Genomic DNA, 144,179 nt, shown 5'->3' on the forward strand with positions numbered 1-144,179 from the left:
GGGGTGTAGGAGGGAGCTCCAGGCTGGAGCCATGGGGTTCAGAGTGTGGGAGGCAGCTCCGGGCTGAGGCAGGGAGTTGGGTGTGAGCGGGGGTATGGGCTCTGGGCTGGGGGTGCGGGGTGGGGCCAGAAATAAGGGGTTCAGAGTGCAGGAGGGGGCTCAGGGCTGGGACAGGGGGTTGGGGTGCAGGATCTGGGAGGGAGTTTGGATGCAGGAGGGGGTAAGGGATGTGGGCTCCAGGTGGTGCTTACCTCAGGAGGCTCCCCAGAAGCAGGGATATGTCCCTGAGCTCCTAGGCGCAGGGACAGCCAGGCAGCTCTGCACGCTGCCTCAGCCTGCAGGTGTCACCCCTACTGCTCCCGTTGGCCACGATTCCTAGCCAATGGGAGCTGCAAAGCTGGCGATCAGGGCGCGGGCAGCACACAGAGCCCCCCTGGCCACATCTCCGCCTAGGAGCCAAGGGACATGTCGTCACTTTTGGGGACCTGCCCGGAGCCAGGTAAGGAGCCTGCCAGCCCCAACTGGACTTTTAATGGCCTGGTCAGTGGTGCTGACCGGAACCGCCAGGGTCTCTTTTTGACCGGGCGTTCTGGTTGAAAACCAGACACCTGGCAACCCTAGTTTGAAGGCATATTCACATTCATTATTTCTGATACATATTTTTATAGATCCCATATGCCCAGCCTTTGCCTGCAAGGAGTGAGATCATGTTATTGTCCTCTCCACATATGGTTTTTAAGTGCCCCATCAGCACTAGAGTTCCTGTCGTTGTGTACTGGAAGAAGAGACTGAAATAGTGCTTAGCCTTTGTGCTAGGGCTACAGTGAGGGGAAATTCCTTCTCTCTTATCCACTCACCTCATGTGTAGTCTTAGACACAACCTGGACATCAACTAATTAAAAATGTTATTTAGCACAGGGGTTCTCAGCCTCTCTCTCTCTGAGCCCCTTCCCCCCAGTGCTATAAAAAAAAAAAAATCCACAGCTCAGCTGTGCCACAATAGCTGTTTTTCTGCATATAAAAGCCAGGGCCATCATTGGGGTAGCAAGCAGCGCAATTTCCTGCCCCCCCCCATGCTGCAGGGCCCCCCCATGCTGCATTGCTCAGGCTTCAGTTTCAGCCCCAGATGGCAGGTCTTCAGGGCCCTGCACTGGGGCTTTGGCTTTCTTCCCTGGACCCCAGGGAGTCTAATGCTGGCCCTTCTTGGTGGCCCCCCTGAATCCTGCTCATGGCCCCCCAGGGGCCCTAGACCCCTGGTTGAGAACCACTGATTGATGCAATACTTGGAGTCTGCTAAGTCTATCAAGTTCATTGTTTCCTGCTGCCCCAAAATATTTAAGTTTTCAGTTATTTAATTGTACTGCAGTGTGCAAACTAAAGGTTAATTTAGGGAAGCCAGATAAACTTTTAGGTTGATATCTGCCCAGATTCTCAATAGTTCTGGCCCAGATTCTCAATAGTTCTGGCCCAGATTCTCAATAGTTCTGGCCCAGATTGCTTGCTGAAAGCATTATGACCATCATTTATACATTTTATTAAGACTATTAAACCAAAAGATCAAGAAAACATCAATACTGAACTATTAATTCAACAGTACATTTGTCAAGTTCAAATCAACAAGTTATCAATATTGTAATCTATCAAATCAGATTAATCCTTATAAATCCAAAAAAGGAATCTAGGGAGGTGGCTGTCCTTTTTTTTTTTAAACCCCAACTAAATAACTTTATCAAACTGTCAAACCAGGACTTGGAGCAGGTAAAATATTTGGAGGCTGAAAAACTATTGGTGGTGTCTAAACCACAACCTCAAAACCAATCAAAGCTTCCTCGAGTTTGAATTTTTGCATAGTAGCTAACCCTTTTCCTCCCTGCTGACCACACACCATCCTGCAGATATAATGTAGACCTTATCAGAACACTGAGAAGCAGAAGTTTGGCAACTCTTGTTTGACAGTTTACCAATGACAGCTTTATATTTCTTAGGAAAGTTAGTTTTCCTAGTCCATCTGTTTGAGGATGTAATTTCCCTCTTTGCATCCCTCCACTTGCTCCCCCTTTTCACATCAAACATAAGCTGCTTGTCTCCACTTTCCAGACCATCCAAAGTTTATCCTTACCTTATCCATCTTCTTTCATTCAGTATCAAAATGTTGACTCCCACCGCTGATTCAATGGTGCCAACCTCCATCACACACTTCGTTAAATGTTAAAACAAGCACCTACATGCTTCTTCCCCTCATTCTCAGGAGGAGCGCCCCATAAACATCCTCAAAGCTACTTCATTATTTTCCTTCATACCACTCCTTAAAACAAAATAAATCACCTCTTCTGTGATTTCTACAAAAAAAATTGACAAACATTAGGCTGCTAGTGTGTTGATACCACAGCCTATCTTGCTGACCAAGGTTATTGTATTGTTTTCTTGTACTTATCTATCTGTAGGAAAATGCACTCATTGCTGGTGCACCCTCTCATAGCTAGGCATAATGTAGCTCTCTCAAACTAGCATCCCCGCAGACAGGTACTCCAACCCTGTAGTTGTCTTGTCTCTTCTTGTGACCTAGTCTTCCAGCCAGGTCACTATTTGTTTCCTCTTTCCAGGGGGGACAGAAAGTAAAAAAAACAATAGTCTTGCAGCCTCAAGCAGAGTCTTTGAGGCAAGTCCCAACTCAGTAGTCTTTCTGTCCCTAAACTACAGGGTCTTTACATCACCTGTTCCAGTGTCCAATAGAATGGCTAACACCCCAAGTCTACATCCCTGAAATCCTATCCCAATTTTGAGACCCACTCCAGGAGCTAAGTTAACTCATTTCCTATTACTTTTTCTAATTCTCCTCTCTCCTGACTTCTATGAACTCATTTTCTGAGAGCAAGGAAACAACACTTGCTCCTAGGTCTTCTCTAACCCTGATCATTCTTCACTCCTTTTAAGGAAATCTGACTTCTTTCCAAGTTAACCTGCTAATTGACCTACTTAACACACCTCCAGGTGCTAGCAGAGGGGCTAATTGTAACCCTCTCAGTAATAGTAAGGGCTTTACACCCCATCACACCATCTGTTGTCTCTTGTGTTATACTTAGATTGTAAACTCTTTGGGGCAGTAACTGTCTTTTTGTTCTGTTTTTGTACCATGCCTACCACAGTGGGAACCTGGTCCCTGACTAGGGCTCCAAGGCTCTATGGTAATGCAAATAAATAATAACTTACACAAAATATGGAGCAAGTATTATATACAGCAGAGTGTAGGCTTGTTAAAACCTGGGCAACTTGCTTTCTGGTGCTTTCCTCATGGAGACATTTACTGGTGCTCATACGCACACATACAGAGCCACACTTTTACATCCTACAATTAAAGAATAAAAGGCTGGGATGTCTTCCAGATAATAAAAACACAACTCCAAAACAGAAAAAGGAGAAAGTAAGATCTTTAAAGTAACAGGAAGTTAACAAACGCTTCAACTCTCATGATCTGGGCTCTTATGAAATAGAAATTGGAACCCCTGTCAAGGAGCCAGATGGTGATGTTGCTGATACAGGGCTTCTTACCAGCAGCAGGGTGCAGGGAGACTGGTCAAAGGATTGTGTAGCCTGTTTGTTGATGTTGTGACTTCCTTCCTCAGAGGTGATCAGTCTCGGGGTTCTGTCATGTCAGTTCTTCCTCAAGTGGCTTGTTAATCCAAAAGGCAAAGACTTTGTCTTTTCCTCTTATTCTTATGGTTTGTGACCCTGGCTTATTCCACCTCCATGACAATGATTCCCTCCATGGCTCTTGGGCAATATGATGTAAAACACACCTTGGATTCCAACAGTGTGGCCCAATCAGGTTGGAGTTAAGTAATCCTTAGGATAGCACCAGTTTGGAAAAGTCCTGCAAAAACTAGCAGTTTTAAAAAACATTCACTGTTGCTAACCTCATGGACTGAAAGTTTGTGATACCCCAAAATATAAAAAATTAAGAAGTGGGACCACTTTTGAACTAACATCTTCTAGCAACATACAGAACGTGGGGTCTCAAATTCTCTAAAAATAACTGGTTGCAAAGACCTAGCAACAACACCAGACATTCAACATTCATCCATCAGCAAAGTTAAAAGTAAGTATGACCAGGTGTCATCATTAAGGATGATTTGGTCATGGAAGTCACAGATTTCATGACTTTATCAGTTATCCATGACTTCTTTGGCTTAAGCTTCAGCCCTGGGCATCAGGGATCCAGCTTTGGTTTCAACCCCAACGTGACCTACCCTGATTTTGTACATTTTTCCCATTACTCTTTACTGAATTTTGCTTAATTTTACCATGACAAAATTGTATCCATAGCCATCATTGTCTTTCAAACAAGACAATTTATTAATCCTTATATTTAGGAACAGGGAGGATAGGTCAAACAAATTCTCTTTGGAAATTTCCATCCTGACAGAAAAAGTTACTTTTAAACTTATCAAGATAAAACCCATTTAAAATAAAAATAATGAACGTTCATACCAGGTCTGTATTCTCATATATGCTATTTCTCTCATAGCAGATAGCTTCTTTAGAGCCTTTCATGAGCAGTTCTAGTGAAGAACAGGTTGCTGTCTGTAACTGCTTCTTGAAGTTATATTGTCTTGTTTCAGTTATAATTTACCTTTCTATTTTTATGCTGATCTTGTTAAATTAAAAATAATGTATTTTAGTTTCTGGTTTTAATCTGATGTAGATTTTGCAATTGGCCATATCTGTGTAGTGTCAAAATGTCTTGCTCTCCAGTCCAAGAACAGAGGCTAGTAGTTTTTATGTGAATTAGCTGAACAGTAGTGCAGTGAGATAAAGGAAAGTATCATTTGTTGCTGTTCTGTTTCTATTCTAGATTAAATTTGCCACAGTAGATGCTGGTCCTTGTCAGCCTCTGGCTCTGTTGATTGACATACATTTAATCTGGAGACACAGGCGCCGGCTTCCTCTGGACACCAGGGGTGCTCAACCCCCTGCTCTGCCCCAAGCCCCGCCCACTCCCGACCCCTTCCAACAAGCTCCCACCCCAGCCTCGTGTCTTCCTGCCCCAGTCCCTGCCCTTCTCTCAAGCCCCCACCCCTGCCTCGCCTCTTCCCGCCCCACCCACACCCTGCCTCTTCCCATCCACTTCCGCCCCCGCCCCCGCCCTGTCCCCGCTCCTCCCCCTTCCTCCCAGCGCCTCCTGCATGCCGCAGAACAGCTGATTCACGGAGGGCTCCTGTCCCAGTATATCCCTACACCTGCCATCCCTGTGTGTCCCTGCACTCCGCCCTTTCCTTTGTCCCCATGTGGCCCTGCAGCCCCCCATTACCTGTCCCCATGTGGCCCTGCAGTCCCCCCCATTCAGCCCCTGGCTCAATGCTGTCATCCCACTAGCTCCTGAGCCCACGTCCCTGTCTATCCCCCCACTAGCCCTTTTGAACCCCAGTTTCTGACCTTCCAGCAGCACCATGTGTCCTGTTCTGTCTGCTCCCCTGTCTCCCCCATATCCTGTGCCTCCTACCCTGGCCCTGTGGGCAGGGCCCTGTGAGGAATGCAGCCAGCTGCTGGCTGCTACTGCCTGTGAACTGGCTGCCCTCTGTTCTGGTTCCACAGCAGCCCCTGGTGGGCAAAAAGTGTAACTGCAGTGCCTCTCCAGCAGAATGCATTTTCTGCAGAGAAAAAAAAAATCTGTGCAGTACATGAATTCTGCAGGTGTGTAGTGGTGCAGAATTTCCCCAGAAGTAAGAACCAGGCCCTTTAGCCATTCTTTCTTATTTTTACACTTATATCACCATACAATTGACAAATGGGTTGATTCTATACCTGTTGTAAATAGAGTTACATGTCATAAAACTGAAGTAACATAGCAGAGAATCAGACCTAATATTTGCAAACAGAAAAAAAGCCCCTGTCTCAAAGAGCTTACAATCACATACAATGCTTAGTACTATGAGTAGTTCCATTGCCTGCCAATGCTTTCATGGCAGTAAACGTTATGATTAGTACTAAGTGCATGCTGGATCAGCATATAAAGGTATAAATTAATACTGAGCAAATTAATAGTGAGCAAACACAGAGTGGTTTGTGGTCATTATAATTGAAATACCTAATGGAAGAGGTGGTTATCAGAATTTTGTTAAGAAAGGAAAGGACCTGTTTCCTTTATATGTGTAATGCCACGTAAACCACATGTGCTAATACTACATGAAAATTATACATTTGGTTTACAAATTTTCATTATTACTTACATAAGAACGGCCATACTTATTTCCGAAAATATTTTTTTCCTAAAATTTTATTTTCACAATTCTTTCAGTCTCTCTCCTCTCTACTATAGTTAGTGTTGACATTTAAAAGTTGTAGTTCCTCTTTTATTTTAAGCCATTTTTCTCCTACAGCAGACTGAGTGCTAAATTTGAATGCTGTACACATCAGCTGATAACTGCATTTCTTCAGTTTTTCAAGATTCAGGAAATCAATCATGTCTAAAATATCTGCCTGTAATTTTAAATACTGTGAGTCTGCCTTTGGTTTCACACCACTTTTACACCAGTCTGACCTCCTGACTTCAGTGGAGTAAAGTCACTCTGGATTTGCACTTGAGTGAGAAGATAGCTTCTGTAATCTGACTAAGTTAAAAGTAGGTAGCATGCAGTAATAACTTTACTAAAATATACAACTAAGTAATTTAAGGAAAAACATTAAACACAAAATAAAACACACCATTCTGCATAAATTGTGTCTAGCTCTTTTAGTCTTCAAGCTCTTTACAAATATTAACTATTTAATACTAAGGAAATTGAATAAATATTACTATCCCCATTTTACACAGGAGAAAACTGAGGCAGAGAGGTTGGTGACTTGTCCCAGGCCACTGAGGAAGCCAATATCATAGCCAGAACTAGAACTCAGGAACAGGTTCCTGAACATCTAGTCCTGTGCTCACATTTTTCTTTCTGTGAAGAACAAGGCTCTGACCCTGCACCATTAAAGACAATGAGAGTTTTGATATTGACTTCAATGAACACAGAATCAAGTCCTATTTGCACTGTATTTAAGCAAGCCATTTGTTTTAACTATCATGTGACTGAAAAGCACCTACAAATTCAATTTTTTCACTGCTCCAGTGAGAGAAAACTCTTTAAACTATTTTTTTTAAATAAATAAATACAATTGAGTTAAAAATTTATATACTTAGGACTCAACCTTGCCCTCTAATACTTTGTGAATCACTTTGCTTCTTGTAAAATCAACTACTGCTCAATACCCAGTCAAACTCATTGTTTCAACTGCTATGAAATTAAATTACACTGTTTTCCCCCAAAAAACAGTTTTACAGTGGCAAGACAGACTTTTCATTTTGTGCCTAGAAATGTTAACACATTGTCTGTTAAAGGAAAATAAATTAATAGTGCTGATGTCAGTGAAAAGTGCAATCTAAAAGTTGGAGCCTGTGTCTAGGAATCAGGACTAATATGTTCTATTTCTCACTTTGTCAGGGACATTTGCTTCACTTCGTTGTGCTTCAATTCCCCCATATGTAAAATGGGCATCATCTACCTTACTGTGGTGTTGTATGACTTTATTAATTAACTAATTTGCATGAAAACATGGGGAGATTCTTGGATTAAAGATGCAATCAAAATGCAAATTATCTCCATAATCCTGATACTCTGTCATAATGTGTAAAACTTTCCAGTATTGCATCACTATGATTATCCTGCCACTCCCTGCCCACATAATCATGCTGCTGTAGTGCCAGCACAATAGAAATTCACACAGTATCTGAAACATTTTGAACGACTTCCTCTTCCTGTCTAAGAATGTTTTTTTTTTTGTATTTTTTTAAAATGTAATGGATGAGGAGAGACAGGTTACCAGATTATAAATCAATATTAAGGCTCTGATGCAAGCCTCAGGCTTATGGTTCATGATATTATCAGAATGCTGGAAGGATTTTAAGGATTCACAGTACCACCATTACTTTTTTACATAACAACTTGTACAATACTATGTTTCTACCTACACATTCTATACATATTACTGTAAATTTCCACATTTGCAGATTATCAGGTACTTTTATGTTTGTTAATTAATTAATTTAAAACTTCCCTCTCCCTCCACACTCTTTTCACCTCCTTCATCCTGTTATCTGATTCTGAGGTTTTGAGCATATTGTCAGGCTCTAACCCTTCAGTCTGTCCCCTTGGCCCATCCCTCACTCTTCTCATCCTCAGGACAAAAAACTTGTCTGCAAAGAACTGTGTAAATTTACAGCACTATATTAATTATTTATTTCTGTATTTAAAAAGCTTTTTGCATTTTAGAAAACATAAAAATACAAGAATAAAATAAATAACATGGGTAAAGAGATATTACAATTCAGTAACAAACAATCCCTAATGTACCCAAAGGAACAAAAAAAAAACAACAGCAAGGATCTGCCTTGTACAGCATTCATAGGATACTTAGGTTAAGGGAGATATTCAGCCATGATTCCAAATGCAGAGTTTCCATTGATCCCAGATGATTCCATCTTAGCATGTTTGAGACAATAACATTTTACAAATACATGTTAAAAATATGGCATGGATCCACTGTTCTCTATTAAATTATATGGAATCCATCCAATACTGAATTATTATTTTAATGGCTTAAGTTAAATATATATCTAAAACTTTTGTGGTATAAATATCTGACTACACAGTTAAAATAAATTAATATCAAAATTTAAAAATGCCTTACATTAGTTTTAACATTTATTTGTAGATGTAAGTAAAAAAAACCTGATCCCCAAATAACCAGGTGGAAAGACTTTGAAAAGAACACGTGGATAAAGATTTGGGTTGCCTTTAACAGGACCATAATAATAATTTGTGCTAAAGCAAATGCTTTCTCCATGGCAACCTCTTTCCTTGTCTTTTTATCCTATTGAAGTCATTTTATGTTTTGTCATGGCAGTCAGGTGTCATAAACATAACTGTGAAGAAAATAAAGTTATGATCTAATCAGAGGAGTAAACAAAAAGAATAAAGGAAATGTGTAAAGGAAAAGTAGAGTTTGTATTTTATTATTATTATATGCATAAAGAAGACTAAAAGTTGGTGTGTTTAGATTCTTTAAAGTTGTTGTTTCTGTTTTTCACATTAGACATATTGGATCTAATTATTCATTCTGGATGTGCTACACTCAGCACAGGAAGTGGGGGAGGAGAGCAAAGGTGGCTGTACATGATCTTTGCACTTCCCCTATCCCCATGTTCTGGGACTATCCACAGGCCTGCTTAACACTCCTTGCGTGAGATCTGTGCTAATTTATGCTCAGCTGCCCATATAGCCTCTAAAGGCTGTTGCAACATCCAAGAATAGCTGGAGCTCAGTGGCACTCTGGCCACACTTCTGTCCTAAACCACATCCCAGATAAATTCCTTGCAGTAGAGATGGTTAAAACCTTAAGTTAGGGTATTCCCTGTGGAGCATATCCGCTGCCTTTGTGACTTCTCCATCTGCTGAAATGTCTGGAAGGGGGGGCTGTAGGGCAATGGAAAATCAGGTCCATCAGGATTTGACTTCCCCGTTATTGCTGAAGGACCCTCTGGAGGACTGGAGAGCTAAAAGGATGATGTTATTGCAAGAGACTGAAACCAGAGCAATTGACAGGGGAAAGGATTTATAGTCAGTTTTAAAATTCTTGGGATTTTTGTTTGTATATTTTTTGTTAACACCCTTTTAACTCAACTCTTAACAGATGTTTAAAAGGAGAAAAATGTAATGTGATAACATCTCATGTGCTGACTTTGTGGTGTGATGTTATGTTGTGACATGACAAATCAATATCACAGCATCATGATGTAATGTCACGAGGTTACTTTTTGTTCGTGAGGTGTAGTTTTGACATGACCGCCACCTCACATTGAAGAGCAATGACTAGGGTTGCCAACTCTGACTGAAGCTATTCTGGGAGATATTTTCCCCCAACATGATGTAATGTAATTTTCTTAAAATATCCTATTAAAATCTCCCGGATTGTTTTCAATAGTCACTGGGAGATCGATGCTGATTCTGGGAGACTCCAGGCAAATCCTGGAGGGTTGGCAACCCTAGCAATAACCCTCCTGATAAAGGGGCTCCCCTAGGGCCTTCATGACAGGGAGGCATGGTCACTCGTAGCACTAGGTCAGGATATGACACCACATCGCATTACAAGAAGGCATGATGGAAAAGGCTCCCCCGTAATAGAGGTGTGTATGCCAGTGTGTTGGCCTCATGCTGAGATTAGGGTTGCCAAGCCTCCAGGATTGGCCTGGAATATCCAGGAATTAATCTTTAATTAAAGATTATGTCATGTGATGTGATGAAATCTCCAGGAATACATCCAACCAAAATTGGCAACCCCAGCTGAGCTATGATGCCCAGACATGGTGACTTTCAGTCTCACCAGAGCTGGGAGACGGGCCCATAGCAGGACCCCATGTCACACTAGGACTGCCCAGATCAGGCCCTCTGGGTCACACTAAGGTCCTCTGTGCTCATGAGGCGGCTGAGGCGAGAGCAGGAGCGAGAGGCGAGTTCTCCCCCTCCCCCACGTTCCCTGACTAGGTTAGTAGCACAAACATGGCGGCCCCTCCTAGTCTGAGGTAAGGGAAGGGACACCGAGCGTATCCGAAGCCGTTACTTTCGGAGGGGGACGCCCGAGCAGTGCCGTAGATGGCCGAAGCCAAGCCCGCTGTGAATCACGTGTTGCCGAACACTAACGAAGTTGCGGCTGCCCTCGGGAGAGAGAACCCGAGCTTTTCCGAACGGTTCCGAAGCCGCGTTGCAGACCGGGTGGGGGTAGTCGAGCGGTTCCGAAGGCGGGGCAGGTGGTGGGGAGCGCGGCGAGGCCGGATGTGAGCGGATCGGGAGCTTCCTGTTTCCTTGCAGCGCTCTGCTCTCCCAGCTTTGGGTGGTGGCCGCTGCCTCTTCCCCGCTTCCAGGCACTGAGGGCGGAGGCGGCCAGACGCCGGTGCGGACCCGCGCGCCCCTAGCCTCACGGACCTTCCCAACAAGGTAGCAGCAGGAGCCGCAGAGACTCGGCCCCTTAGCAGCCCCGATGCAGGCCATCAAGTGTGTGGTGGTGGGAGACGGGTAAGTCCAGAGCGCTGCTTCTCCTTCCCCGGGTGGAACCTGACCACACCCTCCCCTCACACTCCCCGGGGTCCCACCGCGTGGGGTGGCCAGGGCGGGCCTCCCTCTCCGCGTGTCCTCACCCGTGGGGTGGCGGGGGCCCCCTCTCTCCACCCGCTCCCCGGGGGTCCGTCCCCTCCATGGGGTGGCCGGGGCGGGCCTCTCTCCTCTCCCCCGTTCCCAGGGGTCCCCTCCGCGTGTGGTGGCCAGGGCGGGACTCGTTCCCCCCCGGAGGGGGGCCGGGACGGGCCTCTCCTCTCCGCTCCCTGGGGGCCCACCACTCTTTCTCCCCCCCACCACCACCACAAGCTTTCCACACCCAGTCCCAGCCCAATTCCCAGGGCTCCCTGGTGGGAAGGGTTGCGTGTATAGGGTATTCTGAAGTAGGTGGTGGTGTAAATAACTGTGCAAGAAATTGATGGATCCCCACGCTAGTGCTGGATGATATTGATACAAAGCGCCCGCCCCCTCCCCCCCAAAAAATTGTGTAAGTGGGGTACTCTGTATGAGTGTTGGCAGTAGCAGGTTATTTCAGGGTTGTGGGTACATGTTGGGAGATGTGTATTGGTGTAGAAGCAGAGCCACCAGGGGACGTTATGTATGCCGGGGTGGTGGTCTGTCTATTCGTATTGGCAAATGGGGAAGTGCGAGATATGGCATAAGGGGGCGGCTTCAGAATTGCTAGGAAATAAGGGTGTTCCAGGCTCCCATAAGGACGTTGGTGAATGGCGGGTGCCCTAGAGCTCTGGGTTTATGCGGTGAATGGACAGGTATCCCAAAGATGGATGATTGGATGGTGACTTGATACATAGTATTCATGCTTACAAAAATTGGGGTCTTCCCTATATGTTAGTGTGCGAGGGTGTACACTCCATTTTGATGCTGTCAAAGAGATGGCCACTTCCCCAAGTTATTGTAGGGCTAGTCCCTTATTCCTGACTGCTTCTAAACCACAATTGGTTTAGCAATGGCCACAACTGTTTTCCCTGCTCCCTAATTAGATTTGTCATGTATAGTTTAAACAGTTCTTTCCTACTTTAAAGTTTTATAGTAAAGGTACTGTTAAAAGTATAAGTTTTACATTCAGTTACTTTATCTCTAACATCTCTTTAATAGGACTTAATTATAGTAGTAATAAACACTGGCAGTTGTAGTTCATTGTTTTGATAGATCTATGCTTTTACAGCCAAAGATTAAAATGTAGATCAGTGTTTCTCAAACTGGGGTCTGTGGCCCCCGCTGATCAAGTCCTCCCTCTCCCTCTATCTCCTGGAGGCTACTGAAGCTAAACCTGGAGATTTTAGGCGCTAAAAGTCCAGTGGCGCAGCAAGGCTAAGCCAGGCTCCCTGCCTACCCTGGCCCCGTGCCACTGCCAGAAGCGGCTGGCACATCTCTGCGGCCCTAGGGGAAGCGTGGGTCTCCGCGTAGTCCCCGAGCACCAACTCTGCAGCTCCCATTGGCTGGGAACTGTGGCGGCGGTGCCTGTGTGCAGGGGCAGTGTGCGGAGGCCCCCTAAGTAGGAGCCGCTGTCAGAGAGATGTGCTGGTCACTTTCAGGAGCTGCCCAAGATAAGTGGTGCCCAGCCGGAGCCCACACCCTTCATCCCCTCCTGCAGCCCAACCTCCTGCTCCAGCCCAGACCCCGCACCCAAACTCCCTCCCAGAGCCCTCTCCCCCTCCCACACCCAAACTCCCTCCCAGAGCCAGCACCTCTTACCCCCTCCTACACCCCAGACCCCTGCCCCAGTCTGATGAAAGTGTGTGAAGGTGGGGGAGAGTGAGTGACAGAGGGAGGGGGGATGGAGTGAGCAGGAGGCAGGAAGGGGTGGGGCCTTGGGGGAAGGGGTGGAGTGGGGGCAGGGCCTGGGGCTGAGCGGAGAGGCTTGGTGGTCCCCAAAAATTTTTAAATCAAAGTGAGGGTCCTCAGGTTGCTGAAGTTTGAGAACTGCTGGTTTAGATTATAAACTCAGAGTAGATTGCGATCTCTGCAGGGCAAGGACTGTATTTTACTATGTTTGTAGCTAGTAAGGTAGGGACCTGGTCCTAACTGGAGCCGGTATGTGCTATTGTAATGCAAAAAATTATCAACCTGTCATATATTCATTGTCTGTAAAGAACCGTGTACACCTGTGGTACTTTGCATGCCCTGTTATTATAATAGAAATAACTTTCTGATATTATTTGTAATGGGATTGAACCCGAGTTTATGCATAGTTCTTCCTTTGTAAAGAACATGTTGGAAGGTGTGTATTGTGTGTTTTAGTGCTGAATGATGTTGAATAGGCTTCATAACGGGAAGCTCTTCCCAGCATCTTGGAAGCATTTTTTTCCTTACTAGATGTCAGAGCTCACGGAGCATCACAGGCCAGCTGGAGAACAAGACTTGTTTTATGCAGTTTTTTTTTTTTTCATAGAAACAAAAATCCCAGTGTAGTCTAAGCATAATTGGACATCACAGCAACCCAGTGTAGATAGACTGAGAAGCGTAAGTACAGCTAGAAGAAATCACCATCCGCCTTGTGTCATTTAATGTGGTTTTCATCATGTTACTTGGGAATGATTAGTTTTCATTAACGTTTAGACTATTTAAAATAACTTTTAACAAATGTTGAATTTCAAAATTCATGTGAGATACCTGGCTTGCTCTTATTGCTTGTGCTACACAAGAATGGAGTCTTGACATATTTGACAGACTCTTATAGTGCTGTAATTCATTGGCACTGGTAGGAATAACAGATCATTCTTTCACTTAGCTTAAATTAATATAATAGAGTAAATTAACTTTGATTTTTAAATCAACATCTTAATTCTTTGTCTAAAATATTTTATTAAAATGAATATTTTGTCTGCGTTAGATGTTCTGAAAGAATGAAATCTACCTGGGTTCAAAAAAGAATAAGATAAATTCATGAAGCATTGGTTTGTCAATGGCTGTTAGCCAAGATGGTCAGGGATGTAACCCATGCTCGGAGCTGCCCTCAACCTCTGACTGCAAGAAAACAGGAGCGTATCACTCCAGAATTGCTCTGTTCTGTACTTTCTCTCTGAAGCTCTGGTCCTGGCCACTGTTGGAGACAGGATACTGGACTAGATGGACCATTGGTCTTACCAAGTATGGCAGCTCTTGTATTCTTAGCAATTTTTTTCCTATTAACTTTTAAAATCTGATGAATAAAGAGCAAACAAGTATAACCACTTATATACAAACTCTTCATAATGTGCTAATAATTTACAAGCTAAACGTAACAATACTTACATTGTGATTGTGTACAATATGAATGGTTAATAAATAGGTCAATTGTTCATATTACACATTTTACAAACGGTTTCCATTTATAAAAATCTCACTAGCTTAACATAGCAAATTGTATTTAAACAAATTTTGCCAGACCTAGTGTTGCTGATAATAAATTTAAATGCTATTTTCCATGTTTTGAAAAACACTTTATAATGTTGAATAGAAGGAAACCATGTTGTGTATAGTGGCTCATTCAACAAAAAGTATACAACGTATTAAAAACACAACAACAATATGGTCCTATATAAGTATAATCTCACTGCAACCATTTTCAGAATTATTATTATTTTTTTAATTTTCTTGAAAACTAAAATGGTGTAATTTGCTTAAATTTTGTATATGCTTTTGAGAGAAGGGCTGACACATTCAATTTGTTTGCCTTTCTTAATGCATGTACTTCAGAAACTTGCTGTCTCAATGGGATCTTGATCTGTGTGTTCCCATTTTGATAGCTCTTTAAGTCCATGGTTGTATTTTTCCATATTTAATTACCTAATTCTGGGTTTTGATATTTAACTTGCTGCTTTTTTTTTAAGAACTAGCTTCTCAGGTGATCTAGAAGAAATATCTAAAAATGATTTAAAAATATATATGGAAGCCTTATAGTTTAATATTATTAAACTATATAACTGAGATCCTGATTTGCTTACATATACATATTAATTTGTGTATTCTTTGCCAAATTCTGCTAGAAAAAACAAACCAGAATATATAAATGTACATGTGTCATTGCTTCTACTAAATTTCAACATTTATGGACTGTTTGTCTTTAGCATACCATATGTGTACCTGGTTATGTGTGCCTTAGACTTCATGCCTGAACCGATATTTATTGGTCACACAGTTGGTTAGAAAAGCACAGCAGTTTCTACGTACATGATGTTTTTGCTGTCATATTTTTGGCCTTGTATCTATCTTTAACATGAAGATTGTTTCGGAGTGATAGATGGCAACTGTTGCTTTCTGAATTATTTTATTATGCAGAGAAATAAGATTGTATAATGTGCAACACTTTTCTGCTACTTACTTCGATATTGATTATTTATAAGGAATTCTTATTGAAGATGAGAATTTGGTACAAAAGCAGTGACACAAGTTACTTTTAGCAGAGTATTTTGCTTTCATTCAGGCTTGTTTAGATGCTTCAGTTAGGGAAGCAACTGGTTATTGTTATGGAATCCTGAGCGGTTTCATCTAATGAGAGGGGACAGTTCTGCAGTGGAAGGAAACTGATTACTAGGCACCACAGAAACAGCCAGACCTCTCATTGTATTGTAAGGGTTTTTGTCATCCTTAATATATACTTACAACTGAAGCAGTGAATCAGTGGCTTTCCTTTAGTGAATGCAGTTGAAATTGCTTTCCTTAACACAAAGATTTTCATCGACTGGAAGTCAATATTTAGTATAAATCAAAGCTGTGATATGTTTGATTCGATAGTTAATGGTTAGCTTTTCTATTATAAATTGTCTTCTGAGATTTATAACTTAGCTGTAAAAAATTCTCCCAGATGGAAAGCTGAGTTTCATCTTGCAAATTACTAACCCTTAAATTTGGTAAAATATCAGGTAGGTTAGGCCACAAACTTATAGTTCTTGTTATATACTTAAAAAATGTTTTTCCTACTGAAGTGTTTAGGGCACTATATGTAAGAATAAACAATACTGTATTACTCTAAGACCCAAGATTTTAAAAAACAACTAGTAGAAACTTAGCTGTAAAAAAGTTCAGTTTTTTTGCTTGGATTTAAATCAATATGGAGGCATTGTTCTAGTGCATAAAAGCCAATTGTAGCTTCATTGTCCAAGCTCAATGAAGTACAGAAAGTAAACAAAATAAATAGTGAGATGTAAACCTTTCAGTTGATCTAAGATATCAGTAGAACAAAGCAAATTTAAAAAAATATTAACTTGGCAATATCCCTTTAAAACAAAGACAATTGGCTTGTTTTAGTTCAGTGCAAATATTCTAAGTTGTTTCCGGTAGTGAAGCATTCCTGTAGTATGATGGTTCTTTAATTTTCATTCTGCTGAATACTTCAACCTTTCCCATAGCAGTCTGTCTGTCAACTTTGGGGCCACTAGAGAGGCTGTTGAGGGCTGGAATTTGGGGAGCTGCTGTTACAACACTCTTTTGAATTAAAAAATTAAAACTTGGTAGAATTCTGGTTTATCTAGAATAGTGCCTTTTGGGAAAGAAACTTAGGATTTAGTTCTCAGAACTGGTAGAATAAGATATTTGATTATTTCAAATAAAAGCTCCCATCAGAGTCTCTAGGCCAGGGGTCAGCAACCTTTCAGAAGTGGTGTGCTGAATCTTCATTTATTCACTCTAATTTAAGGTTTCACGTGCCAGTAATACATTTTAACGTTTTTAGAAGGTATCTTTCTATAAGTCTATAATATATAACTAAACTATTGTTGTATGTAAAGTAAATAAGGTTTTTAAAATGTTTAAGAAGCTTCATTTAAAATTAAATTAAAATGCAGAGCTCCCCAGACCGGTGGCCAGGACCCAGGCAGTGTGAGTACCACTGAAAATCAGCTTGCCATACGTTGCCTACCCCTGCTCTAGGCTCTGAGTAGTGTTAAACCCACAAAAAAAGTACACCGCTTTTTGACCAGTGTCAATGCTAGAAGAGTTTCATCTACTATTTAAATTATATGAATTCTGAGAGAAGAGATGGGCCTTACACTGTGTACTGAAGGTCCATACGCTGGTTCAGGTGGACCAGGGGGAGAAATAAATTCCACAGGGAAAAGTCTTTCCAGGAGGATTCTAACAATTCCTGGACATCTAAATTAAGGAAACTGTTAACCCAAGTACCTCAGTTGGCTTCCATTGCCATGGTTACAAACAAGTGCCATGTTCTCAACTTTAAAATTTCAGAAAATCTCCAGTTGTCATATTACCGCCTGTGGAGATCCAGTGGTGGTAAAATTGGAGGGAATATTAATGTAGAGTGTCTGCCAGCATTTTTACCACAGTGCCATCTAACCCTGCTCAAACCAAATCTATTGTTGTGCAAGACTTCCCAAAACTTGCTAGTGTAGATATGGCCAAAGAAAGACTTTCTTGGCTTTCCAGGATCCAAACCATGTAAAGTTTTATAGATCAGTCAACACCTTGAATTGCACCTGGAAGCAAATAGGGGTTCAGTGCAGTCTTGGGAAACTTGGGGCAATATGCTCTGTAGAACACAGTGAAACCAGAATTATGCAGTCTCCTGTATGCCTGTTTTCTCTCAAATTAATTTAAAAACTTTCCATGATTTACAGACTATTTCTTGTTACAGCCTGATGTTACTAACTTCTGTTGATAGGATTGGAAGGCCATGGTTAAATAGTTGCTAGAAATTTTGTTGACCATTTTCAGATTAGTCATTTTCCCCCAATTAGTCATTCTATTAATACATCTCAATCTAAGGTTTCTGTTTATAAGGGATTGCCACTCACTATATGATTACAGCTCTTCCCAAGAAGAGTTGCCTTCATTCAGACTCTAAGCACTTTTCAAATGAAATGTGTTAACATAATATTGAAACAGGAGATGAGGAATAAATGTAATGTAGGTTAGCACAGCAAAGGTAGGCATTAAAGATTTATTTCTGAGTTGGTAACCATACACATCTGATTCATAGGGCAGAGAGCCAAGAGGCTAGAGAGGCAGGAAACATAGAATGGAACAAGTCTGAAACACAGGGCTGTTGAACTTGTTTTTTCTTGTTGATTTAATGACTTAGCCTGATTGTTGTATGGCTTTGTAGCACCAGACAGTTCTTTTAATTCTTTTAAGCTTGGAATGAAATCTTTCACCACCACCTTCCTGGGATGCTCTGAATAACCCACAGCAGACTCACCATTCCCACTGCCCACTGAGTTGGAAAGGAAGACGTGAGGGCGGAAAATTGCTCTTCATTCACTGTTGCAAATAATGAATGGAATAGTCTTAGTTTTCAATACCTATCAAACCAGTCATCTTAAATTTTATATTCAAATTGTTTCTACTTATTGATGTCTTATGGGACCTATTGAGAATGGGGCATCAGGTGAAACATGCTCTGGAATCTTAAGACAGTATTGCCTCCGAGTCCTAAGGAAGCCTCCCATAGAATATGGGACGTTGGTGCTCCAGAACTTCTAGGGTTTAAAGCCTTGATGACTTCTTTATAATCTGGACCTATTCTATTCCTATTCTGTGGCACTCTGAAAGGCCTGGGTCCATACATATCCTTTACAATTTCCTTTTTGGAAGTGTTAATATACTGGACTCAGACTCTTACAGGTATAGAAGTCTAAGAATAATCAATTGGTTTAATGATGTTAAAACAATACAATGTGCTCCTGTTTTCAGAGAATGCTGGTTTACTCCAAAACACCTTGAAATTCCCCATTTGTGTACAAAGGTTTATAAAATTTAGAATTTAGAGTGATGTTCATCTTAAAATCACTTTGCAAACATTATTCCTCACAACAACCCTGTGAGGTAAGTAATTATCCCTACTTCACAGGTTGGGAAAACTGCAAAAGGGTCTGTGATTTGCTCAAGGGCACTGTATTACAGCTGGGATTAGAATTTGGGAGTCTCTGGCTCTTAGTCCTGAGCTCGACTGACTAGACTTTATCCCTCTTTCCTTTTATTTACATACACCTCATTGTTTCTCTGTTATATGCTGTGAATGCTAAACTTTTAGGACTGCCATGAAGAATGCAACTTTACTGCCTCTGTTTTCATAATGATAAACTGGAGCTGTTTCTGCTTCATTTCAATATGCCACTGAAGTGAATCCCTGAAGTAAGCATTTACTGGCTGCCCAGGGATAATCCATCCCTGGTCCACTCTCATTAACTTCCAGATCCTGATGCAAATCTCACTTTCCCACATGTGTTCCTGATTGACAAATTGCTAGGCCACTTTTTTGCATACATCTTAAAGACATCTACTACAGTAAAATATGCAAAACTGAGGCTTACCAAGTACAGAATTTAATGCCATAACTTAGAGGTGTATTTGAGCACAAAACACAGTGCAAATTTCAAGAGGAAATTGCAGCTAATATAACAGAAAGGCAGTTGAAATTTAGACTTTCCTTACTGCTTCAAAATTAGTGTGAACAATTGATTTATATCATCAAATTATAAGAGTTTATATCAGAGTAATGAGAGAAAACTTTATTAGGTGGGACAAAAAGCTACAGCAGATTGAGCATTATGCTGTGCATCAACCTGCCACTGAGGGCTAGTCTACACTGGCAACGCTAAAATGCTGCCGCGGCAGCGCTTTAACATGGCTTTTGTGGTCACGGCAGAGCGCTGGGAGAGAGCTCTCCCAGCACTCTAAAAAACCCACATCCACGAGGGGCACAGCTACCAGCGCTGGGGGTGCTGTCTACACTGGCGCTTTACAGTGCTGAAACTTGCTGGGCTCACAGAAAGTTGCACTGCTGTAAATTGCCAGTGTAGACAGGCCCTGAGTCAGAAACAGTTAAAAATTACATATGGACCTGTGGGATAAATTCCCAGACAGGCACTAGTATGGGCAGATCACAACGGCCTCGCTGAAGATTCTAGTTTTCAGTCATTAAGAACAATTGAATGGCTTGTCAAGCAAACAAAGTATTGTTGAATTGATTAAGGAAGTGTTTTGGAGGAACCTGTTGCAGACAGAGTTGCGATGTACACAGTAACTTCTATCTCTGACAGAGCACAGGGTCCACCTAACCTGCTTTCATTTTTGAATCACTAGAGATGATTAGTAGCAATAGTAGTTGTTGACAGTTGCAAAGATTATAAAAATATTCAAACAAGGTCTTACCCTTGGAAGGGAAAGAGGAAATCCACATTAAAGTAACTAGATGCTTTCACAAACCAGACAAAATATGTAGTCATGATGGTGATAGTAAAGATGATAAAACTGCCATGGGTGTTAACTCATAATGTTTTAGAGCCAGAAAGCCTATGTATATTAAGGCCCCTAACTAAAATCCTTTTGTAATCCTTGCAGTAATATCTTTCCTCATGCAGAAGCTAAGGACATTTTTAGCAGTAGTATTGATTAGTTGCTAGGATTTCTTTGTGTAACAACTAAGTACTAAGGTAAGACTTTACGGCAGATAACCTGACTTTAATGAGTTTCTTACCCATATGAGATGCACAAAGTATAAGAGTTGCATGAGTCATAGTGTAATGGAAGTACAGTAAGGATTAAAATGCTGCTGATGCATACATTTTGGACAATCAGTATTTGGTGATAAAACATCTGCCTGAGAATACTTTGCCTTTTGAGTAGAAGATCATCTGTTCAAGTGAGGAGTAAGCATCAGGAAGAACATAATCCCCTGATGATATTATCTTCTCTGCGGCAACTAATTGTGAAGTGATCCTCTGGAAAATGTTATAATATCAAAGGATTATAATCTTCAAATGAGGAACAAGTATCAGGACCAGATGAACTCTTAAGCATTAGAAACTTAATTTTTATGAAATTTTTGTCTCTCTCTCTCTCTCTCTCTCTGTCTCTCTCTCTCTCTCTCTTAAAAAAAAAAAAAAAAAGTTATATAGTCAAACCTTAATTATCCCAAACCTTGTTAATTGAACCTGTTACCAAAGATCAGCTACCTGCCTTAATATTTGAGTTTAGTTAATGCTGGGGAGAAGGGAGCTGGCTATCAGGCTTTCAAAGAAACCCAGAGCATAGGTTTTCTCCCCAGTTATCTGGAGGAGTTTGGGTTTTTTTGTGGGAGAATCTTTGCGTAACCTGGATTCAATGTTAGGATAGAATTAGCCCTAAATGAGTTTTCCATGATATGTCTGTGGGCTTCTAAGGAAGTGATACTGCATACAGCAGGGGTCGGCATCCTTTCAGAAGTGGTGTGCCGAATCTTCATTTATTCACTCTAATTTAAGGTTTCGCGTGCCAGTAATACATTTCAACATTTTTAGAAGGTCTCTTTCTATAAGTCTATAATATATAACTAAACTATTGTTGTATGTAAAGTAAATAAGGTTTTTAAAATGTTTAAGAAGCTTCATTTAAAATTAAATTAAAATGCAGAGCTCCCCGGACCGGTGGCCAGGACCCAGGCAGTGTGAGTGCCACTGAAAATCAGCTTGCGTGCTGCCTTCGGCACGTGTGCCATAGGTTGCCTACCCCTGGCATACAGGATCTCATTCTGCCATTTTAGCAAATGTTGGTGAGGACTGCTACTCCTGTTTCCCCAACCCCTATAATGTGGCATTTTGATAAGAAATTGGCAATAGTTTCTTAAAAGTTAACTGGTGTAAGGAAAATAAAGTTGAGTCTTATAAAAGGAATAACAAGTCAACTTTGAGTTGTATGAAGGGTGAGGGGAGATATTCCTTTCAGTTTTATGAATTTCAAGAACTTTGTGCTAATGATAGCTATCGCAGTACTGTTCAGGGAGTGAAATTGGTCAAATGATAGCAGAGCTTGGTTTTCTGGCTAAGACATATGTCTCTTTTTGTAGCTAAAATCCAAACAAAGTCTGGTAACTTTTTATTGCCCCTTCATATTTTAGGAGATCTTACATTATTTGGTTCTGTCTGCCACTGAGCTTAAGTTTATCTTCTGACTGATGTTTTTACTATTGGAAAGTCACAGAACATTGAGCACTGACAATTCAAGTTTGAGCTTAATCTCGCTTCTAATGGCAAAATGAAATGGTTTCTGTTGAAGGGCTGTTTATTCTCCCTTGCATGTAAGAGAGAGCACTTAACCATGAATACACTTTCTCTTTTACAGTGCTGTAGGTAAAACATGCCTACTCATCAGTTACACAACCAATGCATTTCCCGGAGAATACATACCCACTGTGTAAGTATATCAATAAAACCCTATGAACTAATTTATGTCAAAGTCTGTATACTAGCCACCGTTAGTGGTGGTGGTTTTTAATTGTGTAAATCAGTTGAAAACATCACCTTTTAGTTTTCTCTTAATAAAAGCTTAACTCAGCATCTAGATTTATTTAAAAGTACTTTTGGCTTCTTGGGCTAACTTTTATATTTGTTGTCTGTCATATGTGGTGGTATCCATGTAGTATTTATTGTACATTTTTGATCAGCTCACTTCCACTCTGCTCACTAATCAATTTATACTGGGACTATATTTGATGGCGGAGATAGATGGAGTAGAATTTGACTTTTTCCATCTGTAATCTTTGTGACTAGGACTTTACAGAAGATCTCAGCTTTTGTAGTTTACTGTAAAAGATAAATTTATTGGCTTGCTATTATTCACAAGAAACACTTCAACTAATCTTTTTTTTAATTCTGTAGCTTTGACAACTACTCTGCTAATGTAATGGTTGATGGAAAACCAGTCAACCTGGGTTTGTGGGATACAGCTGGACAAGAGGACTATGACAGATTACGTCCATTATCCTATCCACAAACAGTAAGACTTATACTATGAGATATTTGAAGCATGCGTATAGCCTAAATAGCCCTATAAATGTCTGCTTCTTTCTTGAATCATACTAAGATTTTTAACACTTCTTCATGTTAAGATATCAAATTTAATGGTAAAATTGAACTCTGGCAAGTTTCATCTGAATGCTGCAACTGTAATACTTGCGTCTTCTATCTGTCTGCAATTGAAGAGATGTTGAAATCTTCACACACGCTTTTTTCATACACTGAGGCATGCTGGCTTTATGTGGAGTTGGAGACCCACAATTGACTAGAATATTTAATTGAAAAATAAATTTTGATGAATTGAGTAATCTCAATAGCAAGTCTGTTGATTGATTAAGGTTCGCATCCCGCCAAAAGCAAGATCTGGTTTTCGGGCATGCTGTTTGGCTCCAGTCTGACACTCCTTGCTAAGCACTTGATGTCATTCAGCTTCTCATTTGATTTGGAAGATGGTATTAAATGTGAAAGAGCCACACTCTCTTTTCTTGGGGTTGACATGGGGTATGTTAGAGCTCTTAAGTTATTTCAGGTCAAGAGTATTTATGATACACTTGTAATTTTGATTATAACATCAGGAGAAATGTATTTGTGGTTTCATTGCTTGCAACTAGTTAAATCCTGAATCTACATAGACTGTGCCTTGTTCCTGCTGTATATGGAAGATGAAGTTGTCTGCTCCGTTCTCTCAAGTGCAGCTGCCACCACAGCTCAGCTAATCTCTTTAGATACTAGTTTCCTGAAGCTAATTTCTGCCAAATTCAATGGTCTTGTTTTGAGCTAGACTTTATCTGATGGAATTGTCCTTCAGCTAGAAGAAAGTGGTAAACTTGCAGTTATTGCAGCTTTTTCATAGTAATTACTAGCTATTATAAATGGTCTGAAACTATATTTCATGTTCTCTAATATTAAAATGCAAAACTACTTCATTTCTTATATAATTTCATTTCTCTGCTGAATAAGATGGATTTCACTCAGTGAATGCTAACTTAAAGTTTTGTAGTTTATTCGTCTTCATTCACAGTTTTCATTCATATGCTATGGTCACCAATCCTCACAATAAGGTTTTCTTCTCAACCATGAGATCAGAGACTGACACTAACCTGTCAACTATAGATGGTCCCTACAAAACTTCCAGTTATCTATGCACTTTCTTGTATGCAGGAGCAGTAGTGGGATATTTAAAACAAGTGAAACTTCCAGGCATGTTTAGGAGACTCTCAGCACCTTAACAACATCTTTTTTCTTCTAACATGGTGGTTCTCAACCAGGGGTACGCGTACCCCTCCAGGGTGTACATCAACTCATCTAGATATTTGCCTAGTTTTACAACAGGCTACATAAAAAGCACTAGCAAAGTTAGTACAAACTAAAATTTCATACAGATAATGACTAATTTATACTGCTCACTGAAATGTAAGTACAATATTTATATTCCAGTTGATTTATTTTATAACTGTATGGTAAAAATGAAAAAGTAAGCAATTTTTCATTAATTCGTATTTTTGTCTGATTTTGTAAAAAAGTAGTTTTTAAGTGAGGTGAAACTTGGGGTACACAAGACAAATCAGACTCCTGAAAGGGGTACTGTAGTCTGGAAAGGTTGAGAACCCCTGCTGTAAAAGCCATCACAGCATGGAGAATGGCTCGTTGGGAACCCACCAAATCGTGAGAAAAGGTAAAACTTTAAAGTGCATTGAACAGTCATGTTCCAAACCTATGTACAGGGGGACAAAATGGTTGTTTGTTCAACCTGCTGGGTACTATTTAAACTTCTAGGGCTAGTACTCAATCAACAGATCAGTTATAGTAAATAAAAGAAATGTGAGTTGATAAAGACCGGGTGTTAGAAGTTGATATTTGTTCTGCACCCAAGTTGATGTAGTAGTAACTTCCTTCTCACATGGCGCTGCAATGTTCTGACACTTTCACACTTTAAACTTCACTGCTTTAATGTATTCTGTTCTCACTGTATGGAAAATCTTTGAGGATTGGTAAACGTGACACATGAATGAGAGGAAAAATTCTTACCTAATTTTTTTACTGTGTGACTCTTGCCCACTCCAGTGTGGCTTAGCTTTTATTTTTTTTTAAAGAGATGAGCATGCTTAGCAGTGTTTGCTGTTCCAATCATCTTTATCAATATGGGTAGCTAAATCTACAGCTTTGGAAGAAGTAGTTCTAGTGGGTTTTTCTAGATGTCTGGTGACTTCCAAGGGAGATCCCCTTTTGAGAAGAAAAGCTGTGTTGTGAGGATTGGTGAGAATAGTAATGCTGAGAAGAAATGGTCAGGTAATAGCAAACTTTACATTAAAGTTACTCCTAAACTTAATTTGTCTCATACTGTTATTAGGTTGGAGGAACCAATGATAACAATTTAACTTCCAGTCTGAAAGATCAACCTATTGCCGTATGTAAAGCTTTCAATAAACTTAAGTTCCAAGTTCTGTTGCCTTGTTTTTCCTCACAATAATACAGTGATAAATTGGCCCCTATTTTACTAAACAATAGCTGTTCCCTTGTACTTAAAGTTTAACTCTTGGGACACTATTATTGCTTTATAGGTCTGAGCACCCACTACTATCAGACCTCTTTAAATCAATGCTTTTCTTAAGAGTAAAGTTTTTCTTGCATAACAAGCAGATAAAATGTGTTTTCCTCCTGTGTTTTGGATTAGATTTTTAATACAGAAGGGTAACCTGAAAGTTGCAAATAACCCATAGAACTTCCTGTACACTCAAACATTTGATGACCTGGAATTGTAAAGGGGAGAAGTGAACCTGCACAACATGCAGAACTAGGGATTGCCATAAACTTGCAGAATTGGAAAACTGAAGTAGTGGCCATAGTATCCTATTATGTGATATTGCCCATCTTTCTTCTTCTGGTGTCATGGTTGGGGAAACTTGCTGGGGTGATGCATGAAGGACTGGGTTGCAAGTGCTTAGCAGTGCAGATGTCAGAAGCAAACCTAACAGACAGCCTTGAAATGCAGTACAATCAACTAACCTTCTGAAATGCCTCTGATTCCTTAATACACTTGTGTGTTTTATTTGTATTTACTCCAATATGAAAAGTGGGTTAAGGGAAGCTGGAGCTTTGTGTAATACTTTGTTCAGGTGTAAGATTTATGTAGGAAGATTGCAGTGATCTTCAGATGACCAGATTTAGAAATTAATCTTCTAGTTAACCAAATTTAAACACTTGCCTAAAATAATTTAGAAGCAATCAGGATATGAAGCTTATCAGCCTTTGACATTTATATTTTGTTGCATTTGCACATTAACCTTATTATTTCCCATCTCTTCTATCTTTTCCTCGATGATTTTGTTTTTTCACCCAATCTCTTCCTTGCAATAAAATTCACCTCCCCCCTCTTCCCCCCCCTCAACTGAAAGGCAAGGGGATGACATTTTTAAAGGCCTTTTTTCTCTGGTCCAATCACCAAGGAATGGAGTGGGCTAGTAAGATCAATTTGCATGCCAATTTTTTTTACATGCCTGATCCTAGCTGGGAGGGAGGAGGGAAATGCTAAAGTGTTTCACATTAACATTCTATATAATAGATTCAGAACTCACACAGGATTCATTTGATCTGTGCACAACAGTAATGATCTGGAAATTATTTACTGGATGCAAGAAAATGTCTGCTTAGATGGTTTAAGGATATTTTACATAGAAGTAGTCATTTAATGCTGGCCAGCTGACGTGATTTCTCAGAGCCATACTCCACGTTGCACCCATTCCCTCAGACCAGAAAATCTCCCCTGAACTGGTATGATTTGCTTTCAGAAGTAATGGAGCAGTAACACTTTCTACTTAAGCACACAACCAGCACATTAGTGCAGGATGTTATTTAAATCTTAAATCACTTGGCCTTTCATTGTGTCTAAGCTGAAAAAGAGACAGGAGACTGCAATTCTAGTGACTCTTCTCTTACTGTTACCCACAAAATTCTACTTCTTCCATCAAAATGTCATGGGCTCCTCCAAGGTTCTACTATTTTTTCAGTGTCTGAATAGCTTAGCAAGAGTAGATGTGCTGGGAGTAAGATTCTGAAATGCTAACATGCTGCTAGCACAACTATTCTAGCAGTTACTGACTAGATGCCTCCAGTAGCTGAATAGAAACCGATTTTATATTAAAGAAGGTACCGTTTGTTCTCCAGTGGTTACTGTATTGGCCTAACTCAACATTTGTTTTGTAGGATGTCTTCTTAATTTGCTTTTCCCTTGTGAGTCCTGCATCCTTTGAAAATGTCCGTGCTAAGGTAAGTATAGGTTAGTGTCCCCTTCTTTCCTTGGAGAGAATAATCACTACTGTTTCTTAGGGCACAGCCTGTATTCTTTGCTTTACAGTAGGAATTAAAGGAAAAACTAGGTTCACGTTCTTTGAAATTCTTGTGAAGACATCAGTAATGTTGGAGTTTAGCAGGTGTCATTTAAATTCCATGACTGAACAATGTTTGCAGTGTTGTAGCCGTGTAGGTCCCAGGATATTAGAGAGACGAGGTGGGTGAGGTAATATCTTTTATTGGACCAACTTCTGTGGGTGAAGGAGACAAGAGTTTGAACTGCACAGAGCTCTTCTTCAGGTCTCTGCAAGTTATGCAGCTCAAAAGCTTGTCTCCTTCACCCACAGAAGTTGGTCCAATAAAAGATATTACCTCACCCACCTTCTCTTTCTATGATTGAACAATGCTACTTTACCTGTAAAGGAAAAATCCAGAATTTTGCTGCTTTCAGCCATGTCAGTTGATTAATCTTAAAAGTTCTTTTTAGCAGTGCAGTGCACCTGCTACATTTCAAACTAGAATCTTTTTCCTTGATGTGTGATGGTAAGGAAAAAAGTAATTGACAAAACTGATAGTTAGGAAAATGATAAAATGTAAGGCAGTGGTTAAATGGAATACACAATCTTATAAACCTATTTTAAGATGTCAGGTGGTACGGGGAGCTCTTAAAGGCACATTTGAGAGCAAAGAATTTGGGAAAGTACATAGGCAAAAGGGGCAAATTTTGGTGATGGTGGAAGACTTGATCTAGGCTCTGGGCTTTGCCTGCTGAGTAACCAGAAAATCAGCTGGCATTCAGAAGCTTATTTTATTCCTGTCATGTTTCCATTGGTAAAGAGAAATGATCCATTCTGCATGATGGAGAGCTGTCGCAGATGGTCTGTATTATCGTGAAAGTATTCTCTTCTCCTTGTTTTGCAAAGCCACATCAGGATTTTTCAGCCTGTAGAAGTCAACTGTCCTGGATAAGAAAGGAGTTAAGTCTCTCTCTGATGTTAAATGCTGGCCCAGGTTCACAAAGCCAAAATTTAGCTGTCGTGGGGGGGATCCCCTTTTGGATCCTATCTTTGTTATGCTTAATGTTCAATGGATCTTGAACAAGGGGATGTATTTCAATTTGGGCACACATTGATTTTACAATTTACAGTTTATTGAAAGATATGGGAGAGTATTTCTTCCACCCACCCACCCCTCTGTCTTGTTAATGTCCAGTATACCTATTCTGGGGTATCTGTGCCTGTAATTACACTCCTGAGCCCAGATGGACTTTAACTGAAATTTTTCTGCTAACTGTTGAATTGCCCCAAAAGTTTCCATACTCCTGTCAAACCAGTGAACAAAGGGCATTTCCACTGAGTATTTACTACTGTCTGGACCAGCTGGCTGCATGTGACCCAATTAGTACACAGCTGTGGCCCAGCTCAGCTGTGTGTTAAAGGCCACGGGTGTGCCTGGGGTCCCAGGTAATAAGTTGAGAACCACTGGTCTGGACAGAGTGACTGTCACCTGTCTTGTGGTTAGGGAAGGAATATTTTTGGGGACCCTCACCTTTAATTTCTTTCTTTGCCCCACACGTCTACCTACCTTACTGGAATTTTGCGAGGCTTTAATGATTTGTAAAGTGCTCTGAGGGTCTTAAATGACAGTTGCTACACAAGTACATACTTGCATCCTTTTTTTGCAGTGGTATCCAGAGGTGCGACACCATTGCCCTAACACTCCCATCATTCTAGTGGGTACCAAACTTGATCTTAGAGATGATAAAGACACTATTGAAAAACTGAAGGAGAAGAAATTGACTCCAATCACCTATCCACAGGGCCTTGCCATGGCAAAAGAGATTGGTATGATTTTTACTGAATTACATTGACTCTACCTGAAATTCATTGTATAGGAGACTGTTTAATTTTAAGAGGAGATACTGCTTTTAACTGACTGCCAAAATCAGAAACAAGGGTATCTTTGGCACAATGTAGAGAATTGTTTTGTAACTTCAAACCTTCTGGCTTTCTGCAGGTGCAGTGAAATACCTAGAATGCTCAGCACTTACACAGCGAGGCCTCAAGACAGTGTTCGATGAAGCTATTCGAGCAGTTCTCTGCCCCCCTCCTGTAAAGAAGAGGAAGAGAAAATGTCTGCTGCTGTAAATGTTACCCTGCCCCACCCCCACTCCAAACCTTGTGTGCTTTGCTCAGAACCAGGGAGCATTCACATTCAATGCCAAGTTTTCTGTTATAAATTAGTTCTCTTCCATAAAATTTTTGAATCAATCAACAATTTCATGGTTTCATTTGTTTAAAGTATGAAAACTGCTTTTCAAATCCTACTAAAAGTGAAATCCTAAAAAATGACAAACCTATGTAAAGCCTTATTTTTAAAGTCCTATTCTTGCTCAGATTAATCAAGTGTTGCCAAACTATCTGCTGAATTAAGTTGCGTTGTTGTGCTATGAACACTAAGCACTAAACTATTTTTAAGACTGTTGTCTTTAAGAAAACTCTAATGTCTGTAGGAAATGCAAAACTCTAGTTTTTCACAAATATGTAACAGTACGGTATCCTTAGGAAAATGTTGCAGTCTAATGTAAATGTTTTCTCAACCTGTGGTTGTTGCATAGCATTGTATATCAAACCTAAACGATTAAGATAATTGACAAAATGACTGACCTTAGAGTCACAGTAAAAAATGGTTTATCACTGGTAAGGGCTCAGTTACAATCTAGTTCTTGCTGCTGTGATTAAAAATAAATATTCTTACTGAAGTATATGTACTCCTCTTGACAGCATTGTATTGTGATGGGTAAGTGAAACACATCTGGTTTGATCAAGTGATATTGCCAGACAGTATTTTGACACTGTACAGACCAATTTACACTACATTGTCAACTGAGTGGTTAAGCTGAATAGATTTTTTTTGTCACAGGTAAAATCAGTAACAGTAAAATTAACTTGTCACAAATATGCAGTAGGTGAAAAAGAGGTTGGTGTTTATAGGTAGGTTTTTGAATTTATTTTCAAGTAGGGCATTCATTTAACACAACTTTGAACTGGTCATTCCCACAGATGTTATATTAAGTAAATGCTTTTCTTGTAGAATTTCTTCTTATTGAGCAATATAACTTGTATTTTAAAACCTTTCTGATATATTAGCATTTTGTTTTTTTGTAGATTAGAAAACTTAAGCATATCCTTATTTTCCTGTTACTTCTGATCCAGTAAACTACGTGCTTTCCGAGGCGTTTTCTTTAGTCTTCTAGTCATTAGGTGTAAAAATCATGTGAAACAGTTTACAAGTTTTAGTAATTTTTATACTTTAGACCTTCTTAAGCTATGAACCTTCTCAAACATTACTTTGCCAGGTACCCCAACACTAACATGACTAATGCTGACAATTGTCCTTTAGCTCACCTACATGTGCATCGCGTTGATTTATCTGGTAATGGTAACTTGGGTCTGTGAGGTTCTGTAACTTAGTGCTAACAATGTTCTGTACATCCTAAACTGGCAAGAATACAATGTTGAACTACACCCTTTCAACCACTAGAACAAAATTTAAAAATCAAGTTGCAAAATTGTGAAGTTTTTACATTGATCTTTTGCTAATGCAGTTAGTATGTTTTGCATGTATGACTTAATAAATTCTTGAATCACATCATTGGTAATGCTTGATTTTTTTGGTCAAAATGTTCTTAAATCTTTATTGCAGAAGTGTGTTTGCTTGCTATTTATAGTAGAATGGTAGTAGTTTGGAACTGTCTGTCTTTCAGTAATATGTAAGTACATGCTCTTCAGAACAAATGAATTCCAGGTTGCTAGATGTCATAGGGTTAGGGATTAAAAAAAACTAGTTCTCGGGTCACTAACCCGAGAACAATGCTGAGAGAAGTTTGCTGGCCCTCACAGTTTTTCTTGCTCTTTGTAGGATGCCATACTTTGGCCCTTCAAATAAAATTGCATTCTTCTTACTACCTTGCCTTGATCCCTGTTTCAGGTGTGATAGAAAGCTAACCAGCTACTACTGTCTCTAGCTCCCAGTGGTGGCAATTTAAAGCTTCAATGATTTGAAAACTGGGACTTGTAGTATAGGACAACCATCTTATCCCCTGGACCATGCTTTCAAACTCCTTTGTGGAGAGGCCTGGAGTATAACTCTAGGACTACCTCCTCACTTCCTTAAAATAGTATATCTCACTGCTAATGGGAGGCCTAATCAAGAATGGCCTTTGTCATTCTTTGTTTAGTCACATTCAGCATCACTTACTGGGAGGACATCCTCTCTGTTTGTGCCCACTGCTATTGCTCGTTTCCTTTCTTTGCTCTTCATTTCCCTTGTTGCAGCAACTTTGTTCTCCCTCTATTCCTGTCTGATAAAATTAAGTATATAAAGTAGGAGTGATCAGCAGTTACAATTGACGTCATGAACATTATAGACAACACACCAGTAAGACTAATGGGGAGGGCTTTCAAGAGTCAGCCAACACTGCATCATGCTTACCTTGCATTTAGAATGTTTATATCCTAGAGGGCTGGAAGCATTTTTAATGAAAAGTTTATATTTTGTAGAATCTGATATTTCTATGGTTCACTTAGAACACTTACTCTGGCCTGTATTTAACATCTGCCCTATGTGTACTAAAGTAAAGCATGTGACAGCTCACTAACCAAGAGTGACTAGGTTACACCTCAATCTACTTCTCCCAGTGCACAGGAACTTGGGTCTCTTGCATCCCAGATGAAGTGGCTAATCTGCACTAAAAAATAACAGGAGTACTTGTGGCACCTTAGAGACTAACAAATTTATTAGAGCATAAGCTTTCGTGGGCTACAACCCACTTCTTCGGATGCATATCTGCACTGGGTCTTAATCTTGCCTGTTAGAGCTCTTTTACTTTGTGTATATGACTATAGCAGTGGTTCTTAAACTCTTGAACAGGTGACCCCTTTCACATAGCAAGCCTCTAAGTACAACCCCCACCTCCAATAAAGTAAAAACAGTTTCTTATATATTTTACCCTGTTATAAATGCTGGAAGCAAAGCAGGGTTTGGGGTGGAGGCTGACAGCTCATGACCCCCAGTTTGAGAGCCCCTGGAAGATAGTGTGATGATTGTGGAAGACATGAATTCAAGTCCCTGCTTCTCCCACATTGGCTAGGGCAGTAGGTGGTGGTGGCAGTAGCTACCGGTGTGGTGCTCTGCTCTTGTTTGATAAGTCATCTGTGTGCGTGTTCCCTCTGTGTGCTGCCCCAGTTCTGTGCAGATAGCTGACAGCAGACCCCCAAAGACCACTCTAGTAAGGTATGAAGGAACCCAAGCCAGGTTTATTAAATGAAGCACAGTAATAGTTTCCTGTAGACTCTACAAGACATACTATGAATTTATGCCCCCAGCAATGGACCAGCTCAGTCAGTGGCAGGACTTTCCACTGCCCCCTAGGCCAGACAAAGATGTGCACGCCAGGACCTACTTTTATACAATTACAGGACAGATTACTCATCACTACTGATGTACTGCAGTACAGCCCCTTGACTTATTGGGGGCTCTTTGATCATGTTGGTTCAAACAAATCTATCCCTCATGTTGTCCTTTTGACCCGGTCTTTACTATGCACCTGCCTGTTCTTTGTTAGCTCTGTGGAGTGTTCTGATGCTATCTTGGCACAAGTCCCTCTTATTAGCACTAATGCATGGATGCACCTGCTTCTAGCAGCCCTCTTCTTGCCAACTTCTGTGAGTGGGGCCTGCCTCTGGCTCACAGCCCAGGTTTTGCTTAGCAATGCCTGGAAGTACTTTGGTTCAGGCTTCAGGCCTTTGATACTAGAGTTTGTTTCAGGGCCTCATCTTACTACAGGTGTTATCTCCCTGATCTTTATAAAACCTCAAACAGTTGTGGATTTGTCCCAGTGCCCAACAGGAAAACCTCTAGCCTTGCTGCTGTAATGTGCACAGGGACAGTTAATAGGAATTCTTACAAGCAGGGATTAAACTTCACACTAGAGGGGAAAAAATCAAAGGAAGTGTCTTGACTTTGTTTTGGTACTACTGTACCAAATCTGATGGCGATACTCACGACAGGTCTAAAGGACAAGTTAGTGTGCCCTCCACTGGTAGTGCACTGATACTTCAAACAGCAATAGGTCAAAGTGCTCTAGACATGATGTGAGGGGTTTGTCTTAGCAGTGTAAATCACTACACTAAGTACTTAAAGTGTTGCTGTGGCACAAGATCCACAACCTGCATTGCTTTTTAATATACAAATCATAAGTTTCCTGTCCTGTGTTACACATATACTTGCATGATTACACTGAGACAAATTGAGATTTTATTTTGTTCCTGCTTGAAGGGGCACAGCAGGACTACCAAAACAAACTTACACTACCCCAATACACAAATTCTGACTACTTTTTTTTTTTTTAAAGGTACAATAAGGGACTGTCTGACAAGCAACATATGCTTTTTACAAAAGGATCACTTGCTCAGTACAAAGCAACCAAGTTTAATCACACATTCACCATACAATCAATTTAAATGGTGGAGTTGCAAAATTGGTACTTGCAAAGCTTTCTTAACTAGACAGTCCAACTAAATCAAATGTATGGAAGGTAAGAGTCAGAGGGTCATTAGTCTCAGGCTGGATCTAGTGTAGAAAGGGTACAATGGTTCTCTGTCATTCCCTTAAGAACTTATTTTGGGAGTTATTCCTACATTCTAGAATTTAAAATGAGTCCTTTAGGGTTAAAAACAAACAGATACAAAAATATTGCACATGTATCCAAGCAGCATTTTGAAAGACAAGAGATCCAATATTAGAAAATTGGCATGAAATAAATGAGACCTTCTGAAAATACCTCCATGGTAACTAGTGCAATCAAGACTGGCTGTTTAAAAACAAAATAGAAAACTTTATTTTTTTAAACCCTCTCTCTCTCTCTTTGCACTAGATTTGCAACTGCACCATCATTTACTACCCAATTTCCTTTAATGAAACTTCCTACTGGCAGTGTCCATTTCTAATAAATATTAATACTGTGCTTTTACATAAGCACCTTTCATCCAAGAATCTCAATGCTTTGCAAAGATAGGTTCACATCTGTAAAATGAGGGTATTACTTGAGACACAATGGAAGTTAAGTGGCATGCTCAAGATAACATAGCAAGTCTGTGGCAGAGCTAGAATTAGAATTTAGGTGTCATGGTTCCTCTGCTCTAGCTCAATTATCTCCCTATGAATTGAGTTCTCAGTTTATCCAAATCCTTTGAGCTGTAAAATAAAAGATACAGTAATTTACATGTAACTGGCTAAGACTCATCTTTCTGTTCCATTTCCAGAAAGGTTAGATCTGCTTCTGTCAAAATCCTGAATACATTCATTTTAACTATCTTATTACAGTTAACCAGTAATGTTTACTTTTGCAGAACCTCTGCAGAGTAAAATGCATTTTGAATTATGACCATCACCAAGACAACCCCTCCACAGTTTCTATTTTAGGCATGTTAAAAAAATAAACAAAAAACCCCACGCCACCACTTAAGTCTGAGGTTAAAGGCTCCTGAATACTTGAAGCCTAAAGAAGAAAAAAAATAGGGCTGTTCTCTGAGAGTTATAGTCATACTGTGTTGGTGTGAAAGTCTCCTTCTATTTGACAGGTAATACAAGATGCTTTTTCCTCAGTCAAGTTGTTCAGGGCTTTGAGCACAACATCTGGCATGTGATCCGTTATCATCTTGGGACTTATTAAAATATTGCTAAAGGCTGTTTCTTTTGACCATCTTGCAGTATATTTAACATCAGAAGAACACCACCTAAAAAGAAATATTTCAATAAAGCTTTTTAGACATTTAGAATATCACATGAATTTTGGTCTGTGTCCACTAGACAGTGCAAATCCACATGTTGGCCTTAGAAAGCATATTGGTCATATATTTAAAACCTTTGCAGATTATTAAAGGATATAAACAAATCTTTACTCAGCTACTACTAAATGTTTTATATAATTAGAAGAAAAAGTGGGCTTTTCAAAAAACCCTCCGTATTGGCCTACTGTGCTCCAATTTATATCAATGGTAAAACAACGTCAGTGAGATCAGAAGTGAGCTAATTTGAGAACTAATCCTATTCCCCACATTCTTCTTACAATAGAACAGGATCTGTAACTCAGGGTAACATTTGTGCAGATGGAGTCTGTCGGTTAGTTTATTTACATAAACAAATGGAATTTCTCAACTAATGATGAACACATTGGTTAGTGACATCAATGAGCAGCTAATAATTTTTTCCATATTTCCATCAATATAAAACTAAACCAATATTTGCCCTTTTCTACATCAGAAACTTCTAATGAAACCCTTTTTTCCTAGTCTTTAAAATGGTTATTATTTATTTTTTATTAGCAATATCTCAAAATCACATTTGGGGCTAGATGGACTGGACAAAGTAGTGGTGTGTTATTTACTGACTACCATTATGTTGAGGGTGCTTTTATTACATATCCAATATTAGATTAAATATTATAATACAGCTAATTACTGTGTGTCAGGCTGAACTGAGGAGGAAGGCTGGGGAGTTTATTAGCCCAGGCTATTGATATTAATTATCTACCCACTCAATTGAGACCATCCTCAGGTTATTGCCAAACAGTACTGATTTTTAAAGCTAAAAATATTAAAAAACGAATGTGAAAGAAGAAACCAGAACGCTAAAAGAAAGAGGGCTGGCAAACGGCTGAAAGGAAAGTGTTTTAAAAGAATTTGGCCTGTCCTCCCTTCATTTCCCTCCTCCCTTCTCTTCTGGTCAACAAGGAGGCTCTTTCTCCTCTAAATCATCCATCTTTTTGTGTCTGTTTCAAAATGGAACTAGGAGGGGTGGACAGAGGCAGGAGCCTTGCTGGCCCATAGAGTGGGAAGTGAGGAAGGAGGGAAGAGATTTGCCTTTTTTTAAAACTCTTAAAAAATGCTTCTTTTTTTGGTAGTTTCATAACCCCCATTTTCTTTGCTATTTGAGCATCTGTCTCCTTCCTGCTTCAACTCAAAGGGAGGGAGAAGCTGAGGCAGCAAGGTTCTTGCTGGACCAGTTTGAGAATTCCAAGTACAGGAGCCAGAAGCAGAGAGATTTGCATGCTCAGGCTACAGTTATTAAGGCAAATATGTAATAGAAATGGTAGTACTACATCATTAACACAACTGCACCATGGCTGGGACAAGCCCATTTCAGTATAAATGGGTGATATTACATCAACTTTGACAATAACTAGGTACTAACTCCACAAACAATGGTAATGTCACGGTAGTGTGTAACAAAGCAATTAGCATCACCATTACAGCACCTAAATACTTTGTGATGCCTTATATAGTGCTGAACAGTAGGTGGCCTGCGCCAAACACATAACAAGTACCTGTCCTGGCTAGTTTACTGTTTAAAGGTGTAAGTGAGTAGAACAGATTCAACACAGAATGGATTTTGGTCATTACAGTTGCAATGTCACAAGACAGTATTCAGTGGAGGGGACAAAGAATGAGGAGGTTGTTCCCAGTTTTGGGGGTAAGCGTGAAATGAAGCACTGACTCAGAAGTAGGTTAAAGAAACAGGGAACACCAGAGAAGATTGGATACAATATATAAAGAGCATGAATAGATGTAGGAGAAGATGAGAGCAGAGAGACCAGAGCTCTTGCCTCTGCTCCTAAGGTGAAGAAGAGAAGCTTCAATTTAATAATTCAGTGAAGCATAATGCTGATCATTTACCTTCTTGAGCTGGTTTCTTCTACAATATGGATGATTTTTCCTGGGAGATAAAGATGAGGATACTGAGGTGGAGCATTTAAAGGAGATTCATCCTCAATGGCATTGTAAGAAGGTGACCGATGCATCATTAAACTCTCTTCAGCTAGAAGAGGCTGGGTTAGGGCATCTTGACTTCTACCATCTAACTCAGTTGGGAAGTTATCTGGATCTCCTCCAAACACTTCATACCAACACCCATACAGCAGGATCTGGTACTGAGTTCAGAGAGAAAGAAGCAGAATATGAAATTTTGATGTTTATTTTCAAAGTAGTATTTAATTTTAAAAACACACACAAAATGCAAGATCTCTATACCCAAGTTTCTCCAAATTAAAGTAGAGACACTTTTTTGTGGACTGAGCTGATATCAATTAATTAAGAAGGGTCAATTCAGAGGGAAATGTCTGCAACTCTGACAATTCCTCCCCCTCCCTCCCCCAGTTCTCCTATCCAGCTTAAATCCCCACATTCACAATCTCTAGCTGCCTATCAGCTTCTTTAAGTTTAACTCTCCACAGAAGGCTTCCATAGGGTCGCTAATCGTGGAAGTACACACAAATCTTGTGGAAAAACCCGTGGAGGATCTAGGGTTTAACTCTAGGCATCAATGGATGGCAGTTTTTAACCCACTCCTTCTCACACCACAAGGAAGTCATCTTCCTGACAATTTATTGTTCCAGTCCTCCAGGAGGACCACCCTAAAGCCTCATCCAGCATGCGATCCTTCTCCAATGACTACTGCTCTGAGAATGCAAGCATAGCTATTTTTGGAACTTCACCTGTGTTTCCTCAATGAACAGTAAGGGCTGATGGTACAGCCAGACAAAGCCTTCCCTGGTGATGGGGAGAAGGAGTCCCTTCTACAAAATTCCCACCCCCTTTTGGTCCCAGAAGACAGGACCAAACTTAGCCTACTGAGCCATACTGGAGTCCTCGGTCATTGATCTATCAATCCCGCCTTAATCAGCTGCAGGGATCATTGCTGAGCAACACCAGGGGCACATTGTCCCACTACAGACACTTTGCACAGCCTCTGCATACTTCTAGTTCCTTCTAGCCAACACAGCAACAAATTGGGATGGTAAATAAACAATGCTGCCCTGCAGGAGATCCACCACTAGGCCTCCCAAAACACATGTGAACTTGACTGCAGCCTATAGCGTTTAACCTCACTAATACTAAAACCAAAAACTAGGCAATAAAAATTTGAGATTTTTGCCTTAAAAAAAGGCTCTGAAAATAAAGATGTTTTAAACAAATCCCCTATTTTTGTAAGTAATAACAGTTTTAGTAAATTATTAAAAAAATCTTATTGATTTGTCACCATTTATGCTATTTGGTTTATATTTTGCATTTCCCTTGAGCAGCAAACTAGTCTGAATTACATACCCTATTTCAGCTCTCAGGTCTTATGCACAACCACAAGAGTTTCCAAAACAGCAGGGAAAGGTTTAAATAAGATGACACCATATACCTATGTTGTCACTAAATTAAAAATTAACAAACATTTCTATTCAATTAGTGCTTTGGAACCCCCTTCTTAAACAGAAAACAAGCCATCACCACACTAAAAGTTATATCAAAACTACTTGACAATTCCCTTTGCTTTTATTGTTCATGGTGTGTTTTGTTACCTTCGGCCTGTTACAATTAGCAACTATTCTCACTAGCCTTCTCTTCAGGTCTTCCATGTTGGGCATACTTAACCTGTTTAACATACAAAAAGTGAAAAAAGCTTCTTAGGCCAAATGCTGGAGAATAACCATCTCTGAATAAAATGTAATGGTCCATCTCAAGTCACATCCTTACCTTGCAACAAGGTCCTTTCCAACAATGACTGACACAATGAAGCATTTAGAGTAGTCTGCAAGTGATTTGCTAAAAAAAAATAATATATATGTATATATATATTTTAGTTTTGCTATGACCTATGTTATTTGTATAATATAATAATGTGGTGCAATAAAAACATTCAGTTATTTTACTGCACTTTTTTCTGAAACTAGCCTTTTAAGACTAATTCAAGAGCAGGTTATACTGAACTCCCTTACACATGCTAAATAATAGGGATGGACTAGATGACTTCTCATGGTCCCTTACAATCCTAAATTTCTATGATTCTATGTACAGGCCAAGATTAGTTAAGGATTTTGATTTGAAGCATTTACTTTCAGTATTAACAGTGTATTCGTTAACAGAATTAATAAAGTATTTCATTCTTTAATGGCTACACAGGAACAATGTCAGATGGGACAATTACAACTTTGCTGGAAAACTTTATTTTATAAATAAGCTATGAACAAGTTTCAGTCATCATCTACAAAGGCAAACCCCACAGTCAGAACAAGATAAGCCTGTTCAAATTTCTTTAATATTAAGGCTGTCGATTAATTGCAGTTAACTCATGCGATTAACTCAAAAATATTAACCATGTTTAATTACAGTTTTAATCACACTGTTAAACAATAGAATACCAATTGAAATTTATTAAATATTGTGGATGTTAGAGAGAGAGAGAGAGAGAGAGAGAGAGTGTGTGTGTGTATTTGGTGTTGTAATTGAAATCAAAGTCTATATTATTCTTGATTATCTTTTACAGTGTAAATATTTGTAAACAAAAGAAATGGTATTTTTCAATTCTCCTCATACAAGTACTGTAGTGCAATCTCTGTGTTGTGAAAGCACAACTTACAAATGTAGATTTTTTATGTTACATAGCTGCACTCAAAAACAAAACAATGTAAAACTTCAGAGCCTACAAGTCCATTCAGTCTTACATTTACAGGAGATAATGCTGCCCTCTTCTCATTTACAGTGTCAACAGAAAGTGAGAACAGGCATTTGCATGGCACTTTTGTAGCCAGCATTGCAAGGTATTTACGTGCCAGATATGCTAAACATTCGTATGCCCCTTCATGCTTCAGCCACCATTCCAGAGGACACGCTTCCATGCTGATGACATTAAAAAAAAAAAAAAAAGAGTTAATAAAATTTGTGACTGAACTCTCTGGGGGAGAATTATATGTCCCCTGCTCTGTTTTACCTGCATTCTGCCATATATTTCATGTTATAGCAGTCTCAGATGATAACCCAGCACATGTTGTTCATTTTAAGAACACTTTCACCGCAGATTTGACAAAAAGGCAAAGAAGGTACCAATGTGAGATTTGTAAAGATAGCTATAGCATCAATCCAAGGTTTAAGAATCTGAAGTGCCCTCCAAAATCTGAGAGGGACGAGGCGTGGAGCATGCTTTCAAATGTCTTAAAAGAGCAACATTCAGAAGAGGAAACTACAGAACCCAAACCACCAAAAAAGAAAATCAACCTTCTGCTGGTGGCATCTCACTCAGATAATGAAAATGAACACGTGTCGGTCTGCACTGCTCGATAACCATCCAAAGCAGAACCCGTCATCAGCATGGACACATCCTCTGGAATGGTAGTTGAAGCATGAAGGGACATATGAATCTTTAGCGCATCTGGCACGTAAATATCTTGCGATGCCAGCTACAACAGTGCCATGAGAACGCCTGTCCTCATTTTCAGGTGACATTGTAAACAAGAAGCGGGCAGCATTATCTCCTGTAAATATAAACAAACTTGTTTGTCTGAGCGAATGGCTGAACAAGAAGTAAGATTGAGTGGACTTGCAGGCTCTAAAGTTTTACACAGTTTTGTTTTTGAATGCAGTTATGTAACAAACAAAAAAAATCTACTTTTGTAAGTTGCACTTTCATGATAAGGAGATTGCACTACAGTACTTGTATAAGGTGAACTGAAAAATACTATTTCTTTTGTTTTTTTACAATGCTAGTACTTGTAATCAAAAATAAATATAAAGTGAGCACTATACTTTGTATTCTGTGTTGTAATTGAAATCAATATATTTGAAAAATGTAGAAAACATCCACAAATATTTAAATAAATGGAATTCTATTATTGTTTAATCGCGCAATTAATTTTTTTAAATTGCGTGATTAATTGTGATTTTTTTAAATTGCTTGACAGCCCTATTTAATATATTAAACTTAAAACCACTACAGCTTCTTCTGTCAAAATATGAGCCAAATCCATCTCTGAAACAACTCCATTCAGTCATACCTGGGATGAATTTGTGTAAGTATCTTAATGATTTCTGTATCTTGCACTTAAAACCAAGTGTTGTATTTACCTTAACAATCCTCCTGGAGGAGAAAAGGCATAACACCTTAATGTTGGGAAGGAGTTTCTGAGCATGATGGCCAATATGGAAGCTGTTCCACCACCTAAACTGTGACCAACTATAACTAGTTTATATTCCTAAAGACAAAAACAGAAGAGTTATATGGTGAGGTTAAAAGAGAGACAGCTTGCTCCACTTTGGTTTCCAATGTAACTAAAGTGTTTTGTCAAACACTGCTGGCAAAATTGAATAATTTGGAAGTCAGGACTTACAGGAGCAATGGTGAAAGCCTGGTTTAAAATGCCATCATTTATTAGCCTTCTGTAGATGTAATTTGCTGCTTGAGTTATCCCCTAGAAGACAGTATTTTAAGTTAAGAGAAAAAAGTAGTGTCCAGTTGGAAATGCAATACACATATCCCTTTAAATGCAGTGTTCAAAGTACTGACTGCAAAAATGTGTGATAACCTAGTTAACAGTTTCAATGCTCTACTGACATATGTATTGCCCAAGAGTGGCACCTGAATGAGTGTACTGCACATTTACATTTTTTCTTTTTCTTTTTTTTTAATTTAAAGGGACATAGGAGGCAAGCAAAACACCAGGACTACAACTTAAAAACTCTGCCTCCTGCATTGCAGAGAAGAACACTGCCAACAAGCCACCCAGACAGCTGGTCTACTCTGTCTCACAAAAAACCCAGCTAATTCAATTTAACTGAAGAAATTTAGGGTTGTTAATTTGATTTTTTTTCATTGAATAAATCACTTCAAATGGTTAAAGATGACACATGCCTTATGTACAAAACCATTTTCCAGAACGTCTTCGAGCGTCAGGTCTTCACACTCTGCTGACAGATCAGTGAGGAGATCCTGCAAGTAAATAACAAGACAGACCTCTTTTGCTACAGACATCTATTATGGGATGTTTCACAGCCCTTGACACTGTCTTTACTACAGTAATATCCTCAAGCAAACTTTGAGTCTGCAAGTAATTGCACATAGAAAAGAGAAGTATGAATGTCTCTTACTTACACACATCTAGAAACCCATCACAAAGTGCCATTTACAGCTACTGTATATACAAACAATACTCTGATTCAAGCTACTATGCAAAAGCTGGAATGTACACTGTACATACACCTCACACCATATTGACACAAAATTACCTTTGCCTTTCTCTCACTTGCCCCTTAAAATGGCATATAGGCTCTCAGGCATCCAAGAACAGACAGGCTTACCACTTAAGAAGATTATCTACTTCCCCTATCTCATTGCTGACTCAACTTTTGGGTTATTTTAAAATTCATTGTGTCACTGTAGCACTACGTATTTCGTCTAGCCACTACAGAGAAGTGTACTGTCTCCTCCAAACCATTGGGACATACCCATCTCCAGAGCCAGTGTTACACAACAGAGATGATACCTCAAAAGACAAGGTTCCTCTCACTGCAACCACAATAGCCTCCTTTTTGTGATCCAAAGCAACAAAAAATGGGATCTCGAAAATCTGAAGGATAAAAAATTAGATGTGTTTAATGAAGATACCAAATTTATTGTAGTTTCCTGGAAAGAAATGAACATGACATCATGAAATTCTATTTAGGCATATAAACTTTTCTTACTGAACTCAGGATTTTTAAAATCTATTGAATGTTATCATTAGGATTGCTCTTACTCTTGTACAAGGTTACGCGAGAGCTTTTGCTATGTGTTGTGAAGTCTGTCAGTACTTAAAAAAATGTCAATGTTTGTGTCACTGTTATCTAAACAAGCATCCGTGTATTAGGGTTGGGTTTTTTTTAAATGCTTTTAAAAACATTTTGGGTTAGTTGGGGCTTCCATTTTATAACGGGGGGGGGGGGGGCGAGGAGAGGAAAGCATCCTCTTCCTGGTTTCTAATTGAACTCAAGAAATTACTGAGAATTCTCTTGCTGAATGTTTGTCCAGATTGTTTACCTTGTTATGAAAGCTGATATGAATGAAATCTCTGTACTGTAGCCCTGTTATTTTTAGGATGGATCCAAAGTGAAAGTTAAGATGATCACCGCCAATTATATCAGAATCTGTTGGGCTGTTTCTGCAACTAAGGAAACATGGGAAAGAAAAGTGAACTTGCCAGTTCCAGCTAGTTACATTTCCTTTCAGAAAAAGAACTCAGTTACATTCACAGCAGGGTTTCTATTGGGAGCACACTGGGTGTTTATACTATAAAGACTGGCTAATACATCATTGCTATAAATCTTTTCGCAGAGTAAACAAGGCAATTCCTAAGAAGATAATTTTTTTTAAAACTACATCCAGATAGAAATTATACACTTGAGGAAAAATTTCAGTTACAAAAACAATTCTAAGGAATGAGTTAATTTGACCCCAGCCACAATTTCAGCTATAAAATTATAAATTCATTCAATTTCTCCCAAGTCTTTATTACTGTATGTTGTGACATCTCAGGAGGATAATTAACTTTATGGCAATTAAAGCTGGATGGAATATTCACTCCTAATGTCACAAATAATGGAGGCGACTATTTAAACAGAGAGATACTATATAATTATATATTGCCTTCTTAGTAGTAACTGACAAAGTTTGCAGTGTTATTGTAGCTGTGATGATCACAGAATATTGGAGACAAGGTGGGTTAGATAATAACTTTTACTTGGTCAACTTCAAAGCTGCCAAAGTTTGACATAAGAAAGTTTTTTATTTTGATGCACTTAGTATAATTTCCAAATCTGTCTATTTCTTTTTCTTAATTTTGACACACTTGTGTTACATTATGTTAAATATAATATTAACATACAAAGCTAGTTTATGGTGAGATTTACTTATGTTAGATTTTGATCCTGCACCTGTCTCAGTGCAGATAGCCGCCTGTGCAGAGACCCATTAACTTGGGGGAAGACTGTCTATACAGAGAGAATTTCAGGATCAGAGTCTTTAACAACTGACTCATTCCTTATATAGAAGCAAATGGTTCCACTGTAAGACAAAGAGGTCTAGGAGGGTAATCTTGCCTGATTCCCCTAAATAGAGAAAACAATCAATGTACTTCCATTTATACACACTCTTGTGTAAGCAAAAGCACATAAGGCCTCAATCCATCTTTTTCGGTTTGGTTTGATTCCAACAGCCCATGACCCCATTTTGAGGAATGTCCATTCAACTCAATCAAATGCCTTTTCAGATACTAACATTGATCTGTCTGAATGAAGACCAGTAACTCTTTACACTGTTTGCAATCTTTTGTTTCTTTGTTTTCTTGTGACTATTGGGTCACACTCTTTGTAGCTTGCATAGGCTGAGCTCACTGAAAGCACCAGGGGCTCCTTGCATCCCTCCACTCCATCCCACAAGGCCCTGTGTGCTACCCTCCTGTCCCTCTTTATTTCAGGTACTCCCTGAAATTTTCCCATATTCCCCGCATGCCAGCAGCTGTGTGCACCCCCATTCCTGCCATACCCTCCATACTAGGAGCTCTGTGTGCACCCTTTTCCCTCCATGCACCCCATCTTCCCAGTGCTGGAGCTCTGTGTGCCCTCCTCTACCCACACCAGGATACCCCAATCTCTGCCTCACTAGGTTCTGTCTCCCCCCTATTCTCCATGCTAGTGGTCTTGGGTGCTCCCCACTCCACTCATACCAAGGTCCCTCTATTTTCACTCCACACCAGGGGCTCTGTGTGCCCTCCCCCCATTCTGTCTCCCAGGCCAGGGGCTGTGTGCACACTCCCATTCTCCCATGCCCCAATTCCCCCCAAACCAGTATTTTTTTGGGAGATAAGTCATTCAAGGTGCAAACATGTTAAACTTTATTAGGACAGGCAGAAATGAGACAGAGGTAGTTTTCTGCTGGAAGGCATTAATGGGTGCCATTAACCAACTGTTTGATTTTATAGACAAATATAGAGGGGCTTAAAGCTGTTGCTCTATGTGTCTCCCATTCCCCCTTTCAGTTGTCCAATTCTATCCAAAATCAATAGGGTTCTGGTCACTGATGCCCATGAACATTCTCTGAACATTTGTAATTAATCAGGTGCAGTGTTCAAAAACTTCTTGTGTAATAGCCAAACACAGAAATGCCATCAAGTTCAGTGTATGGCTTTGTAAGTTTGGCCAAAGAAAACAGCTTGCCTACCCTTCCAAAATCAGAAGTAGTATTTTGAAGGCTGGTTTCCTTTTACTCAATTTGCGAAAGACAACTCTAGCAATCAAGCTCATGTATACTTATTGATAGAAATTGACGAAATAAGAGAACTGCTATTTAAGTGATTTGTACTGATATGAAAAAACAAATAATTAAAAAAGAAACTATGCACTTTTAAGATCTTATACCAACCTACCAGTCACCACTAAGCTTACAGAGTGCAGTAAATGGGTTAGTGTATATGTAGTAAGGCCATCCATAAGCAGCTGCAGCAAACTGCATGTAGTGAGCAGCATTTTCTAATTCAGTATCCAAATCATCAGTCTGGAGGGGTAAAGAAACAAAAACAAAAAACAAACAGTTCAACATGTAAGGCAAGCCCAGGAAAAAGAATGCAGATGCACACCATGCTACTGTAACACTAAGGGCCTAGATCTCCCCACAGACCCAAATAGTCATGGCAATGACGTATATTCTTTTACCTTTTCACTGTAAGCCCCAGGTAAGTGAAACAGAACAACTGAGAGGAAGGAGTTCACACTTAGGCATATTCAATTTTCTTATTTAGAAAAAGTTTAGGGTTTATTTGTTAATAATAAAGTCTTGAAAATGGAGTCTTGAAAAATTCTAATTATTATTTAAAGTAATTGTTCAGTAACAGTACCAAGTTTATATGTTTCTATACTTTATTATGCACTGATAAACATGGAACTGAAAATTAAAAGTTCATTCTAAGGGGTGTAGGTGGAGGGAAAGCTACAGATTATGTAACAGATAATTCTCACAAGAGCTTTTTTTCCTTTGCACAGAACCCACCATCAGCTGAATTCAAAAGGAACTATCTAGTAAGTGGCGCGCACTTAAACTGTTTCAACTGAAGTGGAATAATCTACTTTGGTTAAAACGGTGCATTAGGTGAGAAATTAAAGATTACAAAAGGTACAAAATAATTTACAAGAGATTTTTCCCATTTTAAGCCATTTAAGAGACGGGTGGAAGATCCCAAAATGAAGTGTCACTCCTGATCAGCAAGCATTACTGTTTACTGTTTCTCATCCTGTCTGGATGTTGGTTACTTAGTTATAATTTGAAAGACAAGTACAGTATACTGACGCTCCCCGGGTTACGCAAACCCGACTTATGCAAATCCGCACTTATGGAAAAAGTTCCGTAAGCTTTTTTTTTTTTTTGGGCGCATAATGGTCGGGTATACGTTCCCGACTTACGCAAAATTTGACTTGCGCAAGGCGTTCCGGAACGGAACGCTTGCGTAAGTCGGGGAGCATCTGTACTGCAAGACCAACATTTTCAGCTTTATGCTCATAGAACTGGAACGTCATCTTATTTGTTTCTGTGCATATTCTTCTTGGTGATCCAAAAAAACCTGTAATTTTCACACATATACCTACTTCCCATTTCAAAATTTCATATTTATCAATATAAATTAAAACATAATTGTGGGGTGGAATTTTTGGAAGTGCCTAAGGAACACAACTCCCATTGTTTTTCAATGGGACTTGTTCTCCTAAATCACTTGGATGCTTTTGAAAATCCCACCCTTATAGCCCAGTTTTGTAATACACTTGGTAAGATGGTGGGAGGTTTTTAGTTTATAATCATTTTCCAGTCATTTTTACTTTCAGGTTCTCCATGTATTAGTACAATACAGCAATGTTTTGATTGCAAACTTCATAAGAGGATTTTTATTGGATTACAAAATTTCCTATTTGAACTTAAAATACTGGAAACTATGAGCCTTAGATTTTGTCAAAGCTAATTTTTACAAAACTTGCATTTTAGTTCAGTTTGACAAGACACTGTCCCTTAAACAGGCTGTATCACAAAGCTGTTTTTTGGTAGCATATCTTACCACATGGGATAGGTGGGAATGACACAGGACTTCTTCAGGCTCTTTTGGACAGTTTTCCACTTTATCTTGCTCTTGATGGAGCAGAGTGAAGCCTGCTGCTATGTCACTAGGCACCAGATCAGTGTCCTGCCAAAGAAAATGGAAAAAATTCTTTAAAAATAAACCCACATCATCACAGGCAATCCACTGAAAAATGTAAAGTGATTTTCTTTTGCAGTTCTATAGTAAATACATTTACATCAGAAAGCAAGGGTGTGCTTGTGAAACATTCACATCCCCATCCAATGCACTCAATGTTGCAACTTTAAAAACTTTCTGCAAATAAAAGCCACATACATAAATTCCAATGTAAAAAAGAAAGTTAAAAGCATCTTCTTTAAAAGGCCTGTGGAGCCCTAAAGCAAAACATGATCTGAACATGACTAATAATTGTCACAAGCAACTTAGGAAAAAAAAAACCCGCGTACCTCCCTCTACAGCTACTATGCAAGTTTGAAGGAGTGCTCATGCTGTTATTTGTGATATGTGACTAGCAAATGGCAACCTATGGCAAGGCACATAGCATTTGCTTACAGATCTTTAACAATACTGTAAATACAACCCTGTCATTTAGAGCTCGATCCTGCAAAGTGATGAGCACTACAGTCACAAATGAAGTTGATAAGAAGTGAGGACATTCAGCCCCTCACAGGATTGGGTTCTTAGGGTGCCATGAAGATTATTCCATCGGTAAAGAAACCACATTAGAAGGCCAGGGAGTATGGTAATTGAGCTTTTCATCACAAGATTTTTTGTTCAAATTGACTCTAGGTCAACAGTGATCATTGGAAGGCTCTTAGCAACTTATGTGAAATGAGACTGGCAAAATAAACAAGCTATATCATGAGTAATAATTAGAAATATTGGCAGAAGGATTCCCCTTCTATTAGCCATGAGAACTGGGATTTTTAAGTTTGACGGCAATGGGAAGACTCAGCAAAATCAGGACGTGGGCACTTCCTTTTCTACCATGCATAAGTGAAGGGGGGTTTACAAAGGAAAGGTCCAGGTACAGAGGTGGGGAGGTTTTAATTCAGCTGCACAGGATGACTATTCCCCTTATCAAGGCTCCCTCTATCATCCTACAACCCACTGACTTGGAGGCAATTATAGAGCAGCATGCACAGACATCATTTTAATGAGTAAGAACCTCTCCCACCAACCTTGAGTATGAAAAGAGATCCTAAGGTCACTGCTGAACTCTACTCTCTCACACGGCTGCATAGCGTGCTGGCAGTTAAGTCCAAGCTCAATCAATACTACGCAGACCTTAACTTGTGATGAGCTTTCTACAGAGTAGCTTTCTTGTATGGGCCAGTTTGGTATAGTTCAGGATGGGAGAACTGCCTTAACACACTGTTAATGCTGACATTACCTCTTCATAAGCTCAATAAATTAATGTAGCTAAATTGTTTGCTGTTTGTACCATTCCCTACTATGGGCAAGGGGAAAAATGGTAAACTCTGGATCCTCACATACCAAGGTTAAGAAAAATCAACCTCATTCCCCTGACTAGGGAATTGCCCAAGTTGAAGAGAAAAATAACTTCACTAGCCGAATTACAGCCAATAGCTTTGCTGGGAAATCTAAATTCCCAATATAGACAAGATCCTAAATTCAGTTAATACCACCAGGCATTCTTAGAGGATCATAAGAAAACTCCAGTGGAGTGGGGCTTTTTTTTTTTTTAGTGAAGACAGTGAATATGTTTGTACAAGGAAAAAAGTAATGGTACCAATTTATTTTTTTAAATGCAAGCAAGCATGATATTACAGGAAAGCAAGTTTGTGACCAAAATATTGGTGAAAAAGTGGAGGCAAATTCACTGTTGTGAAGCTATTGCCTATCTGGCTCCTATGTCTGTGAAGTGCCAAGTGTGTTAAAATAAAGTAGTTTGAAAACAGTGGTTACTTGAGCATGTGAGTTTTCCAAGTTTTAAGTTTGTAATTTGTTAGTTTGTGCAATTTTCCCAATCTCTTCCCCCAAGAGGGCAAAGGAACCCATGTTAAAAGGAGGACAGCGTGGTGTAAGTTTTCTGTTTCAGAATAGAGCTGATAGGTATCAAAAGCCTGATTCTCAAGTAAATGGCACTGCTGAACTCTCACTGACCTAAAGGCAAGAGCCACATGTGAAAATGCTGCAGTATTGGGGATTCAGTGTTTAGTCAAATGGAATGCTAAGAACAAATAAACAAATCTTTCCATCTTACTGAGAAGTAGGTGCGGAAAAGCTCTGCAATACTTGTAAAAGCCACTCGGTGATCATCATCTTGCATAATACAACAACACAGTAACCTGATTCTCCTCTCCCAGACTCTGGTTGCGGTCTTCTTGACATTATAAAACAATTGGCCTGATTGACTGCTTTCCAAGTTGCGATTTATATCATCAGCCAGGTACAGTGTCTTTTTCCCCCCAAGTGGATCAAAGACAATTACAACTGCAACGACGGTAAAGATGATGATAACCCAGCTGCAAAACAGAAGGGTGTGGGAGGAAAGGCTTGGTGAACCATGTACTCCTAAAGTACTGTATACAAGAGCATGCAGCTATAGCTCGTCAGCTATAGTTCTTGTCATAGAAAAGAAAATACAGTTTATCTATAAAATACAGTGTGCTGGTGTGCATACCACCAGCACACTCACTTACTGGTACCGATGATGGCTTTGTAATAGGGACACCAATCCACTAGGAACAGGATTGAGACTGCCAACTCATTTCACATAACACACTAAACCTCTACTGCAATCACCACTGATGGATGACTGTTTTGAAATAGCTACCTTAAGTTGGGGAAGACTCCATATGCCATTATCGGTCTCTTAAGGCATCTATCCCTGCTCCTCTGTTTCTCCTCTCCCACCCTCTTCACATCTGTCTGATCGTCCATCTTTGTTTGTCTTTTTGACCCCTTCTCATCTTTACTCTTCATAGCTTTCACTTCATCCCCTGCTTTGTAAGGGAGGATGCCACAACATCTCTCAGGTAATTAGAAAAGCACAATGAAAAAATGAGTTTATTCTAGTCTTTATATAGTCACTCACTATAAAAATCTTTGTTTAAGAAACTCCAGTAATTTAAAACAAATATCCAAGTTTTGAGTGGTCAGAAAAAATCTTCACTGGATATTTAAAATATAAATGCATAATATAAGCTTAGCTTAGTTTTCTGTTAGCATCTTTACCTTGCAATAACTGTCCAAAATACGACATTTACCACAGTCCTTTCACAACGTACATCGGTGTCCGACACCCATATAGCTCCCACAACTGCCCAGACCAATTCTGGGATATAAAGACCTAGCCGAGTATAAATCAATTTAGGAAGAGATTTCCTTGGCCCAGGGTTAGAAATTGTTCCTGAAATTACAGATGGAATTTAAGTAAAAAGTCACTTATGTACATAAAATATCCACACACAAAAAAATCAGTGTTTTTATGTTATGGTGCCCAGTGTGAAATTTAATCAAGTATATAAAAACCCAACAAACTAAGATTTTTAAAGTGAAGTTTCGAAGAAGTGAAACTGTAGACTATAAAGTGTCTCAGAACTGAATGGTGAACATCTTTAGCATTTTTAATGGTTTAAAACTGGAAATATTAAAATCATTTCTGCTTTCTCAGAGGAATTTTTGTATCTGTTGTTGCACACATCTCATTTCCCAGAAGATACATTTCAGCCTCAGCCTGTTCACATAGGACCTGATTCGACTCTCTAGGCCAGTGGTTTCCAAACTTTTTATGCGCAAGATCACTTTTTGAATTTAAGGGCAACCCAGGATCTACTCTGCCCCTTCCCCAAGGCTCCACCCCTTCCCCAAAGCCCCGCCCCACTCACTCAATTGCTGGCTCTCCCCCACCCTCCCTCACTTTCACCAGCCTGGGGTAGGGTGTTGGGGTGTTGGAGGGGGTGCAGGCTCTGGGCTGGGGCCAAGGGGTTCGCAGTGTGGGAGGGGCTGAGCCTGGGGCAGGGGGTTGGGGTGCAGGAGGGGGGGAAGGATGCAAGCTCTGGGAGGGAGTTTGGGTGCAGGAGGGGGCTCTGGGCCGGGGCAGAGTGTTGGGGTGCAGGAGAGGGGTGTGGGGTGCTGGCTCTGGGAGAGAGTCATGTGGTGTTGGCTCTAGGAGAGAGTCATGGGGTGCTGGCTCTAGGAGGGGGTCAGGGCTGGGGGTTGGGGTGCAGGAGGGGGTACAGGATGCTGGCTCTGGGAGGGGGCTCAGGGCTGGGGCAGAGGCTTGGGGTGCTTGAGATCTGGGGTGCAGAGGGGGATCAGGGTGCTGGCTCCGGGAGGGGGCTCAGGACTCAGGGTGCGGCCTCCCACCGGGCAACACTTACCTTGGGTGTCTCCCGGTCGGCGGCACAGTGAGGCTAAGGCAGGCTCCCTGCCTACCCTGGCCCCATGAGGCTCCCGGAAGGGGCCAACCCGCCCCTGCGGCCCCGGGGGAGGGGGGGGCACATGGCTCTGCATGGTGACCCTCTCTGCAAGCACCACCCCCTCAGCTCCCTTTGGACACAGCTTCCCGTTCCTGGCCAATGGGAGTTGTGGGGGTGGTGCTTGCAGGCAGGAGCAGCGCGTGGAGGGAGACCCCTGCCCCCACATCCCCGGGGGCGTGCTGGCTGCTTCCGGGAGTGGCACGGGGCTGGGGCAGACAGGGAGCAAGACTGCCTTAGCAGCAGCCCAGCTGCGCCACCAGAGATCGCGATCGACTAGGAGATTCTCTAGGATCAACCAGTTGATTGCGATCAACCAGTTGGTGACCACTGCTCTAGGCAGTAAGACTTCTGCTATTGACTTCAATTAAGCGGTAGTAAGCCCATAACAAACCCAAAGCTCCACAAAAAGTAAGGCCTGCCTACAGTTCTTTGCTACTCTGGTTGTGAGCTTTGCTGTTTTAGTTCAGAATTCCTTACATTTCTGGCAAGCATTTTTTGCTTCTACATATTATACTGGCATAGAACAAGTATTTCTATTTGGAGTTGCATCTTTAAAGATTTACAGGTTTGTCCAGTCAACTTAATAGAGATCAATCTCAGAGTTTAAATCACTGATCTTTATTCACGGACTTTTCTCAAAGTCACTTTAGCTACAACAAAAACCCAATCACCATACAGCTTATTTTCTCAATAGGTCTGGGCTTACTAATAAGGCAGTTAAATACATGAACACAAGATGATACAAACTCTGTTCAGATGGCTGTGACTGCAATACTCCATCTTTTTGGGCAAAAGAGCAGTCAAACAGTATTCTCCAAGTCCACCCCAAAAATCTCTTTGGAGTTAGCTAATTGTTCTAACCCAGTCCCCTTCCTTGGGAGGGAATCATGTTGTCTGTGATGCATCCACCCTGCATAAGCATGGGACCCAAAATGCACACATTCATGTCACAGTTTGGGGTACTACCACCAATCCACCATCCAGCCTTGTCTCACTACTTTAAGACTAAGATGAAGAGAGTTTGGGTTTTTTGTTTTTTTTTAAATGAAATTGTGTTCTAGCAGAAGGATCTCATCAAAATAGAAAAGTGGCACCTGTCTGATAAAGAGAACCAAAGCTACCCAGGTCTGAAATACTAGAAACCTTATTGTATTTTCTGTGAGTTACAAGTAGTTCATAGAAGGGTGGGGATGAGCTCAATTTATAAATACTTTTTATACTGTGAGATTATCAACTACAGAGATGTTACTGACAAAACTTGTCACCCAACAAGCTAAAAATGGCAATTTACACTCTAATGCAGCAGATATTGTCAAGCAGACGATAGCTTAATTAATAGAACATTTCAGTGCCTCAGATGGTGATGCATGTTACTCAGCCTAACAAACTTCTGTCCACCCACTTGATCCAGGCACGTAATTTAACTAACAATGGATTATTTCACTGTTACTGTTTGAAAGTGCTTGAATTGTTTTTATTGGGGGGAGGAGGGGAAATAATGTAAGAGTATCAATTGACTCCAGATATACAAGAGACTTATTAGATTATCTAGTCCATCTTCCAGTTTCCTTATTGCACATTTACTAGAGTTTTCTTCACTTTAGTTTTAGAGACACTAAGTAACAGGGTTTCCACCATTTCCCTTCAGAAATATTGTTTTTAATTGGGGAATTCTCTGTTAGATTTCCCAGAGATCCAATCTCTGTTTTCCCTTTCTTAATTTATCTGGTGATTCCTAGTTATATGCCCTTAAATTATGCTGAATAATCCTTCTCCCTCCTTGATGTTTATATACATGTATTTATATATAGTTATATCCCCAATCGTCCCCAAACTTGTAGTTTGGGCAAGGTACCTACATTGATTTTTAATCTTTCATCAGATCAATCCCTCCAGATGCCTAAATATTTTAGCTGTTTTTCTATGATCACTCTAGGATGGTCCAATGGTTGGGACACTAGCCTAGGACTTGTGGAGCAGGGACTTGGACCTGGGTCTCCCAACAGACTTTCTGTGTGGCCTCAGGCAAGTCACAGCCTCTCTGTAAAACGGGGATCATACTTTACTGGAGTGTTGTGAGGATAAATACACTAGAGATTGTGAAGTGCTCAAATACTACCCTAATGGGGGCATACAAGTACCTAAGACAGATATTAGGAGGGTCTATCTTTCTGGTAATGAGGCTCCCAGAACAGAACACGATATACAAAGGGACCATTACAGGTACCTCTCTGTCCCATGATAAGGTGTCTGTGCATATGCTCCCATATCATATTAGTTTGCCTCTCTTCCTCAAGCTGAAACTCTTCCTGTTTACATAATTATTGTATTAATAATTTGTGTGGACCACCTTTCTATAGATTTTTCCTTGACAGCCTACTGATACACTTTTGATATGTGGCACTGACTGTGACTATATAAGGCTATGTTTACAAGTACCATTACGGAGCAGATGGATTCTGCATAGCTGCTCCTGGAAGTCTGTCAGAGGTGTTAAAAACAGTGCATCTTTTCAGATTATTTATTAGTGAACTAGTAAATTGCTGGATGTGGAAGTAGCAGCATTGCTGAATCTGATTTGGTTGTGAGAGGATATTTTGGAGTTCCCCTATTTTAAGTTATCTACAGGCTGTGGTAAACTGTTACCTCTATTTGATTATTTAAGGCTAGCAGAGTTTAATTTATTTGTATTAGGTAGTATTAATGCTGAGAAGTGGTTACTATAAATCTTATTACTGTCAGGGCACACAGAATGTTTGTAAAGCTGTTCTATTTTAATGTCAAATCTAAATAAAATATATAAATCCTACTACTATAAATATCAGGTATTGCAGACTAAGTATTTACCTTGCATACTGATATACACAATAGCAGATACAGTGCATATTATGACAGCCAGGAGAATGAGGAGGACAAGCAGGTAGCTGTGCAATAATCCCCCTCCAGTACAGTTAAATTTCCCTTTGTGAATGGAGTACAAAATAAGAATTCCAATCCACCTGCAGAAAAACAGTACCATAAGTTGTCACAGCTAGGAAGAAACATACTTCACCACAAAGCTAATTCAGTCATAAAAAATTATCCATCTTCATTTAAAAATAATTCATAAAAGGGGCGTGTTCCCACAATGAAACTCACAGAATGTAAAGACCCCAGTAGAGTATATTGCAGTAACCACAATAGAGACTACAAGTTCAACAATATCCTCCTTTTTTTATAGCACCTTTCATTCAGATGGATCCCAGAGCACTTCAATGATGGATGAAGTTTATCAGTTTAAGTGATGCAACCACATCTTGAAGTAGTAGCAAATGATTACTGTGTAGTATGGTCTTAATTTAGTACAGCATGCAAAAGTTACATTACATGTCTCATTCTCAATATGAAAACCCGGGTTATCAATACATGATAGGAAAAAACCCTCAATTTCTCTCTCACTTCTATGTAATAAAATGCCAAATGAACCAGACAGTCTCACATCGCATCTAAACAAATATTCCTAACAGCATACCAACTCAGCAGCTTCCCAGGCATGTTATAAAAATCAACAAGATAATCTACAGATACATAATAGCAATTTCCTAAGGAGCCCAAGGACTACTCCAATCAGCATGAAAGTTAACATACATTTAAAATAAAACAATTAAAATAATCCTAACATTCGCATTATCCTTTATAGAGGACTAGAAATCACTTATCAATAGTTAATCAGCTGCTGATCAATTTTGCCTTCAGCCTGCTGTCACCAGGAGGGAATGGCTGCAGGCAGAACACTTGAGTCTGTCTGTATCTATCTGGTGTCTTTTGTCTTATACACTGTAAGCTCTTTGGGGCAGGGAACATCTTTTTGTTCTGTTCATACAACACCTAGCACAATGGCATACTGGGTTCTAATAATAGGGCACTGCAAATGTACAGTGCACCTTCCATGGCAGACCAGATCTCCCAGCTGCATGGTTCTCCTCCCCTTGGAGGGTGGTGGGAAGTGAGGATGGGGTGGCTCTTACCAGATCATTCTGATGAAAAGTTCAAAGGCTCCCGGAAAAACGAAGTCATCACTAGCGATAGCCCAGCGTCTCCCAAATATCACCATTCCAGGCATCTTGGGGACCCTACCGTGCTGTGCCTGCTCCTCCTGCAGGAAGCAAATGCACTGATGACACACACCTCTCCTTGCCCTCACTAAAGCAGGGAGCCTGCCTCCTACCAAAACTAGCCACCATCCCTCAGATTACTTCTCTCTGACCACAAACTACGCATCTACCCCCTTTTCCTGCCCCCCTTTCCAACCCTCAGGCCAACCCCTGCTCCTGAAGGGCCGTCCCCCCCCCCTTCCCTGCCCTCAGGCCAACCCCCCCGAAACACTTCAATGCCCAGCCCCAGCCGGGCTGCCCGCCTTCCGTCCCCGCACTTCCCTGCCACACCCCCAGCCTCCCAAGAAGCGACCCCGCACCAGGAAGACGCTCCCTGCTCTCCTCGGACAGAACGTCACACCAGTCCAAACAGGATTTTGTAAAAACAACACAACGCCATGACGCAACCACGCAGCGTAAGCCCTTAGAATCGCGCAGGGCACACATTCACCCTTTGCCACCGGCGCATGAGTAGAGCTCGCGCGGCTAGACGCTTTCCCATACCGTTTCAGGATGGGACGCATGCGCAGGGCTTCTACGATCCCCGCCCTTCGAGCGGCTAGGCGCATGCGCAAAGGACGCGCGGCTCGGAGTCCTCTCTGCTCCCTCTCCCCCACGCCTGCCTAGCCCCGAGGCGCATGCGCAGAGCTCTCCCGTGCTGACAGGCACTCCCCTGGAAGTGGAGACGCTGAGAGACAGCAGGCTGGGCACCGGGCACTTGGCTGTCCCCCATGATGCTGCCCCCTGGCAGATGTGGCAGCTGGCCCTGTTCTGCCCCTTATGGCACTGTGACAACCATATGATATCACCTCACAGCACCATGCCATCACCCTACATGCCACTACATTGTGAGGTCCTGTGGGTCCCTCCCACACTGACAAGATACAGAGGGGTTCCAAGAATCTCCTGATTCTGATCTGTATGTTCTGGTTCACCAAAAAAAGTTGTGAGCTCTCAACTGAAAGACAGTGACACACTGGTCATCAATATAATTGTGAAATGTATGTATGTGTACTATGTAAGGAGTTATTAATCTGTACTAGAATATTATGGTTTTAAGCATATAAATTAAAAGCAGGTCAGCATAAGGTGACATGTCTTAGGCTGCTTCCGCCAGATAGGAGGTAAGAAATGTGTATTTCTGTCATGCTGTAAATGAAGCATTGTAAGCTATTTACAAACAAAGGATGCCTATTTACAAACAAAGTCAAATGGTAATGAACTGATGTGAACTCAACAGGAAAGGAGCACACAGAAAAAGAAAAAAAGCAATGGGTGTTATCCTGTCTCTGAGTAAAGACAATGAACTTTGGGATTATTTCTAAAAGGCAAAGATAACATCCTGGCATCCTCCACCTCCATTCATGAAAGCAGGGTCTCAGCCAAGCTAGGCTGAAAACGCTAAAGAGGACTTTGGGTGACAAACATCTTTAGACAGGTGGTTAACCTGTTAGTTAAGTTTAATCTCTGGAGAGCATGTTACAATTTTGTTTTCTGTGTAACCATTTGTTTCCAATATCCTTATCCATTATCTCCCCCATCTCTTGTCTTTGATAAATTTATTCTTGTTTTCACTATGAATATATCTCAGTGCTGTGGTATTATGCAAAGTGCTGGTCATGAGTTGAATCTTACAAGTGGGGGGTATCCTGTTCCTCTGGGATGAGTGGGCCTGGTAATTCTGCAAATGTCCCGTGGATAATGGGCTGGACACTGCAGGGAATGCTCCAAGTATCTGGGGGTTGGTGTGTGCCTGTCACTACCTGTACAGAGAGATTGAGGTCTGAGAAGGCTTGGAAAGCAGTGCTGATGCTGCTACAGGCTGTTGGTTTCAGGGACCTGCTCCAAAGCAAGCAGAGCCAAAACTCTGTCACACTACAGGCAAGTAGTGGCAAGGTGCCTCACAATCTTGGTTCTTGGGTACCCTTGGAAAGCGACATCGCTGCGTCAGACCCTGAGTTCCACTGTGACTTGGGTCCAAGCCCTGTAATTTTTCAGTCTGGATGCAGCTCAAGCCATAGACCTGAGTCAGAAGGTCTGCATAGTGTAGTCTGGACACATTAGCATGGCTCTGCTGGTCCAGCAGTTGTAAACCAGGTTTACAATGCAACATGGGCTCAGAAACACCGAGTCCACAAGCCCGGGTCCCACAGACCCAGGTTTACAGTGCGGTATAGACATACATTAGGATGCCACATTGTAAGGTTTTTTTTTTTTTAAATAAGATAGGAAATTACACACACACAAATGATGTTAAAAGAACCTTAAGCCTGCACATAAAAGTCAAGCACTCAAAAGTTAGGAAATGCCAGAATTAAGGGTGCCTGTGCAACCTTAATTCAGCCCCCTTGTGGATATGGATTTATGATGGTCATAATTACATAATCACATACTATTTTCCCACAAGACCCTTGCCTCATTCAGTTCACAGAATGGAGCTACTCTGGGAATGAATTAGGGTCATATAGTGAAGAAACCTGTCTGTAGGACCCCTACTTCATTTGTTGCAAAGTTGGAAGTGTGTAATGAATGAGGCAGGGGATTGATTGCAAGTGAAAGAGACCTTAATAATGTCCTTTTAATGTAATTTTTGTGTGTTCAGTAATATTCCATGTTCACCTCGCCCAAAGCTGGATATGTATAGAAAAAACAGAATTCCTGTACAGACCTCAGGAGACAGTCTTTCTACTTACAGAAGTGGCCATCTCAGAAAGGGAGATGCCCACATGTGAAATTTATGTTCAATTTATGGGCTACAACTAGGATCAAAACCAGTCTTAACTTCAATGAGTAAAAAACAAACCTTTCCCCAAAGGTGTGGGTCAGAGACAGCAGGTTTTCAACAGGTATGGAAGACAGGTGAGATGGAAACATTAGGGAACAAATGGGGAACTGGGAACGATATTAAAGGTGGAGAGAAATACACAAAATACGGGCAGAAATAAAAGAAAAGGATGTGGGAAAAGCAAGTCACAAAATTGTTGGATGGGTGTGAGAATACAGAAATGCCTCTAGTAGTTGGACTGGTAGCTGAAAAACAATCTCATTTACATTTGAAGTTAGGTGGTATACGGGTGAGGGAAATAAAGGGACCCATACCAGACAAATACAATTTAACCAAATGCAGGTCAATAGTAATTAATAATATGAAATCTATCCAGGTACTTATTTGGCACTCATTACTGTAGTATCTGAACACCTCACAATCATACTGGATTTTATCCTAACACCGCCCCTGTGAGGGAGAAAGTATTATGACCATTTTACAGATGCAGAGCTAAGGAACAGAGTACATTAAGTCACTTATCCAAGTTCATACACAAAGTATAAGGCAAGAACTGAACCCAGCTCTCCTGAATCCCAATACAGTATTCAAAACAGTAGACCATTCATACCCCCTTTGTGTTTGATCCACTCATCTTCTCTGTCACATTTCTAAATCCAATCTAGTGCAGCCACAGATTTATTCCCACTTTTAAGATTATTTTCTAAAACATTCATACTAACAGATGTTTCTGTATTTAAAGATAATACATCTATTTTCCCCACAAAAACCAGTACAGCAACAATGAAGTTAATTTAAACAACCGTCTGTTACTACAACTGTTCATCCAGACACAGGATGATACAAAGCCATAATTTAAGAACAAAGATACAATTTACACCATTTCATAAAATGTTTATTGAGGATGGTAACACAGGATAAATCATGCAACAGCTCAGTAAAAAAGGGAATCATTTAAAGAATATAAAGAATGGTAATTGGTGCTGCTGATTTTCAAACAAGTTTATAAAAATCATACTAATTGTCCAAAAGTGATACATCAAAAACCACTTGAAGCTGAACATGGACATTACTTGTAAAGTATTCATTAAAAAACTGAAGACGTTTAAAATGATCACCTACAGATTACTGCAATTGACAACTATCATGGGTTATTCATCCTTATAGCTGCAACAATGTTACTACTAATGAAAGTAGGGCTCTACATCCAAAACAGTTTAACCATCTTTTCCTGAATAAAGAACACAATAGAAATGTTTACCACTAAACCACACAGCCAAGCACCTTACCCTCTCTAACCTGCATTGCCACCAAATACTTTATCACTTGGATTGCCTTCCTAGACAACAGATCAAAGACACAGAGGGCACGCACCCTGGTGGCCACAAGAATGGACTCCCTAACATCCTTTAACAGCCTGTTTTTAAAAGGGAAGGATCCAAAGAGAGAAAACTCTAACAAAACATGACTGCCAGCCTTAATGGCACTGACATGTTTTCATAGGAAACTCCCTATCAGCACATGGCATAGCATACTGGTCACAAGAACTTCACATCAAATATCAGTGGGTTCAGATTTAAGTTGACAGATATAATTCACCTTTTGGAAAAAAAATAAATATAGTGGAATGAAAATTGAAATGAAGGGGAAGAATAATGATTACCATCCATCAGGAAGCACACATGTGTGTGCACTGAAATAAATCAGTAATTTGAAAGAATCCTTGAAAATTAAAAAAAAAAAAAAAGTGTTTGTACTTATTTCTGGTCATAAACAACCTCACAAAATCTCACTTTTGGAACTATTCAAATTGAAACTACACACTGAATTTATTAATACAGTATAAGTTTCTTTATGTAAAAAATCTTTATACATAGTAATAAAAAAAGATAGAGGCAAGATGCATCAAACAGAAATCCGCTGGTTGTTTTTCCTCTGTTCTTACAGAGCCACTGATGACTATCTGTGCTAAAAAGAGAGTTGTATTTCTGACTTTCTGTCTCAAGCATCTTCGCCTTTGCTTGTGGTAAGGATTGTTCTGTCCAAGCATCCGGAAGGACAGATGCTGGGGATGATTTTTGGCACTTACGCTGGCAAACTGAGCTTCTTTCCTTTTAGTACTAGGAAAAAAAAGAGAAAAAAGTTACTAAATACATAGATGTATCCATGGACAAATTGTTGAAGTATTTATCAGACAGAATCACTTTTTTGTAAGAAATGCTCTATAATCAGGTCCTCCTAACTCTCATCTCCCTGCCATTAAATTCCCTGGGAGAGTACAGTAACTCCTCACTTAACATTGTAGTTATGTTCCTGAAAAATGACTTTAAGCAAAACCATGTTAAGCGAATCCAATTTCCCAATAAGAATTAATGTAAATGAGGGGGTTAGGTTCCAGGGAAATTTTTTTCACCAGACAAAATATAAATATATATATATATATATATATATATATATATACACATATATATACACACACATACATACACACACACACACACACACACACAGTATAAGTTTTAAACAAACAATTTAATACTGGTACACAGTGATGATGATTGTGAAGCTTGGTTGAGGTGGAGGAGTCAGAGGGTGGGATATTTCCAGGGAATGCCTTACTGCTAAATGATGAACTAGCAATTGGCTGAGCCCTCAAGGGTTAACTCTCACACTCTACTGTACAAGGCAACAGGAAAGGAGGGAGGGCAGAGACCGAGACACACACCCTCTGTGTGTGTGTGTGTGTGTGTGTGTGTGTGTGTGAGAGAGAGAGAGAGATGCGCATTTCCCCTTTAAGTATGAAGAGTGGGTCAGAAGTACACTGCCTTGTTAATTAGATCAGCAAGCTGAGACCGGACTGCAGCTGTAACTGCCTGGAAACTCCCTCTGTCGTGTGTCCCCCTTGCTTTATGGAAGATGGGGTAAGCGGGGTGTAGGAGCAGGGGGGAGGGGGACACCCTGACATTAGTCCCCCTCTTCCTCCCCCCTCCCCCCCCCACAGCAAGCAGGAGTCTCGGGGAGCAGCTCCAAGGCAGAGGGCAGGAGCAGCACATGGCAGTGGGGGAGGGACAGCTGCAATTGCTAGCCTGCTGGGCAGCTGCTGCACAGGGAACTTAGGGGAGCAGGGAGCTGATAGGGAGAGCTGATAGGGGGCTGTTGGTCCACCCTGGTTCCAACCATGCACCAGCTAGCTCCACCAGGCTGCTCTTCCTGCAAGCAGTGAACAAAGCAGGCGGCTGCCAAACGACATTAGAAGGGAGCATTGCACAACTTTAAACGAGCATGTTCCCAATGGGACGACTTTAAGTGAGGAGTTACTGTATATGGAAAGAAGAGCCTGTTCCACTCTGTCCCCTGTGTACACATGGAAATTCTTAAATTCTAGCATCATGAATTTTGCCAGGCCAGGGTATGATAACATCAATGAACCAGTAGTGGTGATCTACCACAGTGGGCCTAACCAAAGTAATAAGATTCACAATTATGCAACTTTGGGGTGATAAGATGGGGGGAAATATGAGGAGGGGCAGAACAGCTAACAGATTCTACAGGGCTGATGGTTTCTTGGATCAACATAAAATACACTCAAATCTTATTTGTCCAGAAGGTGTTCTCCATCTTGAAAGACGCTCCTTCGGACTCGTACTACCAGTTTAAACAGTGTGGAAGAGCTGTGCTGATTTTACAGGGTTCAGGAAGCAGGGATGACATGATTGTTCCCCCAAAAAGGTGCAATGTGAATACACTGAATTACATTAGTTTTAACTATGTCACAGAGACTCATCAGAACCATGGTTCCACCTGTAGTGGAGACAGGCCCTCAAAAGGCCCAGAACTACCAAAAAAATGTACTGTAATAATTTACACATAATATTAACAAGTTGGTGACCTCAGTACAGACAATCAGTTAGAAAAAAGTCAATTTAACCATGCCTAACACTACGGGGTATTATAATACAACCTGATGCTGCCAGTTACTGTACTACTTACCTTTTGTAACATACAAATAGAAGAAGTCGCAGTAAAGAATGGTCTGGACCACACCAGCAACAACAGCTATGAGGTCAAAGAATCCTTCAAAATAGTAGCGCCAAATCCAATTGATTAGGTACAAGGCACGGTACAGACCCAAGAAGAAAAGATAGTGAGTGGTGATGGTCTCTGCTTCCCCAGTTTTACTAATCATAAAAAGCTGGGGGAGGATAGCAACTGATTCAAGGTAGATAGAGAAGGTCCACAAGATCTGAAAGACAAAAAGGCAAATACATTCAATACCACTAATTTCCCTCCATGCCTATGAGTAAGGAAGATGTTAGGGGGTAAAAACTGAGGTCAAACCAAACAATTTTATGAACAAATACAGTAATTTGAAAAGTCCTCCTTGTCACAAATCCAGACAAAACCTTCTCCAATCAGGACAAGTAGGAAAACTGCATAGACTTGTTCCTGAGATGAGTCACAGCCAAAGTGACTGTAGACAAGAGAATCTCTGAATCAACTATCTAATGAGCCTGCAGCAGTAATTTGCGGATGAAGTCAATGCTTCCTAGTATGTGCCTTTGAGTTAAAGATTTGCAGCACCCTGAAATCCATTTAAGAGACTTGATTCTGTGAGATGCTGAGTGTCTCCAAATTGTTGAGGCCACTTTTCATCTCTCTGGATCAGAATTTAAACAAAGAATCTTAGGCTAGTAAATTGCAGGGCTTTGGAGCTGTGCTCCGGCTCCGCTCCAGCTCCAGGCAAAAATCTGCAGCTCCACTGCTCTGGAGCTGCTCTGCGCTCCAGCTCCAGCTCCGCTCCAAAGCCCTGATGAGTAAGTTCCTCCTATTTTCTTTCACACGCACCCCCAATTAGAGCATGATCCTGCACAAACTGAAGCTAGTAGCAAAACTTCCATAGACTTCACTTGTTGCAGGGTCAGGCTCTAATTGTGAAAAAAGTAAAAAAAAGTAGAGAAAAAACCTTCAGTTGACTAGAAGAGAATTCTTATCCATTTACCTTATTAACTGAGGGGAAAAAACTTATCAACCTACAATTGTTGCGTACTCTCCAGATAAAAAGCAGGCAAGAAGGTAAAATTCCATTTTATGCCTAAATGGAAAGAGCATCCAGCCTAAAGTTTTGCAACATCCATGGAAATCAAAATAATCGAGCATTTTAACACTGGCTGAAAGCTCATGAATCAACAGAAAAAAAAAAAAAAAAAGAGATTTAAAAACAAAATGTTGCAATGAAGGACATCAAGACAATATTAAGACACTTTCCTTAATGAAATCTGACAATCCTATGGCCTAGAAAAATTCAGTTTCACTCCAATTAAAATATATACAGGAGGGTATATTTTATACTATAGGGAAGCATTTATTTTCTGTGCTGATAAACAATAACAAATTTACTGTATTTCTAGTGTGGCTACAATTTCTGTAAATACTCTAGAAGTTTGTAATACAGTATAATGATTCAGAATTTTTGTAATTCTTTTTGGTTTCACCAGATGGCACCCAATTCTCACTGGCTGCCAGTCTGGTAAGCTTGAAAAATGCCCGAAAACATAAGACAAATGATATTGCTGGATTAATATCACAGCCATGAGTGCGAGGTGAACAATATATGCTTCTGTTTGATAAAACAATGAAGTGACCATCCATTGGAGCACTAAATTCAGTCTTTTAAGAGCCATAACCTGTATTCTTTACACAGACTACATTCTGAACTGAAGTTCAGAGAGTTTAAAGGTATGTGAGGGGTGTAGGACCACCATATCTGTCATTGGATGTATTTTACAAATGGGCTTTTAGAAGTGTCTTTAATGTCCAATACACCCTCAAAATATTTTTTCATACTGAAACATTTCTAACAGTTGAAAGCATATTTTAAATAAAATTACATCATCTTTACATTATTACAGAAAACCAACAAACTTAAAATACCAGAAATAACCTCAACCAACCTCTAGAGGGGAGAAGTCATGATTGACAAGAAACGAGAGTCCACCAACAGGAACCACCAGAAACTCCACTCGGAATGTATCATGGTTTCCATCGTAGGTAGCCTTAAATTTCATGTAGATCAGGTATACAGTGGCATATGAGCAAGCAACGTAGATAAGCTAATAAGAAAAAAAAAAAAACAGAACACAAATATGATTGTACACCCCCTAACAAAAAAAAAAAAATACATTACTGTTTACAAAAAACCCCAAGCTTAGTGTTTGTCTATATGACACTGCAAAAGAATACAAGGAGTGAACGGTGTTTTACTCCTCTTCATAGAGTACTAATTCAAAAGCCAATAACTCTTGGTTCTACATTTTTAATCTAAATAATTATACAAGTTATAACCTGATGGCTTCCGTCATACAGGATGCAAGGCAGTTTCCAATATAACCCTCTATTTTCACATTTCACCTTTAGTTCTACATTTTTCCATACCTTACTTCTGGCTAACAGTGACTAAAGGAAGTTTCAACAAAACTCTTCCAGAAGTTTGAGTGGAGAGGACTGGGAGGAAAAATACATTTTCCCTCTTGTAGAAAAATTGTGAAGGGGATACTAAAAACTGCCAAACATTTAAACTTAAAATTGTACATATGCATAATCCATTACTAGTATGTGCTTTGGGACTTCTGAAAAATATGAAGTTATGAATGGTTGAAAATTACAGTGCAACATGCACATGGATATTAGAAAATTTATGCAGTGATCAGAAACACAGATCTGATCCTCATGCATGCTCTGTCATGTAGCAACAGCATCATGCTTACTCAACAGAGCCGATCTAACACTTTAAAAGCCACACAGCCTGGAGAAAGAGCACATGTCTAGAAGCCCTGAACTGTTGATTTCTATTTCTTTTTTCCTTTTCTATCACTGACTAGCCATAATGCTGTACACAGTGTGCTTTGTTCCACTGCTTTGTCAGACTCTATGCAGAAAATAATGTTTAAAAAAAAGCAAAAATTAAAAGATAAATATATTCAAATATGCCCAGAGTAACAAAACACGACCCCATCAATGTCCAGAGTACACACATCAAAGTGAACATGAAAGTTGAAGAAATATAATCTAGTGGCAGTTAGAGTGTTGGACTGGGACAAAAGATTCCGGGAGTGTGTTCCTGGCTCTGCTGTTAACTTCTTGAGCAACCTTGGGCAAGTCAGATTACCTGTTTTTACAAACAGTATATGGTTTATCTTACAATGTTGTGATAACTGATGTTCATAAAGCTCTAAATGTCATAATGAAAAGTCCATCTTATTACACAGTTTTTAACAAATTACTAATTTTCTATAGTTGCAGCTTCATTTGATTTAGATGTCATATTTCCTCATATTAAGAGCTTATAGAAGGTTTCTTTGGTGGGAAAGAGTATTTGTATGGAGTGCAAATTTCCATATACGTTGTCTGAAGCTCCTTTGTCCTTTAAGTTACCAATGCAGTAGACCATCACCTACCAGAAGAGGCTTTTGTTAAAGGAATTGTGTGTGCAAAACAATGACTAGCCTTTCTCACTTATGCAGAATACTGTACCTTCATAGATGTGTTATACAATGAAATGAATGCAGAGAAGAGATCCAGATAACGGGTAGTGAAGACCAGAGCAAAGAGAAGCTGGCTTTTCCCAGAAATACCTAAAGCAATAAATGAAATAATTATTATATATAACAAAGGACAATGTTTGCTGCTAACGGTGTAGAAGTAAATGGTGAAAGTGCAGGATTGGATTTCCCTGCACGAGTGGATTTCCCTGCACAAAGAGGACAGAGACTGACTTCTCAGAACTAAGAGAAGCACCAACAGTGTCATGAGTTTGTGCACGTTAGTGATATCAAACTAAGGTGCACTGGCATCACTAAACTATGCAGTGGAAAAGGTGCCAGCATGGTACAAGATTTAGTTAAAGTTATTAGAAGCCATACAGTTTGCAGATCATACTTTTGGAGGTTAAGCCATCTGTTTAGTATCACCACTAGTGGTTTCTATATAGCAGAGCTCAGTTATATTAGTAAGAATTAGCTTTGTATTGTAACCCGTGTTGTCACATGCCCCTATACATTAGCTACATACTGGACAGCTCCAAAGATGCAAGGATAGAGCATGTAAACAAGAGATACTGCATATTCCAGGGATAAGAGGAGCACACAAACACCAGTTGCTTAGTGACTTGAAAGGAATTAAAGCTATTTTAACAGTGAATGTGGCAAACTACTCTAGGGCTAGTCTACACTTACCGGGTAGTTCGACGGCTGCGGATCGAAGTTCCGAGTTCGATTTATCGCGTCTGGTGTGGACGCGATAAATCGAACCAGGAAGTGATCCCCGTCGACTGCGGTACTCCAGCTAGACGAGAGGAGTACCGCGAAGTCGACGGGGGAGCCTGCCTGCCACGTGTGGACCGCGTCTGAACCGCGGTAAGTTCGAAGTAAGGTATGTCGAATTCAGCTACGTTATTCACGTAGCTGAATTTGCGTACCTTACTTCGACTTGGGGGGTAAGTGTAGACCAAGCCTTACAGTTCAATTGCTCCACATGATTAGGCAAATAAATTTTATATAGAATAGTCAGAAAGCGTGCTTATTAGTTGCTATAAAAGTTAAAACCTGGCACTGCAAATCTTTACTCCTCTTTATTAAGGTCCATGGAATTAATTTCCTAGTAATGGCTTTTAGGACCAGGTCCTTAAAAAATACAGAGAAAGTTCAACCATGACGCTCTCCATGCAGAGAGGGAAATGCTTTGAGTAAAGTTTCCCGCAAATAAAACAATGCTTTGCACTTAAATGAACTGTATTTATACAAAAAGTCCGTATTACTTGAATAGCTTAATTGTAATATTTTGTTAATTAGGTATTTATCACAACTTTCATATGTAATAAACATTTATTTGGGAAGCTTAATACATTCTCTCTAGTATCAACCAACTGCCAATAATCTAAATCTTAGCATAATAAAGTAAAACCTGTAAAAGCTTAAAATCTTCAGTTATGCAAATAGACAAACACTATATAGTTTTTGTTTATATCTTTTCTAAGTTGGAATTTTGCAATCTCACTTTCCAAAAAATGAAATTTATGGTTTAAGCCCCCACTCACCATTAGCCACAGCTGAATGGAGTTCTCAAGCCTTGAAAATGGGCATTTAGAATATTTTGAATATAAAAGTAAATCCATTTATTTGGCCCCTGAAGTCCAGACCCGCCAATTATACCTGGCATCAGGCCAGGTACAGAACCTACTGTAGACTTGAATCAGCCTACTGTGAAAAGTCAAGATTTGCAACAAACAAAACAATCAACCAACCCAAAATAACCCCCTCCAAACCGTTGTAGATTTAAAAAATAAATAAATTCTAAAATGGCATTTTTTGGAGAAAATATGGACTTGTCTTTCCCATACAAGTTGGCTACAGCCTCTAGTAAGGTTCAGTGATGAATGTGAAGTCAGAGCAGCTGGTCCCATGGAAGGTATTGATTCCAGGACCTACCAGATGGAAAAAGGTCAATTTTATATTTAAAATGTGCATAATGCCCCTCTTACCCTGCTCATTTAGGGTATACATCATGTAGTTTGACAGCCCTTGCAATTGCAGGTTATCTTTAACACTTGGCAAGGGATATCGCAGAAGAACAAATCAATTTCATGAGTTAATTTGCAGAGCAAACAATCTAACTTGAAATGGATTACAGAAAACAATCTGTACATGACAGTTTTACTCCTGGGGAAATTCTGTGCCAAAAAATTAAAAATTCTGCAAAATTCTGCATATTTATTTGTCAAAATAACACAATATAATCATGCCAGTTTCAATTATTTTGGCAATTTATTTCAAAATACCTGCCAGCAAGTATGTCTATAACAATGTAGACAGGGGAAAAAAAGATTCAGGAAATGTTTTGGGTTTTTTTTGACAAATAGATTCCTTACTAGGCATATTAATACAGAACTCTAAGTAATTCATTTAAACTACAATATAGAAACGTACTTCCCACATCCCTCAGAAGCAGTGCAAAGGCCTGGGGAAGTCAGGGGTACTGGAGGAATTGAGGGAGAGGGAAAGAGCCTGGGAGGGAAGCAGGAGGGTTGTTGAATGTGGGTGGGAGAAGTATGCAACAGTTTTTTGGGGGAGCGGGGTTGCGGGGGGGGGCGGAATTGTTAGGGAGTTGGGGAGCATCCCCCATGCAGACCCTGGTTGACCTCTAGCTCTTCCCATTCAATCATGCGCATCTGCCCCTGTCCCCATGTGTCCCAGCACCCTGTACCCCCATTCCCTTCTGACCCTGAAGCCCTCTACCCCCAGCACCCCCACAGCCTCCCTCCCCGTCCCCATGTGACCCTGCAGCCCTCCTCCCATTTAGCCCCTGGCTCTATACTGTCACCCCACTAGCTCCTTAGCCCATGCCAATCTATCCCCCACCACTAACCCTTCTGAACCCCAGACTATGACCTCCCAGCAACCCCATGTGCCACACTTTGTCCATCCCCTGCCTCCTCACCTGTCCCCACGGTGAGGAACGCAGCCTCTTCCCCCTCCCTCTCTGCTGGCTGCCCTCTCTTCTGGAGCCACAGCAGCCCCTGGTAGGTGAAAGTGTAACTGCAGCGCCTCTCCAGCAGAATCTATATTCTGCAGAGGAAAAAAAATCTGCAGAGGACATGAATTCTGTGCGTGCGTAGTGGCGTAGAATTCCCCCAGGAGTATAGTTCATGAAAGCACATTATTTAGCATCTTATATTGACTTCCATGTCATAAAAAGGAAATTTATAATGATATTAAATAAAGTCAGCAGCAACATCCTGTATGGAGTTCAACACAGAGATTCCTAGTAATTATTTCTGAGTTGCTGTTTGGTGTGATAAATATTGTTCTGAAGCCCTAATTCAAAAGCTTAAATAAGCAGTTTGGCTATCCAAAATCTGGATTGTTTTTCTGCCAAAGCTCTAATGAACAGTACTACCTGAGTTAATTTGCTCTCCCCTTGAATTCCTTCCTCTAACTTAATCTAACACATTACCAGAACAATTTAAGGCAGGGGTTCTCAAACACTGATAGTGTTATTCACTTCTCATATACAGAAATTGTCTTGTGGTCTCCCCTTCCCTATCACAAACCACCTCCTCCTTGAGGCCTCAATCCCCATTTCCTCTCCTTCTCTTAGGAATCAGTGGCTCAGAATAGAGGTACACAGGCTGTCTCCCCCTCATTTCCAGCTGCTTTTTCAGGCCTTCAAGCTCTTCTTGGAACACAGACCTTGGACACACACAGAAGCAGACGGAAAAGAGGAATCAGCACTATGACTTGCCAGCTCTCCGTGGTCCATAAACTACAGTTTGGGAATCACTCATTTGGGGGCTTTTTTGTTTTTTTAATTATTTCTAATTTTCTCCTTACTTTGGGGTCAAACAGTTAAACCATCTGTCGGTTTGCTCACACCCTTCCTTAACGTCTGAAAAAATCATAGGGTGCATGCATATTTGGTGTTAAGTTACAAACTGCTCGAATAAACAAGCTTTGTAAGTGATAGCATAAAGCCCTCAAGATGACAGTTGGGTATTCATCAGTGACCGTTGAAGTGTTATCTGGTACCATTATAATGGGTGATGTGCTTCTGGAATGGCCTTACAGACAAATTTGAGTAAGCTGATGTTTACAGAATTCTTAGACTATAACAAACACTGATATGACAAACTCCCACAGGAAAAATCATAGAATCATAGAAATGTAGGGCTGGAAGGGACCTTGAGAAGTCATCATGTCCAACCCCCTGTGCTGAGGCAGGATTAAATAAACTTAAACCATGCCTCACAGGTGTTTGTCTACCGTGTTCTTAAAAATCTCCAATGATGGGGATTCCACAACTTCCCTTGGAAGCCTTTTCCAGGTCCTAACTACCCTTATAGTTAGAAAGTTTTTCCTAATAGCTAACCTACATCTCCTTTGCTGCAGATTAAGCTCATTATTTCTTGTCCTACCTTCAGTGGACATGGAGAACAATTGATCACCATCTTCTTTATAACAAACCTTAACATATTAAAAGATTATTATCAGGTCCCCCCTCAGTCTTCTTTTCTCAAGACTAAACATGCCTAGGTTTTTTTAACCTTTCCTCATAGGTCACATTTTCTGAATGATTTGTCATTTTTGGTGCTCTCCTCTGGACTCTCTCCAATTTGTCCACATCTTTCCTAAAGTGTGGTGCACAGAACTGGCCACAGTACTCCAGCTGAAGCCTCACCACTGCTGAGTAGAGCAGGACAATTACCTCCCATTTCTTACATAGGACAGTCCTGTTAATATACCCGAGAATGATACTATACTTTTTTTTGCAACTGTATCACATTAGTGATTCATATTAAGTTTATAATCCATTATGAGCTCCAGATCCTTCTCAACAGTACTACCACGTAGCTAGTTGTTCCTCATTTTGTAGTTATCAATTTATTTTTTCTTTCTAGGAGAAGTACTTTGCACTTGTCTTTATTCAATCTCATCTTGTTGAATTTGACCAATTCAACAATTTGTCAGGGTCATTTTGAATTCTAATCCTGTCCTTCAAAAAGCTTGCAATCCCTCTCATCTTGGTGTCACCTGCAAATTCTATAAGCACACCCACCACTCCAATATCCGAGTCATTAATGAAAATACTGACTAGTACCAGACCCAAGACTGATTCCTGCAGGACCCCACGAGGTACGCGCTCCGTGTTTGACAGAAAACCACTTAAAACTACTTTTTCAGTACAGTCTTTCTACCAGTTGTGCACTCACCTTATAGTAATTTCATGTAGACAGCATCTCCCTAGTTTGCTTATAAGCATGTCATGTGGGACTGTGTCAAAAACCTTACTAAAATCAAGATATAGCACATCTACTGCTTCCCCCACTAGGCCAGTAACCCTGTCAAAGAAGGAAATTTTGCCTTGGTTTGGCATGACTTGTTCTTGACAAATCCATGCTGGCTATGCCTTATAGCCCTATTAATCTCTAGGTGCATAAAAACTGATTGTTTAATAATTTGTTCCAGCATCTTTCGAAGTATCAAAGTCAGGCTGATTGGTCTATAATTCCCTGTGTGCTCTATTTCCCCCTTTTTAAAGATAGGTACTATGTTTGCCCTTCTCCAGGCCTCTGGGACCTTACCAGTCCTCCAAGAGTTCTTAAAGATAACTGCTAACAATTCCAAGATTGCTTCAGCTCATTCCTTAAGTATAGGGTGACCTGATGTCCCGTTTTAAAGGGACAGTCCCATATTTAAGCCCTCCTGCAGGTGTCCTGACTTTTTCTTAAAAACGGGCAAATTGTCCCATATTTTATTCCCCCCCCCCTCCATCAGTACTGGCGGGTCCGGCTGCTGACTGGATCCCTGCTCACCAGCCACCTGCCCACCAGCAGTGAGTGAGGGGGTCCAGTGGCTGACAATGGGGGTAGGTGTGCAAGGCTGGTGGCAGGGTGAAGATGTAGCTTGTGGGGCCAGCCGCTCCCTCTGCCAGTCCATCAGCGCAGCCCCCACTGTGTGCTGGCTCTCAGCCAGCAGGGCCCGGCCCCCTGGCCCATTTCCGGCCGGCACTGGCTGTGTGCTGTGAGGCCTGTGTGTATGGGCAGGCGCCAGGCAGCGGCCAGTTATGTGTTTCCTCTGCTGCTCACCCATCAGCCCTTTATGTGCTCCCCCTCTTTCTATCCTCTCCCTGATTTTCCCCTTCACCCCGCCCCCCAGTCCCGTGGCTCCTCCATATCTCCCCCGGTGGGACACATCTCGCTTCCAGCACTGTGAGGAGAACCAGCCCCTGGTCGGAGCACTCAGCTCACCAATAGTCTGGCCAGCAGGCTCCTTCCTTTCCCTACTGCCTCTGGCTGGGCTGGCACCTTGGGAAAGCCCAAGACTCTCTGGCCTGGGGTGCTGGCCAGGAGGAGCCAAGCCCTGCATGTGCCAAAGCCCTGTGCAGCGCTGGCATGGGGAAGCCTCTCCACCACTCAGCTAAGCTCTGGTGTGGTGGTGGGAGGAGGAAGTGATTTCCAGCCTGTTTGCATCCCGACCCTGCAAGCTCCACAGCACCCCTCTGGGCTTAGCACCCTCTTCACCCACCCCCCTAGGGTCCTGCCCCGAGGGAGTGCAGGGCTGCTCCGCCCCCTAGGCACCCTTCCCTGGCGATCCAACTCTCTGACCAGGTTCGCTGAAGCCCCTGCAGTCAGGTTCCCTGGGTCCTGGTGCACAATGCATCCTTAAGGCTTAACCCCTTCCTGCCCACACTGTAGCTGGGGGACAGGAGGCGGCTGGGTTATGTTGGTGGCCAGCAACAGCCTGAAGGTGTTAGCTGCCTTTCGACACCGTGCAGGCAGGAAGGGACAAGCTGCTTCCAGTCACAGGGATGAGATGAGCTCTGCAAAGACATGGGCCAGGTGATCCCTTCCCCCAGTCCCCTTCTCCTGCGGCTGGAAGCAGCTCCTCTCCCTTCCCTCCCGAAAGGCTACTGCTGGCTACATTCTGGTGTGAACCCTGACAGAAATGGGGTGGGGTGGGGTGAGGGGGGGCATGTGACCCTGCATGTCCCCCCCCCCCACTCCATGTGTTGCTTTGGGAAGACGCAGTGCCCGGTACCAGGAGAGGTGGGTCCATCCTGGGGCCCAGCCAGGCATGGAGGGCGGAGAGCACCAGGCAGGGAGGGTTGGGTTGGTCGCACACCCACCCACCCCGTGTGAGAGAGGTGTACAGGAGTGTGTGTATGTGTGTGTGTGTCACATCTCCTCGTGTGTGTCACCCCTCCTAATGTGAATCCTAAAGCCTTAAAGATAAGAAGGTAAATAAAAAGAATCCAACTAAGCAGTATTTCTTTTTAACAGGCTCAGTCAACTTGATGTTAATTTAAACATTTGTACTGCATCGTTCTGATTGATTGCCATTGAACTTGCTTGAATATGAGTAATTTTACTAGGTGCCCCGTATTCAGCATAGGGAAATATGGTCACCCTACTTAAGTACTCTAGGATGAATTTAATCAGCCCCTGCCAAGTTGAAAACATTTAACATACCTAAACTTTCTTGACCTTGGTCTTTCCCTATTTTGGTTTGTATTCCTTCCCCTTTGTTGTTTAATATTAACTGTGTTGAGTATCTGGCCAGTAAACAGAGGACCTACACTTTCCTTCATCTTTCTTTTGCTCATAATGTATTTACAGAACTTATTACCTTTTATGTCCCTTACTAGGTGTAACTCATTTTGTATCTTAGATTTTCTCATTTTGGCTGTACATCCTTTTGCTTTTCTTTTGTACTCATCCTTGCAATTTGTCTATGTTTCAACTTTTTGTAGGATTCCTTTCGATTTTCAGGTCATTAAAGAGCTCCTGATGGAACCATATTGGCCTCTTCCTATCTTTCCTTCACATTGGGATAGTTTGCAATTGAGCCTTCAATACTGTCTCCTTGCAAAACTGCCAGCTCTCTTGAACTCCTTTTTCCCTTAGACTTTCTCCCCACATGATCTTACTTACCAGTTCTCTGAGTTTGTTAAAGTCTGCTTTTTTGAAGTCCATTGTCCTTATTCTAGTGCTCTCACTCCTTCCTTTCCTTAGAATCATCAAATCTATCATTACATGATCACTTGCACCCAAATGAACCGCAGAAGGGATGAGCCTCTGAAGAAAAGCCCACGGTGAATTTATTCTCACTCATTGTTGTCAGGGTTCAGAGGCTAGAGCCCTGAGAGAAGAGAAAAGAAGGATTTGAACTCCTTCCCCCTAGTTCCACCTGACTTTTCTTTAAGAAAATAAACCCTGGTAAATTTATCTCCATCTCATAAAGAGGAATAGATAAGAGCATAAAGCAGATTTTTCCTACTAAAAGAGCTAAGGAAAAGTTAATTAATTTCCTTTTAGAAGGGCATTCTGGGAGTGGAAGGAGTCTGGGGCCCGATATAACACATGCTATTCCACTTCTTGGTGCTAGAAAAGCAGCCCCCAGGAGAGATGTTACAACTCTATAACTTACTGGAGACAGAGGTAAAGGTTTGTTTGTTTCCAAAAACCTACTAACTCTGGAGAAAATGACTTTGGGGAACGGATAGCATTTTGATCATTAAGCTCCTTTGGGGGAGGGGAGAAGGGACTAAATTCTATTTTATATTGTATGTTTGCTGATATAATAAGTACCTCAGTATTCCAAAAAGATCACATAAGAAGTCTTGTGAAGCAGGGAACTGAACCAGGATCTTCTGAATCTCAGGTTAGCACCTTAACCACTCAAGCAATAGAAAATATAACCTTTCATTTTAGTCACTGGTTTCAATATAGCCCTTCTTCAATATCTCATATGCCAGGGTTGGAAGTCTTTTTAAACTCCCAAACCACAAGCCTTTCTCTGCATTTGTTTCTTGACATGGGGCCCAGTACTCCAAAACTCTTATTTGTATGACTCACATCAAGAAGGATTTGTAGAATTGGGCTCTTTGACTGTAAGCTCTACTGGCAAGGATTATGTTTTAAATAACATTAATCTGTAGGGCCCCTTATAAATAGTTCTGAACTGCCATTGTATCTACATCCTAAATTCACTGCTAGATAGCCTAATAAAAATAAAGTTTGTTAGAAAACCAAGTTACTTATACATTGTGACAAATATTGTAACTCAAAATTGGTAACTTTAAAAAACAGTTTCCCCAAACTACCAAATTAATAGTGACTGTAGCTGACACAAGATATCAGTCTTTCCGTATTCTTCACCTTTCCACATCTAGCTTACCTGCACAGGGTATTAGACAGTTCAATGTGGTAAGTGTGGCTTAATTGCTTCACAACATACTACCTCTACATACCATCCTTTTTATCTCCCCATCCTCAGGCCCCTTGGGGCTCTTAATTTACAATAGCTCTCTATTTGTACTTTGTTAACCCACCACCTTAGCCATTCCTGCTTCACTATAAAATTAGTATGTAGGCAATGCTTCATGCCAACAAGTGACAGCAAGGACTAGTTACAGGAATACTTGCTCTCACTGAGGGCCAAAAAGGCCAGGCTGTAGGAGAATTGGTATTACAGATAGCTGCTGGGTGGGCAGATTATTTAACACTCATATATGGAGCACCTACATTGAATTACTGGAGCAGCAGTTGTTCTAGCTTTCTGGAACAATGTACAATGGTAGAAAACTGCTTCCAAAGCTATTTCCAGATAGCTCTACTGTTCACTGAGTGAAATAGTAGAAGCCCAATCACTTTTCTCTATGGATACAGATTCCATTGTGATAATTTAGTCTGCCCTCCTGTATAATTGTCCCCAAAAGGATTCCTAAAGCATGTTTTTAGAAAAACATCCAATCTTGATTAAAGAAACTTTAAGTGATGGGGAATCCATCATCAGCCTGAGCGATTTTTTTTTAAACCACCATCCAGGGAATCCCTCCACACACTGGGGATTCCCCCAACTTAAACACACACCAGTCCAGGGAAGCTCCACTCTGTAGCAGAGAGTTAAGACTATGACTAGACAAAGCACTAATAAATGTACAATAGGAAGCAAGCCTTCCCCCATGCAGTGACAGTGAATTTACACAGCTAAATTACAGACCCATGAGAATAGTGGTTCTGAAAAGCGGACACCGTACAGCCAGAATTCAACATCATCCCTCTTCCTAGCAGCTCAATCCACCACACCTTCAGTTAGCTGCCACGTCAGACTAGGCCAGGGATCCCAATTGAGAGCCTATTCTCAAGCCCGGATTCAGTCATTCGCTTCCAATTTTCTATTGCAGTTGGCAATATAAGTGAGAAACCGCTCAAAACCCCCGAATCTAATAGGATGGCAACGTAACGCCTTTTGAAAAAGGCATTAAGAGTGCAAATTAGTGTGATTAGATATAGAATAGGAAGACAGCAAGAGAAACTTCAGGATTTGCAAACTGCAATGTCAGCTACTCCAAACATCTGCACCAAAGCCTGCCCGTTGCAAATTAGATCTGTGTTTAAAGAAGGAAAGTATACAGAGAGGGGAAAAATTAGGCTGGAAACTGCTAGAGAATGAGCACAGCTCACTTAAAATTAAGAAATTAATCTTATTTCTGCAACTCTGATGGAGTTGTGCAAAGTGACGCTTGCCTGCCTTCCAGGAGACTCGTTCCTTCCCTCCTCCAAACCATCTCCCCATTCATTCGCTTTGCACCGGGCAGTTACATAAGGAATGAGCTGCACAACTGTAGGATGGAGGAAAGTACTAGTGCTTTCTGCAGCGCGTCAGGGACTGAAGCATGAATAACTGCAACTGCTTAAAGCCACTAAATCTGTAACATGATCAGAGCTGTCACACGAGGAGGCAATGCGCATCGCCTTTATTTAGAGCTACCCCAGCCCCGGGGTGTTTTTCGGGGGCGAACGGGCAAGGACGAGTCTCCCTGATTCACATCTACCCAAGCCTCCCACATTTGGGAAGGGGAAGTCTTCATGTTGTCTACACGCGGGACAGCTCTTCAGAGAAAACTCCCCCCTTCTCCCTGCTGTTAGGGATTTTGTGAGTACCCCATGAAGACCTGACAGTTCTCTCTCTCTCTCCAGCAGTTGGAGCAGCCAAATATGCCCCCACAAAGAAATCCCTCTCTCCCATCCCCAGCAAAGACACCGCTCCCCACCTCAGTGTCCCGGGGGGCGGAAGGGAGGAAACCCCCTCGCCGCCCGATCCCCTGGCGACTGAGGCAACTCCTGGGGTGGGGTACCCCACACCTGGAGGGGAGGGCAGAGGCCCCTGTGGAAAAGCGGGTTTCCCCACAGAAGGGGCTGAGATGAGACCGCGAGATCGATCCACTCTCTTCCCCCCCCACACACACACCCGGGTCGGTCTAGTTCCCTCCGTCCCCCTCCCCGCATCGGAGGATCAGGCCCCGCTCCCCCGCGTCGGGTCGGTCCGGTCCTCCCAGGGAACATCAGGCTCCGCTCCCTCGGGTGGATCAGTCCCCGCTCCCTCGGGTCGGCTCTGGTCAGTCCGGTCCGCCCAGGAAGTATCAGGCCCCGCTCCCCCAAGTCCGCGCGGTCCCCCCGGGCACGCACCGGCGCAGGAGCGGGTCTTCCAGATCTTGAGCAGCAGGATGATGATGGCCGCCAGGTGGGACAGGTCCCCGGTGAGGCGGAAGATGTTCATGGCGGAGGCAGGGGAGCCCGGAGCCGGGGACCGAAGATGGCGAGAGCTCAACGGGCACCGAGCGACGTGGCCCGGAGACGTGGCCAGACAGCCAGCGCACCCAATGCACCCTGGGAAACCGGAGCAGGAGGGCCCGCCCCCACCGCAAGGGACACGCCCCCTCCTCTTCCCTCCCCCCGCCTCGGGGCTGAGCGCGCTCGCACGCCGCTGAGTCCCCAGGCCCGTTTGGCACGCGCGGGAGGGGCGCGGCGCGAGGCGTGCCCCGTGAGCAGCCGACACCGCCCTCCTCGGCGGGCTGTTAGTGTGGCCCCTCCAGACAAGTCACTTACTGCTCGGCCAGAGCTGCTGGTGGGTTTACGGAGCCGGGCACGAGGTAACCCACGCCCCCGATACAGCCCCCCCGCCCAGCAGCTTAATCTGCACTCTGGGCGTGACTAGCTCTGCCAAACGCTAGCTCGGGGCTGTGCTTCAGCGCCCCGGAGTGCAGGTAAGGGGGGCAAGAGGTTTGCAGAAGACTGTCCCTTCCTGTCCCCATCCCCAGGGGTGCCAGACAGGACATACTGGTCTTGGGCCAGGGACTGTGTCTTCCACTGTGTTTCAGAAAGTGCCTGCCCCTCTTGGGGCACTCCTGCACTCATTTCTCGCTTAGTGTATGGGTCACATCACTGGACTAGCTGACTTGCTCGGAGCAGGTTTCCTTTGACTTGGGCCTGGCTAGCTTCATGCTGATTTTTGGAGTCCGGAGTCTTGCAAGTCAATTTAATTGCAAGTGCAGCATTTGTCATAGTCACTAGCACTCCCTGCAGCGGGCTAAGGGTATTGCCCTCGTATAAGGCTGTAATCTTGTTTGTAGACAAGCTATGTATGATTGCTTGATCTATTAGTCACTTACATTGGGAACTCTGTGGCAGAGAAGACGTTCCAAAGCAGAGAGGTCACAACTAATCTTGGCCCAATGGTTAGGGCACTAGCCTAGGACGTGGGAGGCTGTTCAGTTCCCTGCTCCACCACAGACTTCTGTGTGACCTTGGGCCAGTCATAGAATATCAGGGTTGGAAGGGACCTCAGGAGGTCATCTAGTCCAACCCCCTGCTCAAAGCAGCACCAATCCCCAACTAAATCATCCCAGCCAGGGCTTTGTCAAGCCTGACCTTAAAAACCTCTAAGGAAGGAGATTCCACCACCTCCCTAGGTAACCCTAGTGCTTCACCACCCTCCTACTGAAAAAGCTTTTCCTAATATCCAACCTAAACCTCCCCCACTGCAACTTGAGACCATTACTCCTTGTTCTGTCATCTGGTACCACTGAGAACAGTCTAGATCCATCCTCTTTGGAACCCCCTTTCAGGTAGTTGAAAGCAGCTATCGAATGCCCCTTCATTCTTCTTTTCTGCAGACTAAACAATCCCAGTTCCCTCAGCCTCTCCTCATAAGTCATGTGCTCCAGCCCCCTAGTCATTTTTGTTGCCCTCTGCTGGACTCTTTCTAATTTTTCCACATCCTTCTTGTAGTGTGGGGCCCAAAACTGGACACAGTACTCCAGATGAGGCCTCACCAATGTTGAATAGAGGGGAATGACCACGTCCCTCGATCTGCTGGCAATGCTCCTACTTATACAGCCCAAAATGCCATTAGCCTTCTTGGCAACAAGGGCACACTGTCGACTCATATCCAGCTTCTCATCCACTGTAATCCCTAGGTCCTTTTCTGCAGAACTGCTGCCTAGTGCATGGGCTTCTTCTGTCCTAAGTGCAGGACTCTGCACTTGTCCTAGTTGAACCTCATCAGATTTCTTTTGGCCCAATCCTCTAATTTGTCTAGGTCCCTCTATGCTATCCCTACCCTCCAGTGTATCTACCACTCCTCCCAGTTTAGTGTCATCTGCAAACTTCCTGAGGGTGCAGTCCATGCCATCCTCCAGATCATTAATGAAGATATAGAACAAAACCGGCACCAGGACCGACCCTTGGGGCACTCTGCTTGATACCGGCGGCCAACTAGACACGGAGCCATTGATCACTACCTGTTGAGCCCGACGATCTAGCCAGCTTTCTATCCACCTTATAGTCCATTCATCCAGCCCATACTTCTTTAACTTGCTGGCCACTTGTGCCTCTCTGGACATGTCTACACTGTTCCCGCCCCAGAAAAAAACATGTTCTTAACTCAGTTAGCTAACCCACATCAGCTAACTTGGGTTAAAATAGCAACCTCAGGCTCCCCATACGTTGAACTCAAGCTGCTAACCTGAGGTAAAAGCCAAGTTGCTGTGTCATCACTGCTATTTTAACCTGAGTTAGCTGGTGTGTGTTAACTATCTGGAGTGAGGAACACACCTTCCTTTGCAGTGTAGACATTCCCTACAAGTGTCTTAGTTCCCAATCTGTAAAATGGAGATAATAGCACTTCCCTACCTCACCTTTTATTGTTGTGACAATAAAAAACAGTTTGTGAAGCATTTTGAGATCTACTGATGAAAAGTGTTAAGATTTAGGTATTATGCTTACTTGAAGCAATATTAGGCCTCTCTCCTACAGGCTAGACATTCAGCATGACAATAGAGGTGGACAAATAATTCACAGCAGATAACAATTATTTTTGCTTTTTGTTTACAGACTGCCCAGGAGCAGACTGACTCTTCCCAATTATTTTGCATAATTTGTGTGAATATTTCTGGGGCTGTAGTTCATTCACTAACAGCCTGTGAGTACTTAAAATTCAAGCTGTGACTGGTAACATGTTATGTTGCCCATCTGCATTTGGATGACTATAGCCCCAGAATTGGGTTCTTGATGTGAGTACTTGCTATTCCAACCCTAAATCTTACTTCCTCAGAATGGTAGAGACTAAACTTAAACAGAAGGGAGGCAGAGCAGTAGGATCAGAAATCAAAGAATAAAAGGTCCCTCAAAATGATTTGCCTGGTTTCAGAGGAACACACATGGTGGATAATCTTGCCCTTGTAGAAACTGGTGAATAATCATCTAGGGCAGTGGTTCTCAATCAGGGGTCTGGGACCCCAGGGGGGCTGCAAGCAGATTTCAGAGGGTCCGCCAAGCATGACCGATGTTAGACTCGCTAGGACCCAAGGCAGAAAGCCAAAGCCCCACCACATAGGACTGCAGTCCAGGGCCCCGAACCCTGCCACTCAAGGTCAAAGCTGAAACTTGAGCAACTTAGCTTCACAGAGCCCCCTGTGGTGTGGGGCCCTGGGCAGTTGCCCTGCTTGCTACCCCCTAATGCCGGCCCTGGCTTTTGTATGCAGAAAACCAGTTATGGCACAGCTGGTCCCTGGAGTTTTTATAGTATGTTGGGGGCGGGGGGGGGGGGGGGGGGGGGCTCAGAAAGTAAAAGGTTGAGAACCCCTGATATAGGGTCTCATGAAATCATAACTGGAGGTGGAAAAGACCTTTTAGGGCACCTAACACCATCCCCTGCCAATGCATCCCCTGCACTAATAACACTTCCATCTTCAAAGTGCTTTACAAACTTTTAATTAAGCATCAGCAAACTAATCCAATAATATTGGATACCAGAGTCATGGGTGCTTTATAAATATGCTTAGATTGAAGTAGGATTCCTAGTGCTTTGTCCTTATTGTGTCTAGTCTCTCACATTTTTGGCAAAGACCAAGCCAGTCATGCTGGGGTGATGTAATTACCAGACAGTTGGACAACATATGTAGGTAGGAATCTTTTTTTAAAAGCTCTATTTGGACAAATGGGATAGGGGCAGCTTTCCTCACTTTCTAGGAAGCCCGTTCAAATGTCCATTTTCTGACTTCTAATATAATGTATGGTGTACTTGATAGGTATTTACACAGTGACTTTTGTTTTCTTCTTGAAGATAAAGTTGGGGTTTGATTCTAGTTTAATGGGGCAAGGAAGAGAAAACTCAGAAACCTTATATATGCCTTTCAAGTAGACCAGTGATATTGTCACCTGCAACATTTAACGTTGCAAACTTTCACCCAGTGTTTTTGAAGAAATGAAATCCTAAACCTGAAGAAAGGTCCTACCTAGGCTCTTGTGACATTCATCACCATGGTATGTGTCCAATATCCAGATCAAAGATACATCTAGGGGATATCCTGGTAAATGGTTTGTTTCCCTATTTACATACTGCAAAATGAGGATAATTCCATCGTCACATTTTTATACAACTCTCTAGATGTATTAAATCAGCACCTCTGGAAGGGGTGTTGCCTGCTGACTTTTATCCTGGGTGGAGATTCAAAACGTGTGTGTGTGGGGGGGAATACATACAGCAATAATTGGCACAGAAAGTAGGATGTAAAAGAAGCTTCAACTTTCTTTTTTCCTGAAGAAATATCACAGGAATTTAATAAGGTCTTATCCTAAGAGAATAGGGCTGTAGGCTAAATGGCTGCATCAGTTGAAAACAAACTAGGTTGGAATGATCCTGAGGAAGGTGCAGCCTCCATGCAATGAGCCAGATCTGTCAGGATGCAGTACATAACTGCAACTGAAGTCTTAAGTCAGACTATGCCGCAACATACACAGGAACATAAGACTTCCTGCCTTTTAAAATAAAGGGAGATGCCCTTAAGAACAAAAATGTTGCATTAGACGCTCAGACTTAGATGGGGTAGGTTAGCTATGAAGTGTCTGTGATGGGTTGGATCACAGAAACCCTCTTGGGAGCTGCCACCTGATGTGCCAAGACTACTTCTGCCCCTGCTTTCCCTGCCAGCTCGGGACCCCAGCACCCTGTCTTGCTGAGCCAGACACGCCCGTCTGCTCCAACAAAGACCCAGGGTCTGAATTACTTGCCCCGAAGCTGCAGACTTAACTGAAAGCAGCTTACAGAAGTGTTCTTGTCTTTAACACTCAGATGCTCAACTCCCAATGGGGTCTAAACCCAAATAAATCTGTTTTACCCTGTATAAGCTTATACAGGGTAAACTCATTAATTGTTCGCCCTATATAACACTGATAGAGAGGTATGCACAGCTGTTTGCCCCACCCCCAGGTATTAATACATACTCTGGGTTAATTAATAAGTAAAAAGTGATTTTATTAAATGCAGAAAGTAGGATTTAAGTGGTTCCAAGTAGTAACAGACAGAACAAAGTGAATTACTAAGTAAAATAAAATAAAACAGGCAAATCTATGTCTAATACAGTAAGAAACTGAATACAGATAAGATCCTCACCAGTTTCAGAATGCTTCCTTTTACAGACTAATCTCCTTTTAGTCTGGGTCCAGCAATCACTCACACCCCTTGCAGTCACTGTCCTTTGTTCCAGTTTCTTTCAGGTATCTTTGGAGGTGGAGAGGCTCTCTCTTTAGCCAGCTGAAGACAAAATGGAGGGGTTTCCCATGGGCTTAAATAGACTCTCTTGTGGGTGGAGACCCCCTCCTCTCTCCTATGCAAAGTCCAACTCCAAGATGGAGTTCGGGAGTCACCTGGGCAAGTCACATATCCATGCATGACTCTCAGTTTTTTACAGGCAGAAGCCATTGCCCACATGGTATCTTGAATGTCTCCAGGAAGACTTCTTATGTGGATTGGAGCATTCCAAGATGCATTGTTCCTTAAGTGCTTCCTGATTGGGCACTTAACTTTGCAAATTCCTTTCTCCAGGAACTGACCAAATGCTCTACTAAGGTTATTTATAAATCAAGCCAGTACACGGCCAATATTCATAACTTTGAGTACAAAAATGATACATGCATACAAATAGGATTAGTAGATTCAGTAGATCATAACCTTTACATAGATATGTCACATGGCATATGTAGCACAGAACATATTCCAGTTATGTCATATATATTTATAAGCATATTTCTATAAAGCCTTATGGGATACATCGTCACAGTGTCAAGTTAAGGTATTGGAGTTATTCTGGATAGTTCTCTGAAAACATCCACTCAATGGGAAGGGGCGGTTAAAAAAGCTAACAGTGATAGAAACCATTAGGAAAGGAATAGACAAGACAGAAAATATCATAACTCCTCTATATAAATTCATGGTATGGCCACATCTCGAATACTGCGTGAAGATCTGGTCGCCGGCGCCACATCTCAAAAAAGATATTAGAATTGAGAAGGGCAACAAAATATATTAAGGTTATGGAATAGCTTACATATGAGGAGAAATTAAACAGACTGGGACTTTTCAGCTTGGAAGAGAGACCATTAATGGGAGATATAATAGAGGTCTATAAAATCATAATGGTGTGGAGAAAATGAATAAGGAAATATTATTTACTCCTTCACATAACACAAGAATCAGGGATCACCCAGTGAAATTAATAGGCAGCAGGTTTAAAACAAACAAAAGGAAGCACTTCTTCATACAACGCACAACCTGTGGAACTCGTTACCATGGGATGTTGTGAAGGCCAAAACTGTAACTGGGTTTTCAAAAGAATTAGATAAGTTCATGGAGGATAGTTCCATCAATGGCTATTAGCCAAGGTGGTCAGGGATGCAAACCCATGCTTTGAGGTCCATAACCTCTGACTGCCAGAACTGGGGAGTGAATGACGGGGAAGGATCACTCGATGATTGCCTGTTCTGTTCATTCCCTCTCGTTGTCGTCGATCCCTCGGGGATGAGGATGATATCTTTCACAGGTTTTATTTTTTATGGATCCTTTGGTGACTGAGAAGTCTGAACCTTGACCCGCAGGCTTGTTGGCAGACATTGCAGGTGGTGTTAGAAGTCAGGGTTGGGCCATGATTGCTATGTGACAGTCATCTGTCCTCTCTTTTATGGCGTTTTTCCTGTGACCAGGGCAAGGCAATTTTCCTCAAAAGTGGACATTCCTTCTCTGACAAGTCTTCGCCAGTTACCCCTATCTTGGGCTACTGTCTCCCAGTGTATGGTGTCGATGCCACATCTCTTGATGTTTATCTTGAGGGTGTCTTTAAAGTGGGTTTGTTTGTTTTTTGTCTCCCTGTTTCCTTTCTTTTTTGGTGAGTTGTGTTATGCTTAAATCACACGACATTTTTTTTTTAATAGGGGAGAAGGCAACACGCCGCATTTATTGAGAATACAGCAGTTAGCATATGCTTTTTAGTTACACACACACACACCATGCACACAGTCCCGCCAGTTGATGTTTAGAGTTACCAGTTTAGAGTTTGGATTAACTTAGTGGCTAGCCAGATGGGTCGCAGAGGGGAGCCAGGCTCTGTTGGTCACGATTTGATGCTTTTGGAGTAGTGGCAAGACGAACCCAGCTCCCCTCTGCAACCAATCTGGCTAGCTACTAAATTAATCCAAACTCTAAACTGGTAACTCTAAACATCGACTGGCGGGACTGTGTGCATGGTGTGTGTGTGTGTGTGTAACTAAAAAGCATATGCTAACTGCTGTATTCTCAATAAATGCGGCGTGTTGCCTTCTCCCCTATACAAAATCTCGTGTGCTTTATTTAAGCATAACATTTTTGGTGGAGAATTAAGTAACGTGGGAAGCACCCAGTAATTCTTGCCACTACTCCAAAATAAATACTGTTATTTTATTAATAAAGCTTTAAACCTAGTCACTTGCTGTGCTCCTTCATCTCCTCCCCTAAAAATCCTGCGGCCGCAGCCTAATCACCTGACGCCCCAGGCAAATTAGTAACATAAATCGGTCACATTTTGGCGTACGTAATTGTTTTGGTAAGTATACATCAGGCATGCTCTCACAGTGCCTGCTCTACCTCACCTGGTGCTGGATAATCAGGGCCTCAACACTGAAGAAGTTGGCCTCTGTGAGGACACTGACATTAGTGCGGCAATCCTCCCATTTTATGTTGAGGATCATCTGAAAAAAGTGCTGGTTCTAGCGTTCCAGATTTTTCAGGTGTTTTCTATAGGTCACCCAAGTCTCAGAGTCGTTGAGGAGAGCTGGGATTATCACCGTTTTATAAACGAAAAGTTTAGTGTGTGTTCTGATGTTGTGATTGTTGAACACCCGGCAAGACAGTCTGCTAAAGGCGAGATTCAGCACAGAATCCGCTGTGCCAGCCTTCATGTCTATGTCTGCTCTCTGTGAGAGATGGCTGCCAAGATAGGCAAAGTGTTCTACATTTTCCAGTTCTTCTCTGTCAAGGTAGACCTTCCCTCTGAAGCACCTGGCATTGGCCAATGTTGGAAGACAGGATACTGGGCTAGATGGACTGTTGGTCTGACCCAGTATGACTGTTCTTATTTTCTTAAGGTCATTACAATTAAGAGGCAAATATTCCAGGCTTTGTATAAAAACCAGCATATTAACAGCCATGGAACTGCTTTCTCAAGGACACCTCTGATACTTGTTAGTGTTTTGCAAGGATTTAAGGATACCTGAATACTCAGTTGGGACTTCCTGGGCACTGGGCTGATGGAATATTCTCCTCCTCAGGGATGTTAGGATGGCACTAGGCTTTTTCTTTTCCTAATCATAATCTAGTTCCAAATAACAGTGCAGTAGTTTTAAAGCAGGTACTGAAATAGTGTACCAACAAACTTTTTCTGCTTTGTTAACTCAGAGGGATTAATGAACTTTACTCCTGCCAAATCAATTAAACTGAGTAACTTTCCCACTCTCCTTCTATTGGGCAGTGTTCTCAGTAAGTTGAGTCACTCCAGAAGCCTATGAAGTTTGGTCTACGTTCCGAGGTTGGACCCTCCTCTGTACTGACTGCTAGATATATATTCTGCAGTATATGCTGCAGCTCCTAGCAATGGCCAGAGTGGTGATTTTTAGAAAACAAAGCTGCAGCTCTTTTGGTATGGTGACATGTCCAATCACAACAGGTTTTTGGCATCTTTGAAATATAGTGGATTGAATTAAAGGGACATACTAAATGGAGGTTTAGTTAAAAACCTGCCAAAATCTAAGGCCAATAGAAATGTTTGTTAAAGATCTGTTTGCCTCTTAAAAATAAACATTCCTTTGCAACGTACGCATCCCCAAAACTGCAGCATTGTGATAGTGCATAAGACCCTGCCAATACTAGACAAATTAGAAACAAGCAAAATTGACTAAAGGTTACTTGTCCAAAATGTTGACTAGGGGGGATGGGAAGAGGAGGGAAATCAGAGGTATAACTAAAGTTTTTGGACTATCCCTAATTTTAATAATCTAAGACCCCAATTCTGCAATTGGAACTGCATAGATGGACTGGACCTGGTCAGAGCCAATGGCAAAATAGGGGTCTAAACGATCACGTAGAATTTTACTAACTTGTATTAACCTGTACTAATTTGACAGTGCCCCTTAATGTAGGGGGCACGGCTCGTCAAATGGGCTTTTTAGAGCCATTGTCTCCAGACGTGGATTAAGGGAAGAGTTGTCAATAACACAAAGCTCACCCATGCTTGTAGAAGACTTAACTCACAAAGCAGAGAAACAGCAACTAAACTTCTGGCTTTCAGTAAACCAAAGTAGTATTTTCCCATCCTTACACTCCTTGTGAATTTGTAGAGCAAGGGTATTGGCTCATTTAAGGAAGGAACAAACGTCAGGATTTCAGATTTGGTAAAAGTATGATTAATATAAAGTGAAACTGAAAATTAATTTGAATAAAATGAAATGACCTGTCTGGGAACAATCCTTACATTTTAGTAGACTAAAATCATTCATAGCCAGACACATCCTTTATCACCACAACGTTTCATAACTGAGGAAGGAGACTTATTTCTTATGATGTTAACTGCAGACTCTAAAAAAAAATACCCATCGGGATGGATGACCTCTTAAGTTTTAAAATGCCTTCATTGATATTTTAAGAGCATTCTGCAGTTTTGGTGCTGGGCTAATTACTACTTGTCATAGGGCCCAGCTTGCTAGCATGATGACTGGAGTAGTCCAGGAACTGCTGACTGAAAAGTGACCCAATGCATGTACCTGTTATACCTGATGGAAACATTCACATTGGAACTTGATTTTTTCACATTTACTAAAACCAACACAACTTTCAGTCTCTTGTAGCCCTCGCTCCCTTGGAGTGATCCCACTCATTCCCATCAAAATCTCTCCTTCTGGGCTCCATCGCTCACTACTTTTTTTCTTTTTGTGTCCGGCATTAATGCCACATTGTGGCCTGAACTTGGATTTGGATTCAGGATATTTAGAAGTAAGGGTAGCATGGTATGGTATTTCTGCACTGCTACTGGTGGGACACTGCCTTCAGAGCTGGGTGTTCAGCCAACAGCCACCGCTCTCCGGCCGCCCAGCTCAGAAGTCAGCAATACCGTGACCCCCCCTAAAATAACTTTGTGATCCCCCTGCAACTCCCTTTTGAGTCAGGACCCCCCAATTAGAGAAACACTGGTCTCCCCCATGAAACCTGTATAGTATAGGGTAAAAGCCCACAAAAGACCAGATTTCACTGTCTGTGACACGTTTTTCATGGCCGTGAATTTGGTAGGGCCCTATCTGTGATGGAGCAAGGGAATTGAAATTGGGTCTCATGTTCCAGGCTAGCATTCCAACCACTGGACCACTCCTCCTCTCTCCACACTTCAAACTGTATTTACCATGAAACCAGAGTTTAAGAAGCCATGACATTAAGCCTGGTTTAATAAATCATACACCTCTCAATCAGCAATGGGGTTTAACTTCTTTCATGCAAAATATTAAAATGGTAGTTAAGCTGAAAAGGGATTTTCTAACTTAACATCCTGGATTTAACGATTTTACTTATATGGGCGTGTCCTCTTTTACAAGAATACTCAACAGTGGAAAGAAGTGACTCACCTTGTGCAGTAACGATGGTTCTTCGAGATGTGTCCCCCTGTGGGTGCTCCATTTTTGGTGTTGGTGCGTCCCTGTGCCAGAGATCGGAGATTTTAGGTAGCAGTGCTCGGTCCGGGTGTGCGCGCACAGCAGCTGTCTCTCGGTGTCGTTGGTGCCTCTTGTAGCGCGCGTATGACCCAACCCCCTCAGTTCCTTCTCTACTGTCTTTGGCTGCAGACAAATTATGACTTCTCTAATTATGGCAAAACCGCAGGAACTCTTAGAGGATCTTACATCCCCAGCTCAAGGCCATCATGCCTGGGGGACAAATAATAGCCCGCATGGCTCTACAGGCCTCAACGGATGGTGCAGACACAGCTGTACGAACAGCGGCCATAGCATCTCTTAAAACCGGGTGAGCCTGGCATTGTGTTTGATGATTTTTCCCGCAACTGGGAAGGGAAATGGGAAGAAAAATGTAGAAATTGGTTAAAAGAAAACTCCATTTCTACTGCTAATCTAAGAAAACGAAGACTGAAGGGAAAGAAACAGAAAACTTTTTTTTTTAAAATAACTGGCTAAGTAAAGTCTAATTAAACTAAGAGTTAATAAGCTTAAACTATTTTCTTTTCTAGAGATTTTCAAAGAGGCAGCACTGCCACTGAGCTCTGTCTGCAGCCAAGGACAGTACAGAAGGAACTGAGGGGGTCGGGTCATGCGTGCGCTACAAGAGGCACCGCGAGACAGCTGCTGCGCATGCATGCCCCGGCTGAGCACTGCTACCTAAAATCTCAGATCTCTGGTATAGGGACCCACAGACACCGAAGTGGAGCACCCACAGGGACACTACTCGAAGAAGCAGCAGCATTTAGCGTCAGATGCTGATCTTATGGCTGGAATTACTCTGAATTTACATCAGTATAACACATCAGAATCTGGCCTATGTTTTTGTTGCCACTGGCCATTTTTATCTTGCAAAATGAATTGTAAAGCTTAAGCACTGCCTAGAAGCATGAGTACACTGGCTATGTGAAATACATGATTCTCATCAGAATTTATTTGAGCACTGGTTGATTGCTCACCTTTTAGGTATAGTAATGAGAAGGGAGAAGCACCTGTCTTGACAATGCAGTCCTCAAAATGTTTGCTTCCTCAAAGTATGTATTATTGTACAATGACTTTGTGAGCTATGTAGTTTGAGCCTTTAGCCAGGATAGGCAGGGATGGTGACCCTAGCCTCTGTTTGCCAGAAGCTGGGAATGGGCAACAGGGGATGGAGCACTTGATGATTACCTGTTCTGTTCATTCCCTCTGAAGCACCTGTTATTAGCCACTGCCAGAAGACAGGATACTGGGCTAGATGGACCTTTGGTCTGACCCGGTATGGCCGTTCTTATGTTTCTTGTTTTTTATGTCTTTCTTTATAACTCCAAAAGTGCATTGGGTGCTGTGTAAATGACAATGACAACTTAAAGGAAGGGATTGCTATAGAAAAAAATCCTTCCTTCTCAGCTTAATCCATAAAACCTCACTCACACTCACTGCTTTATAGTGTAGCTGCTAGTGTGTGTAGATTGGCTGTACATATGCAAGTGTGATGGTGACACTTCCTTTGATGCTCACAGCAAGAATATTCTCAGATACCATGTCAACAAGCACACTTGGAATCATCACACTTTAGTCACATTCCAAAAGGACACTACACTCAGTGATTAAGTTACTAGAATGTTGAATGGGAAAATCCTATGTATTTCATTGTTGGAGAACTGTTCTACAGTAGTGTTCTCTAAAAGGGGTACACTGGGGAATAAAAACTTGCATTTCTCCAGAGCCTTTCATCCAAAGTACTTTACAAACAAAAATTATGCCTCATGACCTTCTCTTGAGATAGATATTACTGTACCTACATACCGGTAGTTGATACTACTAACTCTACCTAATTTTGTTACTATTAAAAAGTATATGCCCAAGTGTTTATTGTAATACCGAAGGTATCAACTACTGACTAACTTCACAAAAATGAATCAAGGATCTTAAGGTTTTAAAACCATTTGCATTTAAAATTCTACTCCACAGACTGTACAAAACAAAGTGCCCAGTTCCGCTCTGATTAAAGTTAAAGGCTGAACAACTACTGATGTAATGGAAGCAGAATCATGCCCAGGCACCTGGGCAGAGGAACAGTGTCCTTCGCTAGTACTGTAGGTATTTGAGGTTCGTAGTGCAGCTACTCTTTCTGTGACTTAATACCTCTAAATGGAAGTGCCGACTGTCATCTTGAATATAAAAACATTTTCTTCTGCATTTTAAATGACACGCAAGTGGAATTTCACTCAGGTAAACTGTGGCGCTCAAGCAAACTTTTAGTGCTTTCGCATCTAATTGAGACAGGAATTTTTAATAAGACTAAACAGCTGAATCTTTAAATATAGTAGTTGATCCACTGACACAATTTAAGTGCATTTGCTGGGGTTGATTAAAAAACAAGATCCTTTATATTTAAATAAATGCAACAATCTTTTTTCATACAGAAAATGAATGCAATGGGATAACTGATATCTTAACTACGATAGCAGAGAAATAGGTGTGAGATAACCTTTAGCAATGGTATATATGTTCATAAAGCAATACCAAAGGACATAAGATTGCCCATAACACTGTCACATTTGAAAAAATACAAAGACATGAACAAAGATTTGAAATATGATTTATTATAGTACAATCTAACAGGAATAACAGTATTTTCTAGACTATGTATTGTCCTACCTCTATTTAAATGTACTGAAACAGAACACTGTCCTCTTATTCGACAGACTTTTGCAATTGCAAAATGAATGTCTTTTGCTGGTGTTGCTGTCAAGAATCCATGGCAATTATGCAAAGGATTGTTATGTATCTGCTACTGTTTAAAATATTGGGACTTGCCATGAAAATCTTCCTTTTTTAAATACGGGACACAATCTATATGTTGATAAAACACAATATTTTCTGGATTAATTTTTTTTAAGAAGTGTGAACTTAGTGTACTGGGAAGTGCTAGAGTGCCTCTTCTAAGAGCTGAAGTCCTTTATTCCCACAAGAACTACAGCATGAGAAGCAGCAGAGCAAGTGTACCCTATGCTGCCCCAGCCATATGCTTCAACCCTAGTCAGGAGTGGCACTTCTAGGGATGAGGCTAGCTGAGTCTCCATGGCCCATTCAATTCTCAGCCATTGAATGGTAACAGCCTGTCACTACTTATGTGGGCAGGATTCAAACAGCAGCCTAAAGATGAAAGGCTCTATATTGTGGTAACAACTAGGGTCCCATGGCACTGTACAAGGACAGTCCCTACCCTGAAGAGCTTAATCAAAATATTAGAAGAAACAATAAATGGCTAAGACAGTCAGGGAAGTACAAGGAAGGAATGAGACGGAACTGGTCAATAAGTAAAGCCATGGCCACAGCACACCGGCTGTCTAACAATCTATATCGCTGTATCAGTCTCCTGAGTCATTGAGGCTCCTCTGTAACGTGTATAAATCTGAAGCCTTCTCTGGTTTTCATGAGACACCAACTTGTCATGAAAGGGTTGGAGGAGTCCTAAAAACTCTTTAATCTATGGCAGCAAAATAGCACCTGCTTTCTATACTTGTATCATGAAATTGTGTGCTGGATCAGTTTGTTGCTTTTTAAGACACTAACCACTATTATGCTCAAGCATCCCAGAGAGACTCAGCCCCCCATAATTCTTGCTGAGTTGCAGCTCTTTATTCACAGAATTTTGGTAGCTTGATTGGCTTTCTAAATGATCTGTTCTATCAACTCCCATGTGAGTTCTACGCTTCTGGAAAACAAACAAACAAACAAACAAACAGCAAATTAGTGCTACAGAATGTTAGCATTTTTAAACAATGGGACACTAGGGCAGGTATTTTGCTAAACTACAACTCTGAATTTTAGTCTGTCACTGTTCCTGTTCAATAATAATACGGAAAAACCAATGAATGTTACCACTAACACTTAAAATAGGAGTTTGTGTGGCAGGATATGAAAGCAGCAGTGGAAATCAAATTATATATCTATAATATAAGCAAATTAACTTCAGGATAATAGTGCCTGCTGCTAACTTACAAATTAATTAAGAGGGTGGGTGTGTGTGTGTGTGTGTGTGTGTGTGTGAGAGAGAGAGAAATCTTAAGTATTCATCCTATCAAAGGTCATATTTACAGTAATGGGAGTAAGAAAATGCTTTCCCCTTTTAGATACTAAGCTAATCTACCTCTAACAGACACAAGTAATCATGATAATTAGTAATAGTACTCAGGACCTGCTATCCTCTAGGGGAGTTCTTTAACCCCCCCCCCCTCGGATAAACCATTACTGTCATGATTGATTTCTGTCTCTGCTTCAAAGAGCCATCTATTGAATGCACAGAGCTGTGCAGTACAGGGCTTTGGAGCAGAGCCCGGAGCAGCTCCGGAGCAGTGGAGCTGCAGGTTTTTGCCTGGAGCTGGAGCAGAGCCGGAGCACAGCTCCAAAGCCCTGGTGCAGTGTCAAAAAAACAACTGCTCCCCTCCCCAAAAAACCTAGTGATATGCTCAGCCTTCTACAAAGAATTTTTTGTCATTCTCCCACTCTTTATGTGACTCAATTAAGAACATCAGAATGGCCCTATTGGCTCAGACCAATAGTCCACTTAGCCCAATATCCTCTCTTCCAACAATGGCTTGTGCCAGATGCTTCAGAACAGGGCAATTATTGAGTGATCCATCCTGTTGTCCAGTTCCAGCTTCTGGCAGTCAGAGCCTGGGGTTGCATTCCTGACCATCTTGGCTAACAGATCCCTCAATGACTATCTTCCATGAACTTGTCTAATTCTTTTTTTGAACCCAGTTATACTTTTGGCCTTCACAACATCCCCTGGGAATGAGTTTCATACTTGACTCTGCGTTGTGTAAAGAAGTACTTCCTTATGTTGGTTTTAAACCTGCTGCCTATTAATTTAATGGGGGTGATTCTTGGTTCTTATATGAAGGAGTAAATAACACTTCCTTATTCACTTTCTCCACACCATTCATGATTTTATACACTTCTATCATATCCCCCTCATTTGTCTCTTTCCTAGCTGAACAGTCCCAGTCTTTTCAATCTCTCTTCATATGGAAGCCATTCCAAACCCTAATAATTTTTGTTGCCCTTTTCTGTACTTCTTCCAATTCTAAGATATCTTTTTTGAGATGGGGTAACCGAAACCATGTTCATTTGTTCAAGGTGTGGGTGTTCCATGGATTTATATGGTGGCATTATATTTTCTGTCTTCTTATTGATGCCTTTCCTAATGGTTTCTAACATTCTACTAGCTTGTTTGACTGCCACTGCACAATGAGTGGATATTTTTAGAGAGCTATCCACAGTAACTCCAAGATCTTTCTTGAGTGGTGACAGCTAATTTAGACCCCATCATTTTGTATGCATAGTTGGGATTATGTTTTCCAATGTGCATTACTTTGCATTTATCAACACTGAATTTCTTAAGTCATTTTGTTGCCCAGTGACCCAGTTTTATGACATCCCTTTGTAACTCTTTGTGAAAACTGACCATTTATTCCTACCCTTTGTTTCCTATTTTTTAACCAGTTACTGACATAGGCGCCGACTCCGTGGGTGCTCTGGGGCCGGAACACCCATGGAAAAAAATTGGTGGGTGCTGAACACGCACCGGCAGCTCCCCGTGGCCCCGCCCCGCTGCTCCAACTCACCTCTGCCTCCACCACGAGCGCACCGCCGTGTCTTGCTTCTCCTCCCTCCCAGCCCTTGCGCCGTGACACAGCTGATTCATGGGGCAGGGAGGGAGGGGGGAGGAGGGGGAACGCCGGGGGAAGAGGTGGGGCCAGGGTGGGGATTTGGGGAAGAGATCCAATAGGGGAAGGGGGGTGGAGTTAGGGCAGGGACTTTGGGGATGGAATGGGGGCGGGACCAGGGTGGAGTTGGGGCAGGGTCAGGGGCGGGGGGCCCACCAGTGCCAGAGAAACTTGGCACCGCTGGTTACTGATCCATGAGAGGACCCTTCCCCCCATCCCATGACTGCTTACTTTGCTTCAGAGCCTTTGGTGAGGGACCTTGTCAAAGGCTTTCTGAAAGTCCAAGTACACTATATCCACTGGATCAACCTTGTACACATTTGTTCACACTCTCAAAGTATTCTAATATATTAGTGAGGCATGATTTCCTTTTACAAAAGCCATGTTGACTCTTTCCCAACATACTGTGTTTATCTGTGTCTGATAATTTTGTTCTTTGCTATAGTTTCAACCAATTTGCCTGATACTGAAGTCAGGCTTACTGGCCTGCAGCTGCCAAGATCACCTATGGAGCCTTTTTAAAAAATCAGCATCACATTAGCTATCCTCCAGTCGTCTGGTACAGAGGCTGATTTAAATGATAGCTTGCATACCACAGTTAGTACTTACGCAATTTCATATTTGAGTTCCTTCAGAACTCTTGGGTGAATACCATCTGGTCCTGGTGACTTATAACGGTTTAATTTATCAATTTGTTCCAAAGCCGCCTCCTACTGACACCTCAATCTGGGACAGTTATTCAGATTTGTCACTTAAAAAGAATGGCTCAGGAGTGGGAATTTCCCTCACATCCTCTGCAGTGAAGACCAATGCAAAGAATTAATTTAGCTTCTCTGCAACAGCCCTTGTCTTCCTTGAATTATCTTTTAGCACCTTTGTCGTCCAGTTGACCCACTGATCAGAAGCTGTTGGCAGGCTTCCTATGTGTTTTTTATTTTTTTTTATTTTTTTGCTGTTAGTTTTTGTGTCTTTTGCTGGTTGCTCTTCAAATTCTTTTTTTGGCCTGCCTAATTATACTTTTACACTTGACTTGCCAGAGATTATGCTCCTTTCTAAATTCCTCAGTAGGATTTGACTTCCAATTTTTAAGGATGCCTTTTTGTCTCCAACTGCCTCTTTTACTGGTTGAACCATGGTGGCTTTTTTTTGATCCTCTTACTGTGTTTTTTTTTTTTATTTGGGGTATACATTTAGTTTGAGCTTCTCTGATGGTGTTTTTAAAAAGTTTCCATGCAGTTTGCAGGTATTTCACTTTTGTGACCGTTCCTTTTAATTTCCATTTAATTACCTTCCTTATTTTTGTGTAGTTTCCATTTTTCAAGTTAAATGCTACTGTGGTGGATTTCTTTGCTATTTCCCTCCTACCAGGATGTTACAGTTAATTACATTACGGTCGCTCTTACTGTGCACTTCAGCTATATTCACCTCCTGGACCAGATGTTATGCGCTACTTAAGACTAAATCAAGAATTGCCTCTCTCCTTTTGGATTCCAGAATTAGCTGCTCCAAAAAACAGTCATTAAGGGTATCTAGAAATTTTATCTCTGCATCACATCCTGAGGGGACGTACCCAGTAAATATGGGGATAGTTGAAATCTCCCATTTATTATTGAGTTTTCTGCTTTTGTAAAGTCTCTAATCTCCCTGACCATTTCACAATTACTGTCGCCACCCTGGTCAGGTGGTTGGCAATATATCTCCACTGCTATACTTCGATTATTCAAACATGTAATTTCTATCCATAGAGATTCTATGGTACAGTTTGATTCATTTAAGATGTTCACTACTTTTGACTCTATGCTTTCTTTCACATGTAATGCCACTCCCCCACCAGCATGACCTACTCTGTCATTCCTATATATGTTGTACCCTGTATTGCGGTGTCCCATTGATTATCATCATTCCACCAAGTTTCTGTGATGCCTATTATATCAATCCTAATTTAATACCAATCACAAATGTGCTATCCAAGAACATTTAAGTAAAAGGGTCATGCTTACAGTAAGTGGGACAAAGGATATACAGAGCACAGAACCAAATGCTGAAGCCACTGGAAAAGTGAGCACCTGAAAAGTACAAAGTGTTATGTCTTAGTGTCATCTGGAATGTGTACAGTGCTGTCTTGTCTTTCCCAACTTCACCCACTAAAACAGAATGACAAACACTTAAACAAGCAGAAAAACCCCAAACACACTCGCACTGAAGCAAACTGCAAGAATCTGAATATTCAGTTGCTCAAAATGCTCCCTTTGCTATGGCAGCTGGAAGATTCAATTTAATATCCACACATCCAACAACGAAGAGCCTCAAATGGGTAGCTCCCACTACATTGCTGCTATAGCAATAAATGAATGAAAAGCCTGAGTAAGCAGGTAAGCTTTATGCCATGTTGGGATGATCAGGAAACTCCTGCCTCTGGTAGAACCACAGAGGGAGCAGATTGCACAGGTAAGGCAGTGGTGCTGAGAATAATTGTATTGGGTTTAGGAAGTTCAATTCTTATGACAACAAAAGCAACCTAGCAGCTCTTAGCCCCCCTGCAGCGCTCATGTGAATCCCCACGCCCTGATAACAGCTACTGTTCCTCACTGTAAAGCCCCCGGGAGCATGGGCAGTGGCAGTAAGAGCAGTACCTGCCTTTTCTTGGGGTGACTTCCCTCAGGAGTGCAGAGATCTGGGCTGGAGATGTAATTTATACCCCATTGCACCAGCTTGGGTAAATGCAACCTATGACTAACTGAAAGATGTTTGTGAGCATTGTTAAAACCTTTATCAATTATCTTTCAATACTGAGGATTAATAATCCAGACACTGAAGCTCATACCCTAGATGGCTTTTTCCCTATGCAGGAGACAGAAACGGGAAAAACTACTGAAATGGCCCAAACTCTCCTTGAAGGAGGGACACTAAAGCAACAGGCATCATCCCTTCCTCAATTCCAGCTCTGCAGGACAAGCTTACCCATGTAATCTCTGCACACTGGGGCTCCATGTCTTTTTAGGGGAGGCCGAGAGAGAGCTGCAGTGCATGGAAGGCATGCTTTAAGCTTAAATCTTTCAGGGAGGAGGTATGAGAAGGAAGCAGAGAGGGAACTGACACTGACGCTGTCTGTGGACTGTATTTTACACCAGCTAGTGGTTCCCATTCGTTAGCATGGTGTGACATGGCCAGCAGAGTTTGACTGCTGACACCACCCAGTGCTGTCCCTCTGTTGGCTCCTGTTGCTGGTAAAATTCATGTTGCATCACCCGGATTGTCTTTACGGAATCCCAGCCCACAGTACTGCTTTTCAGAGATAGAGACAGGGTAAGATTTACTCTTGCAGTATGAGAGAAGGGGAAGAGGATAAGATTAACCTTGCCTCTGCGTGCAAGATACAGAAGAAGCATGCAGTCAGGCCAGGGCCACCCAAAGCACATTTCTTGAGATAGAGACAAAGGAGGCATATAAAGGAAAGAGGAGTTCTTAGGAATGTACTTTTTCAGATGGAAATGCTGCCTCCTGCTCTTGTTTGTGTGAGAGCAACTGGGGACTGAGTTGTAAGGGGTGAAATAAAAAACCTGGTAATGCACATGGACCAGTTTCTCAAAGTTTAAACCAGTGGTCACCAACCAGTAGATCGCAATCAACTGGTCGATGGTGGAGCCTCTGGCAGTCTATCGCAGTCTCTGGCTACTAAAAGTCCAGTGGCGCAGCAGGGCTAAGGCAGGCTCCCTGCCTGCCCAGGCCCCGCGCCGCTCCTGGAAGCGGCAAGCAGCATGTTCCTGCGGCCCCTGGTGGGGCAGGGGGCAGAGGGTCTCTGCACGCTACTCCTGCCTACAGGTACCACCCCCGCAGCTCCCATTGGCTGCAGTTCCCCATTCCCGGCCAATGGGAGCTGCGGGGGCGGTGCCTGCAGGGAGGGGCAGCGCACAGAGCCATGTGCCGCTGCCCCCCCACCCAGGGCCATAGGGATCTGCTGCTGGCCGCTTCCGGGAGTAACGCTGGGCTGGGGCAGGCAGGTAGCCTGCCTTAGACCCACTGCACTGCCAACCGAGGTAAGTGTCACCTGGCAGGAGCCTGCACCCCTCACCCCCTCCCACATCCCAACCCCCTGCCCCAGCACTGAGCTCCCTCCCGGAGCTAGCACCCCGTACCCCCTCCCACACCCCTGCCCCAGCTCTGAGCCCCTTCCCGGAGCCAGCACCCCAACCCCCTACCCCAGCCCTGAGCCCCTTTCCAAAGCCTGCACCCCAACCCCCTGCCCCAGGTTCAGCCCGGAGCCCTCTCCCACACTCCAAACCCTTCGGCCCATGCCCAGAGCCTGCACCCCCACCTCCTGCCCCACCCCAGTAAAAGTGTGTGAGGGTGGAGGAGAGCGAGCAATGGGGGGATGGAGTGAGTGGGGCGGGGTAGATCCTGGGTTGCACTTAAATTCAAAAAGTGATCTTGTGCTTAAAAAGGTTGGAGACCACTGGTTTAAACTGTACACTTCAATACTGTCTATGGTAACTATCATCTGTCTGCTTGGCTTGGTTTCTGGTAACTAAATGCTACTATGCCTTTTTATAACTATAAAAATGGAGGCCAATATTTCCTAATATAAGTGCCTAAAGTTAAGCATCTACATGTAAACTTATACAACTGAAGAAATGGTCCATTTCCCCTCCCCCCACCCCCAAACAGCTGGTTACCCAAAGCTCCCATTGTAGTTGGCTGGAGTAGTATGTACTTGGCATCTCTCGAGGAGAGGGGGAAAATCAGGCTACTTACTGTATTTAGGGGTTTGATTTTAGGCACCCATGTTCAAACATGTTGCCCAGAATTTTCATTATGGTACAACTCCAAAACAAGGGCCTGTGCCTGATGGGTGGTGAGCCTCTGCAATCCCTACTGACTTCAGTGGGATACGTTGATGCTCATTATCTCTCAGGATCAGCTCCAAAGCGTTCTACTCACAATTTGAGGCTGGAGTACGTGTTGACTGAATGGTGCTTGCACTAGTTTGTGTCTCTTGGACACTTGTCCTGGCGCCATCTAGTGCCAGCTGAAGACTCTGTAGTTGTAATGCATTCAGATGGTTTCTCTGTGATTCAGTAACCATGGCTGCATTTTCAAGGCCAAGGTTTGCTATTTGTTCTGGAGACAGCTCCTTGAGGAATAAGTTTAAAAAAAAAAAAAAAAAAAAAAACTGCTTTAGGATGTCCACTATACTACACAGGTGAATCAGAGGTTCAGACTGCCTTGTACTTAGAATGAGGAAAACAGCCACACTCTGTATTGCTGTAAAAGTGCTCAGTATTTTTTTTTATTTTTTTTTTTAAGTATTTGCATATCTGTTTACCTGACTGGCCACTCATCTAGCTTTCAGCCTTCTCCTTTGGTTGTGACAGTACATAGATTCTGGAGACACTTTCTGTGCTACCAGTGTATTTGTCAACCTTCTGATATTGGAGTCTCTGTTTTAGTTGCTTTTGGAGGGGGGGGGGAGGTGTCTACTCCCTACAACTGCCAAACTATTTTTGTTTCTTTCCTCTTGCATCATCTTCCAAGCCTGCCCCATTCTTGCCTGCATGTGATATAGACACAGGATTCCGCTATCTATACAGTAACAAGATGAAAAGATGTTGTTCCACCCCTGGATCTTCCCTTCTAGATTGAAAATCTTCCAAATGTAGTCACATTGTCTTGTTTTAAAAATGGAACAAGATAATCATAACCATACAGTAATTATCTTTCAGTACATGGTGATTAAACCAATTAGTAAAACAGGCATCTACAATGCGTGCTGTATTACCTTAATTATAGTAACATTCAACGTTTAACTCCACCATGGAGCAAGCTCTTTTTGCTGCTGCAGCTATGCATCCAAGTTTTATTTTACATTCTAGTTTAAAAGTAGGCCAGGTGACAGATCAGAATTTCATTCCATATCAATTATAATTGTCTGTCTGTCTGAGACCTTGTCTACATAAGCCAGTTGCATTAGTTTAAATAAAGGGTAAGTATTTAATTAAATTGGTGCAAACCTCTGCATAGAAGCTCCAGTAAATTTTTAAAATAAACCTCTCAAACTGAACTAAGTTTCCACAAAGTGATAAATCTGCTTATAATCAATACCTTTAATTAAACTGGTATTACTTTTTCATGTAGAAAGCCTTAAGATAAAGCTGTAGCTACACAAAGCCACAGTAAAAATAAATGCTACTTTGAATTCCTAAAGAAGAGCAGTAAGGATTCTGTATTTTTTTTGTAAAGAACCATGTCTATCTAGAAATTTCATCACATGGCCATCTCTCTCTTCTTGTGTACATCTGCTGAATTTCTGTTGAGAATCTCTAAAGGAGTGGTTCTCAAACTTTCTTTTTCGTGGACCACTTGAAAATTGCTAAGGGTCTCGGTGGACCACTTAATGATCTTTCCAAACGTTGTTTATATCATTAGCTAACTATTGTAAAGCGTTTTGGATAAAAGTGCTATATAAAAAAACTTTAAAAATTAACGTTTTTGGTTCTACAAATAAAAGCACACAACTCGTATTTTAATATCAGTAGTCTTACCTTTCTAATGCGATGGAAATGCCCTCTCTCCCCTGCCGCGGCAGCCCCCAAGCTGGGACTGGGAAGGAGGGGGGTCTCTCCCCAGCCACAGAGCTGAGGCTGGGAAGGAGGGCCATCTCTCCCCGGCAGCCGCAGCCCTGGAGCTGGAGAAAGTCGCCTCTTTCTCTGGCTGCCACAGCCCTGCACATCCCAAATGCCCCTCACCCTCTCTTCTCACCCCACTGCCACCTCCCACCTACCCCCTATTCCCACCAAGGCCATCATCTCACCTTACATGTGCATCTTCTCTAGGGTCCAGGCACCTAATTAGCGGAGCCACACTAATTAGGTCGGTGGCCCTTCATTATTTTGTGTGCGGCCGCCTAGGCATGCACCTTAGAGGGAACTATCCGCGGACAACCTGAATGGAGCTCGCGGACCACTGGTGGGCCGCAGACTACAGTTTGAGAACCTCTGCTCTAAAGGATACCTTCGACCCTCTGCTCTGTGGATTTTCCCCAGCACTGAAAAGTGTGACACAGTAAGGTTGCAGACTTATTGGAGCTGTCAAAGGTGCAGTATAGAACACTTTTTTGCAGCTTGTGGTCAAGGAGTTTCTCCTTTTATGTAGGCTGACCGTTAAGCTGTCTGGCTCATCCATCCATCACGACACTGAGTGACTGACCTCATGAGTGTCTGAACCAGAGGTGGTTGGGCAGAATTTTAATCTTCTCTCCACGTCAAACAATGTCTGGGTCAGAGACTTCAAAATCCCCGTGCTAATCTCTGGGCCATATTCAGAGCTGACATAAACAGGATGAATTCCAATGAAATCAGAGTTGCATCTGCTTGTACCAATTCTGAATTCAGTCTCTTTCTTTCTTTCTCTTTCTTTCAGAAATGCTGCATAGGAGAATGTTATCAGAATTTAGGGTTAACAAAAAAGCCCAGATATGACCAAGTGGGCTGTTTGTAGCTGTGATAGTATGGATGAATGTGTTCACTGTCCTTAATAAAAGAGAAGAAAAGGAAGACCTCAACAGAATATCACTAGAGACACAGACTTTGCTCTAAGCCATCTGCCCCTATGTACTCAGGCTGCAATTTTAAAACACTTTCTTAATGCTTTTTCCCTTGGAACACATTTTGCACTAAGCATAAATAAAATAAACAGTTTGACATTTTATGTGCATCACAAATAGAGATGAGATAGCTGCGAGTTAATGCTTCATACACCTAACTGCCTCTCACTTAATAATCAAGCCAGAAAGGGTCCTGCAGAAACCCAAATTGAAGCATAAATTAGTATTGCAGTTTGTTTATAATAGAGTAAAAGTGATAGAATAACACACTTCTTCAGTAACCAAGCACTTACTTTGAAAACTTCATCAGGTATGTGTCTTATGGCTGCTGGCTGGAAATATGGCATCACATCTTTGTCAAGTGCTTTAAACTCTTTCTCATTTAAACCAGCTATTATTAAGATAAAATAGGAATAGAGCTTAGTTCATACATCCTTTTCATTATGTTAAGTTTTGACTAATTTAAATTAATACATTATCTGGCCAATATTTGTCTCTCAACTCTGTTCCAATAAAACATGAGGAAATCAACACTCCTATATTAAACAGAAAAAGAGACCCTTTTGTGCACTTGAATGAATGCTCAAGTTTAAAGGATATAAGAGGTAATTAAGTTATAATTAAAGACAAATACACAATTCCTTTTCCTGCTTTCTTTCATTGTAACCACTATCAACCACCAGCTTACAGACAACTAGCACATAAGAAACAAATACCACATTTTCAGTAAAACAAATATACCAGATTGAAGTTAATTAGTAGTATTCTTTGCAATACAAAATTAGATGGTAACCTCCCTCCCCCTGAAATCCTAAATACAGTAATTCCTCGCTTAACGTTGTAGTTATGTTCCTGAAAAATGTGACTTTAAGCAAAACGATGTTAAGCGAATCCAATTTCCCCATAAGAATTAATGTAAATGGGGTGGGGTTAGGTTAGGTTCCAGAGAATTTTTTTTCACCAGACAAAAGTGTGTGTGTGTGTGTGTAGATATATAGATATAGATATATATCTACATACACAGTATAAGTTTTAAACAATTTAATACTGTACACAGCAATGATGATTGTGAAGCTTGGTTGAGGTGGTGAAGTCAGAGGGTGGAATATTTCCCAGGGAATGCCTTAGTGCTGAATGATGAACTAGCACTCGGCTGAGCCCTCAAGGGGTAACACATTGTTGTTAATGTAGCCTCACACTCTACAAGGCAGCACAAATGAAGGGGGGGGAGACAGCATGGCAGACAGAGAGAGACACCCTGTGAGAGAAAGAGATGCGCATTGCCCCTTTAAGTACACTGACCCCACTCTAAGTACATTGCCTTTTTAAGTAGATCAGCAAGTTGAGACAGCAGCTGCTGCCAGGAAGCTCCCTCCGTCCTGAGCCCTGTCCTGTCCCCCCATGCTCTATGGAGATGGGGTAAGTGGGGGACAGGAGCAGGGGGGAGGGGGACACCCTGACATTAGCACCCCTCTTCCCTCCCCCCCCCCCCCAGCAAGCAGGAGGTTCCCGGGAGCAGCTCCAAGGCAGAGGGCAGGAGCAGCACATGGCAGTGGGGGGGAGGGACAGCTGAACTGCCAGCAACTGATAGCCTGCTGGGCAGTTGCCGCACAGGGAACTTAAGGGAGTGGGGAGCTGATGGGGGGGGGGGGGGGCTGCCGGTCCACCCTGGTTCCAAGCCCCCACCAGTCAGCTGCAATGGGTTGCTCTTTCTGCAAGTGGTGGACAAAGCAGGCGGCTGCCAAACAACGTTCTAAGGGAGCATTGCGCAACTTTAAACGAGCATGTTCTCTAATTGATCAGCAATGTAACAACGAAATAACGTTAACCGGGACAACTTTATGTGAGGTGTTACTGTACAAATCACTATGCGGACTCTGTTCACCAAGGGAAGCTTCTGCTTTTGCAGAAGGCTATCCCTGCAACACACATACATTGTGTTAGTGCCATTCAATATGTCACTATTAAACTGACCACATTCTTGGAGTAAGCAGAAGAACTTTAATACTGACTTGTCATGCCTGCTCTCTATAAATGGGTTCCATGAACATGCAGGGAGCAGATCAAGGCCCTGTCCTCCAACAAGCTAAACACCCTCAACTCCTACTAACTTCAGATGAGACATTCAGTCCCTTGCAGGACTGAACCTTAAGGTAGGATTCTGGGACCCTGTAAATGGAGAGAGAGAGCAGCTGTGGGCAGTGCAATGCTCAGCTGGATAACTGTATGCTGGAAAGCTGGTAGGCACCTCACTTTGAAGTAAGATCAAGGACTTAAGGGGGAAAGGAAGAACAGTCCCTCCAGAGGGGTGGGCCTGAAATTTCAGTTTGACTCAGCCCTGCTTAGCCAGGTTAACCCTCTGAAGTATGTACAGGGCCAAATTCAGACTCTGGCAGAGATCCCCCAGCAATGGAAAGTCAGAGCACCCTGTGGAGACTAACAGTATTTTTCTTTGGTGGGGAAGGATGTTAATGGAAAGGCTGCCTGTCCTTCCTTGGAGGGGTGACTCCTGTCCTTTGCCGGTGCAGAGAAGCACAATATGGGCTGAACCTATCCTGTAATGCTTTTAAAGATGGTGTTTCAGAAACGGCACTGATAGAGGTCAGTCTCGTTACCTGCTATGGTACCAATCTCATGTATAATAGAGCTGTTCCACTCTGCAGCAATTCCAAATACAGATTCTGCCACCTTCTTAAACTCTTCCAGAACAGGAGTGCTACATGGCAACAAGCCAACTCTTGCAATCACAGCACTGCAAAAGGGCAATGGGGTTAGGATGACATACTGTAATTACACCCAATGTTTAAAATGTCTGACATATGCTTAATCTATGCTAACAGAGTTGTAAACACAGTTTCAGGCCCAAATATAGATGAACATACAGGTATTGCAAAGAAGTTAGAACTGTCAGCCTTTAAAAAAAAATCTAAAATGCTTTAAGCAACAAATTTGAGTTTCTCACTTCAATAGCTATAGTGGATCACATTGGAATCTGTCTTAAACAGCCACTCAAGGCTCCACTGAAAATCAGTTGCTTGATCCAGGTGTTTTCTAAACTAAGGGCTGACAAATTTATATGTAAAAATCTGGGAATATTTTAAAGGGCCACTGAAGATGGCAAAGTTGCCTATTCCAAGTGGCCCTTCAAGCAGATTTTGCTGAATATATGGCTTTCATTAACGGAGGTGGCCTCAGAGAAAATGTTAACAGAGCACAGTTCAGTGGCTGTAGTTAGACATCTTCCCAAAGATTATGAGATGCCCAAAAGCTTTTAAAGTGTTGGAAAAGAGCTCTTTAGAAATAGTGCTTCTGGAAATCCTTGAGGGGAGACAAATTTCACCACTAATACCATTAACAGAGACTTAAAAATAAAACTATTTAATTTTGATAATAAAGTATTTCTACCTGAATTCTGTAGTCTTTATGGTCTTGATGTCTGTGGTGTTCAGAGCACACAGATTAGCTCCTAATCCTGCTAAATCAAAGCTTTTCAGTCCATGGACTGTCTGACCAGAGTCTTCAAGAAACCCTTGTAAAATAGATTTAGCCTGCAGAGGCAATGAGATCAAGAACGGTTATAAATGTAATATAGGGTTCTACGACTGCTACTGATATCAGCTGTTACGAACTGATCTGTAATTTTACTCAACTGGGCCTGAGCCTACTCCCGCCTAATCAATGGGAATTTTGCTATTGTCTTCAGTGGGAGCAATGTCAGTGCCACTTACGGGCACTGGGCCTTCTGAGCAGTGCCGAGTGCCAGTGCCTACCAGTACAATCAAAGTGACTTGAAGGCATTTAGCACCTCTTACGAAAGACTTGCCACCTCCCAGGACCGGGCCATAAATGAACACTTTACCAGAATAACCAGCTATTGAAGCATCTAACAAAACTTCCCAATTTCAACTTAACTGAAAAGAGCTAAATTATAGGTAATTTTTTCTCTCCCATAAATGGTCAGCATGAAGCATTGCAAAATTAGAGCCTTCCTGTACTGTACTAAGTGTTTTATGTAGATGCTAAGCTATGCTTAATGATTAATCAGTATCACTTATTAAAATACAACAGGAAATATCAAAAGTAAAGTACTGTGTTAAAACACTCCAGTTCCTTCTGTTTCCTTATAGTGCCTCTTCAGCATAAACATCTGTTACATAGATTCCTGACACTCTGCCAATGCTAGCTACCATCAACTTAGTGTTATATGCTGAAGAGAAGTGATGGCAAGACCACATGGACAGAAATTTGCTGCTAGTTGCATATGCAAATAAAGGATTTTAATCTTCTTCTATTCACTATGTAAATCCTACTGGCATTAACAGGAGTTATTCAGGCATACCGAGGGAACAGAGTGAGTACTCGAGCATCTGAATGGAATAATTTGTAAATAACAGATCACCTGTACAAGTGTCTGGATGCATTTAGTACTCCTGGGGGCATTCTGTGCCAAAAAATTAAAAATTCTGTGCATAATATTTTAAAATGATGCAAATTTTATTTGTCAAAATAACACTACATAATCACACCAGTGCAATTATTTTGGTAATTTATTTCAAAATACCTGTCAGCAAGTATGTCTGTAACAATTCGGATACACAAATTCCCCCAGGAGTAGAGAGTTAAAGAAACCCCTATGACAACCCAGTTCCTGTTTCTCTGCTCCCTTCACCTTGCACCCCCCCCCCCGAGCCCAGATACCCGAACCCCCTTCCCCTCCAGAGCCCAGCCGTAGACCCTCCCAGCCTAGACATCCCCATCCCCTCCCCCCGAGCCCAGGGATCCAGAGGGGAAAACAGACTGATGCTTGGTCCCATGCTTGCATGGAGTTTCCTGCGCTCCTTCCTTCAGGGGGCAGGGCATGCTGGGAACTGCAGCTGCCATGAACCCTCTAGCTCTCTCCCCCTCCCCCCAGCAGCATCTTCTGTGTACAAGCTGGGTTCTGCTGGGTCCATCAGCCCCTAGTGGTGGCTAGCAGCACTGCAGGCCATTTCTGTGGGGGAAAGGAAATTCTGCACGCACATTAATTTCTGCAAAATTCTGCATTGCGCATTGGCGCAGAATTCCCCCAGGAATAATTTAGGATGGACTAATTGTTTTTACCAATTTGTGTCTGTTTAGAGCCTTGGGAGAAATGAGTTGATGGTCTCATTCTAATTCCTAATGGGCAAGTGGTCGGAGCATAGTGAACATTATCACAATTGGTAAGTATTGCCACCCTCATTGGTCCTCTCACCAGAGAGGCACAGGACCAAGTAGGCATGAACCTTTAACTACCTTCTCACCCTTAGAGGTGGCACTGGAGATCCTGGCTGAGAAAAATTGGAAGGGCAGCATGGGGAGCTGTATTCGTTTTGTAGGTGATTTCAGGTCTTGGAGGGTCATTCATCCCATGCCTTTTCACCAGAAGTAAATTTAATAAAATATTTACCTGGACAAGAGTCCATTCTGTTTGTTGACTAAGTGCAGCAACGGTGTCAACAGAACTTAAATCCAAAGCTTCTATTTCACTCTCATTGAGAGCTAGGGCAATGCGTCCAAGGGAAACAATATGGTAACTCTTCCAGCCTGGCAATGCACCCCAAACCTTTAAAATAAATTAACATACAGCATCTATTAGTTCATAATGAACACTCACTTACATGCTCCACTGTCTCTACTTCCGATTTTAAAGTAGTAATTAACAAAGATAAAACTCTATGGGCTGGATTGTATGGTCTGCTAATCCCATTCTTCACTGTGTAAGCAGAGGTTGGACGCTGCAGAAAACTGAGCCCTTCATATTTCTAGGGTGGTGACGCTCAGTTTATCTAAAAATACTTACACTGTCACACAAGATGACTTCTGGTTAGTGAATATAAGTTGGTTGAATGAGCGAGTATGATTGGCTCTTTGTTTTTGTTTGTTTGGTTTTTTTTGTTTTAACCTTTTTTCTCTCAAATTTCTGGGTTTTAAAAAAGCCATTATTCAGATTTTACTGATTTTCATCCAAATTTTGGACGTGCTGAACTCTCCAGATGTGGCACCCTGCTCCAGAAGGAAAGATGGTGACCTGGTCTCCCTCTCACAGAATCTTCTGACTTGCTCGAGGACAGTTGGTGGCTGCTGCTTCACAGTGGGGGAGTGAGAGGGACAGGGAGCTGGGTCCTGGCAGCTGAGACTGCCTGACTGCTGCAGCAACAGGCTCGCAAGGCGGGAAGACTTCGTCACTGCTACATTGTGGTGAGTAGCAGGCACCCCAACCCACTGCCCCCACCACAGATACTGGGCACTCTCTCCCACACAGAGCACCCCGCACCACCTGCCCACTCACTGCCCCCCATGAGTACCAGGCATCCCCATCCCCTTATGCTACCCAGGGTTTGGGATTTTACAATGAAGCCCCTAATATCAAGCATAAGTCACCAACACTAAACTAAAAAGAAAAGTTTTATTTCTGTAATGGATTAGAGATAATAATAGTTTTGTAAACTCTTTCATCTCTCTTTGTTGCTTTTTTTTTTCTTCTGTCTTCCCATCCCTCAATATTAATACCAATAATTATTTGGAAAACTGAAGTTAATTTTTTGCACTGATTTTCCACCCATTTTTAAATTTTTGTAATAAACACAGATAAATTCCTGATAAATTTTAAACAAAATTACAACTGGAAACGAAGAACCTTATTCATTAACTAGGAAAGAAGAGCATCAAGGTAGGGGAAAGGCTAGTAGCTTGCCTGGTGTCATAACAAGCAAGCCCTCTTCAAGTTTGGGTCTCTAATTTAGCCTTCCAGTAGTGGTCACTTCTTTCTTGACTACAGATCTCCACTAGGTATGACCAGCTAATTAATCAAGACAAAGGACCAACTCCTAACTTAGGGTCTGTCTACACACAGTTTTTGTATGATTTAACTGTTTCTAAACAGTTTAGCACTCTGAGCTTGATTCTTAGGAGGCTGTTATATTCTCGGCTCCTGCTTTGTGAGTTTTATTTTTTTAAGGAACAGTGAAAAGCTAGTAATAAAATAAAATAAAATAAGCATTTAAAAAGTGAAAACACAACCTGCTCAGCAGCCAATAGCTCAGAGCTATTTAGCCAGTTGACTCAAACAATGGAGGATATTATTTTATGACTAATCTTAGATTATTTCCCCAATAAGCAATGGATATTACTGCAGCAGTAGTGATTATTACAGCAATGGTGGCTTTAGAAATGCACATTTCAATAACAGTAAATTAAATTATGTATTTATGTTTCTTTTGCAGACATAATAGCTACCTGCTTAGCTTTCTCCTTCAAGACAATAAGCTGGGATCTGTTGAAACTCATCACAGTCCCAAGGAATTCCACGTTTTTGGTAAAAGTATCTGTATCCAGGCACTGCAGTTCCTGAACTGACCAAAAAGCATTTGCTTCTGCTAATTTAATAATCTCATCTGAAGAGGGAGCTGTAATTCCTGTGCAGTCTGGGAAGAAATCAAAACACAGATTGAAGAGACAACTTCTGTTGTAATCTCCTTGAAGAAAACTAACAAAAATGCAAAGCAGCAAAGACTTATGCTCTCTCGTTATGATGTTGATGTATTATGTATTGACTGAAGCCAGGACAATCTTGACATTAACTTAAGCATAAAATATTTTTGCAATGAAATAAAAATGCATTTTAAAAAAGTACAAGTGCAATTAATGTTCTTGTTACAAAACTAGTGTTTACCTAATTTTAGGTAAACAATTGCTCCGACCCTGGAAGGCAGCACAAGCTGGAAAGGAAAGGAGGAGCAAACACTCTTTTTAAAACAGTTACCATATAAAGGTATCTTAATAAAATGGAATTTGCATGCAGCAGCTAGAAAGAGCATCTAACTATCCTAAGCACTGCTCAAAAAAATGGCACCCTATATTATTAAGAGTCAAATCCTGAGATAAAGTCTTCAATTGATTTCAGCAGTCTTGCTTGAATCAGAACTCAATTAAGTTCCTTAGTTTGGCCTCAGTTTAAGTTTCCACATGGCTGTATTGTATTTTTGTTCACAGACAAGTTGCAGTTGAATAAACCTGCCTATCTTTGTTCAAACAAGACTTGGTGGAGTCCAGCTCATTACCTATTACATACAGTAGCAGGCCTGAGTGGGCCTTCAGTTTGAAAGGCACTGTCAGAGATGTATGACTGTAAGCCTTGCCTGACATTTAAACAAGGCAAGTAGATTGGTTTCCAGAACTTAAATGTGAGAGAAATGCAATACTTATGTCAAGCATGTTGTTGAAGTGCCAAGAATTAGGAAAACACAGAAAGGGATGCTTATTTACAATAGAAATGTTTGGTCTGCCAAATTGTATTGGTCAAATATCTGATACAAGGGTGGATTCTGCTTCTTTTTTATTGTGCATTTTGACAAACTCTATAGGCTTAATATCCCTGATACTGATGCAAGGGAGAGCCTAGCATCCTAACAAGGTCTCTTATTAGCCACTCTCCTGCCCCTAATTTAGGAAACGATTGTACAATCATTATCTAAACCAAACAATCTCTGAATATCTTCAGATTTGGCCATCCCCAGTAAAAAGCAGAACTCCACAGATGCTGCCTCTGAGCTGAGCTTCCTGAGCTAAACAAATTAAAGCAAGGATGTACAAAATAGCTTTGTACTTTGAAAGGAAGCAGAGGCAAGATTTATTTGAATCAAATAAAACTGCGGCAGTGGGTAGAACCCTGAGAAGGATGAATCTGTGGGCAAATGGAAAAGCTGTTTGGCTTCTGCTGTACCAAGAGACATCACTGCTTTCCCTTTGTCCACAGTAGAAACTGGCCTCTTGTAAAGCTAGATTGTTTCACTTTCCTCCACTGCAAAAGGTCAGCTTTTCTTATGTAAATGTTGCCCATGCAGAGACAATACAGTTCCATGCCCTTGTCATGAAAACCTAATGTTTTTGGTCCCTGGAAAAAAACCTTAAGGAGTTCATTTCTTGTAACACACCAGCTCCGCTGGCAAGTTTGCAGATGCGAGTATTCATTACAATCCTGGCAGCATTTCCTGAGTCTGATGCTGCTTCATTCTTGTTGTTGCTATAATCAGATTTCACACTGATCAAGCATGAATGGGGCAGATATGTGAAAATGCTTAGATCTGAACATACGCAATAGCATTTCATGACGCTGAGCCAGGAGACCTAGGTTTTATTCCCAGCTCTGCCACTGCTTCACTGAGAGACCCGGGGTGAATCACTTAATCTCTTTGCCGCAGATCTCCCCTCTGTAAAAAGTGGTCATAGGACACTCACTTTTATTTTAAATAATATTACTGAAGTTTGAGGAGCAACATTAGATCAGTGCAATCCTGAAGGTGTTTCCATAATAATTCTGTTTTTCAGGGATTTAGAAGTCAGTCACTATAACAGGGTGGCTTCCCCCTTTAATGGCTGGAGGCCTGGGGCCAACCAACCCTAGTTACAAAGTAGACACTCCTGAGCTCTCTAAAGAGCAGTAGGAATCTGCAAGAGGAGGGATGCTCAGGGAGAAACAAGCAGAGTCAGTTGCTGTTGGGAGCAAGAAGGCTCCAGCAAGGAACCCTGAGTTTTCAGGGAACGGACTCTAGGCAGGGAAGGCTTGCAAGGCGCCCAGCAGGAAGACTGGAGCAGAAGCTTGATGGGGATTTGAGAACTTTTATTTTGAAATGTTAGGTTAATAAATCCAGCCACAGGAAGGAGTGTGCTGAATTTAATAGGAGTTTGTGTGTGTTTAAGAATCCTCTTGAAGGGGGAAACTGAGGCAAGGTGCCTGCAGAACAACTTCAGACCACAAGGGGACACTAGTGAGGCAGCTGACCTGGTGACAGTCATAAAACTTCACTTCTGGCTGAAACTTGCTATATGAGCTCTCTATAAACTGTGTGTGATTATGTTGCAGAACTTCATTAAAATTAATTCAGGCTTTCTTTCTTGTGGGTGTCTGATGACAGCACAAACTCTCCACTTCAAGCCTCCCCCCAGCCAAATTATTCATACTTGTTGAAGAATGAAAGGCCTCTGCAGCACAGGAGCACCAAGATGGCCTTTGGTGGGGAGCGTGGCAGCACTGGGGGGCGCTGCATTGGCTGCTCGTTGCCCGTGAATGCAGAGGGGGCCAGTGAGGTGAGCCAGAGTGGCTTCTGGATCCATGTTACTCATACACTTTAAGGTCAGAAGGGACCATCATGATCATCTAATCTGACCTCCTGAACATTGCAGGCCACAGAAGCTCACCCATCCACTTCTGTAATAGACCCCTAACCTCTGGCTGAGTTACTGAAGTCCTCAAATTATGATTTAAAGACTTCAAGTTACAGAGAATTCACCATTTACACTAGTTTAAACCTGCAAGTGACCTGTGCCCCATGCTGTAGAGGAAGGCGAACCCCCCCTAGGGTCTCTGCCAATCTGATCCCGGGGAAAATTCCTTCCCAACCCCAAATACAGCGATCAGTTAGATCCTAAGCATGTGGGCAAGACGCACCAGGCAGATACCTGGGAAAGAATTCTCTGTAGTAACTCAGAGCTCTCCCCATCTAGTGTCCTATCACCAGCAGCTGGGGATATTTGCTACTGGCAGTTGTAGCAGTCCCATCAGACCATCCACTCCATGATCTTATCAAGACCAGTCTTGAAGCCAGTTAGGTTTTTTGCCCTCCACTGCTCCCCTTGGAAGGCTGTTCCAGAACTTCACTCCTCTGATGGTTAAAAACCTTCACCTAATTTTGAGCCTAAACTTGTTGATGTCCAGTTTATAGCCATTTGTTCTTATGTCCACATTGGCACCTAACTCCTCTCCCTCCCTGGTATTTATCCCTCTGATGTATTTATAGAGAGCAATCATATCTCCCCTCAGCCTGCTAGTTTAGGTAATTCAAAAACACTATAGAGCTCCATGAAAGATCGGGGCCTATACTATATTAAACAAAGAACACAGGGTGAAGCTTTCAAAGACGCAAAAGGCAGGTAGGCACCCAACTCACAGTGAAAACACTGGGTGCCTAATCCACATTTATGCCTTTGAAAATCTACTCAATAGCAGGAGCAGGTATGTCTTGCAGTCCATTAGACTACATAGTTTAAATATTCTCCCTGGGTCATTGCAAGGGTGATCTTTTAAATTGTCAGAGGCTACAATGTAGCTATATACTCACATATAATCAAAGTATGTGTAATAAATACATGGGATAGACTTCATTTGGCACAAGAGTTTCTGATAAGCAAACAATTGTGTTTTTCCTAAAATTTATTTTAATCTGTAGCAACCCATATAGTCAGTTTAGACAGACCACAGTACACTGTTGTCACATTTAGAACAGCTGAGTCAACATATACTAATGTCTGATAAAGGATTAACTGGGCAGCATCTTTTGGCTCAACATTTTGGCTCTCTGCTGTCTTTCTATTCATGAAACTTTCACTTATACTACAAGCAAAGCAAAATAATTCTAAGATGCAAAATCTGTATGCACCCAGACATGTTTCAGCACTTGTTTAGCAGTGTATTTTTAATGGAGTAAAGCATTTCATTAGTTGATCATTAAAAAAGATAAGCATGTTAATGGTGAAAGTCTTTGCTCTAATGTTTCTAAAAGACTGAACCTCTTTAAAATACTTGGCATTTTGCTTTTTGTCCTACTGCTTCTCAAAATGCATTTGACAACAAAGAGACCATTCAGGTTGCAGCAACATAGTAAAAAATGTCACCACTGTCAATCCAACACATTGACGTTGGACAGGTACCCAGTGAAATACTCACCAGTTGTGGGGTCAGATGCTCTAATGCTAGTACTGGAGTTGCGAATAGATTCAAATATAGCGGATAGAAACTCTTCAGGTAGAGATGCTGGCCGAGCCATCTTTGCTATTTGTAAAATTGTATTTGGGAACTTAAAGAGGAGAGATAAAAGCAATAAGACATTTTCAGAACTCCCTCCCATTTGAAACAAAGCAGTTAGGATGTGACAAGGGGCAAGAGCACTGCCTAGGCTCCAGTGAACAAACGGTTAACCACAACTCAGCACCCCCTCCCTTTTTTTGTTACAGGCGTTCAGGGGAAAGGACTGTAAATTGGCTCCTTGAAGATAGAGGGACCATGATTTGGGGGAGGCTCCTTTTACATAAGCCCATGACTGGCATGAACCACAGGCTGGAAGGAGTTTTCAATAACACTTCTTGCTGATTTCAAACTTGTTTTGATTTCTGGTTAAACTTTATCCCTTGAGAAAACCCCCTTCCTGACTGCACCCTTGTCTGGCTTCTCCAGAATAAATTAATCAGATTACACAGATATATAAAGATCACAAGATTATAAAAATGAGGGATGGAAAAGAAACCACTTAGTTCACCACCTGTGAGAGCAGGATATAGTCCCACATTAGATATTACTGATACTACACTGGCTCTTAGCCCAAGGCCCAAAGGTATAAATCGTCATCTGCCTATATAACTCACACGGTGGGTGAGGTAATATCTTTTATAAGACAAATTTCTCTCACCAACAGGAGTTGGTCCAATAAAAGATATTACCTCACCCACTGTCTCTCTCTTCTATCCTGGTACCAACAAGGCTACAACTACACTACATATATAGTTCATAGTATGCTCCCACTGTTAATAATGGGTTAGGAAGTGTTTAAATCCAAGTAAGGTAACTCTTCACATTTTGATAGCATGATGGGGAGCAGGGAACACTGCACTGTATGAAGCTTTGAAAGCATGACAGGCTGTGTACAGATCCATAAATATATAATCTCTTCCTATATAACAATGTGCACTTAATCTATGTACAAGTACAGATAACTCTTTAGATTATGGGCTAAATCCCAGGAGTTTTGACTGAGTAAGGAATGCAGGACTGGGCAAAAATATTTACAAGGTTCCTTGCAAGTAGAATTAAACCAGGGCCGGTGCAACCCATTAGGCGACCTAGGCGGTCGCCTAGGGTGCTACAATTTGGGGCGCGGCAACCGCGGTGGTATTTCAGCGGCAGGACCTTCCACCGCCTCTGTGGGGGGCAGCATTTCGGGGCGGGACCTTCCGCCGCCTAGGGCGGCAGAAAAACTGGCGGCGCTCCTGAATTAAACACCCACTAAGTACTGGAATGCATGTATTTTAAATTGAATTACAACATTTACTATAGTAAAGCTTTAAAATGATCTTCTAGAATCTTAAAAATTAAAATGAGAAGATACCTTTTCAGCAAGGACCGTTAATTCTTCTTTTGACAAAAGAGCTACAAATGGTCCAATATCCTGTGTTGTTTGAGCCGTCCAGTTCTCTGGGATGCTGAGAAATTTTTTTGGAAAATTATACACAAAATACCAAATGCCTGCAATACCACCCTGACTCATAATAGTACTAAATCTGCATGCGTGTCTTATAGTGTATACAGTCGCAAAGATAGATGACTCTTTACCAAAGTGACATTTTGGGTTTTAACATCAGATCACATTTTCCTGGAATTCCTTGATTTATAGTGAATCTACAAAGCTGTCTCCAGGGCCACCCGGGGGGGGGGGGGGGGGCGCGCGCGCAAGTGGGGCAATTTGCTCCAGGCCCCACAGGGGCCCCCACGAGAATATAGTATTCTATAGTATTGCAACTTTTTTTTATGGAAGGGGCCCCTGAAATTGCTTTGCCCCAGGCCCCCTGAATCCTCTGGGCAGCCCTGGCTGTCTCTCCCTCCTTAGTCAGACAGTGCTTTCCACCCTCTTCGTACATCTCTCTCAGTATTTATTGCATGCCTATTACCATAATATCTGACGAAGGATGCATCTCCCTCCTTTTAAAACCTCTGTTCTTTTTCATTATAACAGTCTATCATATTACACAGCACCAAAAGTGAGTTAGGAACTTTATAAACAAAAATAGACACAGTCCCTGTCCCACAGAGCTTACACTAAGGACCCAATCCTCCAAATAGTTAACTACCTGAGTAACTTTACTCACATGCTTAAATATTTGCAGGATTGGCCCCTAAAAGTACACAGGCCTGATTTTAAGAGGTGACGAGCACCTGCCACTTCCTTTGACTTCAGTGGGAGTTGTGGGTGCTCAGCTCCTCTGAACATCAGGCCATATACATTACAAACGGCAGTGTCTTGCTTACTCTGGAAAGATAAAGATTATTAATACACAGACCCTGGAAACTAACCAGAGATTGTGGCAATCTCTTTCTGATAATGCTGTCTTTATAAAAGAGGAAAGGAAAGCGACAAAAGCAGGCAATAGTGGTAGAGTTAGCTATGCATCATTTTAGCTTCATATTTTTCTGTTGTTGTATTTCTTTCTCCTCTGTTGTACTAAGAGTGCATGGAAGGGAGCACTAGGACCTATAGGCCTTGGACAAGTCTTGCCCAATGAAAGCCTCTGTTGTTTTTATAATTCTATAAATGAATTCTAGGAATATGTACATCCTGCATCTCTAGAAATGATGTTCTGAACTATTCATTAGAACGTTGGTACTTTTTGCAGTTAAGGTTCAATTCTGCGAGATGCTGAGTGCCCTCAACTCACTACAGCAGTGCTCAGTATCTTGCATGATTGTGTCCTTAGATACTAAACTGACTGATGTTAATCCACACAACCAGCTAGTTGGCAAGGAAAATAGCTGCACTGCTAATGTTCAGCCTAAAATTTTTTGTAAACGACAGTAGTTTGATTAACAGATCCATTACAAATATTTTGGACGTTCATAGAAGGTATTTTATTTGGGAGTCTAGGATTTGACCTGTTATCAGGATGCTTGACTATATAAGAATGTTTTACTCAATGAAATATACCAAGACATGTTAGTGCAATGAGGCACGGTACATTAGCCTGAATGTGTGCCAAGATTGAAAAGTGCACAGGCATTATATTTTAAAAGCTGAAAAAACCCAGTGTTCAGTAAAACTGACATTCAACTTACATTTGAAAAATAAAGTCATTTTTAATACTTTCTTTAATATATTCAGTTCCAAGCACTTCATTACCAGAAAAATACTGACATTTTGGAGGAAATTCAAAGAAGAGCAACAAAAAATAATCAGCAGTCTCAAGTGACTGAATAGAAGGGGAAAAGATTGCATGCACAGCTTAGGTAAGTGATGACTAAGGAGCAGTGATTTTGTGTTCAGGCTCTGCCTTCAAACATGAGATTCTTCCAAAGGGAACAAGAGACCACAAGAGAGAAATTGTGTATTCCTATAATGTGGGGATTTGGGATAGTTTTCTTTGCATAACTGATATATGAGTTAGGTTCAAATTAGTCTTCTAGTATGACAGCTATGAATTAACATTAGTGGGGCTCACACTTTGTTGCTTCTTTAAACTGCACTAATTGCACACACTTGGGGCTCCCCTTGCATCTCACTACTCCCCCCTCCCCAGCAAGCTTCCTGTGTGCTACCCTCCCAGTCCCCTCTGTTTCCTTCTATTTGGCATCAGGGACTTGCTGCAGCCTCCCCACCCCTCTCTCATACCAGGAGCTCTGCATGCCCCCCCCCCATTCTCTCCTCTCCCTATTCCAAGGTTTCCCCTTCTCCCCCAATGCCAGAGGCTGACTCTGTGCACCCCCATTCCCTCCTTCCACCCATACTAGGGTCTTCCATTCTCCCCCCGCCAGGGAATCTGTATGTCCCGCACTCTCCATGCTCCCGCCCCATGTCAGGGGCTCTGTGTGAAACCCCATTCCACCCAGGAGCCCTGTGCTCCCCTCCCATTCCTGGGGCTCCGTGTGCCCCCTCCTTCTCCCACCCTTCTTATTTCTCTTCTTTATGTCCAGAAGGTAAGTCATTCAGTGCCAACATGTTCAACTCTATTGGGAGGATAAGCAGAGATGAGCAGGGATATTGTTATGCTAGAAGACATTAACTGGTGCCATCAACCAATTCAGATCTTTACAATTCCAGAGGTGCTTGAAGCTGGGACTCTGATGAACAGAGGGCAGGGCCTCTCTGCACCTTCCATTTCCCCCCTTCCAATATTCCACTTCCCCCAAGAATCAGTAGGGTTCTGCCCATTGGTTCCTAGAACATTCTCTGAAATGTTGGAATTGATGCATCATTCAAAAGTTATCATGTTACAGGCAAACAGAGAAATGTCATCAGTTGAGTGTAGGGCCTTGCAAATTCAGACAAGTACATAGGGTTAGGATTTTTCAAATGCAGGTTGTTTTGGACAAAGCAAATGGTGAGTTTTTATATGGATTAACCCCAGCAAAAGAAAAACTGCATGTCTAATATCTTACCCATATAACTCAGTAAGTTTGTATTTAATTTCAGTCTTTTGTTCATGGCTGAGCTGTCGGCAGAATCTGAATTGGTGAAGGGCTATTGCCATGGCCCGCAGGGATATTCCATCGCGTATAATTGCTGGAGGTAAATGGCAGATTAGATTTCCAAGTATGTCCACGTCATATTCATCACTGATGGAACTGTTCTGAAACAAAGAGGCCAAAGTTGATGTGTTTACCTCACTGGTAAAGTTAATACCAGGTATTGTACTGCGCAGCCTGGGAGTTTCAGTAACTGTTTGCTCACAAAACAATGGCAGATGCGCAGGTGGGTTAATCCAGTGACTCTCAACCTTTCCAGACTACTGTATGCCTTTCAGGAGTCTGATTTGTCTTGTCTACCCCCAGGTTTCACCTCACTTAAAAACTACTTGCTTACAAAATCAAACATAAAAACACAAAAAAGTGTCACAGCACACTATTACTGAAAATTTGCTTACTCTCTCATTTTTACCATATAATTATAAAATAAATCAACTGGAATATAAATATTGTACTTACATTTCAGTATATAGTATATAGAGCAGTATAAACAAGTCATTGTTTGTATGAAATTTTAATTTGTACCGACTTTGCTAGTGCTTTTTATGTAGCTTGTTGTAAAAGTAGGCAAATATCTAGATCAGTGGTCTACAACCTTTTTACGCACAAGGTCACTTTTTGAATTTAAGTGCAACCCAGGATCTACCCCGCCCCTTCCCCAAAGCCCTGCCCCGCTCACTCCATCCCCCCGGTCTCTGTTGCTCGCTCTCCCCCACCCTCACTCACTTTCACCGGGCTGGGGCAGGGGGTGAGGGTTTGGGGCTGGGGCCGAGGGATTCGGAGTGTGGGAGGGGGCTCCGGGCTGAGCCTGGAGCTGTGGGTTGGGGTGCAGGAAGGAGTGTGGAGTGCAAGCTCTGTCCAGTAAATACTGAACCAAGCAAAACAACAAGCATAGTTCTCAATTAGAGCAAAATCCTGCCCCCTCCTCCATATCCACTGAATACCCACGATGCAGCAAAACTGGTGCAGCTCTGCCATGTGGAGACCAGGGAGCAAGGTTTCCTGGAGTCTGTGCTGGAATGGGTGGGCACAAACCCTGAGTGCCACATAGGGTGACCAGACAGCAAGTGTGAAAAATCAGGACAGGGGGTGGGGGGTAATAGGAACCTATATAAGAGAGAGACCCAGAAATCGGGACTGTCCCTATAAAATCGGGACATCTGGTCACCCTAGTGCCACAGAGCCTTCCTCTGCAGGGTCTCTCCCTGCATGTCATTGCATTGAGGTTTATGGTGCAGAGCAGTACTGTGTGACGGGATAAGCATCTGCTGCTACATGGATCAACCAGCCGATTTCCCTCATACAGCAAGGATGCAATAGCAGCAGGACTGTTACAGCCTCAAGGTTTACAGCAGCAGTCACAGAACAGTGCTGATGCAACTTTGCAGCCTGGGAGAAAAGACCATCCATTTCCCTCTCCTGGGGAATAGCCTGTGCCTGGTACAGCTGCTCAGGATCAGCAAAGGTTGGAGAAACAGGATATGTTTCTTGGTGTAAAAAGTTTCCAAGTGTGTGCTGTCCTCACCAACTCAATGCATGCGGCAATGGCTTCTCATGCGAACACTTTGACCATGCAGGGGACTGAATATAGCTTTTAAGAAATGTTTACGTCTTGGACGGAGAACAATAAAAATCATTGGGAAGAAGAGAACATAAGTATTTGTACAGTTTAGAAGAGAACACAGCTGGATAGATACTGATGTGCTTATAAGAAATACAGTACTAGCTACAACAGAGAGGAACAAGCAGGAAATATAGGCTTTCTTTTGCTTTAAATCAGAGTGAAGGAATTGTATTTGTTGAGCTAAACAGCTTTAAACCATAAAGAAGCATTAGCAATAATCCCCCTGAGCTGTACTGAAAACAACTCTGCAAAACCAGGGAGTTGCATGAATTTTTGGCCCTCCGCAGCCATTTGACCTTTGTTCTGAACAAACAGGCAGGCTGCTAAGCCAGTATCTACAGTCTGCTATGGGGCTTACATGGTCCAGAACATCACACATATTTTGCACTAGCGTGGTCCTAAGACTAGAGTGGACTAATGCTTGGCTCCACTGGAATTTCTACAAGGCAATTTCGCTTACTCCTTAAATATAAATGCCTCTTTTTTTCAGCACGTGGAGACATGGACCCAATTCTGCAGTCCTTACTCATGTGTGAGTCAGAAAGATCCTGACTACACTACAAAGCTAAGCATGTGTAAACGTGGTTATGGAACAGTTGTGGCCCAGCACTGTTATAACATATATCCTGTTTCTACCCATGTGGATGAAAAAAATAACATGTTATGTTATTATTACTACTAAAAAGTATTTGTATTATGGTAGGGTCTAGGAAGCCCTAGTCATGGCCCAAGACCCCATTGTGCTAGGCACTGTACAAACACAGAACAAAAAGACAGTCCCTGCCCCAAACAGCTTGCAATCTAAGTATAAGACAAGAGAAAACAGGTGGATACAAACCAATGGGAGAGCACAAGGAAACAATGAGACCTTGTTATAGATAACAATGTTTAAACCGTGGTAGAAAGCCTAGGATAAGATATGGTTCTCAAACATGGTTATAACACTATTTTCTATCCACTTAGCATCTAATGTTGAGAATGTCCAAGAAGTCTCCCACCATACGGCTAACACCAATGCAGCTCCCTAAGTGCTAGTAATGTGGGGAGCACTAGTCTAGACCAGCTGCTAGTGTCTATACCACTGTATTGGCTAACCCTGAGGTCTAGAGGACCATCCCTAAGCCATGTCTACTCTAGCTCTACCACCACTGCTACCACAGGTAAAGCTGCACCACTGGGAGATTTCCTGAAAGATGCCAGTACAGACAAGGCCACAGACAGGAACAAGCCATATTGTAATATGGTTTGGCCATACCATGTGTCCCAGCCATGTCGCAATATGGTTATTTCTGTAGAGTCCATGGATTATAAGGTCAAGCACAATATGAAATTGCAAGTATTGTGTTACAGTGAAAACACAAATCTGACAAAGCCACAATGCAGAACTTCCTATTCAATGTTAAAGTAGCACTTATTTTACCTTGTGATGCAGAAACCATCCCAATTGAGGGTAATTGCAAAAGTGGCTTTTGTTTTGTTGCACTTTTTCCCACCCAAAAGAAAAGTATCATGCTTACCAGACACTCCTGTACCTTCTGTAGGACTGTATTCTTTTTGTACAAGTTTACAATGATAAGATCCAGTTCAGTCTTCCCCAGACTTATCAGGAAAGGGACACACGAAGTGCCTGAAATGGATTCCAGATACTGAGCCCTGGAGAAGGAGTTAAAAAAACAACAACCACTTCTTAGTTTGTAAAGCTGGACTTCAGCTCTACCTAGTAATGCATGTGAAGACCACAGTGACAGGGCCACATTCAGAGATGGGTACGTTGGCATAACTTACATACTGAGGAGCTAGAAAAAGGTGTAAGTTAAAGTAGTCTCCACTTACACTCAGGGGTGCTGGAACAATTTTTATAGTGGGGGTGCTCAGGGCCATTGAACCAAAGTGTAAACCCTGTATATAATGGAAACCACTTCAAGCCAGAGGGTGCGGCAGCAACCCCAGCACCCCTAGTTCCAGTACCTATGCTTATACCTTCTTCCAGCTCTTCAGCATGTAAGTCAAGGCAGTCTGAGCTTAAGGGAGTCTAACTCAGGGGTTCTCAACCTTTTTTTTTTTTTTTTTCTGAGGCACCCTCCCCAACATGGTATAAAAACTCTATGTGCCACCTGTGCCGCAACAGTTTTTCTGCATATAAAAGCTAGGATTTGCGTTAGAGAGTAGTAAGCAGGGCAATTTGCCTGGGACCTCATGCCGTAGGGGGCACCCGCGAAGCTAAGTTGCTCAGGCTTCGGCTTCAGCCCGAGGTGGTGGGGCTCGGAGCCCTGGGCTTCAGCCCTGCATGGTGGGGCTTCGGCTTTCAGCCCTGGGCACCAGCAAGTCTAATGCTGGCCCTGGTTTGCGGACCCCCTAAAACCTGCTTGCCCAGGGGGCCCCGGACCACTGGTCTAACTTACATGTGGCTTCTGAATTTGGCCCACAATTATAAACTTATTACCTCATTCAAGCAGCACTGTTCATGTCCTTCTCTGTAAAGGTTCTATGAAGTGGTGTTGTAGGTTCTTTGAGATATTTTGATTATACCTAGAGAGGAGTTTGAACTAGAACCCTGGATAGGAGCTCTCCAGAACATTGGGGAAGTTCAGACCTCATCTGTACTTGGTGATTGGTCCAGTTCTCTAGAATGGATCTGAGCACCTGGATTTGAGCACCCTGGGGAAGTTTGGATCCCAATTTGAACACTGTAACTTGGACCACTCTCTTATTATAACACTTACATTTGAGGGGTTACATCAGTAACACAGGGAAGATCACAACCGAAAAGTAGGTGTGTGCATGTTCCTATATGCCAGTATCTTATCCTGAGCTGAACTTTTGCAGGTCATTATTCCATAATGTAAATTAATCCCTGTAGGTATTTTGGAAGCCTCTCCTCAAAGTCAGACGCAGGTTAAGCAGTTACTGGCTGTGAACATTAACTTTCTTTAACAAAAATCCCTCCCCAGAACTCAAATCTGCCTTCTTACCTACAAGAAACGAAGGGGATGAGGGGGAAATAATATACTGTTAACTTTTAAAGGAACACTCAAGGTGCACATCAAAGTCACCATGTGAGCTTTTCCTGGTCAGTCTTGTCCTTCCGTCTCCCTCTCTTTTTATTGGGTCTGCTTGACGCTCCCTAGTTGTCACGTCAAATCTACATTGTGTGCTTTCTGGGAGAGGGACTATGTCTCTGCTTGTTCTCCGAGGTGCCAAAAATAGTAAATGATATTAGAATATTTCATACAGGTTTTCATTGGACTTCATTTAGAATAGATATGGCCTGTTGGTATTATTGGGCCTAAAAATGTATCCCAATTGTGAGTGCAAATGGAAAAAGTATGTGGGAGTTCATAAGATGTCACAATAGCCTATAACTTTTTGCCTGCTTGGAAACTAACTGTGGAAAATAGGTCAAGTTGTTTTTAATAGTGAATGTTAAGAACAAGAAAAACAGATAGAGAAACTGGAATAGGCCAAACAAAGAGGGCTTATTGATATGGTTCAAGGACTATTGAAATCATGCTTGGTAAGAAGATGTGATGCCGGAAATTAATTAACCAAAATTGGTACGGTGGATATTAGACCTAACTGGTGGGCAAAATAATGAGGAGACTTTTTCCTTTGGGGGGTTAATAAAAAGACACTTTTGGGGAAAAAAACCCCTCATATCTCCCAAACACATCCCCACACGCTCATCTCTAGCCATCTCAGTTCTCATCTTCCCCAATCCCAGGTCAGAAAGAGCAGAGCAGAGCAGAAGACTTTCTTCATGAAAGGAAGGCCAGCAGGCCTTATTCTTGTTTTAAGAACTTTGTTTTTCATCTGAGATTCCTGAGCCCAGTCCTCAGCCCATCAGTGGGGATACCTAATTACCTGCACTGCAGAGGTGCATACAATATCCTGTTCTGTTTCCCTTCCCTTTGTGTTACTTTCTGCACCCTTATTTTCTCCTATTATATCTCTCACTCTCTTGGCTTTTCATTAGCTCCTGAAATCAACTGCATCGGATCAGCACATTGAGATGAAATTACCACAACCCTGCCCTGCCTAAGGAGAAAAGGCCCAACCAGATGACATCTCTGACTGGAGTGTGAGCCAGGATCCAAGCTCCAGGTTGACTTGCCAGACAAAGCATCCATACATAACCCTGGTGTAGATGTGCGGGCTCAGGTTGGAGCGCAGGCTTTAGAACCCTGCGAGGCGGGAGGGTCCCAGAACTTAGGTTGCAACCTGAGCCTGGAACGTTTACACTGCAATGAAACAGTCTCAAGGCCAGAGCCCTGCAAGCCTGAGTCAGCTATCATGGGCCAGCTGCAGGTGTTGCAGTGTAGACATCCTGTATCCTAAGGGGAATGAGAGCTGCTGTAGTCAAAGGACTTGTCTACCCATTTTTATTTTATTTAGAAATGGGTAAGACAAATGCATGAACATAAAGGTTATAGAAGGTTTCTGCACTGACAGCTCTCTTTACTGGTTATTCCATTATATAGTGTAAAAGAATGGGTGCGGGCTCTGAAAAGACTCCTGGGTTGGCCAGAGGGATTGCTAGAGAGTAATGCAAGCCTACCACTATCACCCTGTCAGGAGTAGTGCGTGACACCTCTAGAGACTCAAATTGCTGACTACTGACAGGCCACAGAGAGATGTTTGAGAACCACTAGTCTGCCGTGCTCCCAGTCTCTCCCTATGCTGGAGGCAAGGACCAAACAACATCCAGTTTTGATTTCCCATATGGCAATGTGCTATGCTATCTCTAGACAACTGGGCTGACTAAGCAGCTTTACTACATAATGACCATTGTGATAAAGTCAGAATACATTCCAAAGTCACCCTTTGCAAGTGAACTCCTCAAAGGTAGTTTTTAATTTATTTTATAAAATAAAATGCAAGTATGTAGCAGAGCTTGATAGCACTACCAATGCAGGCATGGCCAGCACAGCTAAATTGAACAGAATATTTTATAGGGGAAAAAACACTCTTGTAAACAGTTAACACAAAAACAATAAATCCTCCAGTTGGCACCTTTTAGAGGACTCAAAAGCAAATATAGCTTCAAAAACCTACAATGGAGGCGAGCATTTCTCATCTCTCTAATGAGTCAAGATGCAGTGGGTGGATTACTGATAAGAATTTTTGGAACATGTCACTCTAAGAAGGGCTGCCAAATGAAACCAAAGTTATGTGGTTTTCCCATCTGAGTGGCAGACAGCCTTTTAGAATTGAATCAAATCCCAAAGCTATGCCAGCCAGGCTCTCCAAATGTTTCTGTGCTCTCAATGAGCAGTCCTGTGAAGTCAAGAGCATCAGAGTATACCAGCTGTTTCTGATGGAATAGAAGATGATGCAACATAAGCGGGTCTCTGTCAGACATGCCTGGTACCAGAGTTTATCCAAACATTTCCATCAAAAGTTTTTTTCCCTGATAGAAAAACCTCTTTCAACCAAAAGGAATTATTTACATTTAAGTAAGAAATTTTAGTTTTTCATTACAAATTTCATGAGCAGGAGGAAGGAAGGGAGAAATGAACCACTGACTTTTTCACCCTGCTCTTCCCCGCCCATCCCCCAAAGAGAGAGAGTGTTCCCAGCAGAACAAACAGAAATGTTTTGAAAAATTAAAACAATCTTTTTTTAAATTTGTTACAACACCCCATTTCACTGAAAATTTCAAATGAAATTAAAAAATTCATTTTTCAAATTTTTCCATGAGGCATACTAAACTCCCCCACCCTCAACAGCTCTACTTGGTAAGTTAGGCATCACAAAATGTCTGTATCTTTAAACAAAAAATAAACAAATGTAAGTGAATTTAGCAATTATGAAAGGTGATGAACGGAAAGGCCTAGAGAATTAAGTCCTCTGTTCATTCATAGAGCAGGTAGAGCGCAAGCTTTCCACACAATACCCTGTCAATGTGCCTCAATCTTGCCTGGAGAGAGACCACTTCAAAAGGGCGAGAAGGCAATTCAGTCTTTATAACAGTTCTACATGCATCAATAAATTCCAAGTGTGATGGTTCTCATGAAGCGATTGGAACCAGGGATTAAAATTGACATGTTTCACACAAATCACTGAACACACATCAAATGGTAACAACTTTTGGTTGATACTGATTTGGCTGGAACCAGTGACTTACATATAAAACTATCATTTGCTTGAGTCATCCACTTCTCTGGCACTAAAATGGTTAAGTAAAAAAAGCTGTTGAGGATTAACTGGAACATATTGCCATGCATACTACAAGAAGAACTTACGGAAGCACTGATAAGAGAAAGGGAGGGATAGATGTGTTGGAGGCTTTCCAAAATTTCCAAGCCAAACAGTTAACCTGAAAACAAAATATTTAGAATCTTAAGCACTTATGAATTCCGAGGAAGAATGCAGATATGGTGTTTATTACATTTTAAAAATTAGCATATGTAGAATTATGCTTATCTTCAGAGAGTTTTTTCATGCACGCAATTTCTACAAAATTGTTTGTAGCTTCCTCTTCCTGTGTGCCAGAGATGAAAAGGCCCATGGTAGGGTGCATATCAGGGTTTGTATGAGTTTTAAATAGATTATTCATGAATTAGCTCCAAATCAAGAATGAACTGCAGAAATAATTCTGCAATTAATTCTTGAACAACAAATGAAATAGTGAAAATTGAAACTGTTAATGGACAGTTCACACAGAAGATTTGAAATTCACTGAAAAAAATTTATGAATTCACCCTGCTCTAATCCACTTACAGTTTGTGTATTAGATTATGTATATAGAAAAATACACACACACTATTATGATTCCAATTTTACCTGATATGGAGAAAGCAACTGGAGATTCTTTTCAAAAAATCTGAAATTATTTAGAAAAGAGTCGGTGCTCATACGCTCAATCTGCTGGCATGTTACTCCTTTCACCAACTGCCCTATACTGATAGAGAGAACAACACATGATTTCATGAATTTGTTAGCATGATCCAGGGCAGAGGATCTTCATCTCTTTCATTCTACAGACCAATTCCCAAGAAAGAACCCCTTGTGGACACCTCTTCATTCCTCCCCACCTTTGTGCCCTCCTCTTCATTTCACCTCCCCTCCCCGCCTCTTCATGGCCTTCTCGGATAATGAATCATTAAAGCCATCAGAAAGCAGAGCTGAGCCTAAACTGAAAAATGTTGATCAAGAACTTTGGGGGTCTTTTCATATATGTTTTGAGCTTAAGGGCTCCTCTTTATGAGAAAGATGAAGGGGCTTGGGGTCCCATGAGATGAAAGGTGCTATATAAATGTAAAATATTTTGAGAGTTATAGAAGACTCTTTGTTTCATTGCCACTCTGATAACAAAATGAGGCTTCAAACGCATTTCACCTGGGTGTGAAACAGTGAGTCTAGTATCCATACCTTAAGAGGTCAGCAGGAGCTGTTGTTTTCTTAGACAATAATTCATAGAGAAACAAGGCCTGAAATTAAAAATACATGACAGTGTATCCTGGGTAATTTGTATGATAGCTCAAGGAAATACTGTAGTATCTTTCGTATGAATTTTAAAAGCATTAAACATGATTGTGAGGCCCAAGCCCTGCAACCCCTATTTACAGGAATAATCATTATCACTTACTTAAGTGATGGCATGTAGGTTAGACAATGATCATGATACCTCTATGTATAGACTACAGGATTAGTTTCAAATGCAAGTGGCAATTACACAAAATACAGGAAGAAGAAATATGTGGCAGAATCTTGACAAGCTTTGTGCCTAGTATATTAAAGAACAGTTTATTCTTATATAAAAATTCCTTATAATGCTGACCAGGTCAGTGAGACCTTTGGTTGTGGGTTCATCAAAGCATATTTGGATTGATTCCTTCCTTCTACCCATATTCTCCAATCTCATTCTGAATTTATGCGTCTCTATCTCTACTCTTCCCATTGTCCAGTAAGCAACAGAACACATCTCTGAAAATGGAGTAGGAAGGGAAAACAATAGTAATGATGACTTTTTTTCTATTGGAGAAATGTGGCCTGGGATCCTAATCAAGAGAGAACCCCTTTAAAAATTAAAAAAATTGTCTTGAAGTGTTTTACTGTGCTTCAGAGGAAATCTATTTTTTGTATTTATAAAGGCATCAGTCACAGTGGAAATGGAAATACTATAACTACTCATTACCTGGCTCTTTCGTAATTCTTTTTCTTTTACTATTGAAGAGTTAAAACCAGTTTCCTTCCATAAATCAGAAAGACATACTTCTTTAAAAAAAGCTCCTTGTATATCTGTGACTGCTGAGGAAAGATCTCTAGATGCAAGCATCTAATAAAGAGGAAAAAAGATAGTACATGGGACTTAGAGTTTATTTCCAGATTAATAGGATTTGACTAAAGTCTTTCAATTCAATGTAATATTCCTTAAGAGACTGCAGGTAAAGAGTTACTTCATTACTCAGAATTAACATGTTACTGAATGACAGAGGGTAAAGTACATAACTTTTTAAGTGTATTTGGCGTTTGAGAGGAAAACAGAATACAAATAGGAAGTAATTATTTCAGTGAACAATTCAGCCAAAATCCACATATAATTGACAGTATTTAAAAAAAATCATGTTCTGCATATAAGGTCATTGTGCTTTGGTGCAGCTGGAGAGGGGGATTAAGAATTTATTATTACCTTAGTGAGGATACCTTGTTGCTGTGCAGGTGATAAATCAGAGGCGTACTGGGATAAGGTGCCTCTAATAACTTGAGAGAGCTCCTTTGGGTTCATGTTGTAGAATGATTGAGTACTAATTCCAGTCACCAAAGCACCCATTTGACTAATGTTATAAAATGATAAAACCTATACAGAGATCAGAGGAAACAAAAGGGGAAGTTTTCAAATCCACGTATAGCAGAAATTTTTAAAGTAAAATTTCAGAACCATTAATACTAGATGTGCAATATGTTTCTTGTCTAAAATTCACCTTTGGAATGTAGAACCTCCAGTAACAGTTTTAACATTTCTTAAAGTTCAGCTAATTGTGGCAGCAACTCAGAACTGAAAGTAAAATTGTGTACTAAAAATGCACATTCTTCCTATGTCAAGTTATATCTTAGGCACTATATTTTCCTATTTTGTGTTAAAACATTGTTTAAACAGAATTTTCTGACCAGCTCTGTCAATGACAGCATTACAGAAATCTTGTACTGAGAATAAATGATAGAGTAAAACTCTGGATTCCAAACTTTTCAAAATCAACAGTTGCAGTTGAAAAAAAGGGTGCTGCACTTTGTTTTTATCAAATGTGATAAAGTTATATCAGAAAAATCCCAAAATGTACCTTTTCAGAAGTGAGGTATTTGCTGGATAAAACCATAATTTGGCTTTTTGCCCATCCAGAGACTTGGTTTAATGTTGAAATAGCATTATGCACGGCTTCAGGTGACAAAGAGTCCAGCTGACTTGAAGTCAATCCAACAACCGCATCTGACAGAGACCCAAGGGTATCATTCAAGGTCTGGTTTTGCATTGCAATGTCTAGGAGTTGAGTTTTGAGCTACATTAAGAAAAGGCAGATGCAGAGCATGAAGTTGTATTTAAGAGCAGGGAGGTTTGCCAACATCTAATTTCCATTGTTACCCAAACATTATCAGGGGTTTTCTGACTAACCATCAGCACCAGAAGCAAGCATTTAGCAAGAACCTACTTCACAGAAATCCTGAAGTAGACCCACAGATTGCAAATAAATATGAAGAGTGAGGAAACAGGCTGAGAGGACTAAATGCCGTTAAAAGCGTCAATGGGCTTTTATCTTTTGCATTACTTATTCAAGTACTTTTTTATGTATTCCTTGCAGGTCAGTGATTTGTCACTCTTTTCTTGTTGGATTCTAAAGAAGAAATTTATCCTAGAAAGGGGAGGGTGAGAAACAGATTAGCTAGGATAGTTCACACAAGAGTGAACAAATACACACCTTATAAACATCAGCCTGGAAGCCTCTCAGTTGATTGCATTTCATCATTTGATGAAGTAAAACCCGTGCCACAATGGCATCCATTTGTTCCATATCATCATAAAAACAAACCAACAAGCCTAACCTGTATGGGAGACCAGAAATGAGTTAGCTAACTGCAGATACATGAATGCAGCTCCTGTGCTCATAGTCTTTAACTAGCTTCCTGATCACTTCTAGTTGTCACAAACACCTTGAATTACAATCTTTATAGCCCTGAATGGTCTGAGACCTACACTCTCTTGTACTCTGTTAAAATCAGTTGGGAAGCGTTTGCTGTCAGAACTTAGGTTAATGACTCAATATGTTGTGGCAGTTCTCTCAGTTGAAGGAGTCCACTTTTGGAATTTGCTCCCTTTGGAAGGATTTTGGGTATAATCCCCACTTTAGAAAGGTTGAAGGGGATGGATAGGATGCTCTGTAGGTGTCTGACAGGCTGAGTTCCGATTGGAATTATTATTTTAATACTGCTGGGATTTCACTGTATTGTATAATTAATTAATGTGCTGGGCATCTAAAGTCTTGGATATGTTTTATTTTATCATTTTAAATCTAAATAAATAAAAATCTACCATGTTTCACATCTAGCATAGCTTCCTATCCACCACACGGGCAGAGTTATGTGGCTGCTCCACTGGACGTAGATTTGTTCAACAGCAGTTGTAAGAAAATCCAATTGATACCCAACAGAATGACTGTAGCCATTTGCAATGCTCTGTTGTACTATTTACCCTCACAAGACAACCATTTTCAGAGGCAGGGGGAGGCAGAGGTGATGTTTGATTAGGGGTCTGGAGCACATTACTTATGAGGAGAGGCTGAGGGAACTGGGATTGTTTAGTCTGCAGAAGAGAAGAATGAGAAGGGATTCGATAGCTTCTTTCAACTACCTGAAAGGGGGTTCCAAAGAGGATGGATCTAGAATGTTCTCAGTGGTACCAGATGACAGAACAAGGAGTAATGGTCTCAAGTTGCAGTGGGAGAGGTTTAGGTTGGATATTAGGAAAAACTTTTTCACTAGGAGGGTGGTGAAGCACTGGAATGGGTTACCTAGGGAGGTGGTGGAATCTCCTTCCTTAGAGGTTTTTAAGGTCAGACTTGACAAAGCCCTGGCTGGGATGATTTAGTTGGGGATTGGTCCTGTTTTGAGCAAGGGGTTGGACTAGATGACCTCCTGAGATCCCTTCCAATCCTGATATTCTATTATATTGTATTAAACATGCCTTTGTTTCCTAGCATGGGCAGGGCATACAACTGTCTGTATGGCTGAGGATTACATGCCTAATACCCTTCTGGCTTAGTCGATCCAGTAACTGAAACTATGTTAAGAACACAAAGTTCAAACACAGTTACTGCAAGCTTGTAAAACGTAACTGTTTTACAAAGCTTCGCTACAGACTATTTCACTCAGCACCCTCCTGGTTAAGTCTATAGCAGAGTTTCATAACATAGAAAGAAAAAATCTGTCCACACTGGTTAGGAAAAACACGCTGTAAACAGCCATTTCCAGAGGCATTTGTGGAATGCATGATTTCAGCTGTCAGGCTGACAGAACCTTTGTGCATCAGCCACATGGACACATTTGACCTGATGGTCATATCCTAGTCATGGTAAAATATCAGCACTCTCTGATGAGCATTTTCTACTTCTACTGCACTTACAGTCAATGATTAGTCATCAAATGAGCAAAAAAGGCTACAATATTGGCCTTGCCCCAATATTTAATCTTCCAACCTGTTAGCAATCCCATTTACATAAGGCTGGAACAACAGGAGAGTGCAGCTACAGCTTGACATTCATGCTATAGCCCTGCTCGCAGACAGGATCAATATGCAGAACATGGGCCCACCAGGATTGGTGTCTAAACTATGTGGTTTATGGACATGAACTGAACCAGCTGCTAGCTATGCTGCAGCCTAGTCACAAACTTGGTAAAAGTCTGTAGTGTAGATGGGTTCAGACGGTTTTTACTTCCTCTAGTCCCTCAACAGCAAATCGCTTAGCAATGTAACAACCCACTGTTTTAGTGGCCCAACAGAAGTCATGGCACATCATCATCAGACTAACAGGCAAAACAACAAAGTATCTATAACCGCACTTCTATAACAAATAGTTACCATCTGATGCACTACTGCATTGCCACCAAAGGCTCCTAATCTCCCTTGGGATTAGCAGCAATAAATAATGCACATAATATTACTTCTTAAAAGAGCATTAATAGGGTTAAAATGTGTAAAATAAAATAAGGGTGTTGTAAAATGGAATATATTAAGGACTTTGGAGCGTGACATTCCTCCAGTTTGTAAGAAGTTGCCACCTTGCATGGGTAAGTAAAACCATTTGTGAGATTTTCCCCCCCTCATTCTTGACACAGAAATATACATGGTGGGCCTGGTTCTCCTCTCACTTACCACCAGTGTAATTCAGGAATAACTCCACTGAAGTGAATAAAGTTCCACTGGTGTAATGAAAAAAGAATTGGAGTCATAAAGCCTATTCTTTATAAATTTGAAAAGTCCAAGGAATTGCCTCAGGGGGCTGCAAACAACTCCAGAGTGGTGTCTTGGGACTAAATAGGATCAGTTATATGACAAAATGTAATATAAATGTAAAGGAACAAAATGTTCTTGCAGGTGGTTCACACTGAGTATTCATGAGAAAGGTTCATGTTCATTCTGATTGCTATTCTTATTAAAGTGAGTTTAGTGCTGGTTTGACAGCCCTGAAGATGGAGATCCTCTGTTTACCCACAGAACAGTCACAAGAAGGTCAGCAATGCATGCAAATGTGACTCAATGCAATACTGAGGGCATAGACACCGTCTTTATGAGTTGTTGGGGGGTACTCAACCCCCACTCCGCCCCTTCCCCCAAGCTCCCACCCCGCCTCTCCACTGCCCCCTCCCCCAAGTGCGCCCCAACCTTGCTCCTCCCCCTCCCCCCAGTGCCTCCTGCATGCTGCTAAACAGCTGATCTGAGGCAGGCGGGAGGTGCTGGGAGGGAGGGGGAGGAGCTGATCCACGGGGCTGCCGGTGGGTGCTGAGCACCCACTATTTTTTTGGAGCACCCACAGAGTTGGCGCCTATGCCTCTGAGAGCCCACTAAAGTGGGGAGGCTAGATCATTCTTTTTACCTATTTCCTCCTTGGCCTCTCTGCTACAACTGGTAATGTGGGTATCAATTAATGACACTTGTGGTGGTGGTGGCTAGTGCATGTGTGATTCCCTCCTCAAAGTCTATTCTGCCATAATGCCTACAGATCAATACCATCACGCAATGGTTAGGCAGGTGGCTAGCTGAGTCTTCTTTTCTGCTAAAGACTAATTTGTTTTATTGTAACTTCATCCTCCTAAACTACCCCCCCACACACACACACACACCTTTTTTGAGTGTTTCATCCACCTGTGAAATTATGCCTGACATATAGGTTGCAAGCTCGCTCAGGCAGGGAATATCTTATCTTATTTGTCTATATGATGCCCAGCACAATGGAATCCTGATTCTTGGGCGCTACTAATAACATGGACACCTGTCCACAAGGAAGCTGGTGTGAGACCATCAGGTTATTTTAGAAGCACTTTCAAAAATTCATCAGATGGCAACAACTCTTGGTTATTACTAACCAGTGGCAGTTTTCAACCAGCAACTTAGAAGTAAAAGACTATGATGTTCTAACAATCCCATGCAGCATCCAGTCTCTCCCTTCCCTTCCCTCCACTTCGCTCCAGAAAAGCATTTTCAAAGACAGCTAAAAATGAAAATAAGTCTTGCTTGCCTGTAGATAGTTGAAGTGTTTCTCAGATCAAATCCTGATGAGTTTATTCTTTCTAGAAAAGCTTGCGCGAGTTCTGGTGTGATATCATACACTGTATCCAGCTGCTTTGTTGCATTGTCATAGCTTATGAATAGTCTCATCTAATTAGTACAAACAAAAGCATATTATCAGGAATCTATACAAACTGAAGACATTAATACATGTTTGATAATATAAACTATCATCTGCCTCCTTTCAGATTACACAGATGGCACAAAGAGCAATTTGGATAATACAAAGTTTAAAAAGGCAAAGATAGAGTAGTTCTGTATCATACCCAGGGCCGACGAGAGGGGGGGGAAGCCGGTACAAATTACCGGCGCCCGGCAGTCTGGAAGGGGGCCCGGGGCCCAGCTTCCCCCCCTCTCGTCGGCCCTGTTTAGCCCGTCTGCCCTTGCTGGGGGGCCCGAAAAAAAATTTTCATTGGGCCCAAACCCGCTCTTGGCGGCCCTGATCATACCTAAATAATTTGCAATCTAATATGGGGCCTGATCCTGCCTCATCTGAAGAGCTCCCAGTGCAGCCTATGGAAGTTTTGATGGAGATAGATCGTGGGAAAGAGACAATGACAAGCATACGCATCTAATTAAGCACTTATGGATGTTGTACATTTTTCAATTTTAAAAGAGGCAGTGGAGTGGATCATTAATAAATGATCAACTGAACATTTGGATTTAGTTTGCAACTAAGTCATTTTAAACATACACAATCTTTCATTTTTAAGTTTGTGCTTGTGATCATTCTATCACATCACTGGATAACTGATACATCCAAACACATTTTTCTACTTACTTCGTTCAGACTAATTTTCATAATTTCTTCTAATGGAAGATGGACCATATATCTTCCCAAAATCCAGAGATTTTCTGCACTGACCCAAGAGGTTGAATCATTTAACTCTGTTTTGTACAAAAATACTCATTCAGATGTAAAGAATGTCATTGTGATTACAAATAAACATTATACTCTGTATATCTTCATTGCTGGATAATCAAAGGATATCTAAAATCATAACACTACTAGGTCCTGCTCTTAAAAATGGACCATGTCAGATAGTTTAAATCCATAAATGGTGGGGAGGAGATGAGTTATAACCAACATTTTGCAAACATTAATGTATTCATTAATATTTTAAATGTCAATAAATCAGCTTTGTTTGCTTTTAAAACTTTCCGCTGAGGTTTGTGCATTTCTATTGCAGCTTCGTGCTAATAATGAGAATCAGAAAATGAAAATGACTAGTCTGTCTGTACTGCCTAAACTGAACAAAATGCAAAAGTAAAAAGCAGTATGAAGTAGCAGTTTTCATAATCAGATGTGTTATTTGGTAACATAGGTAAAGCACTTTATATTTGTATATTATTAACCGGACAGGGTCCCTTTAAAGGACTGATTATATGCTATGACTATACAGAACACTCTCATTGTTAACTGAACTGATATTCACCTCAGAGAAAGTAAAAAATATTTAGTACAGCCATAAATTAGGATAAAAACTGAAGAAATACAGTACCTTATTATAAGAAGAACCATCATTTGCATTTATATAGCACAATCCAAGGATCTCAAAATGTTTTACAAATAAACAATCACAACAGCCCTGGGAAATAATTATCCCCATTTAGCAATTGGAAAAACTGAGGCACAGAGCAGCTAAGGCTTAAATTTTCTAAAAGTGGCTATGAATTTTGGGTGTCTCAATATTTGGATACTCAGCTTGACATCTCTGCAGCCTGATCTGCAGAGATACTGATCACCCACAACTCTAGGTGATTTCTATTAATAGTCATGAATACACTACAGGGAGTTTTCAACATCTCTGAAAAAAATCAGGCCACAAGTTTCTCAAACTGAGGCATCCAAAATTAGTGGGCATTTTTGAAAACACAGATCTTAAGTGACTGCCTTATAATGGTTGATATGGTGAAACAGAGTTCAGAATAGACTCCAAAAGTCCTTGCTTTCATCATTAGACCATACTATCTCCCACCACCAAACACATTAAGAGACAGGAAGGGAGAGAGAGAAGAGGAAAGAGCGGGGGGATGGAATTTTCACAATGTAAAGATCCTGACTGCAGCATTTAATAGAAGAGGAAACTTGTTTTTGGCAACACTGGAGACTAGGGTCCCTGGAGCCTTTTTTTTGTTCTTTAAAAATCAGGCAGAAAATATAAAACACATCAGCACTTGTTTTTGTAAAAGCCACCAGAGTTCTTCATCATTGGAGACGTTGGTATTTTTAATAGGAAAGAAATGAGAATTAGCTGAGTTACTTAGAAACAAAGCTCTAGAGAGATGTTTTTGAGACATTAAAACAACATGCCATCTCATGTTGATCCTAAGACCTTGGCACAACTGGACAGGAAGACATGCTGCTATGAAACAGCTCTCTGCCATTCCACAGGAATATACAAATATAAAAATGAGGAAATATCTGTAACAAAAACTAGCAAAAATGTTGGGAAGGCAGCCTACTACATAACACAGATACGTGGTATGTTTCAAGATTCTTGCATTGCTGAGCTGCAGTGGAAGGAGGGGTTGCTGCAGAGGGGTGTGAAAACTCCGTGCTTCATGTTGTCTTCATACTGTTCCTAATCCATAATGGTCATGGGAGCAAGCAAGAGACCATGACAACCAAGACCATTTGCCAGTGCTGGAACTCTTAGGTGGGGCACTGTAACTCTCAGTTACTTCTTGGCTGTATATGCACTTGTTAATTAAAGGAGGATGTGTTTGTACTTAACGCACAAATCTGCAAGTCAGAAGATCTAGACTCTTTACAACTCTGGCTCAGACTTGCTTTGGGCAAGTAATATACCTCTGTTTCTCAATCTGTAAAATGGTGCTAATCAGAGGTGAAAGTAAGCTGGTACCGGAGCCCTGGGCCCTTTAAATCGCTGCCGGAGCCCTGGGGCTCCCCAGGGCCGCCCGGGGGGGCGGGGGGGACAAGTGGGGCAATTTGCCCCAGGCCCCGCAGGGGCCCCGCGAGCCCCGGCCCGGTGGCGGTCCGGGTCCTCGGCGGCATTTCAGCAGCGGTGGGCTCTTCAGTCACTCTGGGTCTTCAGCGGCATTTTGGCGGCGGGGGGCCCTTCAGTGCTGCGGAAGACGCGGAGTGACTGAAGGGCCCCCTGCGGCCGAAATGCCACCGAAGACCCGGACCGCCACCGGGTGAGTACAAGCGCCGCAGCTCCCCCACTTTGCCCCAGGCCCCCTGAATCCTCTGGGTGGCCCTGGGGGTCCCAGGCCACCACTGCTGCTACCATGGCAGTGGCGAGAGCCCCGAGCGGCGCAGGCTGGGCAGCGCTGAAGGGCTGGTTGGGGGAGTCTGGCCCCAACCCCGTCCCTTCCACCTGAGGCCCTGCCCCTTTCAGGGGCCCAGAGCCATCCCCCACACATACCTTCCCCAGGAGCCCAGACACCCTGGTAAGTCCTTTAACTTTCTTTCACCCCTGGTGTTAATACCTACCTACCTCTCAGGGGTGTCTGAGGCTCATTCATTATCAGTGTTTACAGATTACTCTGATATCTTTAGATGGAAGATTGCACAGAAGCTTGATCCTGCTCCATTGAAGTCATTGGGCATTTTGCCATTGATTTCAATGGGAAGAGGATCAAACCCTGGAAGAGCAAATTGCTACTATTACTACTAAAGGGCTGCTAAAGTGGCTAATGAAGTGTCTTGTTTCTGTTGCTTTGGTGCCCCCTAGTGGAATGTTTGCTGTACTGTTGCGCCCTGGAATAAGCACCAGGGGAGATAAACAGCTGTGAAAGGCAGGAGGAGGTATTATTGTATTTTTGGGAAGGAGGTACCTTTATTTTACTTTGCTTTTAATTTTGTCATTTCTCAGAATTAGCCAGTGCCCCAATGGTAGAACCCTCATAGCCTCCTGTTGTGTTTAAAAACATGGTAGCTAACATTTTCAAAGATCACCTATTTTCCTAGTCTAAACAGGGTACCACAGTGAACTTCACCTCTGTGCAGAGAGCCTGCACTAGGATAATACACAACTTAAATCCCCTATAAGCCTTAGAAACAGGACCAAAGGGGCACACAGTCCTTGTGTATGGCCCTCTGTACAAGGGTGGAGTTCACCTTTAAGAATAAGCATATTTTATAATTGTATCTGCAGTGCAGCTCTAGCAAAGGACATATGTTTACTGTATGCTGGACAGATGTACAGTATTTAAGAGGGCTGCCCTTAACACAGCACTATTCATAATGAGGAAAAAAGTTCACTAGGAAAGATTAACCCTTTCCTGGCCATGTTTCCAGATAGATAAGCAAGTCTTCCTTTTAATGTTCAACATACCATTGCTGATATAGGATTTTTGTAGAACCTGCTTCATCCAGTCATACAGAGTTCTTTGTGCATTTGCCGTTGTCTTGTCGTAGAGGTCCTTGAATACGGCTGATCTAAATGATAAAATGGCACATGCAAATTAATTGATAAGTGGAATTTCTTTTAATGGTACAGATTAGCAAACATGCTTTTATAGCATCAGAATGAATGAAAACTAAATAGAAAGTTGTATCTTGGTGCCAGATATAGAGCCACTATATCAAACTCTTTTTTAAAAAAAGTATATTTAATCAGAAGACAATAGAAATAATTGTTTTCATTGGGAAATAAATGGCTTACAAATTTCTGAAAGTGTCTTGTGGAAGATCTTTAGGGAGGCTTCTAATGACATCAGGTTGGAGATAGCTCACTGACGACACCCGCAGAACTTGGCTTAGTATATCCACACATTCCATAGAGCTCAAAGCTGGAAAGCATTTCTCCAATGTAACAAGGAACAAGGTCCTGTTTCCTCCTGGGCTTTGGAAAATTCTCTCCCTAATCCTGTCCAGATCGAGAACAATATTTCCCAATTCCTGCAGGTATCCAAGAGTTAAGAGAATATATTTACTTTCATCAATTTAATATATTTTTAATTTGAGGCCTGATAAAAAGCAATGTTGACACTGTATTCCACTATTTCGAAATAGAGCAGCAATAAAATACTGTGGCTGATTGCATTACTGGAGATTATTCTTTTCTCCTGTGGGCCAAAAATCAGCTTGAATCTTTCAAGCAAAGTGAAAAGCAGAAAAGGGCTACTAATGGCTGGAGAGTACGAAGTATTCGCCTGGATACATGGGAAAATGTGAAGATTTGTGGCAACCTGTGCATAAAGTATGTATGTATGTAGATAGATGATCACCTTACCCCCCCAGAATGGACCTTTTCCACATGCCGTATTTCTTGCAAAGCCTACCCAAACACACATCCTTCAGAAGACTGGACAAACACTAAAAACACATTGTAAGAACACGCTTACCCAATACTGGAATGGACTAGAACTAATAGGTCATTTCCCAACTTAAATGTCTGTGGTTCAAAGACAGTACTTTCAGGACTGATGTTTCAGTGCTAGTTCTAGGGATGGTGATTTGGCATCACGATCAGTCCTGGAGGTACCTGTGAATACCATGTGAGAAAATGCCATTTGCAGCTCTGATCAGTATTATTTACATAGCTCCCAAAGTGTTCTAGGAACTTACCTGTGTGCTCTGACAATGCGATATGAATCGCAACTGTCTGAGTAAAACAGACTCTACAATACAATAAAGTCTTGTATTATTTGGGCACTCATCACATGTCTCCAGGGGAGCATCCTCCATTTCTCCTGGTTTGCTCTCCCCCATGTCCAGGACACCTATGTTGCAGGCCTTTTCTCCCATCATAGAAGACCCTCTCTTCCCTATTCATAAACACCATGTAATGGCCCCAGTCCTGAAAAATGATACATGTGGGTGGACCCCTAACGACCATGTGAAACCCCACTGATTTCAACAAGACTCTATGTGGGCGTAAGGGTCCGACGCACAGATCAAATTACAGTATCAGGTCCTATATTGGTAGAAGAGAGTGCTCTGTCCCCCACATAATTGCTTAGTGCACTGTTCTCATATTCCCACACCCAATCAACAAGGGATGTAAAACACCAAACCTGGGACTCTAATCCATGTCTGCTGTGTTACAGTGTGAAACATTCACAAAAAAACCCCACAGTCTGGCCTTCTTTCTATTTAAACATCAAAAGGCAGCTCTTACTTTTCATACAATGAGTGCAAAGTGACTTACAAAACGGTTCTTTTTGCTCCTGAAGAGATATTTCACTGCAGTTTGAAACTGCTGATGATTAATCTGTTGAAAATCTGACAGCAGCTGTTTGGGCTGGTATAAAAGGTTCTCCAGGTAGTTTTTTATAGACGTCTGCAGACAGGAGGGGAATAAAAAAAAAATATATATATATATATATATATATATATATATATATATATATATATATATATATATATATATATATATATATATATATATATATATACATACATATACACACACACACACACACACACACTTAATCTTTTACTCCCGGAAACTCCCTGTTTAAACGCTCCAGGCTGAAAGGGTAGGAACTCCCAAGTTCTAATCCTGGCTCTGACAATGACTCCCTCTGTGGCAATGGGTAAGTCATTTTACATCTATGCCTCAGTTTATCCATTTGTAAAAAAAAAAAAAGGTAATAATAAGACTTCTCTACTTTACAATGGGCTGCGATGATTAATCCCTTCAATCACTTTCAAGATTAAGAATACTGAGCACTATTAATAATAATAATGCAAAGCCGAAAGAAACATGCAACTGAATGGGAAGGAAAGTACATGCCAGGTCCTCAGTCAATGAGCCACATCACACCCCACCACCAGTGAACAAAGTCCTATGTGTTTTGGAACTCAGAGGGAACAGTTAACATTAAGAGAAACCATTATACGTGTCAGAGAGGTAGCCGTGTTAGTCTGTATCAGCAAAAAGAACAGGAGTACTTGTGGCACCTTAGAGATTAACAAATTTATTTGAGCATAAGCTTTCGTGGGCTAAAACCCACTTCATCAGATGCATGCAGTGGAAAATACAGTAGGAAGATATATATACACAGAGAACATGAAAAAATGGGTGTTGCCATACCAACTATAACGAGAGTAATCAATTAAGGTAGGCTATTATCAGCAGGAAAAAAAAAACTTTTGTAGTGGTAACCAGGATGGCCCATTTCCAACAGTTGACAAGAAGGTGTGAGTAACAGTAGGGGGGGGAAATTAGCATGGGGAAATAGCTTTTACTTTGTGTAATGACCCATGCACTCCCAGTCTTTATTCAAGCCTAATTTAATGGTGTCCAATTTGCAAATTCATTCCAATTCTGCAGTTTCTCATTGGAGTCTGGTTTTGAAGTTTTTTTGTTGGAATATTGCGACTTTGAGGTCTATAATTGAGTGACCAGGGAGGCTGAAGTGTTCTCCGACTGGTTTTTGACTGTTATAATTCTTGACATCTGATTTGTGTCCATTTATTCTTTTGTGTAGAGACTGTCCGGTTTGGCCAATGTACATGGCAGAGGGGCATTGCTGGCACATGATGGCATTTATCACTACAAATTTTTTTTTTTCTCCTGCTGATAATAGCCCACCTTAATTGATTACTCTCGTTATAGTTAGTATGGCAACACCAATTTTTTCATGTTCTCTGTGTATATATATTTTCCTACTGTATTTTCCACTGCATGCATCCGATGAAGTGGGTTTTAGCCCACGAAAGTTTATGCCCAAATAAATTTGTTAGTCTCTAAGGTGCCACAAGTACTCCTCGATCTTTTTGCTGATACAGACTAACATGGCTACCACTCTGAAACGTGTCATTATAAGTGTGATTAGCACTGTTATCTCACCTTTACTCTTTCCTGGACTGGAGTAAAAATTAATACTATACTGAATTCCAACAAGACTATTTCAAAACTAGTTTGAAGTTGTAATTTTTGTTGTTGTCTTTGCTTAGGGTGCAAAAGGATCCACATTGCAAACAAAACACATTTTACCATGCTAGAGATTGCAAATACCTTCCGTTCCAGGAAGTCTACGGCTGACTACACTGTTTAGAAGTGTTAATGAAGCTAATCAATATAAGTGGATTTTAAAGTCATTAGAAACAGATGGGAGAAGCCTTTCTCTATAAACAGAGCAATATGAGTGACATAGTTATCTGTCTTTTAAATTGCACAATCTTTTCAGTTGCTAATGATATATTATGACTGAATATTACTTAAACCACTGTTCCTGTACCTGTTACTGGAATGCAGCTGGCTCTGTATCCAATATAAATCCTTAAAATACTGTATCCTTCATACTCAGTATGTACAAACTGCTTTACAGTTAGCCAATTGATTCACTAATAATTCCTAGAATAGATTCCTAAATATTAAATACCAGTATAATCAGCTGAAGGCCTAACTACAGGTACAACTTTAACCAGAACTTCATCTGGTGTAAATCTACATAGCTCTATTGACATCAGCTCAGGATCTCTAAATGCTCCCTACACTGATGATTACCTTATGCATTAAATCCTTGTAACTTTTATTTCTACTTTAATTCATATCCTTTTATTTCTACTTAAAATCAATAACCCTTATGCCTGTGACTATTCACAGTCATCTAAGGCTACTTTAAACTTATATCATAGCTCTCCATGAAAGCGTCAAAAACTAAAATTAAAAGCAAAACCTTAATGTGAATCCCTATAGTTTTGGAAGAGCTATGATGATGAAATGGAGTCATGGGATACTGATTCATGTGCTTCTGAATGGCCATGGGCTTTTTGAGACGGTTAAGAATGCAAATTGGACATTAGATGTTTTTTTTATTATTTAGGGAGACCAAATTCAGATCTGGTGTAAGGGTGCAGCTCCACTGATAATGTTGCTCCAAGACTGAACTTGGCCACCATCATTTGTAATGACTGTGTGTGGATAACGAATGGTGTGTACTTCCTGCACTACTTATGCTGCCACAAAAAGGGTTTTTCTTTTTGTTTGTTTTTTAACAAAACAGAGTTCAGTGAAGTCTTGAAAGGGGAGACAGTTTTGTAGGAAATCTAGTATCTCACATTCCTTAGAAGTAATGCAAAGCACAGCTAGACCTAAAGCATGGGTAGGGAAATCCTCTGTTTTATGGAGAAACATGGTGTGGCTAAGTTACTTGGCTAGCAGTTACCATACCAAAGAGTGCATGCAAGCCTACAGTGCAAACATTCAGGCCCTGCCTTGCCTCCAAAAGAGGAGCAAAAGGGCCCTTTTCTTTATTATTTGTGTCTTAGTCCTTTGCAAACTTCTGAAGGCCATAAAGCAAAGTACTCTATCCTCAATTTAATACTGATCTGCAGTATTATACAGACTTATTGGTCAACTCTATAATTTAACTCTACAACTTTGACAACAGACACTAGTTTTCTGAATATTTTCTCCCTCTCTCTTTAGTAAGAAAGTTTTGTCTCTTAAAAGGGTACTAACCTGTAGGCTGCTAATAGTAAATATAACATTCTGAGCATGGAAATATGCCATGATTTTTTTAGGCATATCTGTTGTCCATACATTAGTGCTACAGCAGGGGGAAAAAAGCAAAATACAGGTAAAATAATAAACTACTTTTGCTTACAAGAGAAAATAAATACGACAAACAAGCACTATTACTAATAAGACTGTGATGCAAGGATTTAGTTAATCTTTTTGCCAAAACAGATTTACACTTAAACCCATGATTACAATGGGAAAAAATGAACAAAGTTAACTATCAAAAAGTTTTTGAAATAACGTAGCATGTATTTATTCCCAGCCTCATTCCATGTATATTTCTGTTTTGGCATGAGAAATGGTTTTATACTTGTTAAGAGGAATTAACAATTTTGACTGTAGTTCTGAATCATAACAACTAGTTGCACCAATCCACTATACAATGATTTGGTGGTTTAGAATTCTGTATGCAAAGCCTGTGATAATGCAGGTCATAGAGCTAATAGTGTATATATACACACTGTACATAATAGGTTAATATTAGTGAACACTAAATATATATCCTTTGATTATACTTTTTATCCATAATGTTCTATTCTAGTGCATACACATATACTATCTACATTACAGGATGTCATACATTACCCCTGAAAATGGAGTATATCAAGGAAAGCTAAACAAGAAAATAAAACAAAAAGAATTAATATGTTGCATGATATTTGAAAATGTTTTCAACACATAGGTAGGGACAGTTTTATACATTACCATTCAGATATTTTCCAGCTATTACTTCTTCCTAAAGGGTATAAACAACAAATACATGTAATAACACAAACATTTTTAGATTATATTACAGAATTTTGGAAGATGGATAAAATAAAAATACTAACCGCAGCTTTTTGTAATAATGGAGGCAAATCTGTAAGAGATTATCCTATTACTAAAATTAGATTCAACAACCTTTTAAAATAAAAATTTCTAAACATAAAATAAATGCATCATAAGTAAGCTAATTTAAAGAAAAGTACCTTTAATCAAATGTACCTGCAGCGGATGTATAGTGCTAATAAAAATTGCTTAATGAAAGGTCACTGCTTTTAAACAAAACTTTTATTTACAATGTTAGCCAAATTCTCCAGCAGAGAAACGGATCCCATATTTCTCAGTTGTACTGAATCTATTTTACTACATATAGCATTTTCAATACACAAAACATTCTTTTCCCCGACACAAGATTTCTGATCTTACCTTTATCAGACTTCTGACCACTTGCAGTCCCTGCATGATTCATTAATATCAATAAAAAACATATCTTCAGATTTTTGGGCATTTCTTCTACTGTTTATTA

General features: G+C 41.4%; 4 protein-coding genes across 5 annotated transcripts; 1 reads left to right on the forward strand and 3 right to left on the reverse strand.

Annotated features, from left to right (window-relative positions):
• The first annotated feature begins 10,879 nt into the window (after positions 1-10,879).
• RAC1 (Rac family small GTPase 1) lies at positions 10,880-30,817 on the forward strand. 2 transcript variants are annotated; one of them, XM_065412516.1, is made up of 6 exons: positions 10,880-11,105; positions 22,203-22,274; positions 22,739-22,856; positions 27,080-27,142; positions 28,851-29,010; positions 29,183-30,817. In XM_065412516.1, exons 1-6 carry the CDS (start codon positions 11,071-11,073, stop codon positions 29,311-29,313), a joined length of 579 nt encoding a protein of 192 aa, XP_065268588.1. In that variant the 5' UTR covers positions 10,880-11,070; the 3' UTR covers positions 29,314-30,817. The 2 variants fall into 2 exon arrangements, with proteins under 2 accessions (XP_065268588.1, XP_065268589.1); XM_065412517.1 differs by lacking the exon at positions 10,880-11,105 and adding an exon at positions 14,116-14,255.
• Positions 30,818-33,467: 2,650 nt separating this feature from the next.
• DAGLB (diacylglycerol lipase beta) lies at positions 33,468-55,709 on the reverse strand. Its single transcript, XM_065412518.1, has 15 exons — positions 55,597-55,709; positions 54,437-54,588; positions 50,343-50,517; positions 49,369-49,630; positions 47,121-47,246; positions 45,447-45,574; positions 43,064-43,190; positions 42,531-42,614; positions 41,900-41,977; positions 41,379-41,459; positions 41,116-41,243; positions 38,752-38,820; positions 38,577-38,649; positions 36,904-37,157; positions 33,468-34,965 (listed from the first exon to the last, which is right to left on the reverse strand). The coding sequence occupies exons 1-15, from the start codon at positions 55,689-55,691 to the stop codon at positions 34,770-34,772; spliced, it is 2,028 nt and encodes a 675-aa protein (XP_065268590.1). The 5' UTR covers positions 55,692-55,709; the 3' UTR covers positions 33,468-34,769.
• A 4,799-nt stretch (positions 55,710-60,508) lies between these two features.
• On the reverse strand, positions 60,509-77,705 carry KDELR2 (KDEL endoplasmic reticulum protein retention receptor 2). The gene is made up of 5 exons (XM_065412804.1): positions 77,529-77,705; positions 66,038-66,138; positions 64,459-64,617; positions 62,498-62,750; positions 60,509-60,627 (listed from the first exon to the last, which is right to left on the reverse strand). The coding sequence occupies exons 1-5, from the start codon at positions 77,617-77,619 to the stop codon at positions 60,593-60,595; spliced, it is 639 nt and encodes a 212-aa protein (XP_065268876.1). The 5' UTR covers positions 77,620-77,705; the 3' UTR covers positions 60,509-60,592.
• Positions 77,706-96,118: 18,413 nt separating this feature from the next.
• Positions 96,119-144,161, reverse strand: OTOA (otoancorin). The gene is made up of 28 exons (XM_065411986.1): positions 144,080-144,161; positions 143,722-143,750; positions 143,597-143,627; positions 143,477-143,504; positions 142,832-142,919; positions 139,568-139,699; positions 138,080-138,315; positions 137,750-137,853; positions 134,227-134,333; positions 133,396-133,535; positions 129,583-129,706; positions 128,950-129,165; positions 128,301-128,468; positions 127,806-127,946; positions 127,040-127,098; positions 126,452-126,569; positions 125,911-125,984; positions 121,186-121,321; positions 117,958-118,148; positions 114,920-115,013; positions 113,485-113,614; positions 108,999-109,186; positions 107,170-107,325; positions 105,147-105,289; positions 104,357-104,493; positions 102,035-102,132; positions 99,080-99,272; positions 96,119-96,207 (listed from the first exon to the last, which is right to left on the reverse strand). Exons 1-28 carry the CDS (start codon positions 144,159-144,161, stop codon positions 96,119-96,121), a joined length of 3,432 nt encoding a protein of 1,143 aa, XP_065268058.1.
• Between the last annotated feature and the right edge of the window lie 18 nt (positions 144,162-144,179).

The sequence above is a fragment of the Emys orbicularis genome, chromosome 10, assembly GCF_028017835.1.
Source record: "Emys orbicularis isolate rEmyOrb1 chromosome 10, rEmyOrb1.hap1, whole genome shotgun sequence".
NCBI lineage: Eukaryota > Metazoa > Chordata > Testudines > Emydidae > Emys > Emys orbicularis.

Coding starts and splice junctions, on each gene's coding strand:
- RAC1 (XM_065412516.1), top strand. CDS start 11,071: ATGCAGGCCATCAAGTGTGTGGTGGTGGGAGACGG. Junction 22,275..22,738: donor GGAGAATACATACCCACTGT/GTAAGTATATCA, acceptor TTAATTCTGTAG/CTTTGACAACTACTCTGCTA. Junction 29,011..29,182: donor TGCCATGGCAAAAGAGATTG/GTATGATTTTTA, acceptor GGCTTTCTGCAG/GTGCAGTGAAATACCTAGAA.
- DAGLB (XM_065412518.1), bottom strand. CDS start 55,691: ATGCCTGGAATGGTGATATTTGGGAGACGCTGGGCTATCGCTAGTGAT. Junction 41,460..41,899: donor AAAATGGTTTTGTACATAAG/GCATGTGTCATC, acceptor ACTGTCTTCTAG/GGGATAACTCAAGCAGCAAA. Junction 38,650..38,751: donor GGAAAGGACCTTGTTGCAAG/GTAAGGATGTGA, acceptor TATGTTAAACAG/GTTAAGTATGCCCAACATGG.
- KDELR2 (XM_065412804.1), bottom strand. CDS start 77,619: ATGAACATCTTCCGCCTCACCGGGGACCTGTCCCACCTGGCGGCCATC. Junction 66,139..77,528: donor GAAGACCCGCTCCTGCGCCG/GTGCGTGCCCGG, acceptor TTATTGCTTTAG/GTATTTCTGGGAAAAGCCAG. Junction 60,628..62,497: donor CTATTTGTATGTTACAAAAG/GTAAGTAGTACA, acceptor TTTTTTTCCTAG/TACTAAAAGGAAAGAAGCTC.
- OTOA (XM_065411986.1), bottom strand. CDS start 144,161: ATGCCCAAAAATCTGAAGATATGTTTTTTATTGATATTAATGAATCAT. Junction 137,854..138,079: donor CAAGACACTTTCAGAAATTT/GTAAGCCATTTA, acceptor TTTATCATTTAG/ATCAGCCGTATTCAAGGACC. Junction 102,133..104,356: donor TGAGATTGGTACCATAGCAG/GTAACGAGACTG, acceptor TCTTAATAATAG/CTGGTTTAAATGAGAAAGAG.